At 50.9% G+C, this 114464-nt stretch overlaps 3 protein-coding genes across 4 annotated transcripts; 1 reads left to right on the top strand and 2 right to left on the bottom strand.

Annotated features, from left to right (window-relative positions):
- Positions 1–1011: 1011 nt before the first annotated feature.
- SOS1 (SOS Ras/Rac guanine nucleotide exchange factor 1) lies at positions 1012–39814 on the bottom strand. Its single transcript, XM_078596597.1, is given in 26 exon segments — positions 1012–3899; positions 3901–4086; positions 4089–4454; positions 4456–4479; positions 4895–5004; positions 5724–5991; positions 6369–6485; positions 7563–7735; positions 8049–8166; positions 8698–8860; positions 9792–9911; positions 10148–10376; positions 10926–11029; positions 11820–11942; positions 12625–12706; positions 13495–14191; positions 14969–15248; positions 15702–15829; positions 16255–16353; positions 16938–17048; positions 17762–17905; positions 18725–18937; positions 19266–19430; positions 19902–20033; positions 20995–21120; positions 39528–39814. Coding segments are annotated over 26 exon segments (4575 nt in total). The 5' UTR covers positions 39606–39814; the 3' UTR covers positions 1012–3680.
- Positions 39815–43132: 3318 nt separating this feature from the next.
- LOC144720108 (retinol dehydrogenase 13-like) lies at positions 43133–51538 on the top strand. The gene is made up of 7 exons (XM_078596596.1): positions 43133–43343; positions 44780–44898; positions 45379–45534; positions 46151–46255; positions 47252–47464; positions 47865–47966; positions 48472–51538. The coding sequence occupies exons 1-7, from the start codon at positions 43279–43281 to the stop codon at positions 48774–48776; spliced, it is 1065 nt and encodes a 354-aa protein (XP_078452722.1). The 5' UTR covers positions 43133–43278; the 3' UTR covers positions 48777–51538.
- Positions 50574–110515, bottom strand: LOC144720107 (mitogen-activated protein kinase kinase kinase kinase 5-like). 2 transcript variants are annotated; one of them, XM_078596593.1, is made up of 33 exons: positions 109442–110515; positions 96548–96605; positions 96084–96174; positions 94355–94419; positions 93017–93072; positions 90233–90280; positions 88322–88364; positions 87402–87474; positions 84317–84448; positions 83960–84022; positions 81802–81883; positions 80757–80870; positions 78108–78183; positions 77477–77535; positions 73715–73776; positions 73476–73514; positions 70189–70215; positions 68577–68607; positions 67719–67914; positions 67252–67367; positions 66335–66373; positions 65204–65288; positions 64317–64396; positions 64114–64174; positions 63445–63535; positions 62810–62868; positions 61826–61932; positions 60765–60930; positions 60081–60149; positions 58749–58841; positions 58546–58616; positions 57653–57708; positions 50574–57238 (listed from the first exon to the last, which is right to left on the bottom strand). In XM_078596593.1, exons 1-33 carry the CDS (start codon positions 109547–109549, stop codon positions 57151–57153), a joined length of 2604 nt encoding a protein of 867 aa, XP_078452719.1. In that variant the 5' UTR covers positions 109550–110515; the 3' UTR covers positions 50574–57150. The 2 variants fall into 2 exon arrangements, with proteins under 2 accessions (XP_078452719.1, XP_078452720.1); XM_078596594.1 differs by lacking the exon at positions 73476–73514.
- Between the last annotated feature and the right edge of the window lie 3949 nt (positions 110516–114464).

Raw genomic sequence — 114464 nt, 5'->3', positions numbered from 1 at the left:
CAGTGTTCATTCACTGCGATCAGGGCCTGCTGCTGTGGACATCCAAGCGCTGTAAAGGGTACACTCGATGTTTTACCTCCCCAAGTACTCCTACCACGACCTTGGTCGATGGGAGACCGCTCAGTGCTATAAGCGACCAGAGACCCCGGGGCAGCCACGAGCGTGAGGCCCGCCACAGCGGTGCGCCCGAGAGAGAGGGTGCAGTGGAGGCGCTTCCTGCGCGCAAAGGCATCGATGTGGCAGAGGCTCGCCGAGCGACGCCAGGCTGCCGCCACCCCCACGGCGTTCGGCGTTTGACGGACGCAGCGCTCGGACGGTCGGCAGCGCGTGACCGGCGCGCACGCTGCCCAGACGGCCGCACGAGCGTGCTGGATAACGTTGGGCACGGCGGGTCCGGGCTGAGTGTTTTGCCGCCAGCTCCCGCACCTCCGATTAGCTAGGGTTGGCTACGTACGGTGTGGAAGAAGTTCAACGTACACACATACTACGTGGCACATGTGCAAAGCCCGATTCTCTCTACTTGCTGCGTCACCGTCCGTGCGATTTCAGCAGAAACGTTATGGTCCATCGGCTAGAGCAGAATGCATTTCCACACAAGTTACCAAAACATTAGTATTGAGTTAGTTACACTAACAACAGTGAATTACATGACACTTGATTATCCACTCCTCTACGGATAAAATGTGCCTTACAAATGTAAATTTGTTATTTCAAATGGTTATCGCCGTTGTTGGCCACATCGAAAAATTGCAACCGCCGAGGTTATGCCACCGCAGGGTGGCAGCGACAAGTTGAACACTGGTCTGGGCTCGAGACCCCTCGGTGAGCATTCAGAGCAACGATCCTGCGATTTGTGGCCAGCTGCACGTGGCAAGGTGTCCACTGCCACTTGGCTCTCGAAACAACTTGACGCCTCCTACAGACAGGACCGTGTGCACATCAGCTCCGAGCTGCTTTTGAAGTGTTTGTGTTTTGGCAGAAAAAAATGAAACATTTTCTCCGAAACAAAAATTGCAGTTTTCCCTCATTTTATTTAATTACATTTTTCTTCCCGCGCTGTAAGAAATAACGTCGCTTATATGCAGGTCCGTGGCTACGGCACAAACGCAAACGCTGCATGATTTACGGCAACTTTCACCGTCAGGAAAATTACATAATCATGTTCATCAATGGATCTGGGAATAAAATATGAACGATAGAAAAAAACTAGACGGCCCTTTTGTAAAATGTTGATGGGGAACAAAAAAAATAACAATAAAAACACAAGGCTGTGTCAAGAGCCTTGTGCGAGTGCGTGTCGCAGTTAAAACATTTTGCATCCTTGGTACACACTGGGGTCACATCTCTCCTCCCAACAACCTGGCAGACACAAGAAGCTTCCAGAAAAAAAACGTGACATTGAAGGCGACGGGCAGGCGAGGCCCTGGAACACAGCCAGCTCGTAGGTCAGCACACGACACCGTTGCCGGAGTTGAACGTTCCGGGGTTGAACGTTCCCCGCTCTACACCGCAAACCAAACCGTAAAGGGGAAGGTGCTCTCATCGTGAATGACATGGGTGCTGCCAACACTGAACGTAGGGAACCCCAGCCAGCTGTAGCTGTCATGGCAATCGCTGGACACAGACGAGGCTTAAATAAGGACACTGCGGCGCTAGGTTCTGGTTCCAGTGTCGATCCCAACCCGACAACAAAAGAAACTAAATATAATTTCGCTGTGGGATTTTTGCCAGAGACAATGGCTGTTAAGGCTGTGTCATACAAACTCGAGCCGTGCAGGGTAATGGATAAACCAGGGGTTGAGTGTTCATATAAAAAATATATGGAAAGAAATAAATAAAAGGGACGACATTTGGAAAAGTGCCTACATTGCCGAAACAGAACGCGAGGCTCCGGCAGCTTCCTTGCCGGTCCAGGGCTGCTCCCTCCTCACCACTTTCCGTCGCGTGAGTGCGACGCTCAAGGTTACGATGTACGGTGATGCCTTCCCAGAGTCAAGTGGACGTTTCCTCTTCTCTTTGTAACTCCATGATTGCGTTTAAACTTTGCCCCTCCCCGTGCGGCTGCGAGCAGTCGCTCTAGACGCGCGGGGTTCAAGCACGCTGCTCCCTCCCCGTCGTGACGATGGGATCGCGAGACCCCTTTTGACACCCCCCCTTCCCCCCCGGCCCCGTGCTGAAAGTGGCCAAGCCGATGGGTGCTACTCTTGGTTCCAGCCGAGAAGGAACAAGACATTCATTTGTATTGGTGGGCGGGGGAGATGCATGATAACCGTGCTCGGTGCAAGTCACTTCTAACCGATCAACATCCCTCGTCTCTCTCACTTGTGTCTCCCTCTGTTCTCTCTCATCTCGCTCGTCTCTCTTGCTCCTGCCACAGACACTATTTCCCGGCGCAAACATCCGCGCCACTGCTTCAAGTCAACATCACGATGCGCCAAGTTTTCTTTTTTTGAGCCGAACAAATATTCAGAAAATCTTATCACGACTTTGTTTTTTTCCACGGGCTGTTAACTTCCTGGCAGCCTAAACGGGGGGGGGGGGGGGGGGGGGGCAGCCGCACGGGAACTTTCGCGCGTCTGACGAGGACCCGACGCCGACACACGGAGGAGATGACAACTCGGGAGTGCGGAGCTCTCGGCTTGGTCTCAAATGCAAACCGAACTTTCTCTTGTTTTGCTTTTTTTTTTTTTACGAAGCACTGCTCCAGTTTGTTGCGGACGCACGCAGTGATTTCAACATGATGAACATTAAAAAAATTTAAAGAAACCTTTGTAATAACGAGCAAAGATAAAAACGAAAACAAACCCGAGAGGCGGTGTTCGATTGTGTACAGGATACAGCATGCAGTGTCGCGGGCCGGCTGCCGTCTCTCCACCTGGCCCGCGACCATGGCGGACGCGGGGAGCGCCCTTCCCGGCTCGCCTCATTTGAACCAAAATCAAAGGCGCCGGAGAAGGAGAAACCCCGCCACGATTTGTGTACAATAACAAATAAAAAGTAAACACGTGATTTTTTTTGTATGAAATAAAATTAAAAACACACCAACGACCAAAAATAAAACGATCCGGGCCGTTTGAGTTGCGCGGAATTTCACAGTCGTCATGCTCGCTCGTCACTGAGCAAAAAACCGTATCTGGCTCAGATGGACAAATGTATTCTTCTTGTTTGAGATTAATACAATTAAACATGACCAATAAAATAATACCAATACAAAAAAACATGAACATCTGCAACAAAAACTAATTAGAAATAAAATACAAAATGCGCAAAGAAATAAAAAAATAAACCATCAGGCTTGTTGTGCCGTTTAAGTTGGGCAGGGTGCTTGCGGCTGGGGTTGCTTGCGGCTGGGGGTCTGGCGCCCCGTGGCCGGGGGGAGGGGGGTCCTCGCTCGCTCCTCAAAGACGATGACGACGCAACAGCGCTCGGCGCTGGTCGACGATAACACACTCTCCCCTCCTGCTGCTCTTCCGCCTTCTCGACAGTGTTACTTTGCGAACTCTTGATTTTTAAAGATCGTTTTATATATTATCATAATTATTACTAATATTATTATGAGCATTATTACTATCATAATTATTATTCATAATAACGTTATGATTATTTTACAGCAGTTTGTGTTTTTTCTTTACGTTCAGTCGCCGTCTTGATTCGCGGCTTCGTGTTTTTTTTTCTCTCCGCTAGGGGGCCTCCTGCGAGGTTGCCCGCGCGCGTGGCGTGGGCGGCGTCGACAGCTCGCGCTTGTACGTCTTGGGGGGCAGCTTGGGCAACGGCGCCTGCGCGTTCGCCGCAGAAGACGGCGCGGACGACGAGAACGGCGCCAGCGAAGACGAGAGCGACGACAGCGACGGGGAAGAGGCGAAGGAGGCGGAGGACGACAACGACGGCAGCGACGGCGGGGGTGGCGGCCGAGCCGGATCCGGTCGCGCCCCCGCTCGAAGCCGCGACGCCGCCGCCGCCGGGCGGCGTGGGTCGCGGAGGCAGGGGCGGCCCCGGCGAGGGCGGCGGGAAATCGTCGGCGTCTTGGTACGAGAGGTTCTGCGGGAACGTCTTGAGCGGCGGAGGCGGTGGCGGCGGGGGGCGGCGGAGGAGGCGGGGGGCGGCGCGGACGACGGGTTGCAGAAGCGCGGCAGACGGCCGGGCGGCACCGGGGCCAGCGGGAAGGGCGACTGTTGGCCCGTCGACGGCACGGGCTGCGTCGTCGTCGATGCCGTCGTCGTCGTGGTGGAGGCCGGGGGAGGCGGCGTCGGGGGCAGCGAGGGGAAGGAGCAGCAGGCCGAGCCGAAGGACTCGGGCGGGCGATAGTTGACGAAGGTCTCGGGCGGCCTCAGCGGCACGGGGGGAGGGGTGTGCGAGCGCGGCTCGCGCGGCGGGGGCGGCGGCGGGGAACTCTGCGGCAGCGAGGAGCGGTGGTAGGAGAGGCGCGTGGGCAGGCGCGGCGGGATGGCGGGGGGGGCTGTCGGGAGGCTTGGGCATCATCTGAGCGGGCGCAGGGGGGACAGAGGGAGGCGCCGGCGGGGCGCGCACGGCCACGCGTGCGCGTCAACACGTGGGGACACAAAGACAAAGATCCCCCGCGAAGCCTTAACCGACTGTTGGGGCGGGTGCTGTTAGCGTGCACGGTAAGCACAAGTATATATTGACTGGAGGGGCAAATGCTGTTATAGAGCACATACTGACATCAGCATGGTAACATGAAAAGGAGGTGTAGTCAGCACCCACACCTGGCCCCCTTTGCCTCTCAAGTGCTTGTGTTTACACACTGTGCCAGATATTTGGTACCGATGTTGGCCAAACTCAGGTTCGTCGTGCAGTGTGCCAATCACTACACTTTCACAAACACACACACACGCACACACACGAGTGCGCACACAAGCGCACGCTAATTTGTTACCTTGGAAGGTGAGGACTCGGTAGGCGCGAGGTCGGGACGCCGCCGAGGGGGAAGGGGTGGAGGCACGCAGCACTCCTCCGCCCGGGACAAACTCGAGATGGATGGGGATCCTTGGCGGGGCGAGGACAAACGGGGGGAGAGGAGAGAGGCGGCGTTCGGTTCTGCGTGTCTCAAAAAGTCACCCGCTGAAGCCGGTGCCGCTTAACAACGCAACCTACAGTCTCGTCGACGACCACGTCTCGCCGCCGCGAGCACCCTCGCCGTTCCTGGCAATGCAAACGTCAGTACGGGCAGTGCCACTGCAGCATTTGCAACACGGGTCACACAGATCTTGAGAGAAATGCATCGATTTATTCAGACCAAATAAATGACGCTGGGTGCAGCGGTCACTCAACTGCGGCCTCCCAACACCCTCAATCGCCCCCCCCCCCTCTCTCTCTCCTGCCAGCAAGCGGCGCCGCTTGTGCTCTGGCGCAGCCTTCGCCAGGAAAGGCTGTGCACCGAGTCGTCTTGCAAACCAAGTAAAGCCGAGTCGATAAATTGACAACTTAAAAAGGACTGATCGTACCAGCTACAATTAAAACGACACAGGTGTTGGCTTCAAATGTGTACGTGGATATACAGATCTTTTATCAATCCACTGCTGGATAACGGCCAACTCAGTTATTTAATTGTCAAGGATCTTGAGATGTCAATTGCATTTAGATGCTATATATAAAACCGAGCGATGTGATGCGCTCTGTGTAATGTCACCACCAATGCCATCACCGTCACCACCAATATCACCACCGTCACCACCACATAGCTCGCAGCCCGAGTGTCGACTCACGCGTGGCCGGGAAGGTGGAGCTCTCTCCCTCGCCAAACACGGAGCCCGTGTCGGAGGCGGCCGAGTGTGGCGGCGTGAGCGGCGTGTTGGGCGAGTTGGGCGTCGAGGCGGCGCCCGCCGTCTCGCCGTCGCTCTCGGGGATGCGGCTGTAGCTGATCTTGCGCGGTTCGCGCTCCAGCGCGATGGGGTGCCCGCGCAGCGTGCCCGACGCGGAGGTGTGCCGCGGGCGGATGCCCGGCGACTTCAGCGGGAAATTCGTGCGACGTTGCTGTGGGGACGCGGGCGAAAGGGGTCACCGGGTCAAGAACGGATGGGGACGTCGCCAGTCGGTTGTTGCCAGCGTGGATCGGTGCCCTCGTCTCCGTCACACTGCCATTGTGATCGCTTCTGTGGTATAACGTTTTAACAAAAAGTTGTCGTAGTAAAGTAAACGAACAAACTCTCCTTTAATGCTGTAATCACGAGCATCGGCTGTGCTGCGCCGCTGTATGTACTGTATGTAAAGTCGCGACCACGTGCGTGCCGATGCGCGCGAGCTCGTGTTGACGCACGCGGTTGTTGGGTGCACGTTTTGTTGGCGTGAGGAGACGCGAGGCCGCGTACGTGTACACGCGTGTACGTGCGCACCGCGCGTCCGGCACTCACAAATCTCGTGGGCTGCTTGGCGTGGCGAGGCTCGATCTTCAGCGACTCGTCGAAGAGGTAGTCCATGAACTCCTTCTCCTCCATGTTGCCCATCGGGTTCAGGTTCTCAAAAAACCTCTGCGAGGGCCCAACGGCAGAGTCAAAGGAAGCCGCCCCGTGCGCACGCAAACTCCCCGCGCGGACAACAAGCGGCGCCACCCTCGCCCGCGAGATCGCGCCGACAATTGCGAGCGCGCGATTGGCACGGTTGGCTACGCACGACGTGAAAGAAGTTCAACATAGATACGTGCATACTTGCAAAGAACAAAGAAGGGTGCGAGCAAGGACAGAAATGAGAAGGCCGAGGCAGATGATTGAATCTCGAAAAGGGAAAGGAGGAAGACTTAACGCGTTTGAGCCTGAGCAGGAATTATTAATAATATAAAATAGATTATATCATAAAGATGATCAGAACACAAGCAGTGGTTAATGCAGACATGCTTCCTTGTAAAAGGTTTCAGTTTGGTGTTTTAACATCTTAACACCTGTTTTGTTGCCAGACAAAAGGGGAAAAACCTATTATCATATTTTGGTACTGGCAAAGGAGAGAGGTGATACGATGGAGATGGTTTGGTGTTGAGAGGAGTTGAAAAAGATGCAACGGGAAGGGCTGTGGAGAAGCCACCGGTGCAGGGCTTAGGAGTGGAGGGAGACTGAGGGGTGAGATGGATGAGGTTGGACACTGAATAGGAGCACGTGGAGAGACAACATCCAGGCAGCAGACCTCAAAGCAATAAATGGGAGTTTTAGTTGAGTAGCAGTGTGTGACCAGCGCATATGGTGTGTGATCGTGAGGTGTAGTGGTTAGCACACTGCTCTACGAGTTCATTTCCCACTCATGAGTAATACAAATTGAGAATATCTGAACGGGTCCTGGACCTCCCCTAGGTCAACTCAACCTTAAATGAGAACCTGGTATGGTGTGTACACATCTCCACTCGGGCAGCCGGGCGTTACACTGGCCAACCTACCCTACCCCCCCCCCCCCCCGCTTCGTGTAGTACCGTTCTGGCCTTTGTCGGTGCTTGCTAATAGCACTTGCCCCAACAGTCTGTAAGAGGCTATACTGGAGGGATCTTTGTGATTGTGTGAGCAGGTGTGTATGTGATTGAGCCAGAGTGTATGCGCGTGTGTGTGTGCGCACGAGCCACTCACCCGTATGTCGGGCTCGGTGCGCAGGCAATACGGCTGGTTCTGGTACTGTTGGATCTCGCCCGTGATCTCCGCCACCTTGCGCCGTTTGCTGAAGTTGATGAGCTCCTTGCCGTGCCGCTTCAGGAAGTCCGGGTTTCCCTCCTCCGTCTTGAGAATGTTCGTAAGGTAGATTCCTGCGTGGGATTGTTACAAAACGAAAATCACGCCAACCACTTCAGGAAGTGATCGTGCTCCATAATTAAGTCGACTCAGCTCATCACGCCTAAAGGGTCACTAAAATAGATACCCCAATGTTGTAAGTTAACAGTGTCCATCCTAGAGATAGCGACTGGTCGCGGCCACAATAATATGAAATGTCCACCACTGGCTGACGGCCACCAATCACGATGGGCACTGCCCACAGGTCATCGTCACAGAGACGGGACTAAGACGAAGGCGGGGGAGCGCGTTGCGGGGGTCAGAGGCGGTCTCAGGTCGGGGTCGTACCGAAGAACGGCACGCAGGGCGGGTTGATGGAGCGCAACTTGAGCTGATACTTCTTGTAGTGATCTTCCATGAGCTCCGACGCCTCCTCCAGCGCTTTCCTCTTGCTCTCCGCTACTTTCTGAGAACGAACAAAGCCCGAGCGGGCGGACGAGTGAGCGAGCACGCACAAGACAGTGCAGCAGACGCGCGTACACACACTCGTCAATCAAACCTGAATAGAGCGCTCAAGGGAATGCTGATGCAACGATCAAAGTTGCCTTGTATCAACGTACAGAATGCACGCACACGCGCGCTTGCCCTTAAAAGCCTCGAAAAACGGTCCAAGAAAATGTTGTTCGTGAGCCCCTTTTTTAAGGCCAGTATAGCACAAGTAAAATTGCAGAGCCAGCACCACACATGGCCAGCCACCTTTATATCCAAATATCGGACCCAAATCGCTCATTTAAGGATCACTGGCCTAGCGGAGGTCTGAGACAAGTTCCGAGACCGTTAAACTGATAAGTCTCACAACAACAACATCAAGTATTGTGACGTGATCACATACAAGCACACTGGGGCATGGGCAAGGGGTTGACAGCAGTCACTGGGGGCAGGAAATCTCGACGTGCGTACCCAACCGACGACACAGACGCGGGCACGCGGGCGTCACCTCGAGCGTGTGGTGCAGGCGGTAGACTGGCGCCGAGCTCATGGCGCTCACCACCTCCAGGACCCCGTTGAAGTTGTTGAGCTCCTGGAAGACCTGCGCCACCTCGATGATGCGCGTCATCACCGCCACGCGCTCCTCGAAGTTCTCCGCCTCCACGAGGCACCTGCGTGCAACGACGCCCCGGACAGAAGCGCGCAAGCGGACAAGGGATGTGAGCAGTGTGGGGTGGCATAAGAGGAGATGACGGACACAACACGACAACAGAGCGGAAAGAGGAGACGGCCCCGAGACTTGGAGACAAAGTCTACGGCGAGCAGAAGGATTGGTACAAAATAATGGTATACAAATATTGGGTAGTCATATTGTACGTGTACAGCCCTTTGTCAATCCACTCCTGGATGAGGGCTTCCCCACGCCGTGCGGGCTTATTGAGGTTATTTGACCAAAGCTCACCATACTGGTGGTGAAGGGTTGGTGAAAACAGAGCAAAGATTTGGGAGTTTAAAAGCACAGTACAGTGGATTTTGCTACACTGCCTACTGCTGCCTATAACGTAGGTCCACAACCGTTTATCACAGTGGTCACCCATCCAAGCACTGTCCAAGCTCAACCTTGCTTAGTTTCCAAGATCCGAAGAGATTAGTCAAATTTCTAGGTGATCTGGCCATAAGCAATGGTTGCTATTAATATTATGAAGTTACGTCATCTATCCAGGAAAGCCTCACTCAGTCTGAAAACTTAATTGATACATTTCTATAGTGTTTTGCCTATGGAAGAAACCTGAGGACTTGGGAGACAACCCACACAAACAAGTGGATAACATTCAAATGTCTGCAGAGACAGACTCGATGATTTATTTGCTGTCCTGCCATCTCCTTCTGGCCTCCCTACAGCTCAGTGAAATTTGGGAATTTCACCAACATTCGCGATTCGTCAACATTTCCCTTGCCTCTAAAGCACCGCATCGCAGACAAGCGCCACCACACTGCTACGAGTCGTGTTGACATTAACGCCAAAATCCACAAGGTGGAGGGTTAAAGATAAAAGCTCGTGGGTCAAGGCTTTCCCGCACGGTATGGGCGGAGTTCACTCACTTCTCGAACCACAGCGTGAGGTTGGTGGTGTGGCGGATCATGCGCAGTAGGTTCGGGGAGTTGATCTCCTTGTCCTCCTTGGTCCACACACTGCCCACGAGCTCAGAAGGCTGCACCGCCCTGCGTGGAGCGCACACACACGTAGTATACTATTGATCAGGGTGTACAAGGGAAATAATAAGTGACTTATTTACGTGAAAAAGCCACGGTGCGGTTGCACCGCCAGCACCCTCGATAGCAACGGCGCCTCCGCCGCCTCGCACGCGCGCCACGAGGAAGGGCATTCCTGGCGCCGCTGGCGCCGCGCTACCCCCGTCGCGATCACGACGGGCACCAGCGCTGCTGGCGCCGCTCACCTGTAGAGCTCGGACTCGATGAGCGTGAGCTGGCGCGCGATCTCGATGGGGTGCAGCGTGAGCACGTCGAAGCTGTCCGCCTGGTTGGGCCGGCTGATGTGCCACTCGACGGGTGGCGGGGAGCTCTCGAACGTGAGGCTGTGGCTCGGCCCGTTGGGCTGCGTCTGCGCCTGCGTCTTGCGCTGGATGATCTTGGTGATGGACTCCACCCACTTGCGCATCGCCTTGCCTGGGAGGGGGCGGAGGCACGGGCTCTTAACAGCACCCCTGTCGCGACCGCCGCCGCCACTTAAAGAACGATGCGATTCCCAGATGAGGATGACAAATCTTGCCTACGCATGGATTCTGTAAAGACTTCCAAACAAGCATTTTTTCTTGGAAATATTTGATTAGCAATAATGTCACTTTCCGAGCCGCACGACGAGATGACGTCAGGCACGACAAGATGACGTCAGGAGCCTTGATATACATGGACACGATGATTCAGTGGGAATGCTCCACGTGCCTTATGCTGCAGAAGCCATCGGCTCAATTATTAAATAGAATTCGCTTTATTTCTACTAAAAGTAGTAAAGCTACGTGATAGAGTCAAGTCATGATGTCACCGTCTGACTTATGAATAACCACACTCCTGTGTGACACACACGACCTCATTCTCGCGTGACATCACTCGCCCGTGACCTCACTCCCATTTGACCTGACGACCCTGTGACCTCGCCTCCCACCCCCCGCCACGCCCCCACTAAGCACGCACAAACGCGCTGCGGGCGCCACTCACCCCGGACCTCCCGGATGAAGTCCTCCAGGGTGCTGAGCAGCTGCGGGTCGCGCTCAAAGTCGTAGAAGTGGTGCTCCACCCAGTGGCGGCACACGTTCAGCACCCTGCTCGGCGACACGGCGGATCGCGACGGCGGTTACCGACCACGGCCTGTGCCGTTGCCCGCAGGGCGGCACACCCAACGATTGATGGGTTTTCGACGACTCCACGTTCTAGCGACCGATAAATATGGGCAGCCAGCAGAACTCGTGCAGCTCAGATGGCATTCGAGAACCCACAGGCTTTAAGATAAAACCCAACATTCTGATTTGTCCCAGAACGAAACTTGCAGAGGCTTAAACACAAAACCCCAGGACCATTAATGCCCTGAGAGCATTAAGAAAATCTCCACAACTTGAAGATGCCTGTTATTTATTATTTTTCCAAGAAATCATCAAGACTTTTTGAAGATTTCAAGTCTCAAGCATTTTTCAAGAAAATCCAGGATTGCATTGTTTTTTTAGTTATAAATGTTTGGCACATGTGAGGAGACCAGAGAACCTGGAAAATACCCAGGTATATGAGATGGATTGAAGAATCAATTTGTTGTGATGTGATCTCCTGGCTTCTTTACAGCCCAGCCGGTTTGGGAGTTTCACAAAACTGTATCATCCCCCAATCCTCGTCTCCCAAGTACCAAACCAGTGGCAGGCACCACGGCTCCGGCTAAACCCCTCAGTGTCACGCTCCGAGTGCCGTACGAGGACTTAGAAGACTCCTCCAGTCCCTCAGCTACAAAGAGAACTCCCACAATTCCTAAGGCCCCTAAGGGCCACACAGAACTCACATCGGCCTCATCGGTGACCACCACCAGCGGAGCATCGACGAGCACGCGGACACTCGGGGCGGACTCACCTGAGCTGCACGGGCTGCACGTACTCCTTGCGGAAGCGCTTCAGCTCGGCGCTCATCGGCTGCTCTCCCTGCTCCAGCGCCAGGCGGTCGGCGTCCGACGGCTTTGGGTCGGGGATCTTGAACCTGCGGAGACGACAGGCGATGACGATGACGGATAATGACGACGACGGGTAATGACGGGCGACTTTTCATGAGATGACGACGCCACCCACGCCCGCCCGTCGTCAACTCATCGATTCATTCACAGGGCTCTCCTCAACAACCCATCGATCGCAAGTGCTAAACATCACGGGCTTGCAGAGGACAACAGCTTGAGTTCATAGCCGATACGATTCTCGGCATCCGCCAATTGTAAGGAACGCGTTAAACCTCACTCTGCGGCGAGCGACTCCTGTTTGGTAGGAGTGATGCTCACCAATCACACGTGTATGAATGTTAACTACAGACAACTGGTTAGTTAGGAAAATTCACTGGTGCACAAATTATCCAATCACATTCAATTCAGACTATTACACAAAATAATGTGTTCACCATAACGCTACATTTACGAATAATATAAGGAACTGTGGATATTTAATGACAGAAACACTTAAACCGAACATGATAGTGTTGGTCTACCATCTTTAACTGTTGCTAGAGTAACGCTCAAACACCAACACATGCTTGGCACATGGGATCGTGCGGTTGCTGTTGGAGGGAGCGTGGTGTTCACGATCACGGACGAGCAACAGAGACCGAACGAAAGCAAATACCTAGCCCTCGCCAGAACGCAACTCTCCACGACACCACCGTGCAGCCTCCTCACCGTTCGATGAGCAGATCCAGCAGCTCCTGGGGTTTGCAGAACGAGCGGTACGTGGTCAGGAAGGTTCGCACAAAGTTGGGATCTGTGCGGGGAAAAAAACAGACAGGCGATGATGATCCGGCCGCATGAAGCACTGGCATGGTCGCCCTCAGGCACCTGCTCGCTGTCAGGGATGACCAACACCAGCTCATCGCCAGGATTCCCACATCCTGGCGATCGATGACCGTTGGGAAACCGTCGAGGAGTAAACGTGGCTTCAGACAGCAACGCGAATTGGAAAGTGACAAGCGATTGAAGGCAGAAACTCACAACAAGACTGCAAGCTGTGGTTATAACCGGAGTCAATTCAAGAAACGTAAAGACTCTTACGCCACGATCTTACTCTAGCTGTGTCCATTCCTGGCCATTTTATATTATACGCCAAGGGCCTTTGCTTTGAAGATTGTGATTATAACATTGGTGATTAAATTGAATTACGCAGAAAAGAGTCAGAGTCTCAAGACTCTTTCAGGACGAGTCTGCATTGGGATCTTTTGCCAGAGAAATAAGTTCAACATACATTAAGGTAGTATTTTGCGTGTGGGATGAAACCAGAGTGGCAGGGGGATAACACTCAAAGACTTGTACTGCCATCTCCTGGCTACCTCTCAACCCAGCGGGTTTTTCCTTTTGGAAAATGCTCGCGAGCTACCAACGCTCGCCTGCAAGCAGCGGTGGAACCGCGGGACTGCCAGCGATCTACACGCAAGAAGAATATTGCCGTGACGAAAGGACAAAGAAGGAACTACAATGCCCACGCGATTCACCAACGCCACCCCTCCTCGACTGCTGGATCGCAGGGCGAGCCTGCCGCCGTCTCCGGGGCCGTACCTGCGTACATGTGGTACGTGAGCCTCTCAATGAGCTTGAGCACGGTGCCTCCGCGGATGATGGGGATGCCCGACTTGGCCTGCACGCTCTCCTCGAACACGATGTTCTCGTCCGAGTCCTCCAGGGCGAAGCGGTAGTCGCTGGGCGCCGGCAGCCGCAGCGGCCGCTCCTTCTCCTCCTGCGCCAGCGCGGCGTCGAGCATGCGCTCCAGGGTGCTGCGGTACTGCAGCGCGATCAGCGCCGCCATCCACGCATCCTTGTCGTCGGCCGTCCGCGCGCAGAACACGATGGACGTGCCGCCACCGCCGCCTCCTCCGCCACCCGAGCCGCCGTAGCCGTAGCCGCCGTTGCCCCCGATGACGATCATCCCGGCGCCGCCCATCCCGCCGCCGCCGCCCATCATCATCACGCCGCCGCTCACCATGCAGACGCCGCCGCCGCCGCCGAGCCCCCCGCCCCCGCCGGGCCCTCCGCCCACGCCGCCGCTCCCGCCGCCCGGCAGGCCCGGCAGGAGGCTGCCGGCGGAAGAGAGAACGCCGCCCGAGGCCAGGCCGGCCGCCACGCCGGGGCCGCCGGGAGGAAGTCCCGCCAGGCCCGAGGCGCCGTCCGAGTCGCGGCACGTGATCTCGAAGGCGTGGCGGTAGTCGGAGGAGTCGTCCTTGTCCGTGATGCGCGCCTTGCGCACCTGCAGCTTCTCCTGCGCGGCGGGCAACAGCGGATCGTCCGAGGCAGGTTTTAGGTCACTCCCAGTGAGAACTACGGCAATTTTTTTATGCCGACTGTGCGCACACTGGTATCATGACGTGAGATGAAGTATTCGGAATGCTAGCAAAGCGGTAACTAAACGTAGAATCAGCGGGTGCTGCACTTTTTCCCCCAAATGCCCTGATACAGAAAAACTTTTCAATGCACAGCAGTCAAAGCAATATTTTACATTTTCAGAACTGGATTTTATCCGAGTGAAAAAATAGTTGGAAGGTTTTATTTTTTGTGCAGTCATTGGTGCCCAGGCTGAATCTGTTACTCACAGTTGGCTGGAACCTGGAGTCGAGCCCAGGGTTTCAGTGGTGCCAGTGGTTCCATCGCTCGGACCTGAGCTACGTGGAATTGCGTTCTTTGTTGTGGCCAGTGCGCTCAACTCCAGGTCCCAATGTTCTCTAGCCCACATCCTGTCAGCCCAGCCAAGCAAGACCTCTACGTGCATGCTGCAACCGACCCAGTCAACTCAGCCAATTTATTCTCGCCTGCCAAAGGACATCACTGAAGGGACCCCACACAAGCCTAACCTCGATAAATATAATAAACCAACAAAAACAACAGCAGCCATCGATCTCCACTAAGTGAAGATGATGCCACCGTAGCTACGCGCACAACTGCACGCCAGCATCCAAACAAACTCCACCACGAGCGCCTTCGCGTTGCTCCTTTCCCCACCCTCTCATTTCCCCCCCTCGCCACCGCCGCAATCGCCCACCTTGAGTCGGTACTCGGAGCTGCTGCTGGAGCCCGGCAGGCGCGGCGGGCCGTGGTGGCCGAGTGGCTTGCAGCTCACGAGCAGCCCGTCAAACAGGAAGACGTAGCGCTCGTGCTTGGCGCCGGCACGCGCGAGGGGCCCCTCTGTGAGCAGCTGGCTGCAGCACTGGCTGATGTCGCGGCCCTCCCAACCATCGATGCTCTTCTGGATCTCGTGCATGCGCCGCAGGGCCAGGTGCTTGCTGCGCATGGGGCTCATGTAGAAGCGGTGCGCCGGCTCGCTGGTGCCCGCGGCGTCATGGGAACGGGGCAGGTGGGCGCGAAGGGGGGGGGGGGGAGCAGTGGACGCACGCACCGTCACGGGCGCACACAGTGGCACGACGACACGTGTGCACGCGTACAACAAAAAGGCAGAAATCGCCCGATTAGACTCACAGATTGTGGAGGCAAGCGCTTTCAGTGAACGCCTGTTGAGGCCAGCCTGACTAGGAGGGGGTGGTGTAGTAGTGTGCACCGTGGATGCTCAGCCACTTTTGTCTCCCCAGTGTTGTGCCAGACGGTCATTTGAGCCGAGTTACAAAAGAACGAGGTTCAGGCTCAGATACCGCTCATGACCGAGCACTCCCCTTCACCAACACTGCACTGACCAGCAGGTGGGGGGGGGAAGTACGAGTCACGCCACCCCCAAGTCGCAGAGCGCGTGCGGAGAGACAGAGAGAGAGCAGGCAGCTCACCTGAGACGGCGCTTGGGCAGGTGTCGCGCGCACGTGCGCTCGATGCTGCTCTGCAGGTTGAGCAGTGCCGTGATGGCCTGTTTCAGGCACTCGCGGTCCTCCTCCTCCTCGCTCTTCTCCTCCAGTTGCTGCGCATGGTGACGCAGAGAGAGAAGGGGGGCGGGCGAGGGATGGCGAAAGTGGGAGCGTTGACGAGAAAGACGCGGGGAGAGAGGCAGAGAGATGACACGATGGATGAATGATTGTCGCGTTAGCAAACTGTTGTTTGTGGGGGACAGCACGAGTATGAGTAAGTGAGTGTGTCAGCAATTGAGTGAGATGAATGAGTGAATTAGTGCGTGGGTGAGTCATTGAGTGAAGGATTTATTGAGTTGAGGGGGTGAATGATTTAGTAAGTGGGTCAGCGTGTGGGTGAGTGAGTGTGTAAGAGTGAATGTGGATGAGAGTTCGAGTGTGTAAGAGTGAGGGTGCTGAAGCGAGAGTGTTAACGTGAGTGTACGTCAGCAAGTGTGCAAGGGCGCGAGGTCAGGTGACCAATGGCAGCCGCCCCCACCTTGAGCAGCTCAAAGTAGTGCAGGCAGTGGTAGATCGGGCGCAGCAGCAGGCGCGGGAGCATGTACTGCACTGCCTCCTTGAAGCCCTCACCAATCGACTAAGGGATGCACAAAACCACCAGCACACACACACACAAAGAATGCCCCATATAGCCATCACAGATTGTTGGGACAAGTGCTGTTATCGAGCAGCTATGAAGGCCAGAAAGGCACGCGAGGGGGTGCCAGTACTACGCCCGACAGCTTTTGTCTCCCCAGTGGCGATGTTTACTACACACCGTGCCAGAGAATTGTCAATGGTGTTGGTCGTGAGCGGGAATCAAACTCGGGTTCCTGGGTTCGTAGTGTAGCGCGCTAACCGCTACACGATCGCTCCCCACCCACACACCCATGTAACACACACACACGCGTGTACAAACACCCACGTACACACACAGACACACGTGTAAACGCCACCAACGTACACACCCACGTACACGCACACACCCACACACCCACACACACCCATGTACACGCACAAACGTACGCATGCAGACACGCACAGAATCAGCCGTCAAAAGAGATGAAGCTGCATAGAAAGTGTGATGAATTCTGAAGCGATCACACAAGAGTGGGTGTGTGTAGGGAAGTGGGTGGTGAGGCAGGGTGTGTGTGTGTGTGGGGCCGTGGGATCGGGACGCACGCGGAGGTAGTTTGCGGCCCCAGGCTTGGACATGAGGCCGAGGAAGTGGTCGTGGTAGCCAGAGCGCAGGATCTCCTGCGTGTAGATCTCGTAGGGGTCAAACGCTTGCTCCTAGTCATGGAGGAGAGGGTGGAGATACAAAATATATATTAGCGTCGTCAATTCAAACATTTCTTACTACACTGCATTGCGGCTAGTTTTTTTGTCTCAACCCAGAAAAAGCTCTCCCAACTCAACGCATGTTTTCTATGACCCCCGATCAACAAGCTTTCAACCCTCCACCCACAATCCTGAGGTTTTTTTGCCTGTGACCTTTCTGCGAGTCTTCTACGGTATGACCACAATGCCAAGGTATCCTGTCAGGGAGTCATCACCACTGCAGCAATTACAGCTGCATTTGTTTTGTAACCTTCTATCAGCCAGCGTTCAGCACTCCAGCAAATGCAGGTCATGTCCCTTCACCCCCCCCGCCCACCCCATCAATAAACTTTCATTGCTAAACGAGGGCCCCTGGAATGTAACAAGGCTAGCACAGAAGTTGCAGTGGTGGAACATTGATTGTTATTGTTCACAGGTGAGTGTGCATGGGTGAATGGGTGAGCAGCTCAGCAAGTGAGCGAGTGGGCAGGTGAGCAATTGAGAGTGGGCAGGTGAGAAAGAGAGTGAGTGAGCAACTGAGGAGGTGAGTAGTACAGTAAGGTGAGCGAGTGAGCAGGTGGTCGGTGAGCGAGTAGGTGAGTAGGTGTGCGAGTAGGTGAGCAGGTGTGCGAGTAGGTGAGCGAGCAGGCAAGCGAGTGAGCAGGTGAGTGAGCCAGCGTTGTCACCTCAGCCATGTCCTCGAAGCAGCTGCCCACGAGCGGGTGAGGGCTGCTCTCATCTGTCATCTCGACCGTGTCCTCCATGAGGCCCAGCAGCTTCACGGTCAGCTCGTGCACGTCCAGGATGCGGCTGAACACCATGTCCAAGTCCTGTGGCACGGTGCGACACAGCACGGTGAAGCGACGACATCTTGTGGCACCGCATGGCCAGTAAAGCGCAAGCCTGACCCGGCGCCTGAACACACTGGTGATCGATCAAGAGGTGGCCGTGTGGCTTGGGAAGCTGATGCTTCAACTGGGTGAGAGCATTAGGCCAGCACTGCTTCAGGCGTGGAGTTTGAATCACAAAGATTAAAAAGCCGTATGTAAATTTATGTTACATATTGGCTTATACCAGCCCTGAGGGATAGGTTTGCAACTGTGTTTTAGATGGCACACGTTCGCAATGAACCACTCTCCGCCTTGTGGTTTGTGGGCAGACACACATGTGTGCACACCAGTGCGCACAAGGACAACAAATATTCCATGTGTAGTCTACACTGCCTGCTGGGGCAAGTGCTGTTCACAAGCACACAGAAACGTTGATATAGCACACAAAGGGGTGGTCTGATCAATTGTACACCTGGCTGCCCCCCATACGCACAAGCATGCACGTACATATACATAAAACAGCTGCCATTTGCCATATGAAGTGTGGACAGCTCGCTAGCAGGAAGTAACAGGACGACTAATGCATTATGGGTTGACCGAGATACACCACCTGCACTCCCCACTGTGCCGAAATTCGCACCTAGACACACGAATGGACACAGACGAACAAACACGCGAATACCAGGGCACGCACGCACACACGCACACCAACAACAACAGCCGCCATTTGCCACTAAGTTACGGTGACGTCACCACAGAGCCTGTACCGGGGCTAAGCACACATAGCACGTGGGCGTGCACGCGCGCACGCTCACGCACGTGAGAGGAGAAGAGGCCCGGCGATGACGCGAGCGGCTCGCGGAAGACGCGCAGGATGAGGTTGAGCTCGCGCAGATACTGCCGCTCCTCGGCGATGAGCGCCTTCACCAGATCGTCGTACGTCTGCTCGCACGCCGCGCTCGGCTCCTCGTCGCCCGAGAGCACGCTGGACAGGTCGGCGTCGTCGTCCTGCTGGAACATGTCCATCAGCACCTGGGTCGGGGGGCGGTGGGGGGAACACAGCGGGACAGACGGTGTGGCTCAGTCACTCGGCCAGTAGTGATCGTCGATATGAATAACACTGTTAGTGATTCCATGCTATATGCACCAGATAATGAAAAGAATGACTCGTACATTCCGGAATTTTATCGTGACCCCTTATCGTAAAAATTCATCTGAATCTCTACATGCAGAGTCGTGTGCATGCGAGTTTTGATGGCGACGTTGTTTGATGTATGTTGAACTTCTTTCGCACCATACGTAGCCAACTGTGCGTGCGCCACCGTCGCTCCACAGCCACTAGCGGCGCATTTGCAGGTACCTTGTCGGCGCACATGGCCACCTTGATGTCCTGCTGGGTGATCTCGAAGTGGCGGATGTTGCGCACGTAGTTGCCGGCCAGCTTGAGGATGTCGGCCGAGATGTACTCGAGCACGGCCACGATGTAGGTGGACACCTGGTGGTCAATCCGGTAGCCCAACACCTCCTGTGCACCACCGGCGGCGGGGGTCAAAGGCCAAGGGGTCAGAAGAGAGGTGGCAGAAACCGGCCCTTCAGATATCAACTCCTCACGGAAGGGGACGACGATGAGGGATTCAATAATGCACCAAGGAATCTATTAAAACCAACTCGTACATTTAGGGTACAGTAATTGAATGACGCGTGTAAGAATCAATTACTTTTTCAACATGTGTATGTCGCGTGTAATAGGATCACACGATCCTCGCATCCACTAGCGATGTTACATTCACCAAAGGATCAAAGGGGAATAAGAACGAATAAAGGGGAAGAGTGAGACAGGGTAATTTGAGCGAGACGTCGAGACCGAGCGAGTGAGATTAAAAGACGGAGCGAGGGGTGGGAGGGAGAGGCAGCGAACGGACTAGACGGGGAGAGAGGGGACGCGCCGACACCGAGAGATCGAGGGGACCGAGCTGGGCTGGGACACGGGGGCCACCTTGAGGAGCGGGTGTATCTTGTCGACGGGGAGCAGGAGGGGGCTCCTCCGCTTCCTCTTCTCGATGGCCGACTGGGCGTCCCCGATGGCCCACGTCTCAATCGGGTGTGGGAAGGTCTTCTGGACACGCTCCTGGAAGCGCACAATGTGACAACGCAGCACGCACATAGTCACACACACAGTCACTCACGTACATAGTCACATACGCAGTCACACATGCACAGTCATAGTTATTGTCACTCACACATGCACAAAGTCACTCACGCACAGTCAGACAAGCACGCACAGTCACTCACACACATAGTCATGCACACGCAGGCACGAAGGCAAACACCGCCGTCACCGTCGCCACCAGCGCGCATGTACTGGGCGCTGAAGTCGCACGCATGCGAAGCCGTGTGCGTTGCCTCGAACGTTCATGCTGTTCGTGTGTTTGCCGTTACGCGCCGGGATTCGAAGCGTTGTGCCATTCAACAGAAGCACGCAAAGTTTTTGCGTAACGACATTTACGGGGCAGAAGGCAGCTGGGCGTCTTTAGCTGCCTAATGTCCCGTGTCAGAGTAATGAGCCGGCACCCAAGGGCAGGGAAGTCGGAGAACAAGCCTTGGACGTACGAGTGAGAGAAAGCGCCGGCAGACAATAACTGGGCAAGGGCGCCTTCTGGTTTTAAAAAGGGTTCTCGCTGCGGCGAGTTGGGCAATACGTCGGTGTGTTTGCATTTTTATTTGACTTGCACTCATCTGTGAGACCGCAGAAAGGAAAGCGCTAAGTGGCGGGGGCGACAGGTGATGTTTGAGGAGTGCGACACACGGAGGTAATCAATTGTCAGCCAAAGTGCCGGTCCTGTAATGACACAGTGATAAGACAACTTTGGACTGGTTTCATCCTCATTAGGACTCATCGGTACAGTAGTCACCAACGCACACTACTGCAAAGTCTGCCTATGGAAACCATATTTGTGGAGTCCTCAATGTTGTTTGCTTTTTTGTGTTTGGTGTTCAGCATCTCCCCCTCTGTGGCTGCTTCCTACTCCCAGGACCGCCGGTGAACCTGTGATAATCCTGCAAGTTCGGACGCGCGAGGACGTACGCACCTCGACGTCCTGCACGTTGCGCGGCTGCGTCACGCACAGCATGCTCAGCAGCTGCAGGATGAGCTCCTCGATGTAGCGCAGCGCGTCGTCGTTGGCGGTCAGGTTCGGGTGCACCTGCCTCTGCACCTGCGCTCATTCACGGGCGGAAAAGGGTCAAGGGTCATCCGCCTGTCCGAGGGCAGTGTCGGTCAACTTTCATGCATTATCGGACCTGCACCAATCCTAAACCAGACTCGGGAAGAACATTTTTACTGGGTGTGTACCGATTAATTAATTAGAAGCAGAAGGCACGTTTCAAATTGCCTCCTATTGTTGTTGGAGGGAGGCTACCTTTAAATGCCCAGTCGTGTTTTTCACGGGCACCTTCCACAGGTGCCGATTTTGATGCTGCTGGTACCAGTGATCAATAAACCAATCAGCGCCAAGCCCCCCTGTAACCGCATCAACCTCTCTCTTCTCTATCCGGTTACATGTCAATTTAGCTCCCTATATTCATCCAAAAAGAAGCTACTTAATCGTGCAGTCAGTTGGCATGCGGGCTACATGAACCAGCCAACGCATCCTCGCAAGACGGAAAAGTTCACTGAAGGGGGCTATGACCAAATATTTCAAGTTTCTGTGATCAGAAGACAACTTACAATCCATCTTGGCTAAACCCAGGATGGATCATAAGACAGGGCAGCTTGAGGTTTGAAATCAGTGCAGGTGTTCCTGTAATCGAGTCCATGTTTCTCAAGTGGTGTGACAAGATCCAGAGCTGTATGCAGTGCAACAGGCCGGGCAGCCTGCAAAGAGCATTAAACAGTCGCTGAAAAGATGCTGCGTGACAAGATTCAGAGTGCGACCTCTGCTGCCTAACTGAAACTGGTCGTCGGCACACTGCCCAAATACCACCACCTCATAAAACCACCGCACAAAACTCCAATGGAGAGTTAAGGATCTGGATTTGTTGAGGACACTGGGTACTCAGGTAAGTGTTTTGTTGTGTCAGATGGCAAGGCCCGATCTCTTGGGGATACGTTCCAGGTTTACCAGTTCATCAGCATGCATACATAACATGGTTGACCAGCAGGGAGACATCCTTTGACCTCACCCGGGTATCAATCACCCACTTGTTTACAAACCCAGACAGCCAAGTGTATTCACACATACCGTATACACAGATGCACAAACACACACATTAACAAATATGTACACATGTTCACACATTAATTACTCATTTAACCAACTGATAAAGACTCATAATAACTGTTACCAATGTAAAACCTAATGTGAAACCAAAAAATATTCATATGACCTTAGGGAACAGTACATAAAGAGTACAGAAATAGGCAAGCGAAAACTATTTTACAGCATCTCATTGGAAAATATTTGACTAACCCATGTGGAAATACACATTCACATCATTGACTTATTGTATGTCTATCTTGAGTCAAAAGTTCAGTCAGAGGGTCAACTTGGGCCAACATTTTTCTTGGAGTGCTAAAATACGCATTTATACACTGGTCCCCCACCATGGGAATGTGAAATATTCCCCGTCTGTTCAGAGCCACCGGCAGGAGAGGAGCGCTTTGCACCTTGGCTGCCCGAGCAGGCAGACGACGCCGTGGCTGGAACTTTGAGTTTTACTGGCAGAACGTGGCCCGAAACCACCGCTGCTTGGTTGCCTGCTATCACTGCCAAGTGCCCTCTACAAAACACCACGTGGCCCCCCATTAAGCACAGTCGGGGAAAAGTGTACCCAAATTCATTTTACGTACATTTTTGGTGGTTCGTTACAAACCACCAACACGGACCAAAAATGTACGTCGTTCTACAATAATTGTTATGCTTGCTTATCCAGGAAAGCCTCATGCAGTCTCAGGACTCTTTATTCTTCAGGAGTGTCCTGGCAAGTTTCGCTATATTGGGGGGTGATGTTGCTATTTGCAAACCCAATTTAATACTTTGCAGGTAGATTGGGATGTTTGTCAAACACTAGTTCCATTCTCTTTGGGTCTTTCGGTAAAGCCACGAAGATAGAAAAATAAATAGATCACTACGTTTCGATCGCAACACAGGCAATCTTCAGGTGAACCAATTTCTCAACCACATCAATTCCACCCACACGGATGCCTATCTAAAACCTGACTCCTACCACCATCCAGCCAAGAAGAATTCCCTCATCAAAACCCTACACCATAGGGCCCGTTGCATCTCTGACCAGCAACACCTAGCCAGTGAACTGGAGCACATACACCAAGCCCTCAAGATGAATGGATATTCGGACCGCACAATCCGCAAAGCTGTCACCCCAACCTTGGGGAGAGAACCCTCTGAGGATCCAATCAAAAACATCACCTTGCCATACATAGCAGGATTTCCCAAAAAGATTTCCAAAATCATGAACAAACACAAGATCCAGGTTCGATTCAACACAGTACATAAAATTCGTGATCTGATCCCATCTGTGAAGGATGTGATCCCTGACATGCAATACCCCGGCGTCTACAAACTAAGCTGTGTCTGCAGCAGTAGTTACATTGGGGAAACTAAGCGACATGTCTCGGACCGTGTTGGTGAACACAAGGCGGATCTGAAACACGGTAGGACCAATACCTCGGCCGTGGCTGATCATTGTTTGAACGCTGTGGGCTCACATTAAATTGATTTTTCCAAGACGAAGGTACTATGCAAACCCACTGGCAATCAAAGATTTGTCCATGAAGCCATCCAGATATATAAACACAGACAACTTCAACCGAGCAGATGGGTAGAAATTGAGCAATCATTGGAAGGAAGTGATTAACCAGGTAAAGTCTTAACCTGCCGTGATGTTTCCATCCTTCCTGCCGATGTTAGCTGACTCTCTGAGTTGCATTACTAGGTTGGATGTCTTTGTATTGACAGGCTGGATGTCCTACTCGATCTGCCACCGAAGCAACATTGACATGCTAATCTCTCACAATACAATGGCCACTTCCACAGCTTCAGGGAGACCATCTCTAGCCCCGCCCTCTTACCCTGAGGGGACTCCCATCTCAGGCCTATACAAGACCTTGTATCAGTAGCTTTCTGTCTCTCACCTGAAGACGCATTTATATTTTTACGAAAAATATGAACATCAACACACATTTAACAAATGGGATGGGGGAAAAAACTATTTGGAATTAAAAATGTGTGCGGAATTTCTGATCTTCCGTGTGATATATGTGGTTGTGCAAAAAATAGATATTTTAAGATGAGACTTGAGTTGTTTATGCCCTTGCTTAAAACCATAAACTCGCTGCACTTGAGAAGCAAGTTCAATCACAAGCCACTACCTGGTTTTGAACTCAGGGTGTCAGAAGTAACAGCACAGTCCTCTGACCTTGGAGACATCCACCACCATCACATTACACGTTGGTGCTGCACTTCATTTGGCTGAATCCCAGTTCTAAACATTAAGAATATCACTCTCCGCGGCCGCGTGGATGGGCAAGTGCTGCCCCCAACTGTGTGGGTCAGAGGACACTCGGCGAGATGTCAGAAGGAGTTCCGTGATATCCATTTCCGTGGGCCATTCCAATAGATTCTTCCCCTCACAACACAATGCCAATACTTATATTCTTCACAATTACCCTCATGATGATTTTGTGTGATGCACCTATGACAGTCTTCGCCGGAGGAAATTACAAATTTCCTCGACAGGTGAGTGTGTCACACATCTTTCTCTCCTGCCATAAACTGATCCACCGTCCCCCCTGCCCCCTCCCTCCAAGTCGCTGAGTAACAGCCGGTAAAATAAGAGGGCCTCTAATGAGCGGTCACCCAAGAGCGGTTCAGACCGGCTTTGTGGTTACACGTTTTACTGGAGGGCCCAGTGGTGACGAGGCAGGAAGCCGGGGCCGGTACACAGCACCGAGACCCCAGGAGGCAGTGGGCGTCATCTCAGGCCCTGGAGACGTCTTGGCCCACATGGAAGAAGACGCAAGTTGTGTGGTGCGGCTGGTTTGCTGTCGCGAGTCCTTTCACTTCGCAACTGTTGACATTTGCATTGGCGAATGTTTTTGGACAATGCATAATGTGAAACACACCTGGCTTCTTCAAAACCCCACATTTTTGTAAATGTAACCATGAAAAAAATAACATACGGTCTTTTGTCAATCCACTGCTGGATGAAGGCCTCCTCACACCCCGTCTGTCATGGGGGTTGTTTGATCATACTTCACCGCGCTGGTCAGCGGGAGTTGACGAGGGGGTGGGGGCGTCACTTGGACTGGTTCAGATATCACTCAGCACCCATGTTAGCTGTGGCCAGGGGGGGGGGGTTAAACGGTGAAATGTGCTAACCACCCTGCCCCCGCTCCCCCTTCCCACTGTAAAACTTAAATACGACCGCAAGAGGGAAAGTAACACCAACGGAGTACGGCAATTTTTTTGCGGTTAGCAGCCAGGCATGCGCCCACCGACTAAAAAACGCGTGCACAGTTTTCAGCGGATGAAAACTATGTTAAAATATTTGTTTTTGAGAGCGACCTGCTGGGCTTAACGCTCGCACGCACACAGGCGCACGCAACCAGTCGGTTTTTGTTCGAGCCCCCCCCCCCCTTGCCGTATCGTCTCAAGCCGCACCCCGCACCGACGGTCCGCTGCTAAAGCTAAAGAGTGCAATTTTCCCACAATATTGTTGTGTACGGCAACATTGCTGTCCACACTGCTCGGCCTCAATGCTGAGTAAATACTGATCGACGTCGGTCTACCACAGGCAGCTTGGTCCCAACGCCTTTTGAAGTGTATTGCGATGCACATGCAACAGAAGCATTCTGTAATTGGCTGGAAACGCCATGTGGGTCATCATGGAAGCTTGGACAAATGTGGCCAAATGCTTATTCAGGCACATTGGACCATGTTGCCAAGTGGAGTTGGTTGGAGTGATGGAGGTTGCACTGTTAAGAGGTTCTGGTCATTGAGGTTGTGGTATTAGAGGTAGCGGTGATGGAGGTTGCAGTGATGAAGGTTTGTGGTATTAAATGGTGAGATGTTAATAGGTTGCAGTGATGGAAGTTGTGGTGATGGAGGTTGTGGTATTAGATGGCGAGATGGTAAGAGGTTGCAGTGATGGAGGCTGGATATAAGAGGTTGCGGTGGTGGAGGTTCGGGTTTTAGAGATTGCGGTGGTGGAGGTTGAGGTATGGGAGGTTGCGGTGATGGAGGTTGCGGTGATGGAGGTTGCGGTGATGGAGGTTGCGGTGATAGAGGTTGGGGTGTTGGGAGGTAGCTGCATTGGGATTGCAGCATTGGGGGATGACGGAGAGAGACTGAGTGAGAAGCGCAAGCAGGCGGTGGGCGTGAGGGCAGGCGGGTAGGTGGGAGGGGGCGAGGGGCAATTTCATGCAAAATGATGACGAATCACTCTTGAGTCACGGTCACGAGTTCACGCGCCTAACGTGGGGCGACGCTAGGGAGAGAGTGCAGGCGGGCAGGGTGTGTGCGTGTACGTGTGTCAAGTGAGCTGGCGTGCAAGGCATGGGGAGGGGTGTGCGCACGCACGCGTAGTAAGTCTTGCGGGGCCAGGCAAAGGGCCCGGGATTTGAAACCTGCAACAGCTGCTGGAGCCTAACGCTGTTTCACCGTGTCCAAGACACAACAGAGCACCCCAAGCAGGGCCTGTCGCCCCGTGTCTCCCTTCTCCTCTGGACTCCGCCACTCTCACCCCGAGTCACGTCGCACCTCCCCCCACCCTCGCCCCCAAATCAAATCCTCAGCGGTTCTGCAGCCAGCCTCTCCGTCTCTCCCTCCTGCTGGCACAAATCTGATTTGGACAGCCGGTCTAAACTAGCCAGACGCACACTGCACACTGGGAAGGCACTCCACAGCTTCAAACGCGGGGTCAGTCGGGCATCACTCTGAACCCTTAGAGACGCGAGCACAAAAGGCTTCCAGCATTACCATTAGTGTTATTATTCAGGGCAGCAACAGCTACTTAATTTGATGAATCAACAATTTATGTTAATATTGTGAATACATTAACTCCCATTATCTAATGGATAATATGAAAGTATTAATCCATAAGTGAAAGCGAGGATCGGGGCAAAACCCAAGGATGCGGAAGAGGATTGCGTCGCTCCATTAATGATTCGCAACACGCATCGTGATCGGACACTGGCATCGCAGGCAGCGTGCAGGGCACACCACACTCGTGAAGTGGCCGCAGCCAAACTCCACAAAGCCTCACTGCTGCCGGTCCAAGCTTATGCAACGTGCAGCTCTGGCATCGTCCAAAGTTGGAATGTTTGAGTTGCGTAGAAGTCGCCCGGCCATCATCAGTTGCAGAGCCATATGACATCGAGCAACCACCAGATCTGAAAACGGTCAATCGGCAGAAAATGTCGTCGCATGGTTGTTGGGGAGGCCGGCGATGAGACGCAAGTGGGGGTCACGGCAACACGCATTCCCTGCCGAGTTTCGGGAATCGGTTGCCTAGCGCCAGACGGGTTGCGCCAGATCATGCAGGCAAAGCGTTAAGGGCGGCGCAGCTTTTGGGAAATCACACTCGCTCGGGGATGTTCCATCGCCCGTGACCCCGAGTGCCCCCATGACCGCTCCGCCACGGCCCACCCAGGGAGCATCGTGCGCGTGCGTGCCGCGGATAAATATTTACAACAGCTTTTAAATAAACCACACAACGGCTATTTCTGCGCACGTCACCGCGTGTCTGAAGAGACGCTCTCGGGCGGCCATTGGAAAAGTGACAATTTGAATGCCATCATCTATTGTGTACCGTATTACAAATGACAATTAATTTATTGTAAATCATTAAGTTATAATTACATTCCCATCTTGAGGAGAAGGAAATAAGTGATTTCATTTCTCCTTCACAGTGGAGAAATTTTGGCAGAAAATGCAAATTTTTCATTAATAAGATAAAATCTGTCTTTTGAAGGGGCAGGTTTGGTTTGCACAGACTTGTATAATTTATGCCTGGGTGGCAGGTGCATAATTGTTTACAATAGGACCCGAATAACTGACTTTATGGCTATGCAAAGCATGTTTATGTGCAAATCGCACGCAATGACAGAATTTAATCTGTGTGCTCAGAATAACTCGGATTAAGCCATCCTAAGACAACAAACAACCTTTCAAAAAATATGTACATAAAATGTACACATCCACCCGCGCTCGCGGACACTACAACCCCAGGCTGCTTGCCTGGACTCGTGGATTCGCATGTCCGGTGCGCGGCACCGAGGACTCTGCTGAAGCCACCTCGGCGCTGCGCACCACAAAACGGCAAAACGCCGCCGGCCTTATGGCGGGAGATCACAGTGGGAGCGACGCCACCACTGCCACCGCGTCGCCGGGTATCAACGGCACGCCCTGCCGTACCTCGCTGTGCCCCGTTTGGACAGCCTGCCCACACACCCACCCGCCTCCCCACCGACCTTCGCACCAAAATGCTTTTTGCCTTTATGTTGTTGTCCTTCCCCGCACCTCGGATTAGCACAGTTGGCTACGTACCGTGGGAAAGAAGTTCAACATAGATACGTACATACAAACAGCTCCCAAAGTCCACCAGGCTGACCCACGTCACAGCACGCACACACGGACTCTAGGCTGGTAAATAGAGAAGGCAACATGGTCCAACCAGGTGGTGGTGAAATGAGTGGGGAATGGATGTTTGGAGAATTGATGCCACCAAGGGCGATGATGCCTGCTCGTGGCACCAGGCTGATTCAACAACGTGGGATAAAACTACCGTGCCATGTCCATAAAACGAGTACTACGTTGTGGGAAGCTAAAACAGCGTTGATCCTTTGCCAGAAAAATGTGAAACTTCAAAGACTTGTTCAGGGCCACGTTGGAGATAAGCGCCGCCCAATGCTCGCTTGAGCACGGGTGCATTTTGACCAAATAGAGAGTTCCATCGGCCGTAAACAATAACGATGGTGGTGATAAGTAAATTATATTTGTCAGTCTGAGAAAACATGTCACACGAGGCAGAGATGTATTGACGGGTCAAGCAGGCAGTGCTGGGCAAGGCCCGGTTCCGCCGTGTGTTCCTGGAGAATGGTGTCAGCGCTCTCGGGCACGTTCCCACTTTTGGGCTGCTGCTCAGTCATTAAGCCTCGACTGCTGGCCATCATTCCTTCTAGCGACGTGTCCTGCACAAGGCTCTGCTTCCTTTCCTTAACAGTCAACGTGACGTCTCCTAACTTACATTTGAAACGCACAACACACACAAAAAAATCACAAACCCCCTCCCCTTCGTCTCATCCATACTGTGTTCATCCACCGCACTGCAATTCCCCGTCTGCTTCTGTCCTCGCACTACTCCACGATGGAATTCCCTACGTACACACACACACAACCTTGCTCAATTCAATACAAATGTTTACTCCGACCGATTACAACTCTGATGTGGTGCTGTGCGTTGCTGGCCGCTTTGGGCCTGTGCTCAGCAACCGTGTAAAAAAAAGAAATCACTAAACCTCGCAAGAATCCAAACCACGAGGAGCGTGGTGGAGTGGGGGAGCAGGTGACGTGACCACGAGTGAGGGAATCTCTGCCGTTCGTCCCCAACGTCTCAATTTCATGCACAAGCCACCCTTTTAGGGCGACGGGCACAGGCACCGCGCTGTTACTTAACGAGATGGAGAGCAAAATAAATTAGAATTATTATTTCAGGCAACGGCACGAGTATATTCGCTTTTCTGTACACTCGCCCTCAACCGACGAGCAGAGGACAAACGCGTGCTAACATACTGTTTGCCTGTTTTTCACTTTATTTTTACAACCTACAACCTTTCGTAAAAATGAGGGTACTGTGCGCTGGATACAGAGAGCGAGAGCAAGACAGCGAGTGTGCGAGAGGGGTGGGTGGCGCGGCCAGGTTTAATTTCTTCTAATTATAAATAAATAAATTGGTGTCTATTTGCCCACCCTGGGGTGAATATGATACAGGGGGCATAGTGCTGAGTAGCGCCACCCCCTTTCCCTGGGCCCAGCATTCTGAGTTTAGCCTTTTTACCCACCAAGAGCATCCCCTAGGCACCCTTGAGGCTGAGCAGTTCAACACAGTCTGAAATGAGCACACACTGAAAGCCTCCGTGAGGTCTCAGGAGGATGGTACGAACATTCTGTGACATCCTGGCCGAGAACACCCCACTCATAGGGTTGGTACCATAAGCATCACAACCGCTCAGTAGGTGCCAAGGTGTGTATCCACCCCACTGTGTCAGCCACGTGCAGTCCCAAGGAACAGAACTTTACACTCTGCCCACTCATCAACACAGAAATCCTAAGTTACACTCCTGATAAGAACCGACGCTCAGGTGCATTATAAAATATAATTCTGTGGTGGCCGTGTCTGACACTGCACTGGCGCTGTTCAGATTCTAGGTTGAAGTCTCAACAAAATTGGCTTTGCAGGCCAGTCTACAATCAATGCATAAGGGACCGTAACAAATTCTGCCTTAGCATGTAATCTTGTCAAGAGCATCTCTATGCAACAGCTTAGAAACAAGCCACCTGCTTGTCTGTTGACAAATGCAGCATTGAGCCTGCTGCACGGCAGGCCCGTAAAGGATGCCCAGCAATGGCCAGTAGCATCATTCCTAGGTCGTTGCCGAACTGGGCCGCGCTGTTTAGGCAAGATACCTTAGTGTGCGCGTTGATTCCGGGGGCACAATCGGTGACGCGACATAATTGGGGAAGACGGTTTGAAGATGATACCGCTGGGCAGCACCCGATGCCGCATCTCACAGCGTCGGGGGACAAAGGGCAGCGGAGCGGCGTGCGGCACACACACGGGCTCGCCGAGGTCGCACCCCCCCCGCCCCCGGCACCGCGTGACCCGGCCACGTTCGCCGCTCAGAGGGATTCCCTCTCCCTTTGTCTCGTCACCAAAGCAGCGCGCGAATAAAGGGGACGGTCTTAGGCTACGGGGTCGTGACCCAGAAGGGGCAGGGGTCACCGGGGGCTCAGATGGAGGTCGAGAAGAGGAGAATACTGCGCCAAATTCCCTAGCACCCCCCCCCCCCAACAATTAATACCGTATTGATTATACCGTGATCTTCATGGGAATTTTTTTTTTACAATTGTTTAACAGGAAAAACTTGAGGAACGAAATTCCGTGGTTGGAAAAAACTCACATGTATGACGGGGGGGTGGGGGGCAACACTCAAAGCTCTGCAGGGGTAGATTAAATAAATCATATCTGCATCAAAATCTCATGGCCAACCTACAGACCTGAACAAGGTAAAACACAGATGCGATGTTACATCAGTAATCACACCATAAACACCTGTCCCCGCATGCTCACCGTATGCTGCCAGCTTTCACCGGTGGACAGCAGGAAAGAGAGTCTGTGCTAGCTTTACAAATGCGCGCCAAACATGAAAGCCATCAGTGGGACGCATTTACGATGATAATTCAGGAGGAAGCGTGGTTGTTTTCCCAGTTAAAAAAATATATTCTATAAAACGTACCACTTAATGCGAGAAAATGCTGCCGTCGAAAAGGTCCGATAATGTGTAAATGCTCAGGGATTTTTAAAAGTGTTTTAATGGGCGGCTATTACATGACAGCCAAGTGCCATATAATATTTAACAGCCAGAAAGTACTGATGATCATTATTTTAAATGAAGAGGCTCCGAGGTAAAAAAAAATGTCTAAAGACAATAGCCACTATTTGCTAAAGCTTCCTGAAACTTAGAGGTGTCATGGAATGACGGATCAATCATTCCTCTATCGGAAAAGGTAGATAAACGGACTTGAAGACCCACAGACCCATTGGCCCCTTATCGTACGTCTATACATTTTCACGAAGAACATTATGAACAGCATAACAAAAATAATCCGAGGCCAACCAGGAGGATTTACAGGGTTTACCATTGACCATGCACATCCCAGGAACCAAGTTCTGGAAGAGAAGTTTGGTTCATGCTGTGCCTTTGTAGACGATGAAAACACATTTAATTAGTAGATATTTATGCGGTCACCCAGGGCTCTCACATGCAAAGACAGACTTTTTTTTATGTAGACATTACAGAAGCCTTTACAAAAAATAGAACAGCCGCACTGAGATGAGATGAAGAATGTAGAGGGATGCATGTTAACATGGGAGTCAGACAAGGTGACCCGCTCTGCAACAAAGCTATTCAGAACGACGTGAGAAGATATTCGATGAAAATCACACTGGAGAAACTAAGGCATAAATGTTAATGGAGAAAAACATTAACAATCTTACAATTTGCTGACAACATAGACATAATGTCAAATGGGAATTAAATAAAGGCAATGTTATAATACAAATAATTTGACAAAAGGCTGCAAAATTGGCTTCAGGATAAATATGAGCCAAATTAAAGGTCGTACAACAAGCTCACTCAACAATGGGGGCCGTCTTTGGGAGGGTCACAAACTGGAAAACACAGCAGCAGGTTGTGAATATCCACGACAGCTACTGAAGGCAGACCGAGAGCAGAAATATGAAGCAAAAATAAAGAGGTGGAGGAGAAGGGGGTGCAGCGATTGTGGAAAGCTAAACTTGATCATGAAAAGTAACACAGCAACGTGCCCCAAATAAGATTTTTTTAACCAGTGCGTACAACTGGCTCAAGAATGGTCATCAAATGTGCATGCGAAGAAGCATAGATACACACGCCTGGGCTTGCATTGCAAGATAGACAGAAGAAGACGACATGGATTAGATAACACACACAGGTTTAAGTCATAATTCCATTTGTGAATAAAAGTGTGACTGAGCAGGACACGTCACTCGAAGAAATGATGGCCGATGGTCTTGAATAATAACGGCGTGGCAGTCAAGGGATGGAGCTCTTCCTCGGGGATGCCCACCAAGGGGATGGAGCGAAACTACTGGACTTCGCTCATTGGATTCCTCCAGTATAAAGATTCTGAATCGGAATCTGCTCATGTGCAGGTAGTTTATTACAACGCAGAGCTGTGAGACATGGTGACAGCAGCTTGTGAAGGCATTCATCCTGCAGTGAACTGATTATGGCAGATGATGACGATGATGTACACTCATACACTGACCGATCACTGCGTTAGATTACAGTGTACAATAACAAAATAGCAAAATACAAACGACTGACCCTCGTACACATAGGCCGCGGTCACATAACCGTGCATGTGACTATTTTTCATTGCGACATTAAGGCGATGAAAATGGTGCTATTACACAAATGTATCTGCGCACCAACAAAAAAACTGTTTATGTTAATTTTAAGAGGTATCTCAAATAATGAGCGCAAACCAGATTGCTGCATTTTATCTGAAAAAGAGTAACCTCTGCAAAGTATTTAAAAAAATAGGTCAGCTATTTTCAATTCCAACAGGTGCTGTGGTTTTCAGATGCCAGAGAGAGGCCCACCGTTGACTCGGCTTGCCCGGCTTGTACGTACGAGTTAAAGAAATCTGATCAGACGAGGCGGTGGCACGAGCCGAGCTCTTGGCAGGCAAAGTGCCGCGTGCTTGGCCTCTCGAACGTTTCAGCGCACCCGGAAGGCACCGGCCGCAGGTGAAAGCGCGCGGCGAAACAAACGCAGCCACCGCCGCCGTCGCCGCCGGGTGAGTCGCGGGAAAGCAAGTGTGGCTGCATCGACGCTTTCGTCTGCCTTGGCCGGTCGACGATTAACAAACAAAAAACCCCTGCAGATAAAATAGATTTTTTTTTTCTTCCTTGAACCTAACCCAATGCTGAGGACCGCAGTTCGTTGTCGTGAACGACGGACAGAACGGCTCTCCACAGGGCGCGCAGAAACTCCGTATCTCGTTCCAGCATCCCACTCAAGGAGATGCAACAGGCCAAGTGGTTGCACGGTGTTACATTATGCGATGTACTATCTGCGAGGAGTTCCGGGAGACGTTTATGCCCTTCACGACATGACCCCAATAACACAAATGGGATATAGATAATGATACATTTTAAAACTCTCGTGTCAAAAACAAAGATAACATTGTCATCTAGATTTTACTTTTGAAAACAAGTTCCTAAGGGTATAGCAATGGCACTGTGTAAAGTGAAAGCGACTGGAAAAATGCATTCCTGCAGACCAGCAGCCGTAAGAATTGGGTGTTTTTTGTTGTCATGAAACGACATGCACACACCCGACCAGCAGGGCTCTCGGCTTTCATGCAGAAAACTCCTAAAGGACGTAGAACAGATCAACATAAACGAACACCGTCGATGCTGTCCAATTCTACACTCCGGCTCGCCCAGACACGTACTGGAACCCACGGGGGCCTGGGCACACAGGTTCCCTTCTGGCCCCGATCGGTTTGCAAACACGGACGCGCGATTGCGATCCTTCGTACCGCGCACACAGGCACCTTGCTGCAGCGCGACCAAAATCATTATGGTGCAGGTAAGGCCGGGGGGTCAGACAATGGCGGCTATAAAAATACAAGACTAACATTTACCACTTTACAGCCACCGTGGCCTGGCGAGCATGAGTTGGCACCAGCGAGGCGCTCCGCACGAGCACACGGACTGTAATGGGAGCACCGCTCGGCATGTAATGTGACAACGCGAACACACACACACACTCGTGCTGGTCTCGCAAAGTGTCCAAGATGTATTGGGGATGCTTTCGCTGGTTTTTTTCCTTGTGATTAATATATGTCTTTAAAGTGAATAAACAACAAGACTCGTTTTGCTCTTTGCTAACAGAGTCGACGTTTCGGACAGCTGGTCTTACTCAGGGAGCCCCAACAGATGAAGAAATATTGGGTGTTATTTTTATAACTTTTCACTCAACAAGTGCTGACTTGGCCAAGAAGGCAGACTATTTATGCACAGCACATATATAGTATGTTGTACACATGTCACTAATATACGCAGCATGGCACGAAACACGACCGCTGTTTTGCAGCATACGGCAACAACTTTCCAAGCTTACTGATGGGCAGCGTGCTTCAAGATGCTGTGAATTAAAACTCAGAGACTATGCACACGTTGCAATGATGTCCATCGGCTGGCATGCTAGAACCCTCAGGTTTAACGATAGTAGCGAAGATTAGGGGGATACATGGATGATTACGGCACTCAACATTAACGATTATCATCATCAGCCATAATAAATCCACAGCTGGATGAAAGCCAACATAAGCTGCTGCAAGCTCTCACGGTCCTGAAATGTAATAACCCACCCCGTCACCTGCACCACAAGCGGATTAATCATCGCCAGCAACATGACCATCGGTCACATTCTCCTGCCACTTTCCAACGAGGAATCTCTCACATCGCTCGAGCCATGCGGGCGGAGTGAAGGGGGTCTCTTGCAGAGGTTGCGGACCACGGCTCACGACGCGAGCCGTCTTCCTCGTGGGAGCGGTGACGAGGCTAGCGACGATGGGAGCGCGTTCGTCTGGTCGTGGCAGCTGCGTGCGTTCTGCATGCCCTGCCAAGCGGTAGTTGCCTCACTCTCTCTTCCTCATCGGTTCTTTATTTATTTGGTTTGTTATACTCCATTTGCTATTGCACCCTTTCACAATTTGTATCCCAATTCTTCCTGCAGACCGTTCATGTACTACTCAGCAAAGTGTTTAATAATGCAGGCTGCTCTTGCTATCCTCGTAAAAGCAACAGACACATGCCGCAATAATATCCTTCAAGGGACTATCTTACAAATCCACTTCAGCTGTGCAGACAAGCCAGTGGTTTGGCCTGTCGCTGTCGGCCAGGCCAATTAATCCTCAAGAATAGAGAGCTCGGCTAAATTAGAGGCAAAAGGCACATTTTATACGACACATATATAGTGTCGTCATTGGTGACCACACTGGGTTGTGGACATCAAATTCACCGCATATTAAAACTCTGGCGTTATCAGACTGGAGACCAGGACTCCAACCTATGTTCTCACCGGCACTGGTTCAGAACTTAACAAGCACAGGTGAGGCGAGCTCCCAGAGATGCCGGATACCTAAACGCCCATTCCCCCGACACCGCGAGCGTCAGCAGCCAGGAGCGTGTACACACACGCAGCACACCACAGCACCACACCACACACACAGCACACCACACACGCAGCACACCACAGCACCACACACACACGCAGCACAGCACAGCACCACACACACACGCAGCACAGCACACACGCAGCACAGCACACACCACAGCACACACGCACCACACCACACATGCACCACACACTACATCACACAGCACACACGCGCCACACACGCAGCACAGCACACACGCAGCACAGCACACACGCAGCACAGCACACACGCAGCACAGCACACGCACCACAGCACACGCACCACAGCACACACGCACCACACCACACACGCACCGCAATGCACACTAACCAAACATGTGTACACCAAGAGATGCCCCGAAGACCACGATCCCCCACGTTGCCTACCTACATCAGCTGTTGGGGCCGGTGCTGTTCGCGAGCCTGATCAAGTGCAGCACAGTGCACGAGGGGGTGGTGTAGCTATAACCGCGCCTGGCCGCCTTTGTCTCCCCACTGCTGATGTTTTAACACCGTACCAACTAACGCAATTAAGGCTGAGTCAACCTCGGGAAGGCCCAGGCCCGGTCGAGATACACCAACACTGCACACGCACTACACGTACAGCTCATGCATACAAGAATGCTAAACTATACATTGTTGTTTTTCACCAGGTAAGTCCCACTGAGTTACCTGGCTCTTTTTCAGAAGCAACCTGGCCACAAATGACAGCTCAGCGAAGTGGCTGATTACGTGGAAATGTATAGCAGCTAAATACTCCACAATGCATAATCGCAGCACATAACGCACCAAAGCACAAAACAATGCCACTGACCAAACACAGCGCGGCCACAAACACCACCCATGTACTGTACAGCATCAGTGACAGCCAAGAGGAGAGCTTTGACAACAGTGCACACACACACACGCACGTGAACTGTGCTTCGCAGCACACACACACACGTCTTGGGGGCCCAGGGCACACTCAAATGCGTACGCCAACAACAACACCACGCACGCACCAGCACATCACACCTACACGGCCGGCACTCTCAAACGACACCACCGCAACATCCAACGCGGCCAATGTCAAACTAAGGCAACACACGCGCCGACAACAACAACAACACCACCAACACCGGCAGGAAAGCACGGTCCCGCGTTCAATCTGTACCGTCCTCCGGGGCACACGGGGGAGGGGCTGCTGGGGGGGCTGTGTGCCGTGTGCCGTGGCAGGCAAGACGCCTGTGGTCACTGCACAGCACCCCAGCGAAGGGCCGTCACACTCACAACGGTACACGCACGCCCACGACTGAGTACACGCAACGAGTGCATGTACTCAGCCTCGCTACTCTAAAATGTTCGTACCCGATGCGTATGAATGGGGCACACGCAGTGCGTTGGACTCTGTGCCTGAGTACACGATCCATCAGCCCACACGAATCAAGAGCGACATAGTACACAGACCCCTGTGAGTCCAGTACTCACACAGCAGCCACAATGGGGTCCTAGTATCATCAGAGTACACACACACGCCTGTGAGTGGTGTGTACAACACTGCAATCACAAACACTCCACAAGCACACGCGGTGCACACATCAAAGGGCGCACAGTGCAAGTATAACAACAACAACACACACACCTAGGATTGCATAACACGTCTTGCGGTACACAGCGCAGACTAAGCGCCACTTCGTACACGTTGACAGCACGAGAAAACAGCTCTCCACTCCACATCACGTTCTACACACAACGTGTGCACACACACATCAAGTTGCACATCATAATACACCTCGTATAGCCTACGCACAAAATCAGCATATGCACATCAGTGTTCAGTGTACACCCATCATTCTGTACGCAATTATGTACACGCATTATTGTGCGCACATCACAGTACCCAAATCAGTGTACACACATCACAATACACACGTAACAGTGTACACACATCACAGACTAGACATACGAGTGTAAACGAAGCACAATGCACGTAAGTGTACACACACCACAGTAAAGACATCAGTGCACACACGTTACTATCATGTATACGATTCAGTGTGTACACAACTGTAGTATACCAAACTTCAGTGTAGACACATCAGTGTACACACCACACACACACACCACAGTGTACACACACACACACACACCACAGTGTACACACACACACACACCACAGTGTACACACACACACACACCACAGTGTACACACACACACACACCACAGTGTACACACACACACACACCACAGTGTACACACACACACACACCACAGTGTACACACACACACCACAGTGTACACACACACACCACAGTGTACACACACACACCACAGTGTACACACACACACCACAGTGTACACACACACACCACAGTGTACACACACACACCACAGTGTACACACACACACCACAGTGTACACACACACACCACAGTGTACACACACACACCACAGTGTACACACACACACCACAGTGTACACACACACACAGTGTACACACACACACACACACAGTGTACACACACACACACAGTGTACACACAACACACAGTGTACACACACACCACACAGTGTACACACACACACACACAGTGTACACACACACACACACAGTGTACACACACACACACACAGTGTACACACACACACACTGTACACACACACCACAGTGTACACACACACCACAGTGTACACACACACACCACAGTGTACACACACACACCACAGTGTACACACACACATCACACCACAGTGTACACACACACACACACCACAGTGTACACACACACACACCACAGTGTACACACACACACACCACAGTGTACACACACACACACCACAGTGTACACACACACACACACCACAGTGTACACACACACACACCACAGTGTACACACACACACCACAGTGTACACACACACACACCACAGTGTACACACACACACCACACAGTGTACACACACACACTACACAGTGTACACACACACACCACACAGTGTACACACACACACCACACAGTGTACACACACCACACAGTGTACACACACCACACAGTGTACACACACCACACAGTGTACACACACACACAGTGTACACACACACACAGTGTACACACACACACACACAGTGTACACACACACACACAGTGTACACACACACACACAGTGTACACACACACAGTGTACACACACACACACAGTGTACACACACACACAATGTACACACACACACACAGTGTACACACACACACCACAGTGTACACACACAGTGTACACACACAGTGTACACACACACCACAGTGTACACACACACACACCACAGTGTACACACACACATCAGTGTACACACACCACAGTGTACACACACACCACAGTGTACACACACACATCATAGTGTACACACACACACCACAGTGTACACACACACACCACAGTGTACACACACACCACAGTGTACACACACACACCACAGTGTACACACACACATCACAGTGTACACACACACACATCAGTGTACACACACACACACATCAGTGTACAACAGGACCACCACCACTATCACACGACGCTGTGTTGCCGCGTCCGCACCTTGCGCAGGGCCGCGATGAACAGTCCCCGCCATTTCGAGGCCGCCTCGTCGCTGCTGAAGTCGTAGGCTGGCTGCATCGTGCCTCTCCCTCCCTCGTCCTCTCTCTCAGCACACTCTCACACTCACTCACCGAGACACACTCACTCACACACTCTCACTCACTCACTCTCACACGCCGAGGCACACGGGGCTGATCCCGCCTCTACATGCGAGAGCCTCTCCCTGCCGCTGCCTCCTCCGTCCCAGCGCTCGGCGTGTACTGTAGTACAGTGCTGTAGTACAGTGCTGTAGTACAGTGCTGTAGTACAGTGCTGTACTGTATGGAGCGCGTTAGTCCGACGGTAAAGATCCAGCAGCGTTGGTGGCGATTCTCTGGCCGGCACGCACACACGTGGAGGTCGACAGTGGCGACAGCAGTGGTGCTGCTGCTGCTGCTGTAGTTGCAGGAGGCCTGTTGGTTGTGTCTTCAACACCACACGAGGAAGGCTGACGGCGGGCCCACGCACAGCAGAGGACACCTCGCTCGGCACATCCACCACCGGCCACCTCCTTCCTCTTCTCCGGGACCTCTCTTCGTCTCTCCGTCTCTCTCGACAAGACGAGTGGCGACAACCAAACGTCGCCGTCACACCGAGAGGCTGCGAGCCGGCGATGGGGGCGAGTCTCGAGCGCTGGGGGTGCCTCTACCGCACCGTGCCGGCTGCTGCCTCGGCCTCCTCTCCACGTGGCGGGGCCGTGCCCCCCTCCGCCACCACCTCCATGGCCCCGGGCGTTCCACCGGGGGCCCTCGTGGGCGATTCGTGGGCGCTGGTCACAGACGCACGAGGTTCAGGTCCCGAAACGTCGAAATGCAGAGACGTCTTCTCCTGAGTCCAGTGGCGGAGTTGTGGAGTGTCGCGGGATCGATGCTTGAGGTCCCCGTGAGGTTTGCGGATAATTCGTTTCGACTTTTAATGACTCTTGATTGTGAGCTCCAGATTCGTGAAGTTGATGTCTGGCGTCGTCACCGATTCGGTTTAACCAGACCCGGAGCTGTACTTGGGGGATCTGCAAGATGATGTATTCGACCTGGAGGTTGAGTTTAACAACGTAGATGTATATTGGGGTTTGTTCAGGGAGAATTATTTTAACCTTCGCGTTCCTAAGTCCTGAGGTCAATTTATTTTGACGAGTTTGTATTTACGGGCTCCCGAATTCTTTATCCAGATCCAGAATTCGAATACAGCGATGATAATTATTCAAGCTCGTGTACCTTGCCGTATTCTTAAGGCCAATTCCCAAAGTTATGTTTACTGCGGTTTAATTATGGAATCTTCAGTGCCGATTCCCAAACGTGGCGTTGGAACTTCCCAAGTTCTGCTCCGGGTTCGCCGCGGTCCCGGCCGAGCGAGGCTGAACCCCCAACCCCCAACCCTACTACCAACACCACCACCACCACCAACCCCACCACCACTACCAACACCACCACCAACAACCCCACCACCACTACCAACACCACCACCAACAACCCCACCACCACTACCAACCCCACCACCACTACCAACACCACCACCACTACCAACACCACCACCACTACCACCAACCCCAACACTCACACCACCAACTCCACCAACAACCCCACCACCACCACCTCCTCTAGCGAGGTGTTCACCGCAGCAGCAGCAGCACGGCAGACGCCACGGAGACTGCGCGTGTTGCAGCAAAACCCGCGCGAGAACGACGCCGCCGCCCACCCCCCTGGCAGCCTCTCTACCCCGTCTCTCTCTCTCCCCTGTCGTCTGTCTCTCCCCTCTCTCCTCTGTAGTCTCTCTCCCCTGTCTCTCTACCCTGTCTCTCTCTCCCCTGTAGTCTCTCTCCCCTGTCTCCTGTCTCACGCCGCTTCGCCCTCTCGTGCTGCGCGCCGCCTTATCCCCGCGGTAGAAACACGCCGCGTGTGGCGGCAGGCGACTAGGCTGCTTCGCCGCGTGTCTCCCCCTCTCCCCCTCGCTTCGTGTCGTGCTCGCACAACCCCCAAGCCAAAACACGGAAAGGACAAAAAGAACCCCGAACGAAGAAACGAATTTAAAGAATTCGTAGAGAGGCGGGAGGCGCCAGAGGCGGCGCAAAGGTCGCGAAGCCCCCCGAGCGCGCAGGCCGCGGGGTCCTCCCCGGCTCGCCGGACCCGCGACGTCTGTGGCGACGTCTGTGTTGATGGTCACGATGTGATGGTGATGATGGTGGTGGTGATGATGATGATGCCTGTTGTGGCTTGGCAGCAGATGGAGAGGTTCAAGGTTCAAGAGGAGGAGCAGCAGCAGCGCCGGCCGCCGGGCCCCGCTTCGCGACTGCTGCTGCCGCTGCCGCCTGCCCAGTGCGCATGCGACGGGCGGGATGACGACGACGATGACGACGGCGGCGGTGGTGGTGGTGGAGGGGGAGGAGGGGGATTTATTTTATTTATTTTGGAGGGAGACGGAGATTGGTCGGGATCTGTGAGACGATGATGATGTGGTCGTTGGTGGTGGCGGCTTTTATTACGTGACAGTATTAGGGGGTTGCCAGACGTTGGGAGGAGATTGTGCGCGCGGAGTTTTTGTAAAGATGTCAAGGTGGTAGACGACACGGTGATTATGATGTTATGTTTTGATGATGAGTCACATGAATACGTGTTATGTGTTACTTTTGAGGGAGGCGAGACGTTTGTTGGCTGTTATTTTGTTAGGACGGCGTGAATCTGTATTATTTATTTACACTGTTTTGGAGGGTCATGTTCACAATAGAAGAACCATGAGGTGTTAAAGGCCAAGGTATGTTCATGTTACCTGGATGAGATTGTCTAATAAAGCCACGTCAGTCTGTATCCCGTGTGTACCTGGCGAGTTTGTATCCCATTGTGAGCAGTGTGGCCAGCTCCGAGGTTTCCCCTTCAGATCTCTCGGCTTGTTTTGCGTTCACAGAATTTGAACTTGGGGGGGGGGGGTGTGATTTAAGAGGTGACCTTTAGTCTTAGATGTTTCCTTACGACTGTTTCCCCTCAGTAATACGTTGCAAGCATGCCTCTTTCAACACGCTGACGCGCTATATTGGTGTGAATAGTGCCCCCTTAATGGGGATCATCAGTCCACTCCAACTCTGCTCCTACCCAAAACCACAACTGTGCGAATCACAACACACACAGTGATCTTGAAATCACACGGATTAAAGCTGGTTTTTATAATCGGAATCATCAGCTCAACTTGCACCTGCTAACCTAATGCCTGCAGCTGTCGCATGGAGCGATGAATTATTATTATTACATCGCACGATTTTTTTGTTTCTTATTCGGCATTCAAAGTTTCCATTCACCCGTCGTAAGATGTTGCGACGTTCCACGCGGTACGGCGTGGCCGCGGCGCCTACGTCACAATGGCCGCGGCGCCTACGTCACAATCGCCGTGGCGGGTCCCGCGCCGCCACCCGTAGACGCCGACGGGAAGGTCAGGGTCACTCGCACGTCACTCGTGTGCAATGACGTCACCGATAGTGGGGTGGGTGACGACTGGGTGATTGACGACATGTTCCCCAGCGTAACCGCGGCCATCTTACGTAGGGAACCTCCCCCAACAACACATTGGTGACGTCACTCCCTCGCCTGACTTGGCGCTTCTCCCTACGTAACATGGCCGCCGGGTGATTTGAATGACAGGCGGCGATTGAGGCTTGCGGGTTTAATGAGTGGACAGTAAACGAACCTGTGAATCACAACTAACCGGTTAACCATTACACCCGACCATGAACCGGTACCTGTTGCCCGCGTCGCTGGTGGGAAGCGTGGTGGGAGGATTTGTGCTGCTAAAGTGAGTACCCGAGTGATGAGACGCGCAACGTGACGCTGCGTATCGGTGGGACCGGGCGTTGAGTTTAGCGCACGAGGTTGCTCGCTACACATCGAGTCACAGGTTCACGCGACGTTTGTGCAGATGTTAGCGCGACTTTCTGGTGAGTGGGTTGTGAGTAGAAGTCCACCCGCACTGTACTTTGCGGGAAGTCATCAGCGGTCATCGTTCAGATGAACTTGTCACCACCATAAGAATGTGGAATTTCCTCTACGGACTCAGGAATTTACCCCATAGGATGATTTTTAAGGACTGCATTTAAACAAAAAAACACGCACACAACTGTCCGATGTTGAAACCATCGACCGGAAAAAACCCACGCATTGGAGAGGAAAACTCTTTAACACTTCTCACAGATAGGTCACCGATTTGCTTTACTGCCTCGGGCAACTCATTGCTCAGCGCGCTGTGACATAAACACGTCGTGAACATGTCCTCCTAAAGCCAGGCGAGGAACGGCATGGCATTCATAAGTGGCCATGGTGTGACCCCCCTCCCCACTGTCTTCTTCAAGCTACCCAGGTGACCGGTTCCCCTTGATACAGAGCCTCTTGCAGTGTTAGTCTCAAGACACCAATTCGAATTGTAAGAGTATAATGAATGATTTAACCAGGCGATATCCCGTTGAGACATTACCTGGATGGACAAGGTAAGATTAAAAAAACATAGGTTCATATTTTTGGAGATAGTAAAATTAAAGTAAAACTCAGCCCCGTGGTCTCATTGGGCAATCCCAGTGATAAAAACGCCTTCACCGGTCCTCGTCCACCGTGTGCCCACCACCCTGTGTCACCACCGTGTGCCCACCACCCTGTCCTGTAGTGACATCGCGGGATGTCACTGAGCAGTGCCAGCCCTAGAGGGGCTCGGTCAGCGCTGGTTGATAGCGCTGGGTGGGGCGTGCAGTGCCAACCCCTACAGGACAGGGTGTGGGAGTGCCGGCTGTAGAAATGAGGTTATTAGAGGCCATGGCACTCTGGTTGACCCGAGAGGACACGTGACCGGTTAAGTCTACAAAGGGGCCCCAGGTGGGGGCTAGGGGTGGTCACGTGGTCGGGGTCCAGATGCTTCTAGATGATTCTGGAAGGTGGGCGTGGCCAAGGGCGGAGCCGGCCACGCCGCAGAGAATATAAGCCGGGTCCCTTAGAGGGACCTGGCGTTGTTCATCTTGAAGAAACCTTCGTCTGCGTTCTACGTTCCAACACGTGGACCTGGACCCGAGCTGTGGTCCCGGTCCGTAGTAGCTAGTTATGTCGTAATTAGTGTAGTTACCCTGGTGGTCACCACCATAGGTTGTTATTCTGTTAAGGGGCAGTTACCCCGTGTGTTGGTGTTGCCTCCAAGAGTACGTCTGCGGCTCAGTTGAACTCACTACATACCCACCATCGTGTGCGCAGGGACTCCATGCATGGCGGGCTTTGCAGCAGTAAGGCCGTGCTGCAGGGCAAGACGGCAATCGTCACCGGGGCTAACACGGGGCTCGGCAAGGAGACGGCGCTCGACCTGGCACGCCGAGGTCACGATGCATGCACTTGTGCGCCATGCCGCACCACGTGCCACAGGCCATGGGCACGTGGTGCGGCGTTGTGATGCAGTCGCCACGTCACAGCGCGTCGCGGCCCACCGCTCTCCAACACAGTTGCCGTGTGCTCTGCGCCACACTGGTCGTCATGACAATTTAGAGGATGAACGAGCTGGTGCTAACCCAAGCTTCGTTGCTCACTGGTTTCAGACGCTTGTAAACGTTGCAGTCTGCTGCTAAAGTCATAATTCCACTGATGTGCATTCATAGCCACACAGGCGGTGTAACTGTATCTGTGACTTAGGGCTACGAAGAAGGGGGAAATTGGAACTTGGACAGGGGTTTCCATTTTATTCCTTGGACGAGGACTCATGCCAATTACATTACACCACTGCACCCATATTAAACAAGGATATACGTTGACATGTGTTGGGTTGGTTTGGGGGGGGGCGTGCGTGCTGGCGGTGCGTGCAGGGGCGAGGGTGATCCTGGCGTGCCGCGACGAGGCGGCGTGCGAGGATGCGGCGCGGGAGATTCGCGGGGAGACGTTGAACCCGCGCGTGGTGGCGCGCCGCCTGGACCTCGCCTCGCTCGCATCTGTGCGAGACTTCGCGGCGCACATCAACCAGGGTGCGTCACGCCGTACCGCTCGCTCCAATCCCTGTCACGGTCAGCCCGATAAATGTGGATTTTTAAGAGGATGCATGAAAGTAAGGAGATGGCGAACACACCTGTGTGGACTTCAGACTGTTGTCCCCGCATGCGTGGGTTTTCTCATGCCACTCCAGTTTCCTCCCATATGCGTAAATACCCAATCGGGAACTGATTATTCTCATAAAAAAAGGATTCAAAATCCGTGAAGCTCTCCATTATTTAACATTGTCGTCTACACCAAAGTACAAGGCCCACAAGCAGTCAGGCTTGGTGTCAGCAGTTAGACTTGTTATGTCAAGTATATTTTAAAAAATGTTTGAACAGAAACTACACAGTTGCCAATGGTAGAAAACGATTCATATGCCAGGGGCAGAGGAATATGGAAATTATATCATCGGTGCAGGCTCCACCTTGTTTGCACGAGGAGGAAGTGAATTACTTTGACCTTCACCAACCCCCACTAACCATTGTTTAGAAGCATGTTAAAACAGCCCTCATGATCAACATGGCGCGGGAGGCCTTCGTCGAGCAGTGGATTGACAAAGGACAGCATGTTGCTACACTAACACTGTGGGTAACGACGCCTCCGCAGACGAGGAAAACGTTCACATCCTGGTCAACAACGCGGCCGTGATGCGGTGTCCACACAGCACGACGGCGGATGGCTTCGAGATGCAGTTCGGAGTCAACCACCTGGGTGAGCTGCAGCAGCAGCAACAGCAGCATGGTTCTTGTGGTTGGCAGTAGAGCCAAGTAGGTTGCCAACCTACACCTACACATGTTTTACTGTTAGCCCCCAATATATGAACCTTATGGCGGTACCCCGGGGTACCACAGTACCCCGGCTCTCGCCTAATGTCCGTGATGCAGTCATTTTTAGTCTGTTGATGGTCGGCGATGTGGCAATCGACTCATCTCGACGAGCTGTGCACGATGCACCGCTACGGTGCGTACAGCGAGCGTTCAAGGTTTCAGCGCAATCGTCCTCACTGCGTTTCGACATCGTGGAGTAGCAATGATTTCGGATTGATTGGTACCCCAGTCGCGGAGTTAAGTAAACCCCTGGACAAAATTTGTGTCCAGAAATAAAACATTTAATTGCCTCGGCCATTTTTTATTATTTGGTACCCCGGGATACCGTCATAAAGATAATTTGTGTAATTTCTTTAGACACTCTTTATTACCTCCTCCATAAATAAAAAAACTCAATTGTCAAAAAATCTTGCGAATGTTGTCTCCATTCTCATTTGCAGCTTTCTAGCCTAAATAAAGCAGTTTTTTTTGTTTTACCTCTAAACACAATGGCCAATGCTTGCAAACAAGTCTCAAAATTTCACATCGCAGCAGACAACATGCTGTGGTAGTGCATAATTGCCTATAAATTCCCTAAATTTACCAACTGTGCCTGCCAGGAATTTGATTATCGACAGTTCAAAGTTGCCCAGCATCAAGTTAATAAATTTTGTGGTTCAGTGGCTCCACACATATCCTGTGTTGATGATCTTAATCTTAAAATGATGGATAACGACAATTGACGTCAAGGCCACTGACGATGGCTGTAAAGTGTGGATTTGTAACAGAGTTATGGTGCCCAGGATTGTAGTGATCTGGTCGCGGTTGTGGTGGTTTGATGGGGTTGTTGATGGTCTATTAGGGATTTTTTACAGTCTGGTTTTGGGCAATGCCGCCACAGGCCACTTCCTGCTGACGAACCTCCTGCTGGACAAGCTGCGTGCGTCGGCCCCGAGCCGCGTCGTCACCGTGTCCTCGCTGGCTCAGGTGGCCGCATGCCTCGACCTCTCCGACCTCAACTGGGAGCGCCGCAAGTATGACCCCAAGCTGGCGTACTGCGACAGCAAGCTCGCCAACGTGCTGTTCTCGCTGGAGCTCAGCAAGAAGCTGCAAGGTGCGCACTGGCGCTCGGGTGTCACACACGGCGGAGAACGCTGTTCGGCGTGCTCGCACCCAACGCATTCCTTCGTCAACCCTCATCAAGAGGCGAGGTTGCACATTGAGCCTTGTGTCGTAAATTGCTCGCGAACACTGAGGAGGACTGATTATTGAGTATATTTTTGTGGCCAGTCAAGAGGGGCTGTTGTGACCGGTCTCTGCAGTGGTCATGTGGAATTCAGGCCCACCAACGGTGCCACATCCGATGTTGTTTTCGTATTGTGGGTGTGTTGCCCGTAGAATGTGTAGTTATGTGGGTGTTGTTGGGAGGTGCACGAGCTTTGCCATGTTGCAGTCCCAGTTGCACATGTCGCACACAACAGCGACGCGTGTGCCGCGTTGTGTGTGCCGTGCAGGCACGGGGGTGACGGCGAACAGCGTGAACCCAGGAGTCTGCAACACGTCGCTGGGCCGCCACACGGGCATGCACAAGTCAGCCTTCTCCAGCTCCGTGCTTGGTATGCCCGGATATCGCAACCGATTGTCAGTTTCTAATTAAATCGCACAAATGCCTTGCGGTTGCTCGACTGCGGTGGATTACATTGTTTTTGTGAACTTGTCAATCTGTCTGTAATTTAGCAGGGGCTACCCTCATTGAGGGGTTCGTTTACACATTCATAATGATGGTAATGCTATTATACAGCACTACTACAGAATTACATCAAAGTGCTTCGCAGGCTAATTTAAGTAAACCACTATGAGTTAAACATTCACATGACATATAACAAAAAATCAGTTATTGAATTAAACACAATCAATTAAAGCTATTGAAAATTACAATATATCTCAATAAACATGAATCAAGGCACATAATGAAGATGGTTTTCGAAACAACATTTTAATGTCACTTTAACCGATGGTTCTAATGCAGAAGTACATAAATGATGGCAATAACGTTGATGATGATGACGATTCGTTAATGGTGCAGCCACGTCACTCTGCCCCGCGGTGCCGTGGTGACAGGCCCCTTCTTCTGGCTTGCGGTGCGCTCCCCTCGGCTTGGCGCTCAGCCCAGCATCAACCTCGCGGTGTCCGAGGAGCTTGGGGACGTGTCGGGCCGCTACTTCGACGGAATGCGGCAAGTCGACCCGGGCACGAAGGCCAACGACGAGGAGCTGGCGCGGCAGCTCTGGGAAGCCAGCGCTCGCCTCGTGGGTCTTCACGATCACGGCGGTAGCGGCAAAGGTGGCGCGGGGGAAGCATCGGAGTGCCACGAAGGCCAGGGCGCCGGCGCTCCCAAGCGCTCCGCCGCGGAGGACGGTGCCTAGGCTGCGGCGATCGGCCGAGCTGCTGCTGTGAACTGTGCCCCATGGCCTCTTTGAAAGCTCTTCGAAGGCTGGGCCTCGTCCATATGATGGGTCAATCTGGTAGGACAGCACTAGTTATAAGGGAGGCCCCTCGAGAATGCAATAAGCATCAGTGTGGGGCTGCAGAGATGGGATTGAGGTGCTTTCTGGAGACAGCTGCCAGTCAGCCCTGCATGTAATCCTGTGACACCATGGCCTGCTGATGGCACATCACGGTGCACTGGCGATCACCTAACAGTGCATAATTAGGTCAAATAACACAACGGACTGCTTCAAAGGAAGCCTTAATCAGAGACGTTTCCAACCAGGGCAAGTGGCCAACTATAAACAAATACATATTCTTGGGTCTTTTGGTAAAACCTATCGACTTGACTTCACCGAAAGACCCAAGAATATGAATTCCTGCAGTCACGAAAGTTTTAAGTCAAGATTTACTATAAACAAAGTACAACCACACAAACTGACACTCGCCCTGGCGCGACGGGTTCTCATGTCAGATACTTTTATATTTTGCGCAAATAATGTTTGGGTGCGCGGACCTCTTCCCTCTCCCACGGGTGTTGGTTTGACTGTGCATTGCACTGCGTTAATAAAGGCGTGTGCCCGAGAGTGACGCCGTCACTGATGATCATCACCGCACTGGGTGTTGCACGCGGTCCAGCGTGCACCCGGCCAAGCCGCTCGCTGCACAGGGCACAAACAGGACGTGATTTAGCACAAACCCTCGAGTGGTTTTCCACAACAGCGTTGCAACAGTGCCGCGCGCAGCTACATGGAAAGTGGCACCACGTGAACGGTCGTGCCTGGCTCCGACACTCCAGCATCGTCGGTACGGAAAATCTCAACGCTCTCGTGCGGAGAAGTGTTTAGTGAGATAATGTCGGTGGGAAGTGACGATGCCATCGAAAAAGAAACGGCTCTTGCAGGCTATTCGGACATGAGTTTGAAGCTTCGTTTAGAGAGAGAAATTTTTTTTTAAGTTATGGTGAGGCACTTTTTGATAGCATTTTATTGAAGTCACTACAATGACATTACAATATATAGAAGTGATTAATGCACTTGACCATAACTTCTTTTCTTCTCACGATCAAAGCTTCAAACTTGGAAAGGACAGCAGAGGACACTTAGCCGATATCCGAATACACGTCCTGTTTGTTTTTTGGGTTGAGCTTGAAGAGATCTCATTGTACCACCTATACACTACCAGAGTACACGCTTTTAGCGAGCACCGATTAAAGTCACCTTGGCATACGAGGGTGGTAAGGCCAGCACCAAACACTCCATTACCTTTGCTGACTATATCCAAACCCACACCAGAACACACAATTTAGGCCAAGCCAACATAAGGGATGTCCAGAACAAGTTTACATATAATTTGCACTTTCCACTGTGGCCAGAAACTGAACCCGTTCAAAAAACCACAACCGATTTCCACCATAAAACTGAGAACCGATATAAAAGGTTGTAACAGTTGATTTTCCCCACCAACTATCCGCAGATACTGCCCCTCTGCCATCACATGAGTTGGACTCCTCTTTCTAAGGGAGACCGGCACAGTATAGGCACGAAGTTGGAGGAAGTGGCTCTCCATCAACTGGGTCGGAGTGCGGTCACCGAGGCTGTCACACAAGTCGCCCAAAAGAGGAACCCAGAGCACGATGGTTTCGCTGCCATCAGAGCCTCGCGGGGGATCGAACGGCGCGAGGGGGATTCCCGGTGAATTCTGCGGTTAACAAAGAGGCGAGCGGCAGACTGATGTTTATTCTTTCGGCTTTAATCGCGCAGTTTTTTGTGTAACTAAAGAGGATTAAACAAAACGTGTAGTCAACCAGCCTTTTCAGTTCCAGATGAGTAGCAGCAGCAACAGACGGCATTTGATGACATCGTTACAAAGTATTTTAGTCCCATCAGACAAAAGCGAAGGGTTTACAGTGCCACCAAGAATTATTGTTCAACACGATGCAATGTAGATTGCTGACTTGAATCCGAGATGTAAATCTGTAACAGTCTGCAAAGTCGTCGTGATTCGGTGCATGTGTTTTAAGAGCACCACACGCCCGTGCGTGTATCACACGTGCACGCCCTACAACCTCCGAATATGTTTTATTCAACCGGAACAGTTAATATGTACCTTCAGGATTTTAGTTTCAACTTTGTTTTAAGTCGGTATGTTTCGCACAGTTAAAGGTAATGTTACTGTCAATTAAAATTTGAAGTGTACACGAGTCAACCGTGCAAGGTTGTGTGCAAGTGGCATCCAATGAAGGAGCTCTCACCAACCAGTCACGATGTTATGATTAACAATCAACTGCTGACAAGCAAGCCAACCAGTTTACTGCATACGCAATGCAAACCTAAAAATCAAGAACATTTCCACCTGATTCTCATTATTTTCATATTCTGTTTGTGGCTTCGCCTCGAATGGGACACTCAACACGACTGCAGCACCGAGTGTGGGGGTGTGTGGCCATGCACTGGGGCAGACTATCTCCGAGTGGCAACGTTAATCATCCTAATTTAGCACGGGCCTTTTCAACCCTGAAAATGCATTCGTGTTTGGATGTGGTAAGCGTTTAAGACGACAAACATAACACTTTAAACGTATGTAAAGTACAACTAAAACACGCAGAACGCTACTCGAAAGTGATGTATTTTGAATGCATTTACAGGTGTACGTTTATATTTGTTCCGATATTACGAAAAATAAAGTTATTAAATGGGAAGTGAAACAGACATGTATTATATTAAAATATGACCAAAGGCTATGAATGTATAATATATATATAAAAACGATGTCAGATTTTGCACAAAAACCTTTGGGCCACACTGAATTGTGGGAAAAGGCCCCCACAATGCAACGCAAGCCCAACAAAGGACACGCGTGTCCACAGTTTAATCTGGCCTGCAGCCTCTGTGAAAGCATCGAGTGTGGCTTTTTGTGTAACCTATGACGTGTTGCTCGGCTGGAGGATGGGAGATAAAAAAGAACCACAATGCAGAGCAGTGCTGCTCATGTGCCAAACCAACTTACTTTCCAAGCGTCTTGGAGGCATGGTATAACTAAGAGCCCTTTTGAAGTTGCTTCATTCTGTGTCAGGCACTTTGCTGTGGATATTGCACATGCCCCCAGTAACACCGGGTATGGGGTTTCTGCCACTGCGCTTCAAGCTGCCCCGGGTGCTCGTAGCGGTGGGCACGCGGCCGTCTACCAAGTTGACGGGTTTTGAGTGAATTGAGCCGTGTTTTTGTACCCATTTTGTCCAGTACCATTACACCTACCTCTCACTATATGTATGCATGGCACAATTCATCGCAGAAAATAAATTATTCCGCTTACGATACACAACTATAACCTATAACAAATAATGTCCCCCCAAATCATACATATTGTATGTCAGTCAGCATCCTTTATTTAACCGGGAGATTAAATAAACCCACGAAGACAAAAAAAATGTGCCTCTTCTGCAAGGGCGACCTGGGTTACATCAAAACAATTTGAGTGCAGAAAATATTTTTTTTTTAAACATTTAAAATTTGGTTCATGGAGACCCAGCAGGCGCAGTTGCACAGAAGTGGCCGAAGTTGCTGACCCCACGAACCGCCAAACCCTGGGTCACTTGGCCGAGCGCCACACGGACAACGTGTTACGCGGGGTAGTCACGCGGCCTGCCCCAAGAGTTTTTTAAATGTAGAAATCTGCGGCAGCACTCCGGGAATTCTCGTGGGTGGCTCTGCTGCCAGAGACGAGTGCTCTGCGCTACTCCGGCCTCCGCAGATTTTGTCTTGAACATAAAGTGATATCGAAAGGAGTGGTATGCGTCTGCATAGCCTCACTATGTACTTTGCATTGTATATGCACAACAATGCCGAGCAGTTATCGGTTCTTGAATCGAAGAGTGACCCCCTAATCATGTAAATTCGTGAGGAGGGTTGAATTGTCAGATGGCACCTATCTTTTCCCAGGTATCCCTTGCGAAAGTAACATCTCTTCAGACTCTTACTCGATTTAAATAAAGGCTACGTACCTAGCGATCTACCTACTTAACACCTACCCACACATCTCTACCTGGCCACACTTAGAAAACGTGTTAGTTTTGATCTGAAAATCGAGTCATTAAGAGCTAATTGCGCTATACTGCCTAACTTCTGGTGGCTGCTTCAACAGATACACGTACGTATGTATGCCGAACTTCTTTCGCACCGTACGTAGCCAAACATGCTAATCGTACGGCATTTGAAGGGCTCCAGACCTCACTGAAAAAAATCAGTACTCAACAGGTATCGCCAAAGAGGTGTTCACAGGGGAACCGGCAGAGGAAATGACGGACAGACGATTGGGCTCCGGTAAAGGAGTGTTCATCCTCCACCGCTAATAAATACAACTACTCGCCTTTTGCCCGTCCAAGGACGGGGGTATTGCAGTAAATTTGAAACTTGCAAGCGAAAAGCAGACCGCGACGTGATATATTCATTGCATCAATTCGTGTGTAATTTGTAAGGGCGCGGTGACACAGACTTGTTTAATTTCAAGGTTATAATCCCTTGTTCATCGTGACGTCCTTTTTACTTTGATGTCTCAACAGCGTTACGGAGATCGCGTGACGTGAGGGTTCTGCCTTTGTCGTGAGGGTTGTAAGTTGACGCCGAGGAGGGGGGAGGAGGCGCTTCGGCCCCCCATGTGGAGTGACGTCACCTGCTCATGAATATTAATGAGGGGCTGGTCGATGTGGAGTGACGTCACGAGCGTTAAGGACAGGCATTCCTGGGTGATGACAGTAGTTATGATGCTGTGGCGTGACGCAAGTGGTCCCCAAAGTGTTGAGCATTTATGATCGCGTGCAACCTCAAGCAGTGTGTGGCTACTGACGTGGTAAGACTACGTCATCCGAGCGGTAACAAAACACATTGTAAACGACGACAGTTTCACAACAGCAGCCAAAAAGTACAACACTAAATAATAATGAGCGTCGTAAACAATAAGTCGGGCAACTGACACTGAAAATACAAAACATGAAAGTACGATATTAAAATCTAAAATTCCAAATACACATTGGGTGATAAATTCATGCAAAAGTGTCTACGTACACCGATAACACTGCTGCTGTCACGAGTCCCAACACTGGCGACCCACCGCCGTCAAACGACGGTGGGGGGGGGACCGCTGACGAACGGAGAGGCGACGGCGGCGCGTCGCTGTGCGCGTGGACAGGGGCATTTCAGACGTTTATTCAGTACAATTGCACCGGAATATTTCCGAGTTTCGTTTGAAAATGCTGAAAACATTGCCGGAATTTTTTGTTACATTTCTTGCGGACATCTGTTGGGGTTGAACAAACAAAAAGCAAGGTTTTGCTAATGAACGGTGATGATGCACGCTAGCATACCGGCCCGTATGCCCCGGAGTGAAAACGCGTGATGTTGTTACAGCACATTCTCACGTCATTTTTACCATTGGCCTACTTGCACGTTAATGTCAAAATATAGAAATCCGTGGTCAAAATTGAGGAAAAATACCTCATTCAATGTAAAATTTGGAAAATGTTCTATTACATAAATCCCTAAACCCGTGCTGACTAGCTTGGTGAAGTATAGTCAACAAAAATACTCATGGCTAATACGGCATGGGTTGCTTCATCCAGCAGTGGATTGACAGGTTTGAAAATTATTATGACTTTTACTGGGAAATGTTTTGTTCCAATATAAAATAAATGAAAATGAACTGGTGAAAGTGCTCATGTGAATACATGCTTGTAGGGTAAAACTGAGTCACAACACACATACTCGCACGACCTTTAAAAATGCAGAGTTCGATTCTCAGGCACTAAATCTCTTTTGTGATCAGTTCCACCCCAAAGTGTGATTTGTTAGAGCGCAATGGTGTGGTCCATTGCCATCGTCAATTACAGCTGCACCAAGCAAACCGTAACGATCAATGACAAGGGACAGTCGCTTCTCTGGGAAATAATCATTTTTTGTTAAGGACAGCGTTTAACGATGCATGCCATTTCATTTCAAGTCCTAAGCCTCACCCTTTTTGGTGAAGACATACCTGAAGCCCATGTACGTTATGACAATGCGAAACGTTGTACATATATGCGCAATACAGTACAGCGTTACGTGTATATAAGGAACGCACAAATACATCGGTGGCTGTAACTATGAATAAACACATTGACATATGATGTGCCTGAGAACACAAGCATGTTGCGTTATCGACAATCTCCACCGTGAGCCACGAGATGTGCTGACGCAGTACCAGCTGACAAGGCAGCAGTCACGGCCGCCTCTAGGACACGTGGGGCTCGCTCCCCGAGGGCAGCCACTGCTCACGACCCAAGCGGCGTGCTCAACAAGGGCGGCCCAAAGGCTCCGCATGCCCGACAAGAATATATATACGGCATTTGGAAGTCTCCTTCCAGCAAACCACTCTCGCTCTTTCTCGCACATTTGCGACAAATGAAACCCATATTTGCAACACATGGGTGCACGAGGTGGAATAATACAGCACGTGAAGAACCGTGCTGCGATGACGGCCACGGCCCAACTGTGGGTCGTGGCCCCAGCTCGGATGTGAACTGTTGTCTGTGCGGGTAAACGGTCAACGCCGATAGCATTTACACAGCCAGCTGTGTTTAGCTTTACGAGGCCGAGCGTAACGTTCGTGCACAGGCGTGCACTCTCACGTTCAGAGTTAATACCAGTACATGTTACGCATTTCAAAATTAAATATAGGTGTGAAGTCCCTAACGTTCCCAAGCACCCTCTCTCTCTTAACCAATCAAGTTGTGGTTGTCCACGGGTATTTTTTAGTCAGGTTATCTTGGGTATGTTTTCTAGCAGAGTAGAGATAACGGCGGATATGTATGATGATGATGAATGGAATTTCGGGTAGCCGTCCAATACATTATAAAGGTTTTCGTGGTACGATAAGTAAATGGAAACATCACGTAAACTAAATGGGCATGCCGGTGATGTTGACGATGCCGTTCAAACTTGCGCTCCAGGTGTGGCTATGAATGAAACGGTGGGATGGGTAGGCCCACGAGGAGTTGCATAGAGTTTTGATCGATGGGCAGCTATTGTGGCAAACGCATCTCTGTGGCAATGCGGCGGTGAGCGACCTCACGCAAACACGCACGCAAGACCAGACGCACAGCCTCTCACGCGCACGCATGCAGCTCCGACTCTCAGTTCATTGAATACACACACGCACACACACTAGCGTGTGTACACAGACGCTGTAGCTGGCACTACTGGCAAATCATTGTATCTTGTACATGCGCAAACCCCCACCATGGTCATCGAACCGAGGGCATCTATTTTGTAACTGAGGAACGCCTCGCTGAGTCTCACCACTGTTTTTCAGGAGGGTCCTGCCAAGTTTTTTTTTTGCGATGGGGGGGGGGGGGTGCGATGATCACTACGTACATTCCAATTGCGAGTAATTTTTCAAAATCAGCAAATGAAGCCGGTACGCAATGGCCTACCAATCACGTCGTGGGATCTTTAACGCCCATCGTGCGGCAGACAGCGCGTAGTTATTGCGGCGAGTACACCGGCAGCAACAAGCAGGCGTGCGTAGTCCCATCGCACGGCTCCTCCGTTCCCCCACCCCGCCGCTCTCCGCAGGGGCGCCGCAAAACACACCGCCTACGCGGAGCCGCCCCTCGAGGCTCCGCAGGTTTGTTCCGTTCCCGTCGTCGGTGGCGGATTCTTGAGGGAACAGCTTACAGAGATGGTCGCCAGAACAAAAGAAAAAGCAGAGAACGTGGCCGGTCACCGAGTCGTTGGCAGGGATTGCGTCGGAGCCAAAGCCACGTCCACAACTCGGTGCATCGTGGGCCAGGCAAGCCGTGTGTTAAATCCTGGCCAGGGCGAGGCAGTAAACATGAGAGAGCAGCAGCACAGCTGTGTTGGCCACGTCCCATGTTGCTACACGGCAGTTAACATACCCCGGCATACGCGTGACGACTGCAACCACAGCAAGAAAGTGTCTGCTGCAGGAGGACCCCCTCCCTCTCTTGGCGGTAAGGAACCTCAGCGGAACACGTGGTTGCCCCCGCATTTGAAAGGTCACTCGCAAGGACCCGGAGATCTGTCTTCCAATCGATAGAGTGGATCCAGAGCTGTGCTCCGGCCTTTAGTAAGCTGGCGTGCTTAGAAAGGGCGCTGCGTGTCCGTCTCGGCAGCAGCATCGTACCGACGGGTGACCACTCGCCCTCCGCCCCACAGTTCGGCATGGGTGGCACGCCGGATGGGGACCGGGGCGTGCCATTCGCTGGGGTGCATGGATGATGAGGGCAGGGCATGGATGAGCTGGGTGACGTTGGCGAAGTCAGTAGCTGTTCTCGTGGCCCGCCAGGATGTAGAGGTTGCTGTGCACGGAGGGGTTGTCCGTGGGCCGGCTCTCCAGCACCACCACCCTGTGCCACGCACAAGGCCAGTGTGAGCAGACAGGGCGAGCACGAGCACTTAGTGCTCGCGAGCAACAACACGCACGCACGCAGAGCACGCACACACGTACAGAACGTGCACAGCATCACCATGCAATCATCTTCATCATAACACAGTCGGGATTTAGGTACACATACATTCAAACATGTGAATTTCACAAGCACATTCCTTCAGATATTGTTGGGACAATGACTTCATTTCTATTTCTACACGACAGGAAAAGATAGGTGACATCAAACTCTCCCATCCGTATCGTGCCTATCTCTCTCTTTCCTCTTTTTCTAACCGCCATGTTTACGTCTCGTGTACATCTCTCTCGTTACGCGACGTCTCCGTCCCGTCCGTATCTCTCTCCTGGCTCGGGCACAGCCCGGTGCTCTCACCTCTCGGAGCCGAGCAGCCGGAAGACTCGCGAGCGGTCCGTGATCTCCTGCGTGACCTGCGTCCGCACACGCGCGAGACCCAGAACGCCAAACGTTACGCGTGCTCGCTCGAGATCGCCAACTTCAATGCGAATCACGATGTTTGAAATCTGTCCTCATCGTCAAAGAGTAAAATGCACAGTGACAGAAAACGTTCTCCCGAAAAACACTGAAATGAGCAGGTTGGCCAAAGACCGGTCCAACTCTCCCATGTTCATGTGCGCGGTGTATTTATAAATATCAGTCCTTTACGCAGAAAATCCTGACTGAGCCACGAAGCTCGTTAACAAGACGATCCCCCCCGCTTCTGATGTTTGGCCAAATCCTTCCAGAGAGCTTTTTATTATGGGAGGAAGCCGCTGCGCCCAGATAAATCCCTCACCGAGGAGGGGAGATCGCGAGTGAAGTAGCTGCGAAGAACTAAAACCTGGTCAATGGTTGTGCGACCAGCAGACTCTCGAAATCTCGGAAATGAATGATCACTTCCAACCGCTCTGTCTACATCTGGGCGAGCAGTTGTGCAACAAGGAATTTAAACAGCGCATTCAGGATTGTAACAACCTATCAAAGTTCGCAAGTGTGCACGTGTGGTGATATACGTTGTTACACAAGTCTCTTTAGCAGATCGATGCTTCAGAGTGGAGTCTGTTTCTACTGACAACAACCAGTTGTGCGCAACTGCTCACAACTGGTTGCAGAGACGTCCACGTGTAAGTGATATGGTCGGTGCAACTAAGTGTCAAGTGACCGATCGCTCAGGTGTGGACTCGGGTGAAGAAGCAGCAGTGGTAGCAGCGAGCAGCTGGAGTGAGACGGGCGTGTGACTGCCGGGAGAGCGTGCATGCTACACTCGCCTCGTTGGATCGGAAGCTGCGTCCCTGCATGCCGTGCTTCCAGAATGCCAGCACGCTGTCCTGCAGGCACACTGCAGCCACACCACGGACGGTACAGACAGACGGAAGGCCGCTCTCAATGTGCTGTCTCCGGACTTTCACCTTCGAAGGCATTGCAATGACCACGAGCTGCTATCATCATTAGCAATAAGGACGTAGCTTACCGATAGACTCGATCTGGAAGTCGAAGAACAGCTCAGAGGCCAGCTTCTTGCTGGACTTCAACTTGCCCTGAAGATTCACTATCTTCACGCTCTCTAAAAATAAAATGTTCAACAATTAATTAATTTGAAAGTGAATATGATTCTGCAACATGCTCAAACTAGCTCAGCTCTCTGTGTCGCTGGCCTTGGACAAGTATCATTATCCATGTCCACCGACACACTGGGTTTGCATCCGCGTCACTCAACCGTGGTTAAGTTGGGTTCTCGTGTGTGAAGTGAGCTCAATCGTGAGGAAGTATGGTCAAAGGGCCGCCACGACCCGCACGATATGGGGCAAGCCCTCGACCAGCAGCGAGTTCACGGAGGGCTGCTGCATGTGTGCCTAGTTACGTACGACGGCACAAACACGATACGTTTGGGAGTAAAACTTAATTTATTAACTGAATCTCCTCACCATTTTTCAAGAGTGCCCCGTATTGGGATGTTTGCCAATTAATGTTTATAGAGCGCGTTGCTTGGGAGAGGAAACATTGCAAGTGCGGATACATCTCACACACGGGGATAACATTAAAGGTGCACAAAGATGGGCGCACGAACCCACTTGCTGTGCTGCCAACGCAATGGCTGCCTCCCCCTAAGCCGAGCCGTGAGTTTGGCGGCGTGGTTCCCCGGTGGCGGCGCGTTGGCCGCGAGATGCAGACGTTTGCCGTGACTCTAAAACAGGCGGCGTCCGCCTCACAGTGGCCATTAAATATCCCGCTACGTCATTCGAAGAAGGGGAGGCCACCGCGTGCCAGCGTCAGGCTCCAAATGTGAAAAATCACTCGCAAATTGTTTCGGTAAAGTCACGTAGGTAAAAAATTAAAATAAATTAAATCACGACGTTTTGGGCGCAACACAAGCGTCCTTCTTCAGGTGGGGACAACTTAGCGAAAGCACAACCGCTTAAGCGGTGTGACTTTACCAAAAAAAACAAAGAGTATGAATCCTTGCAGTCACGAAAACTTAAAATCTAGAATCGCAAATTGTTTGATTGGGAAACACAGCAATCGTCGCCCCCTGCTGTGAAAACTTGGCAGGAACCCTCCTGCACAAAAATACTGTGAGACTCTCTGAGACCCTCCTTGGTAAATAATAATTGATGATCAAAATAATAAGTGCTGGAGTATAGGAAGTATCCCACGATGTATTCAAAGTTGCTGTGTCGTGTACAACGCTTTAAGTTCTTTAATAAAAAGGTGCTTTGTCAATATAATCATTATTATTAAGCAAGAGAAGTGTTGGGAGTGTATGAGTGTGCCAAGTTCGTGCAGACGGTGGCGCCGCACGCACTGTCAAAGCACACGAGCACGCTGTCCCTCTCCAGCTGGTTCACGTAGACGGCCTCCAGCGGGTGTCCCCCTGCGGAGAGACGGCCACACCAGCGGCGTCACGAGGCCAGCGGCAGAAGCATCAAGACCACCGGTGACACCACCACCAGCAGCAATATAAATTTCACCGGCAGCAGCATCATTGTTATCACGAGCATCAAACCAGTAACATAACCAGGACCTCCACAGCAGCAGCAACAGTATTAAGAACACCAGCAGCACAACCACCAGCAAGACAGCTTGGCATGCAATGATTCATCACCCCTTGCCTCCTTGCCTGCCTACTGATTCAGAATTGTCACAATTTGTGGTTTCAATTTTACCATCCCGTTTATACAGTTTCTCATCTAATTTCAGTTTTGTTTGCTTCATGAGTCTAAATGTAACATGAGCGTACAATAACCGATTTTAACGTGCACACTTTGATACGCGTATCATAAGCATAGGAATACAGCTGAATTAATGCACTGATGTGTCAACCATCACCACTACAGACCCCCCATGCAGCCTTAACAGTGTTATTGGGGCATTGTTGTTAGCACGCACTTATGAAGGCCTTCATAAGTGCTCGCTAACAGCACTTGTCCCAACAGTGTGTTAGAGGCTATACGGGTGATCTTTGTCTCTGTGTGTGCGCTTGTAGGACCAGCTTGGCTGCAGGCGCCCGTGTTGAGGTCGATGGCGTGGAACGAGACGACCTGGTCCGGCTGGGAGCTCGACGCCAGCCCCACGCACGCCAGCGGGTACTCCTGCTCCGGCATCACCAGCATCTCGAAGAGCACCAGCGGGCTGCGTAGGGGCGCATCCACGTGCTGCTCAGGGCGCCACCATCAACGGGGAAGGTACAGTGCGACGTGAACGTGGGTTAGTGCCGCGTCCAAATGCAACAGCTGCACCTGAAAACTAATTTCTTGAGAACTGCTTTTTGTGTTTAGTTTGTTGTCCTTCCCCCGCACCTCCAATTGGCTACGTATGGTGCAAAAGCAGTTCAACGTACATACATACAAATACCACATTCGCTAGCTTCCTAACATACTCTAAAGACATTTATCAATCAACTATTGGATAAAGGCGTCCCCATGCTGTGTCAGTCATTGGGTGAGGGTGTTTGACCATACTTCACCACGCCGGTCATTGTGGGTTGCTGATGGTGGGGAGCTCAGATGAGAGGGAGTAGCATCACACTACAAAAATGGACTTTGCTGCAGTGCCCTATGCTGCTCACCACGTAGGCCCCCACAAGCCCTATCACACCCGTGATGCACAGTGGTCACCCATGCAAGCACTATCCAGCCTCAAACTCACTTAGCTTCCGGGATCTGACAAGATCGAGCGTATTTCCGGGCAGTTTGGTCAGACGTTTAGATTATTGATATTGTTTTGCTGCTATACATTTCCACATGATAAGCCACTTCGTTGAGCTATCATTTCTGGCCAGGTTGCTTCTAAAAAAAAAGCTAATACCTTAGTGGGCCATACCAAATATTTTTTAAGTGATTTGTTTACCTTTCCTACACTTTCCACTGTGTGTTGTTATAACGTTCTGGCCCCATGCCCCTCCTGGAAATGTGTGAAACTTAGCTTCACAACTCTTCGGATTCCTCCTCCAATAAATATAAATATTCTGATTCATTAAAGCGGCTTGTGACGGGGGAATCTGCAGCGAGGGCGAGCGACGGGGCGCCGCGCGCGGGAGTCATCGCCCACCTTGATGAGCATGAACTTCATGAGCGGCTCGTACCACTGCAGCAGCAGCAGCACGCCCGTGTGTAGCGCCGCACACAGGTACTTGCAGCCCGTGTACGGGTTCCGCACTGCAGGCAACGGGCCAGACAGGGCGACACACACACAAGAAAACAAAAATTCTCCCGTGTGGCCTTTACAGACTTTTGGGGCAAGTGCTGTTAGTGAGCAGCACCTATGAAGGCCAGCACGGCACACGAGGGGGTGGGTGGCGAGCACCGCGCCCGAACGCCTTTGTCTCCCTGGTGGGATGTTAGAGGGGGCGACACCCACACATGCACATGCGCAAATGAGTGCGTAAGAAAATACAAGAACACTCTCGGTCATCTTTGCCTAAAGGACGTGGTGTAATTTTTTTCTTTGTTCCTCAATCAGCACCACGAGATAAATTATCCATTCGGAACGCTCACGAAGATAAACATCGCCCCTGTTTTTATAGAACGGCCTGCGTAAGGCGACTTTACAGAACTACTTCAGAGATGCTGTCACGTGACCTCGAGCATCTACAAGGTTGGGGGGGGGGGGGGCTGCACTCTCACCATTTGCAAAACATGATTGTCAGGGCTGGAATTTTACCAAATTGAAGTAAAACACCAAATCTAAAATCGCGTGTTTTTTTGTGGACTTATCGGGGACCAGGCCAAGACCATTAAATTGGAACACTTGAGAACCCGATTTAACCGTGGGTAGCAACCTAGACTTGACCCCAGAACCTCAGCAGTGCCGGCTCAGTACTCTGATCCCCAAGATACCCGTGCCGCCTCTGAGAACACAAGACACCGTTATTAAAAGTTCAATGTGTCCAGATGGTGCCCTGAGCCGGTGGTGGGATATCCACGCTGCTTTGCAAGGGAATTGGTCCAATCTTACCAAAGAATTGGTGCTCAGCCCAACGAAGCCTCCGAGTTGAAAACAATGAAATAACGAGAGGAGGAAGAGATGCCTTACCCACACAGCACCGGTAGCATCCCTTGCTGTTGGGGATCTTGGTGGAGACCATGAACCTCCTACCACAACACAACACACGTCGAGATAAACAGAGACAGCAGCCAGATGATGGCGTGCACGTCACCATCGGAGATGGCACACGTAGGGGATGCCAGATATTTGTCTGCCTGTGTTCATGTGTGCGTATGGGTCTATGTGTGCGCATATGAACGTTCATGTGTGCATGCTTACGCATGTGTTTACACATGTGCGCGTGTTAATTGCGTGCACATCAATCCACGTGCGTGCGCCTCTGTGGGGAGCAGTAGTGTAGTGGTTAACGCACTGCACCACGAAGCCGGCAACACGAGTTCCTTCCCTCCCACTGATGGCCAACATAAATGAAGAATATCAGAATCAGTCCTGGTCCTCCCCTCGGTCGACTCAGCCTTAAGTAAGTATCTGATGCTGTGTGTAAACATGAGCACCGGGAAGACAATGATGGCCGGGCTTGGTACTTTCCACACCACCCCCCCTTGTGCCGCATTGGCTTTTGTAGGTGCTACTCGCAAACAACACTCGCCCCGGTTGCCGGTGAATGCTATGGGAGGGTTTTTGTCCCGTGTAAACGTGCGTGTACGCGCACACACACGCACCTTGGCAGGATGCGGTCGGGCAGCTTCTGCTCACGCCGCGCCTGCTCAAACAGGCCCAGGAGCGCGTGCGAGTAGAGCGTGCCCGCCTTGCCTGGCGCAGCACGGAACACACGCACGCGCGCACGTTCGCTCACATCTCTGCCAGCACAGATTATGTATGTTCTTCTCATATTTGTATAAGAAACATATTCATTTCCAACTAAATTCCATATTAAATCGGGTCACAGCATTTATCAATGCAAATTAGCAACGGGCAGCCTTCACCTCAGTCGGTGGCCAGGAGCCAGTGGTGTAAATTACAATCTTTCCATTCATCCGTGTTACTACATACACAGCATATTGATTCTCTTTCTAAGCACAATATGAATTCACCCTCAAGCGATTTCCTGCTAAAAATGCGGATTGAGGTGGTAGTCATCTCCTGTTTACAGCCATGAACAAGCAGTGAAAATTCCTCATTCCTATGGTGGGGGAAAGATGCAGTGCCCCACACCGTGCCCCTCACCCCACACCGTGCCCCTCACCCCTCACCTCACCGTGCCCCTTGCCCCTCATCCATCACCATGCCCCTCACCGTGCCCCTCACCCCTCACCCTGTGCCCCTCGCCCTATTGTCTGCCCACGCGATGGCGGCGCTGGGGGGAGCGAGGGCTGCCCTGGCGGCCGTACCGGTTATGGCCATGAGCACGTTGTTGAACACGTAGAGCCAGGTGCAGCGCCGTGGGTAGAGCTGCAGGGGACAAGGATCCGCCAGTTAGCCAAACGGACTGCAAGAGATCTGGTGCTGAGAAAGGAAGCAAATAGTAGCCTCACCTGGTCCACAGTCACCGCACCTGTTAGCAGCCACCGCACCCGCTCTACCTTATTCTCACCTGCTCCATTGTAGCCTCGTGCAACTCGTTGAGGTTGAGGGTGTAGATGCCTTCCTCGGCGCCGATTATGATGTGCTGGTCTGCAGGAGACAAGGGTGCCAGCACACGGCATGCACGCACGCACACAAGTATGTACACACGCACGCACCGTGGGGCAACAAGTGAACGGCAACGGGGCTGTTCGACCATAGTTCACCACGATGGTCAGTGTGGGTTGGTGAAGGGGGGGCCCAGAACCAATTCGGACACCACGTGATGTTAGCCGTGGCCAAGAATCTAACCAAGATCACAGATTTCATAGCACGGTATGCAAACCACCGTGCCACCACTGCACCCCATCGTGGAATGTATGTACTGTACAGCCCTTTGTCAATCCACTGCTGGACGAGGGCCTCCCCCAACGCTGTGCGGGTCACCCGAGTTAGTTGACCATACTTCACCACGTTGGTCAGTGTGGGTTGGTGAAGGCAGGCAGCATCGCCGCCGAGTGCTCAGATTCACAGCACAACCGTCAACGTTGCTACAGTGCCCCCTGCAGGCCAGCCACGTTGCCCCCCCCGCACCACAAGCCACCCGATTTAGCGTAACTTAGCAGAACGGTCTTATCTTCTTGGTTCTTTCGGTAAAGTCACGTAGAAGGGAAGTAATAAAATAATAAAAATAAAACATAATAAAACAATTCTCACGACGTTTCGGCCACAACGCAAGCAGCCGTCCTCAGGTGAAGAATGAAACACCACCAAGCTTGGAGCGTATATTTAAGCTGGGTTGGAGGGGGGGAGGTGGGAAGAAGAGCGCCTTAACAAAATAATTTGCATATCAAGAGGAACGGTCTTAGCTCACGCGTCGCACCCCTGCAAGCAGATTTCTAACGGGCGAGGCATCACCTCTGGTGTCGGGGTGCACCCAGGAGGTGGCGCAGCTGATGCGGAGGGGACACCCGTTGAACACCTTGGAGAAGCAGGCGCCCATCTGCAAGACGGCGGCGGTGGGTGGGGGGGGGTGCACGTGACGATTCACACTCAACAAACGGAGACGTCTGTCGGACGGGCACAGAACAAAACTTTAAAAAACGCATCCAAGCGTGCGTAGTCCTGGGGCGGATACCGAAGGTAGACCGAGACGAGAGCAGTCCGAAGTCCTTTTGGAAAGCTGAACTTGATAACGAAAAGCAAAATGCCGGTGTGCTGGCAGAAGCACGTTTTTAATGAGTGCGTATTACTCGCTATGAACAGGGATGGGAAACTTTAAGACTGGCAAAGAAAATTGAACGCAAAGCTGAAAACAATCGTGGAGAGATACGTGCTGAGAATTCCGTTGAGAGAGAAAGCCAAACATGCACAACAGACAGAAAATAAATATCAGAGACATGATAGTGACCGTTAATACTGTACTGTATATGTAATTGGTCTGGGAGATAACCCATCGCTTAGGCCAACGCTTGCCATTGGTGGCGGCATGGCAGCCATAGGTGGGGACGTGTCCGAGAAGATGACCGACGCTGAGATGAAGCGATGGGATTCACTCAATGTGCAGGAGTTAGAACGATTACTGCATTGCAGGACCGTGATGGATGGCGACGGCATGAGGCATCCAGACAGCAGTGGAGAGAACATGGCCCATGATGGAATGTAACAATTAATTGGTTAAAATGGATGCAGACGTTGATATTCAGACGTTGATCGTGTTTGCATGGAATCATGTGTCTAATAATTAATTATCATTCATGAAACAAGTCTTGAGACTCAGTGAGACTTTTCTCGACAAAGAACATGAATATTTTTAAATCTTAATTTGTATTCCCCCTGTGAAGCTTTTAACGATGTAATAATGGTGATGTCCAGGGATTCCACGACACTAGGTGCCTCATGCAGATAGAAGAAAAATCATCATCATCAGCCGCGATCAATCCACTGCTGGATGAAGGCCTGCCTAAGCCGTCGCCACCTCTCACCATCGCGCGATGGAACATTCCGGCCAGTGAATGGTGAAATCAAATGAAATGTGGAGCTACTCACGTGAACCTTGGGAGTCGGAGGAAGTCCGTTACACCAGCTCTGCACAGCGCGTGACGAACACAATGAAACACCTTGTTATTGTAACACGCATTTTAAATCATTCTTCGCTGCTACAATTACAATAGACAATTCCGAAGACAAAGAAGGCCCAAATAAACTAAATGGATGGGTTGGGAGTTATAGTTCAGAGAGCTGGACTTTAAGGAAGCAATGGGAAGAGCAGCTAGTGGTGTTCGAATACAGATTAGCATGGTTGTCTACCTACGGTGCGAAAGAAGTTCAACACACACACACATATACATGTGAAGGAGACTAAACTGTTCACATACGGCCCTTTGTCAGTCCACTGCTAGACGAGGGCTTCTTCACGCCATGCAGGTCGTGAGGGTTATTTGACCATAGATGTGGAAGCATGTAAGTACAGTGAAGAGTGGATGTTGCTGCACTGACCACAATGTAACGCCACAGCCTATTAAGCGTAGTCGCTCATCCAAGTGCCATCCACTCTCAAGCCTGCTTAGCTTGATGAGATCGGATGATTTTGTATGAATTGCACAGCAAGATAGGATGAGCAAACTGGAAGTTCTAAATGGAATAGAATGTGGTAGGAAAGTGTTTTAGATGTAATCAGGGAAGGTAGGTTGTGATAGATGGGGCACGTGTGGGGGCTACCCAGACAGGCACTGGAGTGGGCACCTCGGGGTCGGTGACCGAAGGGAAGACGAAGCCAGATTGTGGTGATGCGACTCTAAGGGCAGGTGGTGCAACAGCTGAGGAATCTGGCAGAGGATTAAAGTGGTGGCGGGGTGGCATCATCGGCACCGGCTCTGGTGACCTCTTGAATGCAGCTGTGTGTTCATAATTTAAGAGGAGTTGAGGTCAGGAGGTCAGGAAGGCGGGGGGCTAAGGGCACCTACTGAAAGGTCCTTCTTGTCCTTGTGACCAGGAGTCAGATGCGGCTGCCCCTCCATGCTGGCTGAGTTTTCAATCACGGGCAGACCGGTGAGTTCATCGCCATTAATTATCTCTGCCACTGCACTCACAGGGGCACACGCAGACACGCGTGCGCACATACACAGATACACGTACACACAAACACGGAGGTAAACGCTATCCCATTCAGCCTTAGACCACAGAGGGTATCAGGCCGTTAATGAGCTCTCAATTATGCACGCACGTACGCACGCACCTCCCCACATGCACACTGCACACCCCCAACTACCACGAACACACTGGCACCGATCCAATCTTTCAATTATAATCAATGTAACCGTTTCACACCTCTTATTAAATGCCACCCACGCGAGCCACAAGTAGGCCACCTGCGACGACCCTCTAACCCAGTGCCTGGCAGGCAAGAGGAGGAGGAGGAGGGAGGTCTCACCCAGGGGCTGAGGGGCGTTGTGGTACTGCACCCACATGTGAGAAAACTGGCGGAACGTGGCCCTGGGTTCGGCCCCGGCCGCCCCGGCCCCGAGGGCCGCCTCGTCCCGCGGAGGGCCCGGCGCTGCGGGAGGGGCGGGGGTGGCGCCGTCTCCCTCCTCCTCCTTGACGACGACGACGTTGCTCTCGTCCGTCGCCTGCTCGCCCGCACGACCACAGTCCGAGCCGTTACGGATTTTGTTTCCCCCCCGCCCCCCCCCCACCAGGTCTCCGTGCCCCAAGGAGACCTGGCCCACAGTTCATTTGTTAGCACCAAGGTTGTCTTGGCGATGTTTTGGGGGGAAAGAAAAAATACCTTTTTGCAACGTGGGAAAATACACATTTTAAGCACCGGGTAGAATAAGGACACGAATTGTTTTTATGAAATTATCTCATTTGTAAATATTATCACAGGTCGTTTTTTTTAATTCTGATACGGTCCCACGTAGTTACACGACCATCTCCTCTCAAAAACGCTGACAGCACAGGTTCTTTAACATCCATTTTACCGCAAACTTCGGCAATTACCATACTGCGCAAGTGGCTTAGGTGAGTGCATCAATCACGAGGGCACCCTCCAGAGAGCTTACATTAATTTGTAATTGAACGTCTAAACTGAAGTTTGCAGCCATGCAATACAATTAATATTCACATAGCAATGGGATGCGATGGCATCACTAAACGCTGTACAGAGCCGGGGAACACGTGCGCAAGGAAGGGGGAGCCATCGTCAGCGCACGTCACAAATTTGTCTTGGGATGAAATGAATCAATAAACACGTGTGTCCGTATGCGAACCACTGTGGTGTACATCGCTCTACCTCTATGGAAGTCGTGACCTTCATTGTAGGGCTGTGAAAGCAAAACAACCAAAATCAATCCACCAATCGATCAAAACATTTTTTTATCTACCCAGAAAAAACTTCACTGAGTCTCAAGATTCTATTTCCGGAGGGCCCCGCTAAGTTTTGCATGGAGGGGCTGATGCTGCGCTGCGTTTCCCAATGGAGTAATTTGTTGGCAATTTTTCAAAAATTTGGAAATTCCATATCAAAATAGCAAAAAAATTACTCTGTCCATGCATTCAACTCGATTTATTGACAAAGTGTCAAGGCTGTAAGTACCACGAGGCTGGTAACGATAAATTAACCAGATAAGTATCCATTGCAAAAGCATGTAACTTCTGCAGATGGGAGAAATAAAGAATTGGGTGGCAAGGTGGCAGGCGCAGTGGTAATATGTGCCCCACAGCAAACAGGGTCGAGGTTCGATTCCCGACTCGGGTGCCTTTCTGTGTGGAGTTCGTATGTTCTCCCTCTAAAAACATCGAATTTTATTGCCAATACAATGGGTTAGGCCTAACCCACAAACAAATATGGATCCTGTTCTCGCCCTGTTCTGCACGAGTTTCCTCCGTGTTCTCTGGCTTCCTGCTATAGCTAAACAAACACACAATGTCACCGGTGTTGACATCCCAATCCTGAAAATAGACCTGAAAATTACTCGATTGGGATTACACTCAGCAGCAGCAACATCACCCTCTGCTGAGAAAACCTGGCAGGACCCTCCTCAATGGCGGAGCCAGGATTTTCAGGTAGAGAGGGCAACCGCTCCAGCAATGAAAAATGATAGAGGAGTTGTTAGTAAGTAAGGACTTGTCCCTTGCTTTTTATTCGACGCGTGTGCGGTGATGGCGCAGCCATCGATGGAGGGTCGAATTCGAACCGCGTTGTGTGATCGGCATCGCGCTCGCTGAAGGTGTTTGCCTTCAGGGAAGTCGCGTACTGTATACGCAACTGCGCACAATTCTGTGCCGTTACTTATTGCCAATTATGGACTCAGACTATTGTCCTATCATCTCATATAGTCCCTGGTCACGTAATAATATGCTACACAGTGGCAGTGGGGGTTGCAAAATGCCGATTTATTACTAATAAACCCCAATGATCCGATCGAAATGAGGGATTTCGATCGGATCATTAGGGGGGCACGTGCCACCACCACCCCCCCCCCACTGGCTCCGCCAGTGACCCTCCTGATAAAGAGTTTTGAGACTCAGCGAGGCTTTCCTGGTTAAACAAGCGTAGGAATAATACAAATAAAATAATTTACGAATCACCCCAATTTGAAATCACCATTCAATTCGAGAATTGGTCATTGCTGCTCTCCCCTTGCGGCGCGCATAGAATCCACGGTGGCGGCAAAGGCTTCCGTGAACCAACGACACTCAACGTACGTGAATTGCAGACAACTGATTGGGGGGTACAGTTCGATGCAGACATTCTGAGAATAAGCATCTAATTTAAGTAACCGTTGCACGCCCATGGATAACTTAGAATGTTGGAGCTTTCCTCGATCGCAAATGACCGCGGCTTTCGCCATCCCACGATGAGCGAATGTTTGATCTTTGTGTAAAAAAAGTAAAAAGGTTACCTGTTGCAGTAATCGTGATATCTCATGCTTTAGTTTAAGAAGGCGCCACACAGGAGGAGGAGGACGAGAAAGGGAAACAAGAGACAGAATGCGATGCTTTAACGCTTCATGCATTGTCTTACAATAAGAATACTTTATCACCTGTTAGAAAATATATTACCAAGTCGCCCTGCCCACATTTCACGAACGACATTTATAAGTATTTTTCTAGGTTTCGTGAATTATTCGAGCGCTTCAATAATTTCGCCCACGGCACCACGAAGTCTTAAGTGGTAAATGTAATTACTCTGGATAGATTTAGGGCAATTAAATATAACCTCAGATGGAATTACAGCACGGCGACAGACTTCGTTTGTCACTTGTACGCCTGTGGCCAGTTACATAAAAACTACTTGAATGAACATTTCCTTTGGTTTACGCGGATTTAGTCTTGAAAAATAAAGAACACTTTCCCTCAAACCGTTCAATGCCACCGATCCGTGGAGCGCGCTTCTCGAAGATGCTTCAGGCTCGCACGTGCGAATGTCATCGCGGCCGGTGATTGAGCAACAGAAATGCACCAATGGTGGAGATGATGGGGCAGAAGTTGAGAATTGTGGAGCAGGAAACAGGTGAAAGCATGCACAGAGCTACCAATCATTTTCTGAGAATCAGCAACAGGTACCGACTTGCACATCACATGGATTAATGAGATATTTTCTGAGGCGAAGCAAAACAAAAACAAACGATACACAATATATTAGAACAGAGGAAATCACTCTCTTGTACTTGATTAGCTAACTACAAAGGCAACATCCAGCTACCGCATTCCCTTTTGGCGACAGAGAGGATCTGAAATTCATGCCACTTTGAGGTTTGATCTCGAGTCCATTTCACGCTTTGTGCAATGCTGCCCTGCGTGCCGAGTTTCGAGCGAGCGCAAGGGGCAGTGGGGGCCGGCCTCGGCTCCGGCGGATTTCTCCGAGTTTGCGCCCCGTGATCAACGCTCTGCAGGAGGGAGGCTCTGCCCGGCAAGGACACGAAACGCGGGGGAGGCGGCAAGCGATAAGCAAGGGAAAGTAAAATGAACGGGTGTTCCAAAACAACCACACCATGCACACACAAACACATTCACACGCGCACGTGTGTGTGCACGTGCGTGTGTGCACTGGACACGCTACGGTGCACGCACGCACGCACACACGCCAGTCCAGTGCATCAGTCGGGCGGAGACGGTCACGCCGGGTGAGCAGATTGAGGGATGGGAGGTGGCACGGCCGCACGCTCGGCACTCACTGTTGGCTCGCATCTCCGTCATCGTTTAGCCAAGCCGCGTGGCCGCTGAGGGGCACAGAGAGGCCGACGTGGGGGGAGGGCACGAGGGGCAGTAGCGGCGGGGGGCACGCGTGTGTAGAAGTGGCAAGGTAAGAGTGGCAAGAAGGAAAAGGGGGGACGGGGGGAGCACGGAAAGGGAAGGGGGCAGCCAAGACAGGTTAAAGGTCGGGAGGGGAGGGAGACACCGCTTCCAGGGATGGGGCATTCCCGTGAGGCACGAGTCTGTGTTGTCTCTTCCAGGGTGCCGTTACGTGAGGGGGAAATTATCCCAGGCGACAAAATGCAGTGTGACAATTCGCTAAGGTTTTGTGCTGGCAACTAAGTTACCGACAAGATCAAAAGTAAGGTAACACGTGAGGTTAACTATTCATTTACTTTTCATGGCTGCAGTGGTATTCGTCTGCAATTCAGACATTATCCCTAAAGCAAGTCGATTAATATCGCCGCATTAATATTCTGTCTATCATGGTCATACGCATGCTGACGAGGCCATTGGGGGTGCATGCATGTCATCCGCAGGATATTCATCCAGCGCTTATGGCTGGAAACTGCTTCATGCTTTAACTGCGCTGGGGGAAAACTTTTGGCGAGCATCGTTTGTGGGGGGTAGCAGTCGCCCTGGCCGGTCGCGTGGAGCTCCCCACGTGTCCACTGGAGGTCGCTGTTGCTCAGAGCCCCGACTGGGGTTACCGCTGCGTCTGGGAGGCTAATGTCATTGCCAAGCGGGTGATGGACTACAAATACCTAACACTCTACATACAGTGCAGAAGACGCGTGGATTACCGTTCTAAGCAGGTTAAAGGTGGCTTCAGTTGTTCTACTGTTGCAAAGGGGTGGACAACAAAATCTGAATTTTGAGCATTTGTTTTATCAAACCGAATACTGTGACGTAGAAGATTTTATGGGGCACGTGTGATCATTAAAATTACAATAAGTGGCAAACTTGCATATTTTTTCTTTAATAATGTTTCGTCCGATAGCAGCAGGCATAGTTGAACGGCAATTGGAATAACTGCAGGAGACTGTGTCCAGTGGCCCCTCATCGCAACGAAGAAGGTAGGTGAGAGCCTCAGAGGAAGGCATGATAACAATTCGCGATGGCAGCACTGCGAGCCATTAAATGGATTGCTAACTTCGACATCCAACTAGAACCGCTTCCCCAGCCAGACGGAGAAGAACAAGAAGAAGAGGAAGGTTATCGGGGAGGCGTGCGGGACGGAGGAGGGACCGTGGGGTCATGGGGACTCCTGGGGGTTTCTGTACGAGTCTTGTGCACGCAGGGTTGCCGCGCGCGCCACGAGGAGGAGGAGGGAGGGCACGGGACAAAGACCTGGGTCTGCCCGGTGTCCAGAGCCAGCCTTAGGGGCCGTGAATGTGGCCAATTGTGCACGAGCACTGCCGTAACCACGTGATGTGAATTCCATTGATAACGAAAAACGAGCGTTGGGATTTGCCAGAGCAGGCTGCGTCGGCGATCGCCCGTGGTCACCGAGTGCTGAGAAGGGCGCGCACCGAGCGCACCGTTTCACACCGAGCAGTGATACCTGCTCCTGTTGCTGGCTATGCAGCGATTGAATGCCAGTGGTCCATAAACACGTGACTTTAAACAATACAATAGCCCAATTGGAAATACATTACCCAGAATTTTTTATTGAACATGTAAAAAATCAACCTCACAAACTGATTCAAAACGATATCAATTTGAATCTTAAACAAGGCCAATCATGAAAATAATACTTGGTAAATAATCAACTGTGCATCTTGCAATAAGAAAATAGTTCCACTGACAAGGGCACAGTGTCTCTTGGGAGTCACAGTTGTCCCTACGCGCTCGATTTGCAAGCGGTGGTGTGCAGGGCGAGCCACACTGGGCCCAGCGGCCGGCTCCTTCGGGAGCCTCCACTCAGCCACAATTAGCTGGGTCCTGCCCGCGTGGCTCCGCGAGGCGAGTGGCGTGAGAGTGCAAGCGTTACCGTTGCTTCAGCTCCTCCTCGACGGACCTCAGCAGGCTCCTGTGACGGACGCGGTCGGTCCGAGCAGGAGGGACAGCGAGAGGCACAGGGTGGGCAGGGATTAGGAGCAGGTAGCAGGGGGGTGGGGGGGCAAAGCCTTGGGCGTCTAGCACATGCACGCACGCGTGTATGCACGCGTGTACGCACGCGCGCACGCATGTACACACGCACGCGTATACACGCTTCACGGCACTACTCACAGGTCGCCTCCTGTGTTGTGGGCCCACAGCGGCCCGCACTCGTAGCTCCCTTGCTGCACGTCCTGCCGCGACAAAACACAACACAACGCGGGGGGACGTGGGGTCAGAACGATGGCGGATTGCCCAAGCGGTAGTGATGGTGCCCCCCCCCCGCAATGATTCCCCCCGCGAGTGGGCACACGGCCCTGGGACAACCGAACAAACAAAGTCTGGGATCGAGCGAACACATGGGTGGGATGCAGGCAAGCTGGTGGAGAAGGCTACAAAAACATATTGGACAATTTATCAATCTGCAGATAAAGAGAGTTTATCCATATGTATGTTGTTTGTACGTTGAACTTCTTTCACACTGTACGTAGCCAACCACGCTCATCGGAGGTGTGGGGGAAGGACAACAAACTAAACACAAAAAGCAGTTCTCAAGAAATTAGTTTTCAATTTAAATGTAAAAGTGCATAGCTCCAGTGGCTTTCTAATATCGTATGGTAGAGCGTTCCAGACGGCCGAAAAACGCACATCTGAAACGTGCAATGCAGTGACTGCCTTTGTCTTTGTTCGATGGCTAGACAAAAGCCGCTGCGAGGATGACCCGAGTTAGCATGTTGGTAGTTACTATTTCCCGTGTGTTCCAAACCTCCATTGGCTGTCCTAAGCCAGTGGGGGAAGTTTCACATTCGCGTGGCAGGGACCATTCTGTCCTTCATGCAACTACTCCATGTTTCCTTCTTGCAACCATACATGGGGGAATGAAAACATTCAATTGTAAAAGTCAAATCGTGTAATTTAAATCATCCGCTTCTTTGCGAGGTGTTCACATGGGGACAAGGGTTTTTATAAATATCTTGTGACATGCCCCCCAGTCACGTGACCTGAATGTAACCTCCAAAGTGGCCTTTTTGACGTTAATGTGTTCACACGGGGAAGAAATTGGCTGTTCAAACTCATGTTTCGTCTCTGCTCATCCTACTTTAAACTTACAACACCACAATTTCTGCACAACATATTGCACAATTAAAATGCGTTACTAATGTGAGAAATACTTTCAGGAAGCTCACGATTGTGTAGAAATTCACCATCCTTTTCCGTTCCCCCCTAACTCTCCCCCTCAGACCCACCTCCACCTGCTTGAGTGATTTTTCAAAAACAGTGACGATGAGGTTTAGGTTCTCACTCCATGGAGTCTACCTGGTGGGTGATTTCTATGGCGTCAGATGGATGTCAGTTCATAATAGGTCTCTGTGACAAGGAACGGTGCTTGTTCAGATCTAAGTCATCGTGAATGGTGATTGGTTGAAGAAACTCGGTGATGGCCCGGAGCTCTTTTGCGGTGTCGGGGCAACGAGCCGTCTGAGATTCTGTGTGTTGACTCTGGGTTTCAGCCCAATCGCTAAGATCACATTTAATTTTACTTTTCATTGACACGAAATGTGTGCCCCCAGTGTGCCAAAGAGGTCGACTTAAGGGACTCCCCAAGGAGTTCTGTGACATCCCAAATTCACGCGGGTGCACTGCTTGCCGCGAAACTTCAGAATGGAGATGTCTTCACCTCGCAACAGTGATGCTGCCAGCACAATTAGAAGAAACCGTCATTGTAATACAAAGGAAATCGGCTGTGCAGCTAATGGTGAATTCCGCGCTGAGCCTTGCACCACCCTGGCTGCCACTCGGGGCCCCGTCTGGGATGAAACGCGACACGGGGCCGCCCCCCCCACCCCCCCCGGTAGACCGCTAGCGAGCACCGCCTCGACTCTGCTGCTTCCCCACAAACTCACGCTCCCCCCTGCCCCCCACCGACGCCGCCCGCCCAGCCCCACCGTTGGCCGCCCCGATTTTACGCCCGCGTGCCCAGATCCAACGCGACAGCTGGATAATCGCACGCGAGCGTGGACAAATCTGTGAGCAAATGCGTTGTGGCAAAGCTGCGCCGAGGGCGGCGCGATAGTGCCGGCGCACAAAACAAGCGGCGCCCAAAATAAACCGGCGGGAATAAAATAAAAAATATATATACCGAGCGCATTTTGTAAAAAAAAGGGGTAATACGCAGCGCCGTCCCGGCTAAGTGCATTTGCAACGGTTTTAAAAAACAAGGCCACTCGGCCCCCCTGGCACAAAGCAGTCCACTCTCGCCGCATCCCATCGTCCGCGCACACAGACGCACGCACGGCATCGCGCTGCCGCCGCAGTGGCAACAAAACAAAAATAATGAAGACGAACGTCTTGATAATAAAAACATTCACATGCTACTGGACGATGCAAACAAAATGTAAATCTAAAAAGTAAATATGAAGCTTGTTGACAAATAAACAAATATGGGATTGGAAAAATGGTTAATGTCTATGAATTAAAATAATATTTTGGTTTATGAAACTTAAATTAAAACGGCTGAAGCAGAAGGAGGTCAAAATGTCTCCTGTTCAACAAGAAAGGGGGTGGCGCTCGCCTCTGTCGATGGCCCTCTGCCACGGGTGGAAATTACACATTCCTATGGTGGGGTCCAGACTCTCCACAGAGCAACCGTTGTTGACTACCCACAAGGAGCAGTATTTATTTTATCAACCTAAATAAAGAAAGAATCGATCCTTAATAATCAGTGTAGGGACACTCTTAATAAAGGAGCACACATCTGCTGACCCCACGCCCTGCTGGACTTCTGTATCTCATCAGATTCCTCCAATCTAAATAAAGATTCTGATTCTATTACAGTCTTATGACGTAAAAGCCCTTCTGTGACAACGTGGCCTTTGTCTTCATATTTCTTTCAGATGTGTTTTTATTCATGCCCAGTTTATGAGTATAAAGCATTAATATTGACATATACATTTACGAAGAAACTACCTGCTTACTGAATGTAAGTACACAGAGTTCTTGAGATACACCTTGTAATTGCTAGTTCAAATTCAATTGTTTTTTTTATTAACAACGTAGGGCGCTGTTTAAATAGCTTGAAGTGTTGTGACCACCCCCTGCCCTTGGTAAGAATCTAGGTCCACCCAGTGCCGGATTATCCGAGTAGCAAAAATATCTACATATGCTACGGGCCCCGCACTTTTAAGGGCCCCGCGCTAAATGCTTTCAAGCTATCAATTCCGATTCAGTGATTCTGCACTTGCTCTATTACTATAGCACTATACTGCCTTCAGATTTTATGAATGACTGGGTGTTTAAGGTTTAAGGTTTGTCGTATTATCTGGCTGTATAGCAAATGAAAAATACACTTACTTTACTATGCAAGTTAAAAATTTGTGTTTTAATATATATCTTTATTTATTTAGGGCCCCTTTATAACATTTGCTACAGGACCCGCACTAGCTTAATCCGGCACTGGATCCGCCTCTGTTGCCATGGTAATTGGGAATATTCTCCACAGACAGCCCGATTACGGTGGAATGCCCGTAACGTAGGTGGTTGATTTGTTTGTATTGTGAGGGGCCACGGAGTCCAAATCCTTCCTATCGAGGGAGAGCTGGTCGCGAGGTGTCACCGTCAGCGTCCCCTCGCCACTCCCGCCTGCCGGGCCACCGCTGCCGTTCTCCAACGCACACACCACCATCACACGACGTCTAGCGGCTCCGACTCTCTTCGCTCGTATTGGGCCCCAAGTCGGTCGCGGTGGGGATGTTCGGACTCCACTAAGCGGAGAGTGAGGACGAACCGAGAGCTCGTGGGCTTGTATGTACATGTCTGCATGTTGAACTTCTTTCGCACCAGCGTACGGAGCTAACCACGCCAATTGGAGTTGCGGGGGAAGGGAAACAAACGTACCGTGTCATGATTGGGCTCCGTCTCCTTGCGCAGTGGGAGGTTGAACTTCACCCGGTCGACTGCGCGCGAGAGACGGGGAGGGAATGTTGTCAACAGAGTGAAGTTAAGGTGGTTCGGTGAATCAGCCGAGACTTAGTCAATGGTTGATACATTTGTTTGTGAGAATACTTTTTCAACTTACCAGTGAGCTGGAGCAATAATGTTTGGCTTGTTAAACGTTTGAACCTGTGACAATTTAATTGTATTGGCTGCGTTGAGTGGTGGAGGGTTATAAGACACAAATTAGGACAGATCATTACATGGCATCATCCAAAAGAGCTGTTATGAATCAACCTACTTTCAGTTCAGTTGACCTACTGGAATCACTTCACTGCACTGGTATGTAGGAGTCTTATACAAAATTATTCCTATTCTTGTATGATCAACCAAGTCGTTGGGTTACAGGCGCATCTTACAAGTGTCTAGTGTACTTTGTTTAACCTGGTGAGACCTCAACGGGGCCAGGATGAGTCTCATTTGAAATCGTGACCTGGGTCACCAAAGTCACAAAAGGAAGGAAAATAGCAATAAGGACAAAAGCGACTGCATCAGCAATGGCCTGCTCGCCCGTTTTGTGCTGTGCGGGGCTCACAATTTATCTCTGACAGTGTCCTCTCGGTCCTCTGCCGGTTCATCGAGCGGATCCTGTATGGCACTGGGAACTGCAACTGTCAGACAAAGCAAACACACACCCAACGCATTCACTCACACGCAAATACACACCCAACGCATTCACTCACACGCAAACACACACCCAACGCATTCACTCACAAGCAAACACACATGCACATACACTCTCCGATATGCACACACAAACACATTCAAGCTCACACAAAGACAAAGATCTTCCGTATAGCCTTTAACAAACTGTTGAAGCAAGTGCTTTTAGAGACCACCGACGAAGGCCGGCAAGGCACATGAGATGGTGGGTGACCAGCCCCACACTCAGCCACCTTTGTCTCCCTACAGCTGATGTTTACACACCAGAAACTCATAGAAGGCTGAGTCAACCGATGGAAGCCACAGGACTGTTTCAGATATTCATCACTGATTTTGGTCTATTAGCGGGAATCTAAATTGGATCACCAGGTTCAAAGCGAAGCTGGCTTGGCACTGCGCTACCACTCAAAGACATGCACACACACACGAGCGCACAAATGCGCGCAAAAACACGCACGCGCACAAACATATCTACATGCACACGGATGCACACGTGCAGGAAAAAGGCAAGAGCACGTGCTTTAATTCACGTGCCAACTTTTTGATTCTGGCACCGTACTCGCGATGACAACGTCACATAGCATTTGTACACGGCGACGCCCTCGAAGTGGCATGAGCTCAAAAACTGCAATGGAGGGCGGCACTCAAAATTTAAGCCGTCCACATTTGTTATCAACTGGTATGCGTGCAAGTTGAAAAATTATTTCACCTGCGTTTCATTTATAACTATTCTTCTGCGCCGAGTGTCAATATTATGTTTTTTTCTCGCTATTTATTAGGTTCAAGATACGCTGGTGGTGGTGGTGGTGGTGGTATTAGCACAGTGTGCATTGTTTTTCATAGCGGGCCAGTATCACCGGCAAAACTGATTTCCTTTTTACATTTTTTTCAGTAATGGATAATTTTGTCCTATTTCGAAATGTCATGAGAAATTGTGGCCCTCGGCATTCTGTTACGAGACCAAGGAACAGTATGTCCTTGCAGGATTCTCACGCAGCGGCGCATTCCTTGCTGTCAGAGAACGGTCCGTGGAGAGTGATATCACAGAACTACTTCTGAGATCGCTGCCCTCGCCCTTGTGCCCTGCTCGAGAGGTGCGGCTCGTGGGGCATTCCAACTCGAATTATTACTTTTTAATTCGTAGAGCTGGCAGTGTGACCGACCTAAAAATGTAGTAACAAAAAATTGTTAGCTCAAATATTTGTTTTTCATTAAAAAATACTGTAAAAAAATTATTAAACCAAGTGGCTGCTTTAAGTAAGTTTCTTTCTTTATTGCCTTTTAAATCGATTTGGATATAACTGATTTTAAATATTACAAACTGTGGGGTGCCTGGTTCAGAGAGAGATCGTCCGATGCATATTTCTATTTTGAGCCCACGACGTACGTCATTTTTGAAAAGGAAATAAAATAAGTGCCTAATCTGACGTATTTTTACAGCCGTTTCCAAGATATCACTTGACACAATTTCCGTGACCGCCATGACCTCTGGTGCCAAAATCGTAGCCTTATCCATTGGTGACAAGGCTGCTGCGCTTTGTTCAGGAGAAAGTAGCTGCGTGGTCCTCAGCATTACATACGGCTCAAAGGGATTAGCCAGCGACGCAATAAGCCAACGGTGTTCAGACCCTCCGGAGTCCGGTGTAATTCTTTGAAAGTGGCTCGTGAATTGATAGTGCCTCCTTTTGCAGCAAACGAGCACCTGGCGCCTCTCGATTTTGCGGTGGAAGAGAGGTGCGGGTGGTTTGTCTCCGTAACGTGGCACCAACGTACTCCCTGCACACGTAGAGTTTCTCCTGCACGTTAATCACGCCGCAGCCTTCGGCGTGGTTGGTGGGGGTGGGCCCACCGGTTGAGACCACCGACTTAAATGTCTTTTATTACTCATGAGGTGACACCTATCCACTGGTTATATCTTTGAAACTTTGGGGCTCACAGTTGTCGGGACACACATTCAATGAATCGTTGAGAAGATGACCGGTGCCACACGTGTTGATTCACAGCGAGGCTGCGGTGACCACCGCTGGCGTTGGGATTCTCGTGGCACCGACTGCGCCATGAACGAACCAAGAGTTTGTGGGCGTTGCCTGAAAATGGGCTCGGGGATAAAATATCATTCTCGCTCGCTCTTATTGCTGGCGAGGGCCCATGGAAAACACGGCCACGTGCCCAGTCCCGCCTGCAGAGCGGAGCCCTTCGCACGCCATCTTAGGTGAATTCCTCTCCGGCAAGGAAAAATGTACAAAGTACACAGTCCTCATAAGTCTCTCCCATATAGACTGTCAAATACGGGTTGTTGTTTTTTAAAATACTTTTTGCAAAATGTACGTAAGGGTTAAAAACCTGGCTTTTTCGTTGATATTTGAAATGCCAAGTCCATGCGCTTGCGCGTCTGTGCCAGCTAGACGAGGCCATCGCTGGGAGTCACTGTGTGCTTACGCACGCAGTCGCACACATGTGCATGTCTGTGCGTGTATAAATGCGTGCGCGCGTGCGCGTTTGAGTGTGCGTGCGTGCTGACCTCATCGTCATCGAGGTCGGGGTCGGGGGCCGCAGTGGGCGGCTCGGGGTCGCTCACGCGCTCCAGCAACTCCAACGCCTGTGCCCGGCTCAGCGGCTGCTGGACGTACGAGTGCTGCCGCGCGCGTTACCCGCACCGCGCACACCACAAGGAGCTCGGTTCATTTACGCGTTTTCACTCTGTGAACGTGTGGATTTTTCCCCCCCAGTTTTATCCTCGCTTGTGCTCACGGCGTCATGTCGCGAGACGAAAACTTTATTAGGAAATCTCACAGAGGCAGATATCACAGATATACCTTCAACTGAGTTTGGGTCCACGCAGTAGGGGGCGGCACTTTCTTCCCCGCCCCGTTACGCAGAGTGATATTCAAAGCGTGAGAAGTCAAACTGATATTTTTTATTGTCAGGGCTAAAATTTGGCGAAAATAACCAGATGCAATCAGATGGGACTTTAGTGCCGTCACTGGAGACCAAGCAGAGACCGTCTGCTCACTACACTCGGGAAGCGAGTTGCATCACAGGCGGCTCGTCACCCTGACCTCTGTGCGACCCGGCCACCACACAAGCATTCACTGTCAATACTGTATACATACATGCAGATCCACCTGTATGTATTTATGATGGAAGTTCTTTCGCACCGTACGTAGCCAACCGTGATAATTGGAGGTGTGGCACAGCACACCGTGCCCTGTATATCAACATTCACCCTGAATACGAGGCATGTAGCCATGCATACAATCGTGACTTAAATTGATTCTTGCACTCAAAATACACGCATCGAATCCCGCTCTGGGAACGAATTATTTATGCAAACCAAAAGCATAATGCATTTACATATTACATGTGCAAATGAGGCAGTAACTACTGAACATAAAAAAACAATCTTCTTGAACGACATGCAGCATTAACTATTAGTTACCACGGTACCCTGCGATCTGCCTGCCCATGCGGCCCTCTGTAGCATGGACCCAGCACGCAAAAACCACACCGGCGTTTGCCATAACGGCACGGGCGTTCGCTGCGGTGCCTCGGCGCGCCGATCTTACCGTCAGCATCTTCTCCGCCGTGGGCCTCTTCTTGGGGTTCTTGGTTAGCGCCATCTTGATGAAGTTGTGGAAGACGGGCGACCTGAGGGAGGTAGAACAGATCGAGCACAAACGACAAGGCGAGGTTAATCAAGAAGAAGTGGTTAACCACCAAGATCCCGCGTTCCCACAACTGCCACAAAGTGAGCTGGCTTGCTTTGTGAACTGGGAAAGTTGGCTTGGCCCAGATTTTCCACAGCAACCCGCCAAGGGAGCTGTAAGCAGACTGCGTGGCTCGTATACGGAACCAACCGGCTCGCATTCCGAAAGGGAGCTACAAGCTTTCAGTGGATTGCCCTCGGAAACATTCACGATGTCACTGGGTCAGCGCAGAAGGCAGAGGCACGGTCAACGGCGTCTCTCACTTAGGTCAACTTTCAAGGGCTGTGGTGTTGTAAAAAAAAAAAAACACTGGGAGAAAATTACAAATACAAATGTCTGCTTAGGATAGCGTAATCTAACCCAAGCATAAGTTAAATCTCGCATCTCTTTGGCCGTGGAGGGAAGGGAGAGATGATGAGCTGTGCCAGGCTGTGAGTGGGACGCTCGTGGGACGTTCGTGGGACAGCGTGGGCAGGCTCAGGTCTGATTTTCAACGGAGGTGGAAACGCGGCACGAGTCACGGTGAAACGACATCTCGCTTTGTCCTTTGTGCCGAGAGGCACGAGGTTCTGCCTCTCACTAGAATGAGCACCGGCATCTCAGACGCCTTTCGAGCTCAGTTTGAAATTGTGAACAACAAATTTACGTAGAGTTTTCATATTGCATGTTGTACCTATACAATCATATAAGTTCATATTAATTCAAGAATGTAATGAATATATAAATATTATACATTATTAATGTACAGTTTAATTGTTTAGAAAGCTTCGTGTGCCACTTTATATATGCTCACATTACATTGGCATTACACTGACTATTCTTTGGGTCTTTCGGTAAAGTCACGTAGATAGGTTCAAATGATTTTCTTTGAACCTATCTACGTGACTTTACCGAAAGACCCAAAGAATATGAATTCCTGCAATCACGAAAGCTTTAAGTCAAAATTACACTGTTTCTTGAGCTCAACGTCTTGACTCGCAACGTCTTGACTCACCACACTGTAAACTCTTTCTCAAGCTAGGCTACAAAGATAAACGAATGTCCCTGTGAAAGGTGTTTATTGGTCAATCAAAGTGCCCAGTTGTCCAGTAAAGGGTGTTTATGGTTGTTAACGTCTTTACTGTTTGGCCGTCGGTGAAGAGGTTTAGCGGTCGACGACGGGAAGATTGGAGCTTCTGAGACGCTGCACCAGAGGCAACGGTCGGACTCTTTGACCCATCTCCCCAAAAATCCCAGCCATGCTCGAGCCCAAGCGAAACGAGGCCCTCAGCGCTGTCATTTGGCAGCCTGGACGATCCAAGTTCTAATTTTAGCAGCCGCCCTCCAGAAACCGTAAAGAATAGGCAGCGGCGCTGCACTTACGACAAAGACTCACCACAAAAGCAGCATCGCTACTTCCCAGTTATATATATATGTCACTTAATACTAAACGTTTAACAATGCCTTAATGTATTTATTATTATTATTTATTATTGTGATATGAATTGTTTTCACAAATGGTGTGTTCGCCATTGCGATGTTTACACGATTAAGTAGTTTGCCATTTTGGTGAACTTATTAAAACCTGGGTCTCCCTTGATAAAACAGACTTCAGGACTCTGAGCCAGTTTTACATATATTACATACAGTATACATTCATCACTATCGTGATCATTCATTCTCTATCCACTGCTAGTTTCAAGACATCGGCCGCTGGTGTCACCACGTGAGAGCCCGTGCTGTCGCGAATGTTTAGTTGCGGAGTGATGACGATGTGTGCCGCCTCTACAGGAGCTTGCGGTGTCATCGCATGATCGTCGTGATGAGAAACTTTTTTTTGTTGCATAATAGAAATGCTGCATGCAGAGTAAAGTGACAATTGTTCTCCCAGATACACTGGGACCAGTGGTAAAGCATTGTCAACAAACTCCGGCCCACACCCGCCTCATGACAAACTTTTCAAACCAATCTGAATACGAACATATAATATTAATGAAAGTAAAAAAAATCCCGACGGAACAGCAATCCCAGCACGTACCACTTCTGCTTGTCCCTGAGTTTGGGCGGCTGGAAGCCACTCTTAGACATCAAGAAGAGGGCCCTGGAAAAATGTACACATGCACACAAGGACAAACATCTAATTTCCAGTCTCATAGATTTGTAGGGTAAAATGTTATCAGCAAGCACCTATTAAGGTGGCACAGCACACGGTGGGGTGGGGTGGATATATCCAACACCAAACTTAAATCGAAAAACGTGTTATTCGACGTACCGTTAACTAAAACTATTTCACAACACCTTTTGCAGAAACGATTTTGTCAAATAAGAGCGGTCATGCGCCTTCCCTTTAAGGCTGGCACTGCACTCGTGTGAGCGGCGGCGGTGGTGGGGGCACCTCATGGGGTGCAGGTCGAACATGGGCGGCTGCAGCTCAGCCAGCTCGATGGCGGTGATGCCCACGGCCCACACGTCGCACTGGTGGTTGTAGCCGCCCTTCCTCTCCACCGCCGCAACCTCCGGAGCCATCCTGGCGCGCACCGCGCCACACAGATGCCACATCGAGTCAGACCACGGAACATCGTGCCAACACTGCGGCACCGCTGTCACACCGCGTCGCATCACGCCACCGCAACAACGCGTCACGCAAACGTCGTGCCACAACAACGCTGCGCCCACACAGACTTGTCGTATCACAAAACCATACCATGGCAAAACATCATAGCAGTAATGTACCATGCCTAACATCAAAATACCACAGCACAACAACTATACTCCAACAACACCAAACCACTGCAAGCCACCACAACCGTAACACTGCACACCATACCAATCTAAAACACCATAACGACAATGCACCATGCCTAACTACCACATTACAGTATAATCATCAGCCATGACCAATTCACTGCTCGATGAGGGCCTCCCAAAGCCATCATCATATTACAATACCATCCCACCTTAATCACACCGCAACACCACACCACTCCAAACCACCACATCACAACGGTACCACATAAACACACCACATCAAACCATACCATCGCAACAACACCACACCATGCCAAACCTCATCACCAGGTGAAATAATCAATAAGACTGGGAACAAAAACACACGTGTACATATTTACATGGATATTAAATTGCTGCTGCTTCAGCAATTGTCGGGGATGAGAAACCCAGAGGATTGTCTTTCTCATTTATTCTCTTGTATGTTTCATTGGCCTAAAAATAGCGGAGACAATTTACACAAAACATTAATAATTGATTCTTGCACGTGTGTGGTGCGCGCAATAATTGATTTTCACCAATGACTCGTTACCTGCCTAAATATTAAGACCTCAACATTTATCGAACTGCCTTCATCAGCGCCATAGGGACGCACGAAGCAGCCACGTTGTCTGTCCACGCGACACGAGAGAGGAGCGCGCGGCGCGTCGCGCCCGTCGGGGCGAGCCGCCCACCTGCGTCGCATCGACGCGCCCTCCGTCCCCAAGCACCACGGCCCCGCAGAGCCAGATCGAATACCATCGACGTCCGCTGACAAAACGCACGCGTTATGCGTTACTTATTCATAAGCGCTTATCCATCGTGCCGTTTGGCGGTGTCAACCACCGACCGGCCTATCGGCCCGCCGGCGCTCGCTGTGTCGTTCACAGGCCCCCGAGCAACCCCAGCACTGCAGCCGCATTCACATGTCTTTTGTCGCAGCCATTGACGATGGCGTAAACCGTTTTGCTTTTTTATCTTTTGGGAAAATTAACTAATCTGCCTGTTGACTAGTAATGATGTTTATAAATTACGATATACAAGACAGTCTGAACACAACTGCATCTCACGATGCTGTGACACATCGCTAATGTCAACAGACGTTGCCCTCCATGAAGAGACTGCCCCCCACCATAGTCATGTGGAATTTCCATGACTGACTCAGGGGCTGCCAAACAGCAATGTGCCACTCAACGCGCATTTGAGCACAAATATATTTTGACTTGAATCTTTCTGTAATCAGAAAATCTTCGAGGTGTCTCAGGATTCCTTTCCTGCAGGGTCCTTCTTGGGATGTTAAACCAATTCTTTATTGAGTTTTTGTAATGAGAGGAAACCGCAGCGCAGAAGCCACGGCACCGTGGTAACGGTGGGAGCGGCGGCATGATGATTAACGACGTCCGCTTTCTCTGCCGCAGGCCAGGACAGACGCACGTACGGCGCGAGCACCCGGGCCCCGTCGCAGCCCCCCGCTTAGCATTTGCAACAGACGGGGCCGATATGGGGCCCATCAGTTGAGTAGCGCGCGTACGCCCGCAGGATCCATCGCCGGGGGCGACGGTCGTCCGGAAAGCTCCGACGCTGCCCCCTGAGTCCCCCGCAGCGTCCGAGTCCCCCACAACATCCGAACGCGGTCACAGCGACCCTGACCTTCAACCGTTGCTTTTTGGGCTGAGCCGCCAGGCGGACAGAGGCAGGCTAAAGGAAAGAGAACTCTCATTGTGTGTGACAAGAACTGAAAGGTGCACAAAGAGGCATGGAGAGACGCAAACTTGGACTTACGCCGAGGGGACAAAGGAACAAACACAGGAACGCACGGCTCAAAGAAACGAAAATCGGACACATCACACTGACAAAGGACGAACAGTACACTAGCGTGGGCAGAACACATCGCGAAGAGAGATGAAGGCCGATGGGCGAGGGCGGTGATGGAAAGGTGGCAAACGAAAACGTGTCCCAGAGGATGTCCGCTGTGGAGACGGAGCGATGGGATCAGTTCGTGCGCAGGGGTGCGATGGAAGGTAGCCGCACTGGACCGTAGTTGATGGTGGTGGCAGGGGGAGTCCAGCAGTGGATAGACAATGGCTGATGATAATTAACATGGGACAAGCTGCGTCTGCCTGCGACTCTCTTTTCGAATGAGCATAGGTGGTGGACGCTGATCTCTATTGGTAGCCCACAGGAAAAATTACAAATTCATATTGAAGGCACCAGAAAATCCATTGATGCTCACTACTGACTTTGCAAAATGGTAATTTTAAACTCACCCTGAAGAAAGGCTGCATTATCCTTTGAAAACAAGTGATACTCTTGCAAACTAGAAATCCCAGGAAACCCTGCAAACCACTCCCTGTAACATCTGCGGAACCGCCTGAAGGCAAACGGAATACTTCTCGTGATCTCTCAGCGTAATTGGTTGTGAATTCGATTCCCAGTCAGGAGGAAGACTCGGCCCATCAACGCCTCCGGACTTGATAAAATTAGCACCACTTTGTGCAAAATTAACAGTTGTTGTCCGACGAATCAAGACTGGTTCCCACCGCAGGAATGAGTAATTTCCACCACTCGCCACTTTTTTGTGGTGGCCGATTTTCAAGGAGCCCGAACAATCGACTGCAAAGTGGCCGATTGCGAATCGAGTTGTCGATCCGTCGACGTAATCGATGGACGGTTTCGAGCTACTCGCGACGTGCGTGTAGGAATGCAACATTTACCAGTAAGGGGTGCCGATGAAGGACTTCCTTTTGGCGATCGTAGCCGTTATCTGAGCGGAGACCCCAAAGTCGGCTGGAGATCCGCAAGCACGGCACACACAGGCGAGGGCATTAAAGCAGCAAGGAGCAAGCCCCGGCGACAAGAAACGCAACCAGAAAACGAGCGCCCACATAAACAAGATCAACCTCCAGTGCTGGATGAGAATAACTTTACCATCAAAACCTCGGCTCAATAAGAAGCCTTAAAACCGAGAGTTCCTACGATAATTTATCTGAACGATGAGTCGTTGGAAAGCAGACGATATGTATTTAATACTGGGGTCAAAATTGCAAGAATAACAATGACTTTCTACACAACAATTACGCTTATTGGAATTATCACTGCTTATTCACTCACCCATTTATAATAGTCTAATGCAGGGTGTTCCCCATATCAAAATCACACAATGGATAGGCATATATATCAGTCATCAGAGCATCACGCTATTGGGGAATTGTACTGGAAGACGACGTCAATCGAGATGGCGCTCCGTCATGCTCTATGAAGCTATAAGCACACCAACAAGGCTATGTTTCACCAGGTGAAATCAGTTCTGGGCCTATGTCTCCCCGGTGCATTAGTTTCAGCGGGCACGCTCCGAGCTGGCTTTCGACTTCCCCGAGTCTCATCGGCAACGCGGCGTGTTAATTAACGTTTTGGGTTTCTTCACAACGTTGTTGTCTTTTAGCCAAGAGCGGTGCTCGCTCACGGCACGCCCAGCCGCCGTGTTCGCTGAACAGGTTCTGTTCACGAAGGCGTGAGCGGTAAAGCGTTGTTGGCGTTGTTGATTTTTTTTAATCCCCCGTTGCAGTCAGTGCCTCCATGCCGCAGCCCACGCAGCCTCAGACATTGCATTTGGCGCCAGGGTGTGTGCCCGTACCCAGCTTCACGTCTCCGTCGTCCGTGAGGAGAATGTTCGCCCCCTGCAGGGAAATGTGGGAGTGGGTGGGGGGTGGAGAGGGAGGCGTTGCGTCACATCTCGTCGTTGTCTGGGCGTCACATTGCCACACCCCCGGCCTGTAGGGTTATAAAGTGCCCTGCAGAAGGCAGTGCGGCAAGTAGGCGTCTGACATATTCGTGCAGATCTTTGAGAGTGGGCTTCCTACGATCACTCACTTTAGTTGCTGAAGGACGTTCAGAGGTCACGGGGTATAATTGTCACTGTGCAGAAAGTAGGTTAAGCATATTGTTGAGCGTTATCTCCTTATAAGCACAGGTGGGATTCCTCCAGGTTTCTCATCCCAGACAAAAATACAAATAAGTCTGTAACAATGCATTAATAAACGGATTCCTACACTGACAACATAGGTGCGGATGGTGCCGCAACAACCTATTCTCCCTTGCTCTTTGTATGCGCTGCACTGGTGGGGTGGAGGTGCACTGGTGCTGCACGCGCTGCGCTGCAAACCCGGTGACCTGAATTAAATTTTCGGCCACGGCTAACATCGGTGGCAACTTGTGTCTGAACCGGTCCTGCGCCCACCCCTTCGCAAACCCAGAACGACCGTCATGGTAAAGTAAGGTCAAACAATCCCCGATGACCAACATGGGATTGGCTTCACAAAGAGACGTCATTAATATTGTGTTACATGTATCGTTGACTCGCATAAACCCAGCAGCCTCTATCGATTCATGCATGGCAACGGTGACGTCATGTACTGAGATTCGTTAAAACCTTTATTTGACAAGGGACTAGTGTTAGCATTAGTACACGTGAATTCCATCACCTGTGGGAGTTTCCATGAAGCCACATAGGCGTGCACGTCTTTAGTGGATTACGTAAAATACTCAAAACCCTTTGATGCCTTAAGGCTGGCAAAATACATCGAAACCTTTCAATCATACGAATTGCGCACGCTGGGTCCAAGCGATGCTGGCGAACGGGTGTACAAATGCGGGCTGGGCAATCTGAAGTTAATTCATGGCCTGGGGAAATCCATCCGTCCGCGCAGCTGACATGCGCTGGCATCACTAGCGGTGCAGATGCAATGTCCCGCGCACAGTGCAGTGTCGGTGCCACACGGGAACGACACAAAGCACTTTGTGCAACGATTTACAATTGCCTCTACACGTCAACACCACGAGAATAACCGATACAACCCACGCAACAGCCGGCTCCACATGAGCATTGGGCAGCGTTTGTCAACATTTGGTGGAATGCTGAGCCAGACCGAAGATTCCATATTCTTATAGCACGGGCCGGTCTCTCCGTCGGAGAGCCACCACTAACTTACAACAAGGTGGTGCTTGTTTTATCCACCCAAAAGGAAGGATGGCGATAAACTGAGTTAATCCTCAACGGGGATTTGAACTCGTAACCTTCCGACCGCACGCGAGTTGAGCGCTGCGACGCAGCGCCGCCCGCAGGGTCACTTACAGCAACAGTCCTCAGGCTGTGGGTCACAACCCCGTGGGATAAACATTTACAAATAATGTTGCTCTCAAACCCATAATCCTAACCTCAATGGTGTCCGTCCCCTTTCTCCCATACGTGGTTATGGCACGTCCATCATCACGTCCACGATCTCGCCTTGAGAGCTCCAAATCCCACTTTGATCGGCAGCAGCAGTATGTTTGAGTACACTGCCCAATTGTCATAACAGAGTTGTAATGAGGCGAGCCAATGATGAATGAATGCCGAAGGCATCCGTTATATTGCCACAACATAATAGCATTAACATCCCCTTTCCGCAACACCATATCGACAGCACCACACCATCCCCATACCATCCCCCCGATCCGTACATCCACATAAGAAGGGCGTCGGGTTGAGAGATTTAGAAGATCTCACCTTGATATCTCTGTGCATCTTCCCCTCGCTGTGCAAGTAGGCCAAGCCCTGCAAGAAAACCGTCACACGAGGGTCGACATTTGTAACGACGGTAACCTTCAGCGACCGGGCCGTGGACGTGCGTCGTGAAACGCTGCGAGGCCGCTTTTGCCGCATTTCATAGTTTGTTTTTGGTGTCCGATACACTCAGATTTACATACACAAAAAGAAGACTGAAGCCTTCGGGGAAAATCAACAACTTATTATTTCAACGGCTTGTTTATCTTTATCGCCAATGACAACAAAACCAAACATGAACCAAAAGAAATGCCGTGGTGTATGAAATGATAAATGGCCACCTGTGTTAATGCGCACGGCCCCTCAAGCAGGTCGAGGCTGTGCCCTTAGGCGGAGTGTGCGGCGACGGCTGTAGCTCACGCTGCCACACGTGGCACGATGCCCACGGCTACAAAACAACGCCACGGGAGCTGCGCTGCGATCCCGGGGGACCGGGGTGTCGCTCCTGGCCACGGCTAACATCAGTGGCGAGTGATATTTAAATCAATTCCGGGGTTCACCCTTCACCAACCCTCAATGACCGGCATGGCGAAGTCTAGTCAAACAACCCCCCCCCCCCCCATGGTTGACATGGTGTCGGGTGGCTTTCATCCAGCAGTAGATTGATGAAGTTTGTACAGTTATATTTATATTATTGTTGTAGTAATTTGATGTAAAATTACATCCGATGATGATAAATGTGATTCAATCGGAATATTACACCCACAACAGCACGCCTGTCGTGTGCCCTACAAAGTTGTTTTGGCACATGTTAATAATTTTTTGTATATTATTTTGTGAACTGAAAACCACATTTTCTAATCCGGTTATTTATGTGTAGCCGTTGGTGATTTGGCCAACATCGTCAACCCAGCCAAACCACGGGGGTCAAACCCAATATCTCGGTGGAGGTAGCGGCTCAGCGCTCAGACCCGGTATTAGCTCCCTGATCCATCCGGCCACCTCGGGGAGGAGCACGCACGCACGTGGCACGCACGCACGCAGGCGGTAGCAGCGGCATCACGGCATGTAGACTAACTTGACTGTGAGCGCGTGAGACGTCTGGCCCACGAGCGTGCCCGCGTGCACGCTCGTCTCCCACGTGGGCGTCCGCCATCCGAATTACACGACTCGGCGAGCACGCTACCCCCATCGCCGCTGAGTGCCAGCAAGACCTCCTGCCTATCCACCACCCCCACCACCGCCACCCAGCCTCACCACACTGCCATCCCTCACCCCCCAATGCCGCCCGCCACCGCCCGGCCTCGAACGAATGCAGACAGCGGAGAGACCCTCACCTTCGGAGGTCACGAGCTACATAACCACGGTCAACGTCGTTACATTATATATGTCGCAGGTGCAATACAGAGACTAAGTTGCTGACCTATGCTAATATTGAATTACATTATTGTCGTTCCTTCATGTGTGGGTGTACTTTGGGTATCCCTCATACCACGTATGCATAAATACAAACGTATTTGTAAGTTCTGCTTGTGCGTGCCCATTAAGAGGCATTTATCAGATGCACTCCCCGTCGATGGAATTAAATGCATTGTCATAATTTGGAGCAACGATTTGAATCGAGAATCATGTTTATTTAATTATGAATTCTTATTTTCTCACTTGCACTGTCGAGTTAATATTAGCTGCATGGCTTCTTCCGTCTTGCTCACGCTGAGCTAACACACATACATCGATATAAAATGCACATGACTTGCACAAGTCTTAAATAATAGATGTTTTACATGCACGGCTGGAGGCATGCATCGTTAGTATAAGAGTTGAGTTTACTCGATGACTCGTTACACGCCTCATCACAGAATTGGCCGCACATCCTGGTGCCGAACTCTGCTGAAGGAGCCCTAAATATATAAGGAAAATTGTGTTCTTTACTTCATGCTATGTTTCAGGGCATTTTTCTGCATGACCACCTTGTTTTTCTACGTTCATATTAAAGATGTATTTGTTTAAAAAATTACATTTCTACGTGTCTGCTTTTATTTGAATCTAGCCTAGTCGATGAATTGCACAAAGAATAACATACAACTAGAGAATGGGCTTTTTGTCATGTCACTACTGATCAGAGAAAATGTAAAATGTAAAACGTATTTCTCTCCCGTCAGCACCAATAATCCATTCGGAGTTTAAATTTACAATTCAATGAGTTAGTCGTTGATCACCAATTGCGACTACATCTCAATCCCATCGTCTGCGTTGTGACGAGGAGGCTTCGAGGTTTTGTTCAGTGGATTTCGTGCTCACGATGAACCAGAACGTGGGCCCTGTGATCCGGTAGCATCGCCATCTAAAAACTAAGATATTTTTTATTTTACCAGGTAAGGCCCACTGAGCTATGATCGCTTTTTTCAGAAGCCACCTGATCAACGAATTGGCTTATCACGTGGAAATTTAGAGCAGCCAAATACTCTAAACGCAAGTTTCTAAATGTGGTGGGAAAAACCGGAGGACCCGGATAAAAATCCATGTGACCACAGGGAGAGAGAGATATGCAAAGTTCAAATATACAGGCGTCAGGGTCAGGATCGAACCCACGACCTCCTGTATACCAGGCAAGGAAGTTAACATCTCCTAGTCACCGTGGCGTCCATCGGCCCGACGGACAAAGAGCGGGAGGACAATGGGACAAGAAGTCCTTGTTCATCGCTTGCATCGGGGCTCATGCCAACCTCGCCACGCCACTGGCGCGATCCTCCCCGCATCCATGGCTGACCATCACGCGGCACCCACCTGGAGCGTCTCCCGGGTCACGTACGCGATCTGCCGCTCCGTCAGGGGCCCCGTCACTGCGACAGACGCGGTACAAAACACCGTCAGAGGACGTCCACGACGCGCGACTTAGGGGGCTCATGCCCCATGCCTCGGCACCGGGCCGACTCCAGTGAGGTACTGCAGCCGGTTACATAAAACGGCTTAAAGGAAGCTGCGACCCAAATAAATAATCGCCTATATCGTAGATACTGACCTAGGCTGTGTGTCCCTGGGTGTCTGATACCACTTTGCAACTGCATCAAAAAACAATAAAATGCTTCGTCAGGGTTATACACTCCCTTATTGCACTCCGATGATGTTACTGGGATGTTACTCCATACATGTTGATAGAACAATGGTACAGTGCGATCATTAGAATAATGACTTGACCGCGACTAACATTATTGTTTAATTGACAAAGCTTCAAACGTTTGTGAGACAGCCCAGCTGTGTGTGTTTATCGATTTGTATTTTCGGGTTGCATATTATTTCAAGTCGAATGTACCATTTGTTATTTAAAGCAATGAAAGCTACAGGAAAAAGGCTTCAAGGTGTTTTTGCAACTGATCCCTAGGCTCAGGAACCTCATCCACATCAGCTGTTTAGAAACATAGCAAGAATAATTTAATAATGTACACTTTCATATCTCATGTCTGTAAAATGTACAGGTAACCAGTGACTTACTTATATGTCCCTTGGAGTTGTGAATTACATGTTATTATGGTAAAATATAAAATAAAATACACATAGCTAGTGTTGCTTTGGACTTTTATCGTTTGACAGGTCCATATGGCTGAGTACATGCAAATGCATTCCACAACATTACACAATTAACCGTCAACTAATCGCAAGGCATATAAATGATCCATTTATTGACTTGAATCAATTCGAAACTATTCTACCAAATAATTTTAACTTACAGCATATCATGTGTCTAAATAGAAAGATCATTACTGATGTTTGTACATTATTTTCAAATTGCGTGCATACATTTACATTGAGGATGTACGTATGTATGTGTGTTGAACTTCTTTCGCGCAGTATGTAGTCAACCATTTTAATCGTAGGTGCGGATGACCTTGAATGATGATAATTCCTCAAACGACAGGGCGGTGGAGAGGGCGTGCCGAGTGTTTGCAGGGACTATCCAGCATGCCGTGTTCCTCCCTGCGCCACTGTAATTAGCGTAGCGTGTAGATTTGTTCACCGTCGCAAACGCGACACCGCAGGGGTATGAGCGGCCGGCGAAGACGCAGCTGAGAGCGCACAGTGCCGCATCGCTCTCTCTCCCTCTCTCTCTCTCTCCATCTTCCTTACCGTGATAAATATCCTGGAGGGACCCTCCTCCGCAGTGCTCCATGCAAATCCAAAGTTTGTCGTGCCTGCAGGCACGGACACACGCACACAAAGTGAACACGTGCATGCGAGCTCCTGTCTGCCGGGATAAGTCACACGAACCACCCACACACCGCTTCATCTGGCCACAGGTTATTCCCGAGTCCCCGTCCCGTCTCGTCGCCCACATGCCAGATGCTGCCTTGGGGCGGTTTGGCCCGAGCGTGAAGCATCCCCCACTCACAATGGGGATCCCTCACCACAGCCACTGCACAAGGAGCCACTATTGGTACATTTTTTAAGCGATTTAGGCAACAAGAATTCTCATTTTTGGGTCATTACATGAATGTAAAAACTTAATCCATGAATGTAAAGGATGTCATATTGTATGTAAGCTCAAATAAATCACTGCAAATGCAGGGCTTTTGGTATCTCTACCCAGCAGAGTGACATTCTGAAACCATCTCCCTTACCTTCTTGAAAATATTATAAACATCTGCTAAGCCTCTAAGGTCTTCATTCCACGTCGTTTCCCAAAGATACATTCCCAACATGCACCTCGGCATTCTCGTCTCTGTCCTTTTAAGCATCTTTCATTAGACTTACCGTATGCCCATGCCTCTGCAGCGCGTCACCGCACCGCTCCTACCACTGCTCTAGATAACCTCCCTTTCAGTTCGACTGGCATCTCTCCATCACAATGCCGGAATCTTTCCATTTATGCAATCGCATCCTCCTACCTCACATACCACCCCACGTAAATACTTAACTAGTGACCTGCTTGACGTCCACCCCTCTCCTATCTACAATCTTAATGCCCTCCCTTTCCCCTTTCCTCATGAACAATTCCCTTGTCTCTTGGGAAATTCCAGAATTCCCGTCCCACGCACCCACCTGACAGGAACCGGAGACGGCCAGAAACACGCGAAGCGTAACACGGCCGCCCCCACACAAGAGCGGCCGTGTTGAGTGCGCGCACGCGTGCATAACGCCGCCAACTCGGCGTGAAAGTGCGACTGCGGATGAATTATGCTTCCCGTCGCGCGTATTTAACGCGCATCGCTGGGACGTCGCGCCTCTGCCACGCTGCGTACAAGCTGCCTCGTGGGGTCACGGTGGCTAGAGAACGTGCAGAACGCTTGTACTTTCACAGGTGAGTGTATTACAGGTGAGTGTGAGATTCTATGACCTACATTGGTTCCCAGGCCATTATTATGTTGGCTCTTGCCTGTTTACTGACTTTAATGTGTACAGTAATTATCGTGTACAATTAGAATTGCAATCGAGTATCCTTATTTTAAGTTGTTGCAATTATTTGTCCTCTTACTTTTAGACAATAACAGATTTCTCCAGATTATGAGATGCACTTTTTCCGCCCTGTATTTTAAATCACATGTCTGGGGCTGCGCCTTACCATCCGGTATGTTTGTGTCTCCATCTTATAACATGGAGAATACAGCAGCAAGGGTCGGGCAATACGCGTTCATGCTGTATATAAAAGCGTATTTGTTTCTTTTCACATTTCGAGCAAGTTCGTGAGCGAGTGAAACATTGGCAAGTCATCGTGAAAGTGGGTGATCATGTCCGTAGATGAATAACTGAGCGAGCGAGTGGATGAATGTGTTAATGAGTGTGTGAGTGCGTTGGTGAGCAAGCGCGTGATTGAGCGAGTGAGCGAGCGAGAGCGAGCAAGGAGTTGAGTGCCACACACCGCAGGTAGCTGCCATAGTAGGCGACGATGTTGGCGTGCTTGCACTCCTTCATCATCACAATCTCTTGCTGGATCACCGAGAAGTCATCTCCTGAGACACACGGGGACGTCCGGGCACACATGGTGGGGGCGGGGGGAATAATTGCCTCGGGAACGCCGATACAGCATCGCTCACACCACACGTGCAGAACACCCACGGCCACTGTGGTATCGTTTAACGGCGAGGAGGGAAACGCATGCTCGAAACTCTTGGGAAGAAAAAAACAACCAGTGTCTCACGTTAATTATTCATCAAAGGCTGTGTAGTGTTGCGTGTAGTGCGGGCTCCGATTAAATTGTAAGCCGAGCCGTTAACCTGCGTTGCCGCTTGTGACTCAAAATACCGAGCAAGGCAAACCGCATCCCCAACACTGATGAAGGCCCCGCTGTGACCCTCACTGTGTGTCCTGGGATGCTATGCTCACCGGGCTCCAGTTTGATGATTTTGATGGCCACCAGCTCTCCTGTTTGGACATTTCTGGCCTGCGGTGACACAAACGAACAAGAACCCAGCGTTTAGCCTGCATGCCTTTTGAGGATGGCCCACCAGTTCAGGCCAGTACGGTACACGAGGGGAGGTTTGGCAGGCACCACACATACCCGTCAGCCTTTGTTACCGCATTGCCAATACGTAAGCATGTCGAAGCATCGGGTACTCACTTTAGATTTTGACAACCAAATGGAAGCCTGTGCCACATCTAAGTCCGCCGATGTCGTGCACGGTCAAAAATCGAACCCAGGTCGACCGGGATCGTAGCTCCATGCGCTCAGCACGAGCTCCCCACCGCTGCTCCCCACACTATCGACGATGTACACCGGTGACAAAACAGAACGTGGAAAGGGACACACGACTCTTGACTCAAGCCCACCGTGCAGTCCAGCTAATTCTGCTCCACTGCCAATGTCACCAGCGCTCTTCCCCGGGAGAAAGAGCACCACCCACCTAGGGCGATGTTTATCTCGGGCAGCTCGTGACGCTTTCCAGAGACGGCATCAGAGCTACCTGTCTGGAGAAATAACCCCGAGTTCTAGCACAAGTAGCGGTAGGATGAGGGTCATCATTAGTGTAATCGTAACGTGGCTTTTTACTCGAGCGTCAGTATGTCAACCAATCAGGACTTGAATTCAGACAGAAATAATTTGCCCACCTTTCTCGACAAGGGACATATTCTCAGAAAATACCGCGGTGTCGGACGTACTAAGACGAAATGCCTTTTTATCCACCCTCGGGTGAATGCCACCGTGGGAAGTCAACATCATTTGCCCGGTCCCCGCCCGAATAGCACAAGAGAATTTCCACCACTGGCTCTGGGCCACCAACACAAATGAACACCGCCCCCATCACCATTCGAGCCGGGAGACAGTTTGACCTTTTTTATTTGGCGCAATGAAGAAACTTGTACAACGTTGTGAAACTGTGCTCAAAATTCTCATTGTGGTGCACGTCGATAAATTATGGTAAATACCAAAAAGGCAAAGCCACTTGTTATTAATATTCTGCAGCGAATACCACGAATGTGTAAAAAAGCATATTTCTGATTCCGTGTCTCCCGTGGGGGACGACGACGATGCAGCGGGGGCCACGAGCTGGGGTGGCGAACCTCTGCCAAGTGCCGCCGCTACAGCGCACGCCGGCGCCTTCAACTGCCAAGCAGCGCACAGCCTCCGCCATCCCAATTGCTATTCCGCACACAGAGACTGGGAGAGGGTGGATGCTCATACGTGGCCCCACAAGCAGGCTCCATAAAAAAAAAAACGAAAGTTTCAATATTTAATGATCCATTATTATCTACGTCAGTGTCACACTATTCAAAATGTACCCACAATATTCAGTTCTAAAAAAAATTCGGATTTTAATATTTGGGGTTCAGTACCCATCAAAACTTAAAAATACAAACCTTCACAAGACGAGGCGTCGAACCCAGCATACACAATATGCCGTCCTTTAATTCTGGGGCACCCACATTTGTAATTAATGGCTTTGCATTTTCCAGATATAATAGCAATCAACTGTGCCATGATTACAGAAAATGTTAGCTTTCTAGCCCTCAAAGAACTTAATTTAAATTGACATCAGTCATCATGAGATACTGTATTCAGAGACTTTCAGTTTAGACATCGCCATAGTCCCTATCTGAACCACTGGCCATAACTCTAACATGATAGGGTCAAAGTGAATACAGGAGCATATTTTCAATTCAAACTTTTTTCCCCCACGTCCGTACCGAGCCACCATCGCGAATCGAGTGCGAGCTCAGCAAGCGAGAAAATAAAATATTTCTCGGATTTTCAGGACAAGGTTTGTGGTGAAACATACAAAGAAGGCGAAGGAAGTTTAGCCTGGAACAAAAAGTGACCAGAGGGGAATTTTCTTAAATCACGAAAGGAATGAATAACATCGGCAAGATAAAATGTAAATAAAACATTAATTTTGAGTTCCACAGCACTTCTCAGGGCGGGGCGGGGGGTCATTACGAGATGCGGCTAATGCCAGAAACAACAAAGATCCAAAGAGACAATTACTTTACCAGAGTGTGGCCCTCATCGTGGGAGCACCAAACAATTTGCCCGCACCTCATGGTGAAAGGGGGTGGAGCAGTAGTACAGTGTATTGCACGTTGCACAACAAACACAGACATCCGAGTTTGATCCCCTGCCATGGCTAACATCAGTGGCGAATGTATTCCCAGCTGGTCCTCAACCACCCCTCCACCAACCCACACTGCCCGGCGTGGCTATGCACACGGTCAAATAGCCCCTATGGCCTACTTGGCGTGGGGGGGGGGGCCTTCATCCAGCAGTGGATTGACAAAAAGGCTGTGAATAATTATTGAGACACCACAAATTGTTACATAACACTGCGTACACAGTAGATACGAGATGATTGTACCTTCACCATTTTAACGATACAATTTTTTCCTACAAGTAAAAAACATTTAAATAAAAACATAGCAAATAGGTTTTTATAGATCAATAGATCACTGTGATATATACTTAATGAGATAGTATGCAAATATCCAAAGCAGGCATCGGCTAAATACGTGTCTTGAGACTCAATGAAGCTTTCCTGGATAAAGGCCATGATTATTTCCATACCATTAATCAATGTGAAGACTTGGAGGCATACAAATACAGTGCTACTCTAGTAATGTGCTTTTAAACAAGTATCAGCATGTCACCTGGTAGCTCGCATCCACAGTCAAACAAATAGTTCACACGAGCATCATCCATTCAACGACAATACAGGCAGCAGAACCATCGCTGCAAGAAGCAGAAACGAGTTTTAAGCACAAGTTGTTCAGTACAGCCCGGCAATAATTTGGAAGCCACTATTGTAGGGGAAAGGGCTGAGTTTTTTTGCACCAAAGCGGCATAGATATCGCGAATGAAAGAGCGGTCTGTGAGGGATATCACAAATGTCACGAGAGCAGGAAGCTTTTGGGAAGCTCATTTTGTGGTCATGAAAGCGCAACTTCAAGCTGTTACAGAACACAGCAAGAGGATAAAGGAGAAAGCTGACCAAACCTAAGCATGTTTCTCCACCCGCTCCCCTCCCCCTGAGCTGAAGAGATCACAGGAGCGAGTGTTGCATAGAGAACACTTGACAGATTATAAACACGGGGTCTGCGTGCGTCGCAGCAAATGCATTACACGCAAGCGGCTCTGTACACAGACTACCGATCACATTACAGCAACAAGTGTCATGTGAAGCATGTTCAACGTTATCTGCGGGGCCGAGATGTTAACTCCCTCGCCTGGTATACAGGAGATCGATGCAAACCGACCGTGACGTAACTCGTTTGCTTTAAACGTCTCGGCTCTACGCGTTAAAAATGTACGTCTAAAAATTACGACTCACTTAAAATAGCCTACACTAACCCATGCCTTCGTTACACTTTTCAAATAATCAAACTCAAAACAATATATCTCCTTGACATCCCACTCCAGAGAGTAGGAAGTGGGATGAGTTGGGGGAGGAAGGAATGGGAGTGGTCGAGCCGATGGAAGCTCACGGTTCTATGGAGCATGGGGGGGACATGGAGCTGGGAATCGGTGACGTTTCCGGGCTAGAACTGGGCCGTCCCTGGGCTGGCAGAACCTGGTTCCCAGTGATCAAAGAAATGAGGCACAAGAGACTACACATGAGCCATGGGGGCACAGATTGGTGGATCCTGCAGGTTTTGTAGATCTCCAAACCCCGCCGGACCGCGAGACAACCGAGCCAGGGCAATATTATTCCCCTGTGTACCTGGCGGCCTCTCTCCATCTACCCCAGTTTCGTTGCACATACAAAACAGTCCTTTCAAATGAATTGGCCGAACATCTCAATGCAGGAACCTATTGAAAGGAGTACTGCAGCTCAGTGGGGATTTCATGGACAGTATAAGTAAACGATATAAATGGAGCTGGGATACAGATATAGGCACTCGCACGCAGTGAAGTGGCCCCTATCAGCGTCGCCCCAATACCAGCGATCGCTTTTAAAGGAAGATATGAAACCCCAAGAGCAAATAGCTCTCATCTTGTAGGAAAGTTCCGACGCCGTGTACGTGTGTCGACACAATGTTGTATGAGATAAAACGCCCCGAGTGCCATCGCTAAGATTATCCTGGCTGTCGTTTTATTTCTCTGTCACAAAATTCAAAACTCATTTTGCAGTCCAGGACACATCGCTTCGAGGTGCAAACATACAAAATTAGGGGCTAGGATTTAATTTTAATTGAGAGTTTCTTATTTAAGAAATACACACTCAGTGGCTTTTTGCAAAATCGTCCATTAAAATGACAGCACTAGAACAAGACAGTACAGTAATATTAAAATATATTTATCAAAGGATGGGAATCACTCTTCATTTAGAAGAGGCAATCGTAAAGACTGCAAGGTGTTGCTAAACAATGCAGGCAACACCACAGTTTAATCCATATCAAGTGATACCAGCGAAGCTGGACATCGACATAGTGAGGTCATGGTGGTAATTGCACTGCAGACCACATCTGTAGTCTGGCAACGGATTAATAATGGGCGCTGAATTCCAACGTGATAAATAAATGCACGGTATTTATCTTCTTGGTTCTTCCAGCATACCCATGGGAAATGCAGACATGCGACAAGTACCACTCGTGAAATGCGTAGGAGGTGGGCGGGGGTGGCCCTGGTCGCGTGTCTGCATTTCCCATGGGTATGCTGGATTCCTCTTGATATGCGGATTCTTTTGTCGGGGCGCTCTCCCCCCCTCCGGCCCAGCTTAAAGAGACGCTCCAAGCCTGGGGTGTGTCATTCAGACTCTGTCTTCTCGACAGACCTGTTCTTCACCTGAGGACGGCTGCTTGCGTTGTGGCCGAAACGTCGTGAGAATTATTTTATTATGTTTTATTTGTATTATTTTATTATTTCCATTCTACGTGACTTTACCGAAAGAACCAAGAAGATGAATCCCTGCAGTCACGAAAGCTTTAAATCGAAATGCGCGGTATTTATTTACTTAAGTGTTGGAAACTTTCATTGGGTGCAGGCAGTGTCCCTGGCTCGACAAATGTATTGCTTGGTGGGTCACCGAGCTGGGCTCACGGCACACACTCTCAAGGTGTGGGCGCGCCACGGCGCTGGTGAGGGCGGCCGGCAGAGCGGCACGACCACGGCGTGAGAGAGTCGCTCCCCAGCCGCACCGAGTTTCACAACGTCCCGCGGTTACGCAAAAGTGCCCGCGCGCTCCCGCCAGCATCCGGCCACACCGGCTCCGTGCGTCTCGCTGGCGAAGACAGAATTATTAAGGGCCACTTCAATCTCAAAAGTATAAGTGTGAAGTGATCCCGTGCTCAAATAGGCATTCAGCCGTGGTCACCGATATGAAAAGATGGCACCGCCTAGAGGGGCGATGATGGTGATGATGATGATGAAGCTGATGATGGAGCAGAGTCTGGATTTAAACTCACAATCCCACGATTGGGAGGTTTGCATTTCTACCAGCCGAGTTGCAACCCACCTCTCCTTGTGTGCGTGTGTTTACGTATACCAGCTGAGGGTTCAGTTCAGTTCCACAACAAAACAACGTTGTCTCACGCAAATTCAACTGCAATGCGGTGCCAAGCGCTTAACTGAAGCAATTCATTCCCCTTTCTCTCTCCTCTTTTACTCTTCACAGATTCCGAGTACTGCGTAGTGGACACCCAACCACAGAGTGGGGATAAAATAAATAAATCGCCGCTTTTAAAACACCCAGAACAAAACATGCACCGACCCCTACATTTGCTTATTTAAGGCACCGAGACGGACCGCGTGATTTACCCACGGTGCCGCACCGAGCATCGCCGTGAATACAAATCCTACGCGGTTCTGGCCGGGCCGACCGGAGCGACGGGGCTCGAACTTCCAGCGCAGGTGCCAACTCCACCTTCGCGGCGCCGGTTTCCTCTGAACGCACCAAATTTAGACAGACGCAGAAATTCTTTCTTGGTGACGTCGCTGCCACGACATCCATGGCACCGGTCGCCAATCGCATTACAAACACACACCACGGTCTGGCACAAAATCAAAGATGGCATTAATACCTCGGTTTGTTCAAGACAGCCTCACTGAATGTGATTTTCAAGAAGACCTGCTCCTTGGATGAGTGCTCAGTTCCTGTTTGAGTGGTTGTTGTGCGCAAGAGAAAACTATAATACCCGAGAAGCTAACGTGAAGTTTGATCACGTAGAAAAATGGCCACTGGCAGCAGGCTCTTGCACCGTGTTAAGTGCTCCCGTGCGTCAAGCGCCCAGGTGTGCTAACCAAGGGGCCAGGTGTAGAGTGACACAAGGGTACACGATGACCCTGAGCGTCGTCGACCGAGCTAGGATCGTCGTCCCTCGAGCTCGAACGTTGCCGCACGTGCACCGGCCGTCACCCGAGCCGGCACAGACGCCGCCGCGAGCAACTAAACCGTGCTTGGGCCGTGGAGAAGGACACACGGGTTTCTAAATTACCGGAGCTAAGGGGCACGGCAGCAGTTTGTGCAAACGGCGCTCGCGGTTTGCAGCTGCGTGCGCCGAAAGTGGGGAAAATGCGAGCGCTTACCACTCCACGCCAACGTTCCCAGCGCCGCACCCAACATCCGCAAGCGGCCCGGGAGACACCACTGGATCAATGCAACCGAACACGCCCGTCACTCCCAGGGGTACTACAACAAGACACCGGCGGCCAAACGTCCCGTCGATACGCTTTACGTACGTGCGCGGTATTCCCGATGTGTTCCAGGATGCCCGGAGGAGGCAGGCAGTACAGGAGATAGGTGGCTGACCTATCTGTTTTAATGTTGTGCACCTTGTTAGTGAGCGTTTTACTCCAGGCACTGGTTTCACCCACAGACCCAAGTCCTCGTATTTAAAGGGGTTGGCCAAACAATTCAAGCAGGTGCCTCCTGATAAAGACTCTTGAGATTCGGTGAGGCTTTCCCAGGTAAAACTAATACTTTAGTGAACACATATTTCCTAATAAAAAAAACTAGCGGGATGATCAATTTTGTTTATTTAATGTGTTTTAATATCTTTCCTTGCAAAACTCGATTATTGTTGTTGAGTGTAGGTATTATAAAATGTAATGTACTGCAGAGTTTTCATTGAGAGTTGTATTAATTTAAAGACGTTCACACCCCCTTGGAGGCACTTAAACAGTGGCATGTGGGGCTCAAACTTTACCAGACGTGGCTTTGAGCCCAAAACAACATGCGCCATCTGCACAGGAAATAGTTACTGAATGTTACAATAAATATTTTCAAGCCAACTATTTGGTAAAGTGCAGGTTAGCTCACTGCACCCCGGCACAACGTTTCTCTAACGCCTGTTCTCATCATCATCAATCTGACTGTTTGCACTGATAACGATACCCAATGTGGAAAACAGTTGGTTTTTGGTATTGATGTCCAGAAATTGTGAGTGTTTGCGAACAGAGAGAGAGCCTGCCACGCTGAGCGACGGAACTCCCGAGTGGCAAGGTGTCCTTTGGCCTGTTGGCACTTGGGAAGCCATGAGCTCCGGACGAAAGTATTCTTTCATTACTTGAACCTAATTAGAAAATACAGATACCACCGCAACCATTCACCTTGGATTCCAGCCGAAACTTAATAATTTTATCCCAGATCTGACATGGACACAAGGGCCAGGCTGATTTGTTTAAGGTGCCTGGCACATCTACGCAGCATCAACAACCGGAAGCATCCCAAGATCAAGAAAATGCAACTCGTGTCCCCTCTGTGTGCTGTGCTCGTTGCTCGTGAGCAGATAATGTCCTCTCCACTTGACGAAAAGTAAATAAAATAGACGAGGCACAATACCTTTTTCCCAAGGGGCCGTCCATAAATGACGTCACGCGATTTTGGACGATTTTTGACCCCCCCCTCGTCACACGACGTCACAAAAAGTCAGACCCCCCCTCAAATATGACGTCACAAAGCTCTGCCCCCCCCCCTAAAAAAATAAAACATGCTTCAAATCGCTTTAAACTATTGTCATTGTAGTGCACATTTAATGTGGCGCTGCACTCTGATGTTGTAGGAGAACACATTTATATAAAAAAAAGTATATTTAATTAAGTAGAACGTGTTGTCTATATTTATTTAAAGTTGCGCATTTTGATGTGACGTCACATTTCTCACCCCCCCCCCCCCTCGTCACACATGTCACAAATGTCTGACCCCCCCCTAGGTGCATGACGTCATTTATGGACGGCCCCCAAGTGTGCAGTTCATGGAGTTCGCAACAAAACAGAGACCGTATTCTTTTTGAACAATTCCACCAACCCTGGTCACATGAACCTCATCATACATTCCAGCCGTACGATTACAGTGCGCTTCGTGGCCCAGTAACGCACGCACTGACGACTCGGGAGTGCGCGTGCGTTAACAACGTAGCGAGCTAAGAGGCAGGGTGTGTTTCTTATGAAATCATGAAACAGGGTGTGTGTCCTCTAGTGTTAAAATACAGGGTATGTGTGCGTGTGTCTGTTCATGTATTATGAGCACTACGCACACTGAATTGCAGGAAGTGGTGGGAAGATGACGTTGACCTCCTGACCTGTTCACCGTCCGGTTGGGCTTTCCAGACACCAACACTTTCTACGCTGCTACTTCCCCTGCTGTGTGCGCGCTCACATTTGTACCTCTGTCTCTTTTCCCAAGTGTCACATTTGTGTCACCAAGAGCAATGCAAGCGAGAGTGAGCGAGCGAGGAGATAAAAAGGAACAGCCGCTTGCTAGAATCATCGTCTAAATGTTTTTCCACCTGCCTACTGACACATGAGGTTCCACACAGTACGGCCTGACAGTTGAACACACTCACAACACATGTCGTTTAATTTACAACTCTTACAAAGATTCCAGTTGTCAAAGTCCACTGTTGCTGTTTCTATAAAGTACTCATCATTAGTAAATATCATTATTTATTTAACTTGTGCATCTGGTGCTGTGTAAAAACTAAATAAATACGTGTTTTATAAGGACTGAAGTGACAGTGGTGCGCTGTTTACGGTAACGCATAATTAACTTGACACCACTCTCACAGGCCCAACGCTGCCGCACATGGGGATTGTACATCACCACGCTGGTCAGTGCGGGTTTGTGAAGGAGGGAGTGCACCCAGGACTGCTTCAGATACCACTCGCTACTGATGCTGCCCGTGGCGGCCAGGAATTGAATTCAGGCCGCCGGGTTCATAGTGCACTGAGCTGCCCACTGTACCACTGTTCAATCGGCAGCACGGTTCCAGTACGGTGAATGGTGGGTGCACAACCACTTGCCAGGGAGTGTGAACGCATTTTAGAATGCACATTCAAACTGTAATTCATTACCGGTGCCGTACTGTAGTGTGTCTACCACCAAATCACTCGGACTGCACCCCATCCCCCAGAGGTTCAGCAGGGTTGAGCTTGGATAGTGCTTGGATGGACCTCCACCGTGTATCATAGGTGGTATAGACTGTGGGATTACATGTGGGCAGCAGAGAGCAGCGTAGCAAAATACTTTGTTGTACTGTAATTCTATGCCCCTGGATAGAAGTACAGTACCATCATGTACTCATATTATATCCCCCATTTTCACCAAACCTGTGCTAACCAGCGTGGCGAAATTTGGTGAAACGGCCACCACGATCCGCACGGAATGGGGAGGCCCTCATCCAGCAGTGGGTTGACAAAAGGCTGTCCATGAACACTGCGGCGTAGTACAATCTCAGATATTTCAAGATTTACATGTTCTCGCCACGCATGTAAATAATATGTTAATAATAGGCAAACACACGTGCGTATTGACGTGCCAACACACGGCAGCACTGGGTGACGTTGCATCACGGTTAGAGGCTGGAGATGTGGCCAGGAGAGTGTGGAGGAGGCAGGCTGGCGGCTCAGGGGATGATTCCATGTCAAAGCACTGCAGCCAGCCAGCCATCATGAAGCCCGCTTCGTATGTGGCATGAGTTGATGGCCTCAGCCCAGTCACCAATGACTATACCAAAAGAAAAATAAGTAAATTATGGCGTTAAACTTAATTAAGTCAGCATGTTCCAGCAATCAAAACGATTAACACGTTGGTTTAATTACCACGCGGTGAACGTTCTTTGCAGCACATATATAAGATGTGCTTAAAAAGGCCTTGGGATGTGATTAAAAAGGACTTGGGATATAACTTCGGAAGAAGTTCTGTGATGTCATCTTCCAGGCCGTTATTGAACACAAGGTGATGTTCGCTGTTAGTTGCTTGAATTGAAAAATCTTTGTCTCATTAAGACAACGCAACAGAAATCTAAATGAAAGAAAATAACAAAAGTTTCAAGTCTAGTTTTGTGCTGGAGAATTTTGCCGAAGTTAGATATTTAATAATGTATATATTAGCGTGTGTAGTGTTAATGAGTAGAGTGGTGGTGCAGTGATTAACAGACTGAACCCGGCAACCTATGTTTGATTCTCAGCCACAGATAACATCAGAGGCAACTGATATCCGAACCAATTGGCACATGTGAAGTCTATCGCAACAGTGTAGGGAGGCCTTCGTTCAGCAGGGAATAGACTTCAGCCTGAAAATTATGATTACTCTATTTTACAAAAATAAGATGCATGTTTTTCCCTGTACACTATTTTAACGCACGGATTGGGGGGGGAGGGTGGTTCTTCTTATAATCCAGAGAGAATACATTGTTTTCCAGAACACTTGCTTTAATTTAGTTGTTCATAATACTTTTCCGGTGATACTTCTTCACAATACATGACCACCAAGAGGATGGAGGAACCACAAGCAGCCATTCAGATTTATCTTGCAGAAGACATCTTCCCCGTTATAAAGCACCATTCATCTTCTCGAAAAACGGCTCTCCAGAGACCCATATCTTCCCCTATTAAATAAGCACCTTTTTCCCTAAAACACCGCAGAGTTTGGGACATGTCTTACTTTCTGGAGGCTCTTATAATCCAGAGAACACGTTACTACATGTTTAATGTTCACGAGATAGCGGATGGGTAGGGCTCCAAGGCAAGGGGCTCCTGGTGACACTAACACTCATGGGGTTTATATTCTGGGCAGTGTTCAACAAGTGGTTGCCGATTACTCTGAGTTGTGCTTAAGGAGTTTGGGGGTCACATCAATAATACACGGTTGCTGGCCACATTACTGCACTCAGTTAAGTGTTACAATGATTAACCACTCACATTATTTACTGAGTATGGCTCTATGAAAAGATACAAATCATCATCAATTGCAGTAGAATATACTGCAATTATTTATAATTCAATGGTCACATTATTGATACAGGCACCATCAATAAGTAGCTGATTCATTATACAGTAGTTAAATACCATGTTTACCATCATTTCTAAATCAGCAAAATGTGTTTCCAGGTCATGCATTAACGCCCTCCTTGGCTCCGATTTGACCCTCTGTCATTGGGTTTGCTCAGCAGGTGAGCGGGCCAGTGATCTTGTGGTCAGTGCTAGAGGCGAGTGGCCAGTCACAAAGCCACTTGGTACGCTGCTTAAAGGATGAACTGAGTGGAATTGACTGCCGTTGTCTGGCGGTGAAACGAGGCGACAAAAGTCAACAACTCGGAGCTGTGAGGATCACAAGCCACCATTCGTCTTCATCGCGTCGTCATCCGGCTCACCTGACAACTACACAGAGCTAGGCCTGTCCAGGACACACCTTGGTACAAGTCGGTGGGAGCCCACTGAGCGCACGCGTCTATGATTCGAGGGAAAGGCAGGCTAACCACGAGTGCAACAGGACATCGAGAAGTTGCACGTGATCAAGACAGTAGTTGGGTTTGGAAAAAAACCATGTTCAGGTATTGGTGTTGTAAATGCAAATTGTCACAAATTTGCAAGGATCACGACTGGGAAGGATGAGACGTGAATTCTGCCGAAAGTCCCGTTGCATTCAACAACCGAAGTGATTAAACTTTAGGTTTCTTTGGTGCTGATTGTATGGACACAACCAGTGACATAAGGCCAGGAGTTAGATAGAGGCCAGGCCAGGAGGATCAGGTTCAAAGGGTCATATTTCAAGGTGTGGTCACAAGATCAATGAGTCCCAGGTCAAGAGGTCAACATGAGAACGAGTCCACACAGCCAGAGCTCCCGCAGCGAGTGCGGCGAATTCAACATCTCACAGGTCAAGACGTGGCCTTAACACGTGGGCCAAGTGAAACCTGGGTCATAGTCCACGAGGTCATAGGTTAAGGAGGCTGTGGGTCATCCGCCCAAAGGGGTTACAGGTGAATTGAAAAGAGTGGTCATGGACCAAGACGCCTGGGGTCAAAAGGTCAAAGGTCGTGTGCCTTGCGGAGGTCAAAATGCCACAAACGGGTCCAGAGTCAGGCGCAGCATGCGTCGGGTTGCAGTGGTGAGGAGTGGTGAGGTGTGGTGTAGTGGTGAGGACTGGTGTAGTGGTGAGAAGCGGTGTGGTGAGGTGTGGTGGTGAGGTGTGGTGTAGTGGTGAGGAGCGGTGGAGTGGTGAGGAGTGGTGTGTAGTGGTGAGAAGCGGTGTGGAGTGGTGAGGAGCGGTGTGGAGTGGTGAGGAGTGGTGTGGAGTGGTGTGGAGTGGTGAGGAGCGGTGTGGTGAGGTGTGGTGTAGTGGTGAGGAGCGGTGTGGAGTGGTGAGGTGTGGGGTAGTGGTGAGGAGCGGTGTGGAGTGGTGAGGTGAGGTGTGGAGTAGTGGTGAGAAGCCGTGTGGAGTGGTGAGGAGCGGGGTAGTGGTGAGGAGTGGTGTGGTGTGGTGCGGAGTGGTGAGGAGTGGTTCGGAGTGTTAATGAGTGCCGGGGAGCGGCGAGGAGGAGGAGGATGAGCGGTGATGGGGCCCCGGGCACCTTGTGCACGTCGCCGTACGTGCCGCTGCCCAGCCGCTCCGCCAGCTCGAAGTCCTCCTGCGGGTTCCTGCGGCTGATGTCCAGCCCCGTGGGGCCGTAGCCGCTCATCTCCCCCTCTCGCTCGCCTCCTTCCCTCACTCACCACTCACTCTATCACTCACTCCTCTCTATCACTCACCACTCACTCACCACTCGCTCACGCCTCTCTCTCTCACTCACCACTCACTCCTCATTCACTCACTCACCACTCTCTCCTCACTCACTCCTCACTCACTCACCACTCGCTCACGCCTCTCTCTCTCCTCACTCTCTCACTCACTCCTCTCTCACTCACCACTCACTCACTCCTCTCTCTCTCACTCACCACTCTCTCACTCCTTACTCACTCCTCTCTCTCACTTACTCGCCACTCACTCCTCTCTCTCTCTCGAGACGTCTTTCGCCTCCCCACTCCTCCCACCCTCGTATCGCCCTCCTCCTCCCTCCCTCCCTCCTCCTCTTCCCCCCCCGCCTCCGTCCGTGTCTTCACTGCTCCGCTCGTCGCTCTTCCACACTCCTTGCTACCGACTTCTCCTCCCCCCTCCTCGTCGTCGTCTCCGCCGCTGCGTCTCTCGCTCACGACGACGATCCCCGCGCTGACCGCAGCAGCAGCGGCAGCAGCGACCACCACGACCACCACCACGGCCACGGCCCCGCCCGCCTCGCTCCGCGTCTTCCCCTCACGGCGTCACCCCCCCGCACGCGTTGCCTGGTGACATCGTTACCCCAATTAGAAAACAATAACGACGACGATCGTCAATGACCGGAATTGCAACTGTCAACAACAACAGCAGCAGCACTAAGAGCAGCAAGAGCAGTCGTCGCTGACGTTAACTGCATCGCTTTGTTCGCGTGGCTGCCAGGAGCGCGTGGTCACCAACGCGCCGTTGACGGCCGCCGTCGAAGTGCGCAGCGCTCACTACAACATCCATGTTGTTGTTAATGTTGTTGATGTTGTTGTTGTCGCGGTAATTATCAACTCGGTGAGCCTCATTACGTGGGCACCGTTATCGCCTCACGCGCCTCTTAATCCACAGCCCCTCCCCCCGCGCCCACCCCCCCCTAGAGCCCCTCCCCTCAGAACCACCCCCCCCCCCGATAGAGCCCCTCCCCTCAGCACCCCCCTATACCCCGCCCCCCATGCTCAATTCCACACAGCGCACGCGCACAGAGGCCTGGGTGGCGCGCGCCGTCACGTGCGCGTGCTCCGCCAATCGCGAGGGGGTGGAATGGGCGACGCCTATCCGGTGTGGGATTTCTAAACACGCACCTCGCCCCGCCCTCGTGACGCGAAATACGGAAGCAGTTTTCCGTCACGTGGGCTTTCCCAGCCGGACGTGCGTCACGATGGCAGGGTTCCCGCCAAAACACGACCAGCCACGTGCGTTTGAAGAGTCCACGTGGCTTTACTCGACGCGGCCACTTCAGACGATGGGGTGGGGGAGATGCTGTATTGGTGGAAAGTAGACGTTGCTGTGCCGAGGATCAGTGTGTCCCGAAAACAAATTCAACGTTACCATGAAGAGACTTAGTCTTTGCTGAACACAACCGTTCCTATGGCTACTCATGCATCGTTACGTATGTTTAACTTCTTTCTGAACTTCTTTAGCCAACCATGCTAATCGGAGGTTCGGGGGAAGAACAACAAACTAACACTCAGTTTTTCATCTAAATTTAAAAGTGCATAGATCCTGTGGCTTCCTAATATCGGAAGGAAGAGCATTCCAGACGGCCGCAGAAGCGCATTTGAAAGCGCGCAATGCGGTGACCACCATCTTTGTCCGATGGCCAGCCGACGTTATTCTGCTTCCCTTGTAGAGACTCCGAATCGTGAAGACATTTGACGCAGTCATCTAAGCTCCCGCAAATCATGGCCTTAATTTACAAAAAAAAACACTGAGTTGTAACGCCCAGACACGGCAACACAACGACGTCTCCAGGGTGCAATGCTGTCGCCGAGGCATTTCCTGAAAACTGAATTGGAGAAACAAAGGCAACAAAAAAATGTGTCACATCTTAACTACGTTTTACTCGTGACGCGTAAGAATGGATTGAGTCGATGCATCGGGCTACTGCTAAGGGGCCGTCCATAAATGACGTCACGCACCTGGGGGGGGGGGGGTCAGACATGTGTGACGAGGGGAGTGGGTTTGAGAAATGTAACGTCACATCAAAATGCGCAACTTTAAATAAATATAGACAACACGTTCTACTTAATTAGACTTTTTAATAAATGTTTTCTCCTACATCAGAATGCAGCGCCACATTAAATACGCACTACAATGACAATAATTTAAAGCGATTTGAAGCATGTTTTATTTTGGGGGGAGGGGCGGGGCAGAGCTTTGTGACGTCATATTTGAGGGGGGGTCTGACTTTTTGTGACGCCGTGTGACGAGGGGGGGGGGGTTAAAATCGTCAAAAATCGCATGACATCATTTATGGATGGCCCCTAATGCCCTTTCGGCAGCCAAGCTCAACGCAACTGTCTGTACTCTGAGTCTGCGTCCATCGTCGAGGAGTGGATCAAATACCCCCCCCAGAGCTCCCTCTAGTGGAGGCGCTTTCATCAGCATTTTAACACAAGGCAAACCCTCAACCGATTTCATTCTGCTGATGAGACACTACACGTCAAAACCGGTCCAATGCTGCTCAAACGAAACCATTCCCAGAAGACCGTGCGGCGGGTGGGATGTGTACAAAAAATGTTTTCCTTGCTATCAACACGAACCCACTCTCTGCACTGATCATCTCCCCTCCCGACCGTTTTCGGAGCCCAGCAGCAGACCCACCAACCCTTGCCTCCGAAGCGATGCGTCACAGGCGCCCAGCCACGGTGCAGGCAGTGTCCCAGTGCAAGAACCCCCTTGGGCAAGGAGTCCTGGGGGCTCTCCGTGACGCTCTGGCGGACCGAGAGAGCGCTGCGCTGCTGCGAGGCGCAGCGCTCGAGATCGCCTCGCGCGGCTTGGCGGTGTCAGGGGGAGGGGGGGGTCGTGGCGCGGTGGAGACGGCGATGTGGCGAGGTTCCACCGCGATGCCTCGCTGACTCGATGAGAAGTGATGGCTCCTACTCCTCCCCCTCCTCCCCTCGCAATGAGCCCCCCCACTCACCCCCACGACACAACCCACGCGCCCCCCCCCCCCCAACACTAAGAACCCCCCTCTCCCTGCCCCCTCCTCCCACGCCCCACACAGCAGCCCACTGCTTCTCCCACTCCACGCCCCCCACGCAACACCCCCCCCCCCCCCGCTAGTTGTGAAGATATCCCCATTGCCACCCACGGCTCCCTCCCTGAGGCCACGGCTTCTTGCTGATGCGCACCGACGCACTCACACACAAGCACACAATCATAACGCACACACACTCACACTCATAGCGCACACTCATAACGCACACACTCATAACACACACACACTCAATGCACACACACTCATAATGCACGCACTCATAACGCACACACTCATAACGCACACACTCATAACGCATACACACTCATAACGCACACACACTCAACACACACACACCCAACACACACACTCAACGCACACACTCATAACGCACGCGCAGACATAACGTGCACACACGGACTCATTACGCACACACTCAAAACGTGTTGAGTGATTTTGCCCCCTATCTTCACCAACCGGCTCTCACCAGCGTGGTGAAGTATGGTAAAAAAAACCCACGTCGTCATCCAGCAGGGAATTCACAAAAGGCGGCGGTGGCTATGCACGCGGCCTGTGAGTCCAGCTCAGTGGAGGCGAGGGTTGGTGTATCACACATCGGTCGTGATACTCCCCGTGAGCCTGGCTCGCCAGGAGAAGGCGGTACAGCAAAAGGTGGACTAAAATCTCCATCTGTTCCATCTCTATGGGACAGAGTGCTGCCGCTTCCTCGCACGCGTGGGGTTTTTCTCCAGGTGCTCCGGTTCCTTCCCACACATATATAAACACCAATTGGCGGAAAACATCTGAATATACAGAGGACTACGGATCTTGGGCAATTTCTGGTCGCGCGGCGTGGCTGCCTTCCCGCGTGTCTATGGGTTTTTGGCGCGCCTCTGAGTCGTTCTCTCTCTCTCTTTCATCCAGAGCGAGCAAATACCGTGCACTTTAGAGGTTGACGTTCTTGTGGAAGGGCCGTGCATTATCATACTACTTTTAAATATGGCTTTCAATCGTAGGGCAGGTCGGCCTCAAGGTTCTCGATGCACGTGTATAGACACAACGGAGACGCGCACAGACGCGCGCACACACAGGGTAAGACACACGCACGCACACATAAATAAGACAAAAATCCCCCGTGTGGTCTTAACATACTTTTGAGAGCAAGTGCCGTTAGCGAAAATACACACAGACAGACATACGCACAGACGCAGCACACACGCGCGTACAGAGGCGCGCGCACACACTCGGACACAACAAACACGCACCAACACACCGCTCCATGCCGCATGCAGATGCACACCGCTCGGAGCATTTCTGCTCCCTCCTCGCGTCTCCCCGCCCCCCCGCACCCGCGCTCCCTCCCACGCGTGGCCCACCCGAGACTCCCCCTACCCCGGTGCAGTCCGCGTCTCTCCCCACACCAAGATCGCGACTCTCCGTGGCCACGTGGAGCGCGCGGCGGGTTGAGCAGTGGAGGCGCGCGGCACGATCCGAGCACAGCGCTCCCTCCTGGAGCGCACAAACACAGCTTGCAACCTCTCAACCAATACACCTACACACACATACACCTCTATCTCTCACCGACACATACACCACCACACCTACACACACACGTACACACGTTCACCAACACACGAGCACACCTGGCTTACACGCCTCACCTACACAAACTAACACCACCACCAACCGGACATCCCATCAAATACCCCCCAAAAAACACTCACACCCTACCAACATCCAATAGCCACACAGCCACTCAAAAACACATCCGAGCAACACCCAGCCCAACCAAAGCAACCTACTACTCAACCAACAC

This window comes from Lampetra planeri, chromosome 7, assembly GCF_965212315.1.
Source record: "Lampetra planeri chromosome 7, kcLamPlan1.2.h2, whole genome shotgun sequence".
Lineage (NCBI taxonomy): Eukaryota > Metazoa > Chordata > Hyperoartia > Petromyzontiformes > Petromyzontidae > Lampetra > Lampetra planeri.
The sequence above is the reverse complement of the archived record's forward strand: the minus strand, read 5'-3'. Positions and strand labels throughout refer to the sequence as shown.

Bases quoted from the DNA above. Each gene is read 5' to 3' on its own strand.
- LOC144720107 (XM_078596593.1), bottom strand. From the start codon at position 109,549: ATGAGCGGCTACGGCCCCACGGGGCTGGACATCAGCCGCAGGAACCCG. The intron at 73,777-77,476 runs GTACGTTTGTTT...TTGTCGCGGCAG, and splicing joins CGGAGCCCAATCATGACACG to GACGTGCAGCAAGGGAGCTA. The intron at 61,933-62,809 runs GTAAGGCATCTC...CGTTGCCTGCAG, and splicing joins ATGCTACCGGTGCTGTGTGG to TGCGGAACCCGTACACGGGC.
- LOC144720108 (XM_078596596.1), top strand. From the start codon at position 43,279: ATGAACCGGTACCTGTTGCCCGCGTCGCTGGTGGGAAGCGTGGTGGGA. The intron at 45,535-46,150 runs GTGCGTCACGCC...ACGCCTCCGCAG, and splicing joins CGCGGCGCACATCAACCAGG to ACGAGGAAAACGTTCACATC. The intron at 46,256-47,251 runs GTGAGCTGCAGC...ATGCCGCCACAG, and splicing joins GTTCGGAGTCAACCACCTGG to GCCACTTCCTGCTGACGAAC.